Source organism: Trichomycterus rosablanca, chromosome 4 (genome assembly GCF_030014385.1).
Source record: "Trichomycterus rosablanca isolate fTriRos1 chromosome 4, fTriRos1.hap1, whole genome shotgun sequence".
Lineage (NCBI taxonomy): Eukaryota > Metazoa > Chordata > Actinopteri > Siluriformes > Trichomycteridae > Trichomycterus > Trichomycterus rosablanca.
In genome coordinates, this window is record NC_085991.1 from 44,327,404 (window position 1) to 44,448,200 (window position 120,797).

Genomic DNA, 120,797 nt, shown 5'->3' on the forward strand with positions numbered 1-120,797 from the left:
AAACACCTGATTATGAGGCTTTATGCTCACCACAGCTTTAGGACTCTCTGCAAAAATATTTACTATTTATTATTAACAATATTAATACAAAGTGTATTCAGAAAGTATTCAGACCCCTTGACTTTTTGCACTTTTTTATGGAAATCATTACGTTTTTACCCCATTAATATACACTTAAACCCCATAATGACCTCATAGTGAAATTATGTATTCAGATTAAAATTATTTAAAAAATGAAATATCTCGTGTTTACAAAAAAAAAGTATTAGGACCTTGTAGTAGTATTGTACAAGCTCTACAAGCTTTGCACACTAGGATTGTTCATGGTTCATGGGCTTTACCTTGGGGGCGGTGGGTAGCACTGTCGCCTCACAGCAAGAAGGTCCTGGATTTGATCCCCAGGTGGGGAGGTCCGAGTCCTTTCTGTGTGGAGTTTGCATGTTCTCCCTGTGTCCGTATGGGTTTCCTCCGGGTGCTCCGGTTTCCTCCCACAGCCCAAAGACATGCAAGTGAGGTGAACTGGAGATACAAAATTGTCCATGACTGTGTTTGATATAACCTTGTGAACTGATGAATCTTGTGTAATGAGTAACTACCGTTCCTGTCATGAATGTAACCAAAGTGTGAAACATGACGTTAAAATCCTAATAAACAAACAAACAAACTTTACCTTGGCTTCTCAAGGACATTAAAGACATGAGTTTTTGTGTGCTCAGGAATGGGATTTGTTTAGGGATGTTTTTGTATATGGCTGCATTCATCCATCGTTTAAATTTTACCAGTCTCCCTGTCCCTGTCACTGAGAAGCACCCTATAGCATTATGCTGCTACCACCATGTGTTACTGTAGGATTGATGTAATGTGCAGTGCTTGTTTTTTACCAGACATAGTGGTTGCTGGTCTGCCCAAAGAGTCATTCCTCATGTTGCAATATATCATGAGCATATAGCAAACTACAAGCGGGCTGTAGTTTGCTACAGCCGCCAGGCCACCCAAGAAGGATGGAGGTCCCTGCTGAGTCTGGTTCCTCTCAAGGTTTCTTCCTGTAATTTTAAGGGAGTTTTTCCTTGTCACTGTCACCCTCGGCTTGCTCAACAGGGGTTTTTGTATCTGTTGGTCCTGGATTCTGTAAAGATGCTTTGAGACAATGTCTATTGTAAAAAGCTCTATATAAATAAAGTTGACTTGACTTGACTGTTATATGGCTGTTACTTAACAGTGTCTTTGATCTTGTCATTCTAAAATAAAAGCTGCAAAAATGATTATCCATCCAACACGTTCTGTAATCAGGGCAGCTTTTTTAGAGTGACTGCTGTGTGCATTAATACCTTCCTGACCAAGGCCCTTCTTGCCCAGTTGCCCCATTTGGCCAGATGGCAAATTTTAGTAAGGTCCAAAATTGTAACAAGCTTCTTTCATTCAATTTTTTAGGTCACTGTGGCCCTGGGAACAACCAAAGTCTTGGTTATTGGTTTATATCCTTGTCCTGACAACGTAGTGTAAATTGTACACCCATACAGACTCAGGTGTGTCTTTCCAAACTATGTCCAACCATTACAACAGGCGAACTCCAGTTGAGTTCTAGACACACCTCAGGCATAAATACAGCAAGCAGAAAGCACCACACAGTTAATAAGAGTGAATGGAGACTTTCAGTCTTTGATTTCCAAAATGTTTTAAATTCATCCACGTTTTCATCATTATGGGTGATTAAGTGTAAACTGATAGGTAAAATCTCTAACTGTAGGAATCACTTTATTCATAGCTATGTAACGTTAATAACATGAAAATTGCAATTTCTTTTGGGATCAATAGTGTTATCTCAAAATATCAGTTATTTTTATGGTGGTATTTTTTAGTATGTCATCAGAGATGGAAAAGCCTCAGTACCAGATGTTTTTCCCAGTCAGTTTCAGTTGCTACTGGAAATTAACATGTTATTGTCGAGACTGCAGTGCCAACAATCCTGCTCCTACTAGATGGGATGGGACCTGGCATGTTTGCACCAAAACGTCCAGAACTTACAACGGACTTTATCACAGACTGGACTGAACAATAAAGAACTCCAATTATTTTTTGGTAGTTACAAATTTCAGTTTAATTTAATTTTGTGTTTGTATGATTTGTGTAAATCCTATTCATTTAAAATATCCGCATGCCACCCAAAAGAGGATGGGTCCCTGCTGAGTCTGGTTCCTCTCATGTAATTTTAATGGAGTTTTTTCTTGCCACTGTCACCCTTGGCTTGCTCAATAGGGTTTTTTTGTCTGTTGGTCCTGGATTCTGTAAAGATGCTTTGAGACAATGTCCATCAAAAAAGCGCTATATAAATAAATTTGACTTGACTTATTGCACTAGTCTCTCCACTCAACACACATACCAAGCAGGGTGGTCTACAGACCCCACCCACTCAACTCAAATACAAATGTACCAAATACAAATGCAGAAAACATAAACTGTGAATTTAAAATAAATCACCTTGGGCATGCCCAGTTCTGACAAGCAAGATCAACACTAAAAAGAGAAAGAAAGAGAACATACAGTGAACACTGAGATTAATTTCTTACAAATGTGAATAAGAAACAACACATTTTAAATGCACTACATCAAACAAAAACATTTTCAAAGGTGTCAATTTATGTTGTTACATTTTAGCAGATCAGAAAATCAAATATTTAACTGCTTTATGTTTTCAAAAGAATTGTTTCTCATAAATGCAAGCCTGCTTTACTCATCAGTGTAGTAAGATCTACCATTTCTGTAAATATTAACAAATTTAGATCTTGATAGCTCTGTGTTACATCACATGCATCTCCATACCATGACAGATGTTGGCTTTTACACCTTTCTCTGATAAAAGTCTGGATGTAACTTGACATCCATTTCCCCCATAAACAAGGCAAAAAAATTTACTCTTCTGGCCATAACACACATTTCCACTGTCTCTCTGTCCATCTAAGATTAGCTTGGGCCAAGGAAATAGAATTCATGTATGATTGATGTTTTCTCTTTGCTAATAGAGTTTCAGCTTGTGACTGTGTTATGTGACAGTGGTTTTCCAAAGTACTCCTAAGCCCATGTGGCTATTTTCATCAAAGTATCATGACCATGTTTTAAGCAATGCTGTGTGAGGCCTCAAAGGTCATTAACAGTGGTTTCCAACCTGACCCTACATAGACTGAGAGTTTATTTGTTTTCCTCAATCTACTCACAATATTCTTCGTGGGAGGTGGTGGAATACCCAAATTGCAATCTTGCATTGTGAAATGTTTGTTTTGTCAAAAAAGCATGAAGTACTATTCTGTTATCTATCCTAAGCCTTATAGCTAATAGCTAAGCCTTTGTCTTCATATCCAACTATAACGCCTGTCAAGATTTTTTAAGTGCCCTGTAAAAAAGTCCTAGATTCTTGTTTTCATTGCCCTTATTGCAAATAAGTTTTGTAAATGAAATATTTCACTTAAATCAGGCCCAGTAGAAGGTTTTTTACTACCAAAAGTGGCACCGGTGTAGGTTTCCTGGGTTTAAAGTTTCATGGTGTTTACTGAAGATTTTTAAAAGGTTTTTTTATTAGCATGGAACACTTCCATTTCAGAGTAAAAAGTCAAGATCTGAAATAAGCTAATACTGTCTAAATTGATTGTTGCCAGATAGATGCACTGGATAGATGTTTTTTTAATATCAATTTGCAATTATATGTGTTGTCTGGACCACTAAACAAGGGTGGGTCTTCATCCTGTCTAGATTTCTACCTCAAATATTTCAAATAGTTTATTTCTATCTTATTCTTGTGAAATTACAATGTCCCAATCACACAGAAACCTCATTAATCAGGTCAACTAGAAACATCTTAACACCCAATAACCTCTCTAATGTGGATTAAAAAAGAACATTTACTCACAGAACATTAGAGAAAGTGGACTGAACTCCATCCTGTCGCACTGATCACTGACCTAGCAACAGTGTGTGTTAGTCTCAACACTTCCTGTGTTGTTGTTGTCAGATTCCTTATGCAGACTCTTTTCTTTTTTTATACATACTTAATTATGGTTCGAATTACAGGGAGGAAAAAAAATCTTTTTTTTTGCCCCCCCCAAAAAAAGAGAAAAACAACAGTTCGGGGGGGGGGGGGGGGGGGGGGTAGCTAAACTCATTAGATAACTAAACTCTAACTTCAGGCAAAACTAGCTGATGTTAACACTATGCAGCAGACACAATCTAATTCAGAAACTGTTTGTTTGTTTGTTTGTTTATTAGGATTTTAACGTTATGTTTTACACTTTGGTTACATTCATGACAGGAACGGTAGTTACTCATTACACAAGATTCATCAGTTCACAAGATTATATCGAACACAGTCGTGGACAATTTGGTATCTCCAATTCACCTCACTTGCATGTCTTTGGACTGTGGGAGGAAACCGGAGCACCCGGAGGAAACCCAGGCGGACACGGGGATAACATGCAAACTCCACACAGAAAGGACCCGGACCGCCCCACCTGGGGATCTAATCAAAGACCTTCTTGCTGTGAGGCGACAGTGCTACTCACTTAGCCACCGTGCCGCCCAATTCAGAAACTCACAAAGCAATAATGTGTATTGAACAAGCTAGATGCTAGAGAGCTAGCTACTTTAACAGATATACAGTACAAAGTTGACCACCCACCCCCCCCAAACTGTCATTGTATAATTCCCACTCTGTAGCTGTTCCAAAAAATCTTTTTTGTGACTTTCAGTATGACCCTTGTAATGCTAACGTTTGTCTATGGAGATTGCATGGCTATACATTTACATTTACATTTTCAGCATTTAGCAGACGCCTTTATCCAAAGCGACTTACACAATGAGCGGAACACGATGAGCAATTGAGGGTTAAGGGCCTTGCTCAGGGACCCAACAGTGGCAACTTGGTGGTGGCGGGGCTTGAACCGGCAACCTTCTGTTTACTAGTCCAGGACCTTAACCACTGAGCTATCACTGGCCCGGATCATATACAATACAATATACAATAATCAGGAGGGGTGTTCACATACTAAAGGCCATGTAGTGTGTTAGCAATAGTTTGAATACACAGGATGTTTGAGAGGATCTTATAATCACCAACATTTGGAGCAGCACGTAATTGTGGTTTTATTTCAGTCATAGTGTGAAATTATGTCATTAGGTTCTCATGTTTTTATTTAAAACACTATCATGCATCAACATTACAGCTCTTTATTTCAAAATAGTTTTATAAAATCTTCCTTACCAATGGCATCTTTTATAAAATAAACAGTTGCAATTTGCACTTGTTTAAATAACTACCGTTTCCTGTCATGAACTACTGTTTCCTGTCATGATAACTACCGTTTCCTGCCATGAATGTAGCCAAAGTGTAAAACATGACGTTAAAATCCTAATACACAAACAAACAAACTCGAGCATCAGTGTCGGGCAGCTGCATTTTGAATGAGCTGCAAGGGTTTAATAGTGGACATGGGAGCTCCTGCCAGGAGGGAGTTGCAGTAGTCCACCTGTGAGATTACAAGTAACTGCACAAGAATCTGAGTAGCTTCCATGGAGAGAAATGGTCGAATCTTCCTGATGTTATAAAGGAAGAACCGGCACGATCTTGTCATGTTGGCTACACGTGGAGAGGTCAGCTGGTTATCCAGGACGTCACCAAGGCTTCTTACATTATCAGATGGTCTGATCTGAGAGTCATCAAGAGAGATGACTAGGTCCTGGGTTGGAGATTGATCTCCAGGAATAAGTAACAACTCTGATTAAGTTTTAGATGATGAGCTAACATCCATTGTGAGATATCTCGCAGACATGCTGAGATGCGAGCTGTGACTTGTGTGTCTGAAGGAGGAAATGACAGAATGAGCTGAGTATCATCTGCATAGGAGTGGTAGGAGAAGCCATGGGAGGCTATGACCTTACCCAGAGAGCGGGTGTCGATAGAGAAAAGAAGTGGGCCAAGTACAGAGCCCTGAGGAACACCGGTTGAGAGAGTGCATGGAGGAGATATGGATCCCCTCCATGACACCTGGTAGGAGCGCCCAGAAATTTCAAACTTATGGTGGAGCAGCAAACCTGTCTGACCCTTGGAGAAAGCCCAAAATGTTATCTTATCACTCAATACATGTTCGGTTTAGGGTTTTGTGCCTAAGATGTGGCTTTGTCCATCATGGGGATTCATGTCCAACCCAGAACATTCGTGCTCAATGTGTGGCTTTGCCCAGCATGGGCATTCATATCCAGTTCAGGGTTTGTGAGTCCAATATGGGGCATTGTGCCCAGTGTAAGACTTCACCATGCCGGGTGTAGTGTTTGCTCATGTGGCGCTGCAGCTAGATGTCACTGTCGGTTTTGTTTGCAGTGGGTATACTGGATTTCCCGTGGTGCTTTGCGCTGTAGCGTTGTGTCTGACTCTGTTGTGTAGCTAAGCGTGAAGATGTCGGCTGACGGAGCCTCGGGTACCGATTCTAACTCGGACCTGAACACATGGACCCACTCTGAGTTACAGAGCAAACTGGCTGAGATTGGCGCTCCTGTTCTGGGTAAGAAACTCTGGAATAAAAGCACGCGTTAGCATCTTGCTAACTGCTAGCATTAGCGCTGCAGCATCATTGCTATGTGGGCCGCTAACATGCTAGCTGTTGTTTTACGTTACACTTCTGTAACTCGGTGATAATTTAATGTGTGCGGTTTGTTACTAGAACACATTAGAGCTTCTGCTACCACGTGTAATAGTTGTATGAATGAAGAAGGTTCATCGCGGCTTCGCCATGTTTGTTGTGCGAGTTGCTAAGCTAACGCTAGCTAGTGCTTTCATTTAATACGTCACATATTAGTACTTTTGTTGTACTATTAAACCTCCTGTTGGAGCATTTTGTTTTTTTAACGTTTAGTAAAGCATTATTTAATCCCGAGTTTACTTTATACATGTATTTAAACATCACATCAACTTGAAACAACTTCACATCTTAAGTCTGGGCAATATAATCGAACACCCCATCACGGTATATGTAGCTTTATATCACGGTGTTACATTGTGCTTTTCTGTACGGGGTACTTTGTGCTTTTACATTATTTATGAATTTATTTCCCTCTATTATAAAGTCATTATATATTTCCACTCCCTGGCTGACCACCACATGGCCAGAATCAATAAGTGTGTTTACCTGAGCATCAATAATTTACATTTACATTTTCATTTTCGGCATTTAGCGGACGCTTTTATCCAAAGCGAATTACATTAGTTACAGTGTACAGTCTGAGCAATTGAGGGTTAAGGGCCTTGCTCAAGGGCCCACCAGCAGCAACCTGCCAGTAGTGGGGCTTAAACCAGTGACCTTCTGGTTACTAGTCCAGTACCTTAACCACTAGGCTACGACTGGCCCAATAATCTAACCATGATCAGATTTAGCCCTTATGTGATTATTAAAATCGATATTTCAACCTAGTACATGCAACTACAGGGGTTGGACAATGAAACTGAAACACCTGGTTTTAGACCACAATAATTTATTAGTATGGTGTAGGGCCTCCTTTTGCGGCCAATACAGCGTCAATTCGTCTTGGAAATGACATATACAAGTCCTGCACAGTGGTCAGAGGGATTTTAAGCCATTCTTCTTGCAGGATAGTGGCCAGGTCACTACGTGATGCTGGTGGAGGAAAACGTTTCCTGACTCGCTTCTCCAAAACCCCCCAAAGTGTCTCAATAATATTTAGATCTGGTGACTGTGCAGGCCATGGGAGATGTTCAACTTCACTTTCATGTTCATCAAACCAATCTTTCACCAGTCTTGCTGTGTGTATTGGTGCATTGTCATCCTGATACACGGCACCGCCTTCAGGATACAATGTTTGAACCATTGGATGCACATGGTCCTCCAGAATGGTTCGGTAGTCCTTGGCAGTGACGCGCCCATCTAGCACAAGTATTGGGCCAAGGGAATGCCATGATATGGCAGCCCAAACCATCACTGATCCACCCCCATGCTTCACTCTGGGCATGCAACAGTCTGGGTGGTACGCTTCTTTGGGGCTTCTCCACACCGTAACTCTCCCGGATGTGGGGAAAACAGTAAAGGTGGACTCATCAGAGAACAATACATGTTTCACATTGTCCACAGCCCAAGATTTGCGCTCCTTGCACCATTGAAACCGACGTTTGGCATTGGCACGAGTGACCAAAGGTTTGGCTATAGCAGCCCGGCCGTGTATATTGACCCTGTGGAGCTCCCGACGGACAGTTCTGGTGGAAACAGGAGAGTTGAGGTGCACATTTAATTCTGCCGTGATTTGGGCAGCCGTGGTTTTATGTTTTTTGGATACAATCCGGGTTAGCACCCGAACATCCCTTTCAGACAGCTTCCTCTTGCGTCCACAGTTAATCCTGTTGGATGTGGTTTGTCCTTCTTGGTGGTATGCTGACATTACCCTGGATACCGTGGCTCTTGATACATCACAAAGACTTGCTGTCTTGGTCACAGATGCGCCAGCAAGACGTGCACCAACAATTTGTCCTCTTTTGAACTCTGGTATGTCACCCATAATGTTGTGTGCATTGCAATATTTTGAGCAAAACTGTGCTCTTACCCTGCTAATTGAACCTTCACACTCTGATCTTACTGGTGCAATGTGCAATTAATGAAGATTGGCCACCAGACTGGTCCAATTTAGCCATGAAACCTCCCACACTAAAATGACAGGTGTTTCAGTTTCATTGTCCAACCCCTGTATATATCCGGCTCGGTGGGAAGCACTGTCTCCTCACAGCAAGAAGGTCCTTGGTTCGATCCCTGCGTGGGTTTCCTCCGGGTGTTCTGGTTTCCTCCCACAGTCCAAAGACGTGCAAGTGAGGTGAACTGGAGATACAAAATTGTCCATGACTGTGTTCGATATAAACTTGTGAACTGATGAATCTTGTGTAATGAGTAACTACCGTTTCCTGTCATGAATGTAACCAAAAGTGTAAAACATGACGTTAAAATCCTAATAAACAAACAAACACAGCTAGAAGGTCCTGGGTTCAGTCCCCAGGCGGGGCGGTCTGGGTCCTTTCTGTGCGGAGTTTGTCTGCGTGGGTTTCCTCCAGGAGCTCCGGTTTCCTTCCACAGTCCAAAAACATGCAGTCAGGTTAATTGGAGACACTTAATTGCTCTATAGGTGAATGGGTGTGTCTGCCCTGCGATGGACTGGTGCCCCATCCAGGGTGTTACTGTGTTTCTTGCACCCATTGAAAAGCTTAGATAGGCTCCAGCATCCCCCCGCGACCCTAATTGGATAAGCGGTTAAGAAAGTGAGTGAGTGAGCTATATATCCGAGAAAAGACACACACATGTATTTCTGATTGTGACATGCACAATTTTTGCTAAATAGCCACTGGCAAGCACATTTTGAAGGGGGTTTTATTGTTTTGGCTCATCAGTGTGTATTTATTTTTTACATAGGTCCAAGAGAAGAGTTAATCGACAGATTAAAAACCTACATGATGCAGGTAATGCAATTTAAATAATATTCAGATAAATGTCTTCGTGCTTAGCTTTTTAACTACATACTTAAGATTGTGATTTGATTCTTTAGACGGGGGTGATCTTAAATAAACCCAACATGCAGAGTGGAGATGACAAGCCCATGAACAAGGTAAGAGATTTCTGCACAATACTTTTAGATGTCTTATTAAATCCTGATGTAGGGTAATGGAAGGGTGCACTGCTCATTGGTTCATTGCTCATAAAGTGGAATTATCTGTAGAGCATGTTCATGAGAATGACAGTGTTCAAAGCAAATATGTAAGGCTAAGAAACCTACATGAATGAATTATTATTTTTGGCTGTTCCCATTAAGGGTAGCCACAGTGGATCATTCCTCCACTTAATTGTTTTGGCACAGTTTCTATGCTGGATGCTCTAACTCACAATCTTCCTATTTATTTTGACTTGGGACCAGCACTAAGGGTGTACTGATGTGTGTCCTCCCAATGGCTAGGTTCATGTAATTACAGATGCCTTCTGCATTTGAGAGCCCAGCTCCAGATTTAGACAACCAAGAACTCCCAGGCTCTGTTACTACCAGCAGCATGGCTCTGATAATAACGCCACAAAAGCTAGCTGGCTTGTTTAAATTTCTCCTACTAGTCACCTTAAGGACATGCCCTCAAGAGCATGTTTCTCAAACCCAATTTTGAAGGGGGTGGCAGATCACCCCTCAACAAATGTACTATCCATGGCCACTTCTTATCTCTTGCCAGTGTTGGGCTCCCACACAGCCGTATCGCAAACCGAGAGCCACATTAAGCTCCATGTGTCTCCCTTTCACTTGTGCAGGCGTTCAGACCAGATTGCATATCACAGCAGCAGCCTCTCTGTGTTTGTATCAATGCCCAGCCGGGTCAGTGGCTTGCAAGTTTGAATACACGGCAGTGGTGGGATACCACGCGAGTGCCTGTGTTGCAGCATTGTTGTTTTTCTGCTAGCCCTAGCATAGCATTGTACAGTGGGATATGAATCATGTGGTATTAAACAGAAAAGGTCTGCACAGTGCACATGCTACATGTTTCCTTTTTACTGTGTCATAGTTACAGATGTGTGCTCAACTAAGAGCCTTCTTGTTACATTAAATTCTTATTTATTATGTCTTATTATTATTATTATTATTAGTAGTAGTAGTACTATTTTTACATGCTGTCATGTTGATTCTAATTCCTTGTGACTGTATGGATAGTATTCCTCCAAAGTATCCTGATGTGTGTTTGGGTCTTAAATAAATTCTACATTTATGCAATAACACTGTGTGATCAAGACCTAAGATTCTCTTTCTCTGTCAGATGCCACCAGGTTTGCCTCCAATGCCCCCGATGCCCTCCATGCCTCTGCCTCCTGGCATGAGCATGCTACAGCCGATGGCCATGATGGGAGGACCCCCTCCTGGAATACATTTAGGCATGAATCCACCAAGCATGGCACAGGATCCAGCCAATATGGTAATGCAGCAAGATGACCGAGGTAGCCAGGTACTAAATGGCAACACGTGTCACCTATTTTATAATATATTCCAAAGTCTGAACAAATAGCTGTTTTGAGTATAATATAAATAATTCTGAAATGTAATTAATGTTGATGACACATCTAAGGCTTTCATATGAGCATTTTAGGCTTCGAACACTATGAGACTGGGCAGATGTTGCCCCTTAGTGCAGTGTTTAAGCCTTTCTTTTGTTATGCAGCAAAACCGCTTTCTGTTGGCTGCACCCAGTGAGCAGCAAGAAGGGGCTGGCTTCAGACATACCCTAATCTCCTTGTCTTCTCACAGCCTGACATGCACCACCAACACATACATTTGTGCTGAAAAAATAAAGATAACGTCAGTTTTATTAGTAAAAACAGCAAAAAGGCTACTGCTGAGCTACCTGAAAAATACATTAAGTGGCTGTATTAAATGCTGATGATTAGAGATGGAACGATCGATCGGCTATGAATCGGTATCGGCCGATTTTTAATCAAAATATGCTATCGGCGATTGGTTGATATTTCCTAAAAGTAGCCGATCCGATCGTGTGATATATAAAAGATCACGTTAAGTTAACAGCTCAGTGGATTGATCCAGACTTTGAGCTACAAAGCACCAACCATCGCATCAAAATTCGTCAACAATCGTACAAAAACCATCGTGAAAGCTCTTCATGACCTAAAATAACATCTTTAACGTTGTGCATCATACATACGATGTAATTTTGCTGATTGTAATATTTACTTTAAAAAGATAATTCAACCCGGTCACATCTGAGTCGATTCTATCAGCACGTTATATAAACTCCTGGTTCACTTTGGTAACAGATCTGTGGTAATAGCAGTTTAATTAAGCTTTTTGATTGAGCTTTTTAATGTAAGAGAGTCACACAAAATGTTCTGTAGTAGTTGGTGTTTATTTAAAACCACGACATTAATTAATAACAGTAAACACGGAGAGATAACTGAGAAGAGAAACTTACGCTTCGCGGAAAATGAATCGACTCGTGAATCACTTTAAGCGATACAGTGAACAGATCATTTCTCTTAAAGGCACAAACACACGCACACACACACACACACACACACACACACACACACACACACACACACACACACACACACACACACACACGCTGCTTCAGTTTATCTTCACTGTGAGGCTCTTTTTAAGGTTTTTCCAGACTGAACTGGATAACATTAAACCTGCGTGTGTGTGTGTGTGTGGTCAGTTAGACTAATGAAATATGTCTGATGTTGTTTGATGTACTTTATTTACTGCTAAATTTGCAAACCCCCATCCCCCCCTCATCGGTATCAGCTATCGGCCGATATCCCTGAAAGGAAATCGGAATCGGTGCCAAAAACCCAGATCGGTAGTTTCTTATGAAATGTAGCCGTGAGAACATAAAAAAGCAAAAGAATAAAATGGTTTCATGAAACTTCATTGCTTCAATTAAAAGACAAGACACAACAGGCAATTCCAGGATTGGAAAATGTGGGATTGCTCTCTAAAATGCCAACCTAGTCGTACCAATTACCTATGTATGTTGAGATTTCATCTGGTTTGTATGTGTTGGATTAATGCTGCTGGAACTGACATTGTGACTATATTTTGTATTTCAGGGCGAATCCAGAGTCCTGGGTGAGCAGGTGCTTCTTGACCAGCAGAAACGAGTAAGAAATAAAAAGAAAAAACACACAACAGTATTTAGCCTACATGTTTGTGTGCACATTTTACATTTTCCAGTTGCTGAAGAACAACTTCAGCTCTGCACAGGTTTATTCGGTGTTTAATTTTTTTGGCAGTGACGGCCCAAAAACCGAGCAAAACTGAGTGTTTGTTTTTGTTTTATATATATATAAAAAAAAAGCCTTCTTTGTTTTTTAGGCAGCACAGCTACTGGACCACGAGAGGCAGCAGGATCTGAGTAAGATGCCGACAGGACCACCAGGAATCAGAATGCCAGATCCCGGACCTTCAGCTAAGCTGTTGCCTCCTATTGTTCCTCTCAGAGGTCAGTACCTGGTGTATTATGAATCGTTAGTAGATAATAGAATTATTGGGCCACATGTTTAATGTGCTTTTCATGGCTGATTCATGTTCTCCAGCACACATGTTTGGTGGGAATCATTTGTTGTTGTTTTTTTTTTCTATTGGAACTGTTCTAGCTAACAAATCGAGTGTGTATTCATCGGATTAGCACTGTACAACCTGCATACATAAACCACCACACAGACTGCATTGATTGGCTTACATTACCTACATTGCTTATGTGACCATCACTCTCTTCATCTCAGTATTTGTAATTGTATTCTTTTTCTTGTAGCCTTGTCTAGTGGGCCACCCCCTCCAGGCGTTCCCATGGTATTACTGAGTAATCAGAGACAAAGAGTACCACCTCCACCTGGAGACGATGCTAGAGAGGTATGACTTGTTTCTTTTATGTTATTGTTTGTATAGCAGCATTCCGTGGGCACTTGGTGGTGCAGTGGTAAAATGCGCTATCCCACTACCGTTAAGATCAGGGTGCTCTTAGTCAGATGGGCATCTACACAGACATGACCGTGTTACCCTGAATTGCATTAGTATGAACATTAGTATGAAGGTAAAGTGTTCAAATTTCAGTGGTTGGTTGGTTTGTAAAGTAATTAGTAACTAGCTAGCAAGCACCGGATGTCAAGAGAATAAAAATACATTTAAAAAAAGTTTTGACTTTAAATAGCCTGGAGCTCTAAAATTGCCAACAGCTAAAATAAAGTGCAGACTTTTATTTCATTTTGTTTAATAGCTTCATTAATGCATCTATTACATTTCCTGTATGTTTCACTAGATGCAACATTAATTTAATGCTTTTATGGGGTCAATCTAATTGTTTTCTCGTCTAACGTCACTGTCCTGTTTAAATACCAGTCAATACCTGTTCTGTTTAAATACCAGGCAGTTGTAGCCTAGTGGTTAAAGTACTGGACTAGTAACCATAAGGCTGCTGGTTCAAGCCCCATCACTGCCAGGTTGCCGCTGTTGGGCTCTTGAGCAAGGCTCTTAACCCTCAATTGCTTGATTAAGGCCCTTAACCGTCAGTTGCTCTGACTGTATACTCTAAGTCGCTTTGGACAAAGGCATCTGCTAAATGCCAAAAATGTAAATGTCGTCAAAGTTAAGAAGTTCCTCAATTGTTGAAGCTGTCTCATGTTTGAATCCCAGCTGTGCTAATGACCAAACTGGCCCCTACATTGATACACGGTTGACCGTGGGCTGATCACTGATGGCAGTGAGGTGAAAAAAAAAGAGCTCTGTGGCTGCACGTGTGTCAGACAAGATGCAACACTCAGCACAAATTGATTTGATGAAAAGGGCAACATTTTTGTTAATAGAATATAAAAGCAAAGAAGATTGTAAAACCCATGGTTCAGCAGATCAGGTGGTGTTACTAAATAATAATACAGCCTAATGAATACTAAATGCTGGTGTTTGAACAGGTCTGGCAGGGCGAGGATGTCGGCCTTGGTCCAAAGATCCCTCAGGCTCTGGAGAAGATCCTGCAGCTGAAAGAGATCAGACAGGAGCAGCTCACTACAGCCCCTACTGGTCAGTATGTAAGAAATTCCGGGGAAGCCCGAAACTCACATTATCTTTTAGCTAACTTATCCTAACACCTTTGTTTGTGTTTGTGTTCTCAGAAGAGGAAGAGAACGATGTTCCAGATTTGGATTTGAACAGCTCTCGTACATACTCGGACGAGGATGAAGGCACACTTTCCAAAAAAGATGTAAGTAACAAAATTCCGTTAGCCATACATTTGCAGGAAGGAGTAATCTGGTCATTTACAATTCACATTTATAAATCTGCACAACCCCCATTCTGATCAAGGAGAGCCAGATCAACACGCCCTCTCCAACACATGTCCAATCTGCGGTTGTTTCACATAAACACTAGAGACAAGACAGAAGTACACCTCGGACAGGGTACCAATTCATCATGCATGAGCAGCCACTTCACCTTTTGCATGTTTAGGAGAGATCACAATCACCCAAGGCTATAATTGAGCCCAAGGTTTTTAGGACCCATGTTGCTGTCATTCTGCAGTTACAGATTTCTATGTTTACAGATATTTATGTATGACCAGGTCCGCATATCTGTGCTGCTAACAAAATGTTTCATATTCTTCCCTCAAAAAAATTATCCCAGCAAAAAAATACAGACGTTGCAGCCACATTTTCAAATGTGTATGAGTAAATTGAATTACCATGAATTGAGATTCATGTCTCATAAATCAGCACAACCACAGCTGCCGGCTGCTACAGACAAAAATAAACCTTGCTCTTCGTAGGGACAGATTTGCCCTCTTAACATGTAATGGATGGAGAGAGCTTTGTTTAAGCACTTAAACTTGAATACCGATTCCATTATTTGATTGAACTAGGTGATGATCTAGCTAGCTAACATTTATCATGCAACAAGTGTTTATCCTGATCAAACCCTTTGTGTGTTAAATGTGTTGTGTAGAAAAGCCGCAGACGCAGGAACCGAAAAAAGAAAAACAAGAAAAAGAGCAACCAGGAAAAGAACGAACAAGCTGAGAGCAAAAAGCCTGAGTCAGAGAAGGATAAAGACAAAGAGCCCGAAGTGGAGATCGAGTATGTCACAGAGGAGCCGGAGATCTATGACCCCAACTTTATTTTCTTCAAGAGAATCTTCGAAGCTTTTAAGGTGAGACTTTATGTATAACTGAATCAATTTAACTTCGTAGGTAAAGGGGATCTTATCCATATAGAATATTTTGATTTAATATATTTTTTTTATTTTGTAGTAAATACAGTCTTTTATAAAAATTAGATTAAATATAATGCTAGTATTAAACTTAAAACTGTGCAAAACTGTTACAGATATAACAGACAACTAAAATATTTTATTTAAAAGTTAATCCACCTCTAGCAGGGCAACATTTTATATCTAATGCTGTGGAACATGTATGTGTGCATGTCTGTTCATTTGCCATTTTAGCTAAATCTACCATATTAATTGTTTTACATTGTAGACAAACAATTTACTATCCTTAGTCTAGGCTATAAACTTTCATCATCCAATAACTCCATAGCACGTCTACTGTTAGTAATCAGAAGGTCCACGGTTCAAGCCCTACCACTGCCAGGTTGCCACCCTTCTGTTTTTTGAGGGGGTGGCACGTTGTCTCAGTGGGTAGCACTGTCTCCTCACAGCAAGAAGGTCCTAGGTTTGATTCCCAGGTGGAGCGGTCCAGGTCCTTTCTGTGTAGAATTTGCATGTTCGTCCCATGTCCGCATGGGTTTCCTCCGGAAGCTCAGGTTTCCTTCCACAGTCCAAAGACATGCAGTCAGGTTAATTGGAGGTACAAAACTGTCCATGACTGTTTAACGAGTAACTACCGTTCCTGTCATGAATGTAACCAAAGTTTGTAAAACATGACATTAAAAATCCTAATAAAATAGATAAATACAGTTTTAGTTTTTTCTCTCTTGAGTAATGTATTTTTGTTTGTCTTTATCCCAGCTGACAGATGAAGTGAAGAAAGAGAAGGAGAAGGAGCCAGAGAAACCAGAAAAGCCCGAACTGTCCATGTACAAGAAGAAATTTTTTGAGGAAAAGAAAGACAGTGATGACAGCGACGAGGTAACGTTCCAGGGACATCACTGTTTTCTAAATAGGGTTTTGCAGAGAGCCATGTGAAATAAACTTTGCTCTTGCTTTTTCTACAGGAAGCCAGGCCAGATGTTCCAAAACTTTCTAAAAAGAAGCTGAGAAGGATGAACAGACTGACAGTAGCTGAGCTCAAACAGGTCTCACATACACCTTAACAATATATCCAACCAAAAATCTCCCACTTCTTCTGGTTCTTTTAGCTTATTTGCTTGTCATAGTTTTTGCTAGTATTTTATGTATTTGTTATGCTGAATGACGTCTGATTGTCACAGAAAATGTAAAGCATGATGAACATGCATGCAGAAACAGTTTTAATAATCTTTTTATTTCATAAAAGATAAAGATGTTAATGGAAGTCTGGTAGCCAGATAGCAGGAACCATGTCTGTCAAAATGTTTGACCTTTTTACCTGACAGCCCATAGAACATTTGATCAAAAAGGCTTAGGGTTCATCAGACAAGCCTTTGTTTCTCTTGGTTTGCAGTCATTTTCACCATGCATCTCTATCAAGGATGCCACATTTTCCTTTATTTAAAGGAAGCAGGGTGGCTTGGTGGGTAGCACTGTCGCCTCACAGCAAGAAGGTCCTGGGTTTGATCCCTAGGTGGGGCGGTCTGGGTCCTTTTTGTGTGGAGTTTGCATGTTCTCTCTATGTCTGTGTGGGTTTCCTCCGGGTGCTCCGGTTTCCTCCCACAGTCCAAAGACATGCATATAAGGTGAATTGGAGACACTAAATTGTCCATGACTGTGTTCAATATACCCTTGTGAACTGATGAACCTTGTGTAAAGAGTAACTACCGTTCCTGTCATGAATGTAACCAAAAGTGTAACACATGACGTTAAAATCCTAATAAATGAACAAACTTAGATCTTTGTCTGGGTGGATCTGAAACCTTCTAATAAACATGCAAAACTATAAACCCAATTAAGAAAAGAGGCAAATATTTTTAAAGCAGTGGCCTCTTACGTACACTCTGCTGATAATTAAACTTGACTTTGTTTTACTTGCAGTTGGTGGTGCGTCCAGACGTAGTGGAGATGCATGACGTGACTGCACAGGAACCCAAGTTGCTGGTGCACCTGAAGGCCACCAGAAACACAGTGCCTGTACCACGACACTGGTGCTTTAAGAGAAAGTATTTACAGGGCAAGAGAGGTATTGAGAAGGCGCCCTTCGAGCTGCCAGAGTTCATCAGACGTACAGGCATCCAGGAGATGAGAGAAGCTCTACAGGAAAAGGTGACCCATGCTATGAAGTGTGTTTACTAAATGCTTGCACCCAGGCATTGTGCTTTGTCATTAATTTCTTTATTTACAGTAACTTTTTCATCCTGACCAGGTTCTTTTTTTCCCCCTTATATTTTATTTTCCTCAACCTCTTCTTCCTGGTCAGGTTCACGTTGGGTTCTTTTCCACCCCCAAACACTGAGCTCTCAAGGCATGAATTTCCTCGACAGGATGCCTATCCATCTCTGGGCTTTGAGCATCCACCCTCCCTCAGACGTAGCCAATCATGTCTGTACAGACGCATAGCCAGCTGATAGCATCGATGAAATTTGAACCTGGATCTCTGCGATGATGAGCTAGCAACATAGACCACTGTGCCACCAAGCGCCCTCCTGTCCAGGGTCGTAACTACGAATGTCCCTAACCCCCCCCATCCTCCCTCACTGATTGCAATAACAGAGCTCATTGGAGCTAATTCCATACTCACACTCAAAGTATCCTAGCTTACTCACTGCAGGCTCATTATGGTAGATGTGATGGTGGCAAGCTCAATGGCATATAAGGTAGTGTGTATCTAAGGGATGGGTGATCTCAACCTTTATGAACCATCATGAGCTTTCAGTGGCATGTAAGAGTAGTCACTTGCATACTGGTGTGTTTGGCATATGGAAGAAAGCCAAAGTGCCTCAGGAAAACTTGGGCCACTGAAGTTGTGCAGCATCTGCACTGTCTGCTGCACCAGTTTACCACCCTGTTCAACACCAAATTATTAAAAAATCCAACTCAAAAGACAAAAAGAAAAAGTTAGAGTTCGTTTTAGAGTGCAATAGAGTTGCTTGACACAGTTGAGTTCAATTAAATGACATGACTACAGACTACAGATCTGTAACATGGTTACAGATATTTGTAGTTGTAGTAAGTGGAATTGAAATGTGGATCATCTACAAAACCTGAAACTATGTCAGCAAAAGGGAAAATATACCACCATGCCAATAAAAATAGTTAAACCAAAAAGAAATCTCTTCATAAAATTACCCTGAATGACATTAAATCCTTCAGGTCAGAGACTAACTCAAAAATTGTTTGCCAATCATTTAAAGTATGTTTTTCTTGATGATATAGCAATTCTGTTTTGTACATAAGCTGACCAGCTATCATATTCCACAGGAGGATGCCAAGACAATGAAGACCAAAATGCGAGAGAAAGTCCGGCCAAAGATGGGCAAAATCGACATCGACTACCAGAAGCTCCATGATGCTTTCTTCAAGTGGCAAATCAAACCAAAGCTCACTATTCATGGAGACCTGTACTATGAGGTAACCTGATACTTTATCTGATATGCAACAGTGCCTGTATGGTCTCAGACTTCCCTATAAAGCTTCCATACAGAAAAGAAACCAATAGAGTCAACAGTGAAACGATCTTTCCTTGCTTTGATGATTTAGAATTTTTCTTTGAATCTATCAGGGTAAAGAGTTTGAGACACGACTGAAGGAGAAGAAGCCTGGAGACTTGTCTGATGAGCTGAGGCTTGCTCTGGGCATGCCGACCGGCCCGGTGAGTCTCCTCTTTTCTTCTTATTTCTTACAATAATGCATGTACTGTGTTAACCTACCTCGCAGCCATAAAAATAAAGATGAAAATGTAAAATGGACTGAAATGTAAAGACAGATACATAATACCTATTGTTGCCATTAAATGACCAAAAGTCTTAAACATATAAATACAAACACAAAATACAAACAATAATGCTTGTCGCTTTCTCCATTGACAGTACTTGATTTTATTGCTTCAATCAAGGGTGAATCAGATCTTAATAAAGACTTTTACTACAGATGGTCTGTGTTATTGCGATCACTGTGAACTGTTGTTATAATGTATTTTTTCTCTCTTTGCAGAACTCGCACAAGGTTCCTCCTCCATGGCTGATTGCTATGCAGAGATACGGTCCTCCCCCATCTTATCCCAACCTCAAGATCCCTGGCCTGAACGCCCCAATTCCTGACGTAAGTGTGGCCAAGCACCACCAGCACTCACTTTTGTTTCTGTACTGTAAAAGGTTCCGAGTTATAAGTTTATGTATTTATTTATTTAGTTGTTTTCCTTTACTTATCACCCAATCTAGTCATATTCAATTGCATCCGTTAAGTGTCTATCTATCTGTCTGTCTTTTTGTCTATCTGCTGTTAAAGATCCCTCCCCCATACATGCCCATGACCTACAAACAGTAAAAATCTGGCTTTCTGAAGCACTTTTTAACTTTCTAATTACATGACAATCTAACCGCCTAAAATTACATGTTTATCCTTATTTTATTAATACATACATGTAATTTTAGGAGAACTACCTTAAATTACTTGTATTATTTATTTTTTCTCTAATCCCCTCTAATTTCTCTCATTCACTTATACCATCCCTGTGCTGGCCACGAAGACCCCTTCAGCACATTGAGCTTTCACCTCCCAGCACAGTGAGCTTTCACTGTCATATGCAGGGAGTCATCCTGTGCTCCCTGTGAATCATCCACCGCTGGTACAGGTCACATTTATGCGACGGCTGGGAAACCCTTATGACCTTTTCTTTCTCAGCCAGGCCAGGCCAGGCCAGTGCTTAACACAGCTGAGATTCAAGAGCTCGAGCTGTCAGTGATGCTTGGGCTAGCATATCAGACAGCTGCACCACCAGAGCCCTCAGGGTTCTTCTGCTTGTCTGTATTTTTTAGTTTTGCGGGGCACATAGACTTGTTTAACCAAGAGGAAGGTACAGCTAACAATGCTTAATATTTAATTATAAGATCAAAACCATAACATTTAAAACCAGCGTTTTGTAGTTGTAAACCTCAAGCTTGTGTTGTGGTTGGAGTTGTATTGTATTGAAATCTGTTCTTTTTTTTTTTTTTCAACAGAACTGTTCGTTTGGTTATCATGCTGGAGGGTGGGGTAAGCCTCCCGTCGATGAGACTGGAAAACCTCTGTATGGTGATGTGTTTGGAACCAATGCAGTTGACTTCCAGGTGCGTTAAGATTCACATATAAACACACTGGTGCAGACACAGTAACCACAACCGCTCCTCAAGATAAGGCTGCTTTCACATGATAAGCATTTTGTGGGGGTTTTTTCACCGTGAGGCTGGACACATTTTGACATTTACCGAAGCTTTTATACCTTTCACCTGATGCACGGCAAAACTGCTTTCGCAGTAATGATTGAAGAGAATTAATAGTTTATTCACATGCAGTGTTGTATGAAATGTAATTTGAAGACGTGACATATTAAAACCCAGCAAAACAATACAGTGGCTTCATGAAACTTAATTGTTTTGTTAATCTAAGACCAAATTAAATTATATTATACTTCTTTGAAGCTACTACTAGTGAGTCCAGGATTAGTAAATCCAGGATGCTCAAGGGCCAAACAGTGGCTGCATGGCAAAGCTGGGATTTAGTCTCACAACTTTCCAACGTATAGTCCAATGCTCTACACACTAGGCTAGCTTACTCGCCTCCATGCTTCTGTGGAATCCAGCAGTTCCAACAGTTCAATTAGTTGTGAAACACTAAGAATCAGTAGGTGCTGAAGGTAGAGCAGTGGCAAGGTAAGCAGCATAGCATCACTCCATAGGAAAGAACAGCGCAGCCAAAGCAGAAACGGTTTTCCCTTTATCATGTTAATGCTGCTTAAAACTAAAATTAAGTAAAAATACATATTCCTGTTTGTCTAAACAGGCCAAAACTGAGGAGGAGGAGGTAGACCGAACACCATGGGGTGAATTGGAGGCATCTGATGAAGAGTCTTCAGAAGAAGAAGAGGAAGAGGAGAGTGATGAGGACAAACCAGATGAGTCTGGTTTCTTCACACCTGCCGACAGGTACCACTGCTTCGTTCCTGTGATTTGACTATGAAGAGACTTTTGAGAGAATTCAGGACTAGTTTTAACATTTGTTCTGCTTTCTTTCTGCCTCCGTCAGTGGTTTAATCACTCCTGGTGGCTTCTCATCTGTCCCTGCTGGCATGGAGACTCCAGAACTGATTGAACTCAGGAAGAAGAAGATTGAAGAGGCGATGGACGGGTGAGTGTGGCAAAGTTTGTTGGCTTGAGACGAAGGAACTAGTGTGTGTGCTGCTGAACCACTGTGTGAAGAAGCACTGTGTCCTTGATCTACAATATATGGACAAAAGTTTTGGGACATCCCTTCTAATTATTGAATTTATGTGTTTTAGCCAACGTTGCTCAGAGGTGTAATAAATCACTTATAAACAGAAATTATATTCTTTCAACCTTGAAGCAAAAGTTTAGGGAAGGCCATTTCCGAAAAGCTTGGTTTAAAGCAAATCCAGTAGCCTGTGCAGAGCCCTGACCTCAGCCCCACTGAACAGCTTTGGAATGAACTGGAACATGTACAGCCATACAAAGGCTGTTTTGACTGAATGTGCACAAATTCCCACAGATATACTTTAAAGTATTGTAAGATGCCAGCTGTTGTAGCTCAAAAGGTCACATAGAGGTCACTCTGTTTTTGAAACATCTATCAAGCTAATGGCATGTGTCCAAATACTTGGCCATATTGTGTGTGTGTGTGTATAAATCTAGTGGATTTAAATATTTTCAGTAGTTTGAAGTGGTCTGTAAATTTGTATGTGTGTGTTTAAAAACAGGAACGAAACTCCTCAGTTATACACAGTGCTTCCAGAGAGAAGAACAGGTCCAGTGGGAGCAGCCATGATGGCATCCACACACATCTACGACATGTCAGCGGTGAGTGGTTCATTTGCCTCTGTCCTACAAACTCTCTGTGCTCCTGCACCTCCTTCTGCTGTGGATCTGACATGTTTTCTCTTCAGGTTTTAAGCCTGAACGACTGAAAATGATGCTAATACTATATAGCTGCCAAGACAAATTCAAAATGACTTCATCAGCCTATGTAGTACATTATATAGTGTGTAAAAGCAATTACTGTTGTTCCCTATGTAGTGCACATAAGTGGAAACTAAGAGTGAATTTGGTTTGTACAAACCAAACATGATCAGAACAATCAGCAGTTTTGTATTTACCCATGTTAGTGATGAATAAACAACAGACCAGCTAATCGATAATGAAATGTATTACAAACTGTTTCTAATCCATTTGAATCAATGTTGTTGATTATTTGTTGCAACTTGTTTTTAAAAATCAGGTTACTGAACTACAAAATACCCAAACTGAGTAATTTTCTGCTTCCCTCTCCAGGCGGGAGCAGGCCGAAAGGTTGGCGGGGTTTCTGGATTGGGTGGAGACTCCCAAGGTGTAGAGGTGGCTCTGGCCCCAGAGGAGTTGGAGCTTGACCCCATGGCTATGACGCAGAAGTATGAGGAGCACGTGCGTGAGCAACAAGCTCAGGTTGAGAAAGAGGACTTCAGCGACATGGTGGCTGAGCATGCTGCCAAACAGAAGGTACAGCTGCTGCTTCTCATTCTTGCACACCGAATGCCTTATTTCTACTGTTTTTAAAATGTCATTTTAATCAGGCGTGTTATCTAAATAAATATTACAAGCCCTGTACTTATCCATAGATGGTGCACTATTTTGATATAGTAAATATCAGAGCAGTTGTACCCTGGCGGTTAAGAAACTGGACTAGTAATCAGAAGGTTGCTGGTTAAAACTCAACCACTTGGTTGCTGCTGTTGGGTGCTTGAGCAAGGCCCTTAATTGTCAGTTGCTCAATCTGTATACTGTAAGATGCTTTGGATAAATGTACAAATATAAAATATAATATAAATAATATATAGTGTTCAATTCAGTATAGTAAGTGTGCTGTTGGAGCACAGCTTGAGTCTTTTTACCCTGGTTATGAGGTTCAGTTACTTTTTGGACATCTCTTAATCAACCAGGCACACAAAAGGTTTGCACACAAGTCAAAGCTGTTTGTGCACACACTATCATTCACATAGTTATAATGCGAGTGTAATTCTGGCAAAAAAAAGCCTTGTCCATAGCCCTTTTGTAGGTAAGTCCAGAGCTTGTATTTAAAGCATAAATGATGAGTGCTCATGTGGTGCAGCAGCCTAACGAGCCAGCACACCACTGCAGAGTGTTAGAACCTGTAAGTTTGAATCTCAGCAGAGCCACCGACCTGGACAGGCTTTTACACAAGCATAATTGGCCTTTTGAGGCAGGAAACGTTGGACGGGTCTTTCTTCTGGCACTCCTTAATCAGATCTGGGGTTGTGCAAGCGGTCACAGATTCACAATCTGGAACAAGATTGTGAGATTAAGGGAGAAAAAATAAATGTAAAATGTTTTAAGCAGCTGAAAAAACAAAATAAAATGTTTTAATATGATTCTAATATGCTTCCTGCAGCAAAAGAAGAGGAAGGGCCAGCCACAGGACACACGTTCCGGAGCCAAGAAATACAAGGAGTTCAAGTTTTAAAGAGAGGCGTGAGACTACACATTCTGGTTTTGTTAGTATACTGAGCTCTGTAGAAAGGTGGGCATGTAAGCCGAAGCTGATGAGAAACTATTTTGCATTTTTTCCCCACAATGTTTTTTGTAAATAAAATATAAATCCATGCCGTTTTATACGTGTGATTGTTTGTGTCTAGTATTGACGTTACTGCATATCCACATTAAAGGTTTGGTGAAGAGACGAGTCAAATGTACATCGTTTTTTACAATAGACTAGAAGAAATCCAGGTCCAAAAAGCTGAAATGAGCAAGATCAAGAAAACAGCAGCAGGTTTACCCATCCTAGCCAATATTTGACTTAACTAAAGTAGAATTATTTTAATTTTAAAGATAAAACTGTAAACCTAGCCGTAAGTGTCTAGGCGTTATGTTTACGTGGGCGCAGTCTCTAGAGATTTACTACAGGAACAGGGGCGGCACAGTAAGTAGCACTGTCGGCTCACAACAAGAAGGTCCTGGGTTCGATTTCCAGGTGGAGCCGCCACGGTCCATTCTGTGTGGAGTTTGCATGTTCTCTCAGTGTCTGTGTGGGTTTCCTCTAGGTGCTCTGGTTTCCTCCCACAGTCCAAAAATGTTCAAGTGAGATGACACAAAATTGTCCATGACTGACATTAAAAACCTGAACTGATGAATCTTGTGTATTCAGCAACTACTTGCTCTGTCATGAATGTAACCAAAGTGTGTAAAACATGACGTTTAAATCCTAATGAATATAAATAAATACTACAGTAACAGTAAGTATGAAAAGTAATGAAATGGATACGGAGCATAACGTGCATGTAATATATCAGCATGAAACTCACTCACTTATCCAGCTGCACATAGAGCAGAGACAAGCTGCAGTGTCCCAAATTCCACCCAGTTCACTAAAAAGGGAGCTAAATTCTTTCACCCTACACAGGGATACTATTTTATGCACACTATTAAATTTTTCTATGGATTGAGACAGCCCTTCAGTATACCGGCTGATTAGTGTTCTCTTTGCTCCGTTTACAATCAATACAGCGAAGTTTGTATATTATGCAAAAATATGTTATATGCATTCTGCAAAAGTGTCCTTATACTTTTAGAATTTACATTTTCTGTAGACAGTTCATGTCCTTGGACCTCACATTGCAGCCCTGATTATGAGCTGAATTAATTAGCCTATATTTTCTGCATTACATTTACATTCTTTTAAGCAGCACTTATTTAATTTGCACTTTTTTATTTTAATTGAAGATTTTTTGATAGGCATTAAACAGTAGATTCAGCCAGTCAAATGCATTCCCGCCTAAAATCTGGTTGCCAGATTCCTGATACCATGTGGCATCCACAATCCAGAATTCTACCACTGTTTACTTGGCAGGCACCCTACATATAAAAAAGATGATTACAAATGTTCAATATTTGCTTTTTGGCTTCTAATAAACAGCAGATGCAAGTCTATCTTAGATTGTCTGGAAGGTCTTGCCTAATATACAGGTAAAGAAAGGGAACATGATTGACCGTGGACATTATTCTTCTTTAGTATTAATTTGTACCTTTTTATTGTAATTAATAAAAAGCTCTTCATCGATTGATAAAAAATTTAGCGTAAAATCTCATGACAAACACAATTCCTTCACCAACGTTCATGTACACAAACTTTATTGAACGGAATGATGCAGAGAAGAAACCAGATGGTCCAAGATCAGTGCTTGAACCCCCAGTGAGCAGCCGAAGCCTACAGTGGCAAGGAAAAACTCCCTCAGAGCTTAGAGGAAGAAACCTTGAGAGGAACCGAGGCTCAGTAGGGGGAGTCCATCCTCCTCTGGCTGGCACTGCGAGATGAAACACAGCTAGAACAACTGGGCACTTGGTCCTGGCTTGTAGATAAAATTATATTAACATCCTCAGCTAGATCGTCGTCTCCATTGCAATACCTTGGTGAGGAGCTGGCATGATGTCTTCATAATTCTTGAGCCGTGGAGTTCTGTTCTGCCCCCTAGTGAAAATAATTTACTCCTCCAGATGTACAGAAGTGCCACAGATTAGAACAATGCTGAGTAGGTACATGTCAAAGATACACTGGTGCTGAGGTAACTAATGATGCTCTGCTTGGAGTGTTAAAGTGAGAATCCTGGTATGGGAGGAGCCCAACATCTATAAAGATGAAGCTCAGCACACACAATCCCAGTATTCACTCTGTAATCCAACACTTAAGGTGTTGAAGTGAGAATCCTGGTATGGGAGGAGCCCAACATCTATAAAGAAGAGGCTAAGCTCACACAATCCCAGTATTCATTCTGTAATCCAACACTTAAGGTGTTGAAGTGAGAATCCTGGTATGAGAGGAGCCCAACATCTATAAAGATGAAGCTCAGCTCACACAATCCCAGTATTCATTCTGTAATCCAACACTTAAGGTGTTGAAGTGAGAATCCTGTTATGGGAGGAGCCCAGCATCTATAAAGATGTTCAGCTCACCACAATCCTACACCACCACTCTCATACAGTGTTACCCAGATTCTAGCAACCAACAGTTCTCAACAGAAACACCAAGAACCACAGACTCTGGTTGAAATTCTGCAATTTCCCTCTGGGATCAATAAAGTATTCTGATTCTGATTCTGATGATTGGTATAGTGAAGAAGTCTATACCAAGATGGAACCAAAAAAGTCTGTGGAACACCGATCATACCCTACTCAGAATAGATTAAAGACAGTGGCACAGTAAGTAGAACCATAGTAGGATTGAAGCAAAGACCATTGAGTACCCTACCCTAAGAGCACCAGAGAAGATTCCGGTACAGGAGAGCTCTCGAATGCATAGCTCCCAGCTAAGAACTGAGTAGGGAAAGAGAACTAGGTTGACCAGTGTTATAAGTCTGGAGGGTCCAATACGGGGCAGAACACAGTAGTGCCATGTGGATGGCAAAGACAAAGGCAGCTTCACAATGATAAAAGTCCAAATCCTGATGGTGGCAAAAGTGGTTCCGTAGAGTCTTCTGCTCTTCACAAAGATGGTCTTGCAAGGAAATTTCACTCATAATGAGTTTACTAGCTGAGGAGTTAATATAATTCTGCTCCTTTCTGGATTGAGAAGAACTGAAAAGTTAGGCAGGGTAAATCTTGTTGGATGGTTTGGTGAAGGTCCGTTTCACTGCCTGCCAGGCTCTCCTGAAGAAAGCAAGGACCTGATTTTTCTTCTTCATTTTAGCGCCTTTGGATCAGAGAAAAGAACAATGAAATATCAATGAAATAAACGATAATTAATTAGATGATCATTTGATGTAGAAATCTATTTGGGGCTGTTACTCACCAGTTGGTTTTTTATTTGGAGTTTTGCTGACAGAAGCTCCTGCAGCACCCAAGACATCTGAAGCATTTGCAGCTGTGCTGGGTTCATCTCTCGTTTGTATGGACTGAACATGTTGGATGGTTTGGTTCTCTGCATCATTTATTGTCTCTGTTGGATAAAATACATTTGCAAATTGAACAGAAATAAAAAATTCAGAGTTTTATGTGCTAGAACAATGAATTATTTTATAAATATTAAATATTGATGTTACCAGGTGGTGTAAGAGACAGATTCTCCATGGTCTTCCAAGCAATCAAAGTTTGTCGCCTTATAACTGGGTGGATTTCAGGAGTCAAAGGTCTAAGTGATTCCTGGTTGAAAGGGATTTCTTCTTCATAGACCGACCCAGGAATGGTGAACTCCTCCATGAACATTTCTGAAGCTGATTTGTTCATAACTGTCCCCGGAATTAGATTGTAGGCATCAGACAGCTTAATCAGATCAGCAGAACCTGGAGAATTTTTGCTGTCATCGTTGAACTTAGGGAGACATTTCTGCAGATCTCTTGTGTCAGTAGATTTGCTGCAGTAACTGAGCTCTGTGATGTTGTGAAGTACAGAACTTATAATATCTTCAATTGAACTGTCTGACTGGATGTTCTTTATGATCTTGTTGTCCTCAGAACCAGACTGAACGTCTTTTGACGGGGAGACGTTTGTTCTTACTGATGAGGTGGATGATCCAGAAAGAATGAAATCTGAGCTGGACAATTCCTTAATCTCCTTCAGGATGCCATTAATGAGGTCCATGATGGCATCTGTGTTGTCTGGTGGAATCATTTCATTGGATGGCAGAGGAAACTCCTGAGTTGATAATTTACCCTGGATTCCTATCAGAGTTTCACTGAGGACCTTCTTTGATTCTGGACTCAGTTTGTCCAGTGAGTGGACGCTTGTGCTGGGTGAACTCCGTTTTTTGTGCTCTACCTGTCCTTTAAGGGCTTCACACTGACTGTCTGAGTCACTCTGGCTTAAAAATGATTCAACAGATTCACAACCTCCCAAGTCTGGTGTAGTAGATTTGGATGGTGAAGTTTTATCAGAATCTGATGATAGAAGCCCTTGACTTGTCAGAATTGAAATCACCATGTCCATGGTGTGTCCAACAATATCTTCACTTAATTGTTCAATTTCATCCACTTTTGCAGACTCGTTAGTTGTCGTGGTCTGAGAATGGATACTTTCAGGAAAGCCAGAAGTCACCTGATTGGTTTGAGATTCTTCAAAGGTGGAGAATTGGAGAGCAAGTTCTGTTTCATCACAATGTGGAGTTTTCTTCTCATTTGAGGTGACATCAAGTAAAGAAATAAGAGACAGATTTGGTGAAGGACTTGGATTTTCTATAAAAATGTTCTGTTCGCTAATATCATCCAAGTCTGAGTCCTCAACATCTGAAGCTTTGTCACTGCTTTGTTCCTGCTGTTGTTTCACCAGAGTCACTGAACAGTTCAGCACCTCCAGCACCAAAAGCTCAGCGGACGTATACATGGAGGACATCTCCACAGAGTCACTGGAGGACACTGAAACTGAGCTGTCAGGAAGACTTGGACTATCTGAATTAATCCTACTCTCCACATTTGTACATGTCAAGCTTTTATCCTGACTTGAGGCATGAAGATCCACGTAGGTGTTTGGTGTGGGCTTCAAAAACTCCACCAGAGCAGGGACCAGATTCTCCTGAACTTCCTCCACTACTGTATTGGTTCTGATTCCATTAATAACCGATTGCAGATCATCCACCATCACCTAACAAGCAAAGAAAAACATACAAACAATAACTGTTAGAACTGAATCTAAAATCAGAGTCCAAAGAGATCAACACAAACTGTTTAGAGGAAGTTTAAAGTAAATCAGAATGATCTGGAGCAAAACCTGATCTAATCACAACACTGAAGATAAAATAGTGAGAAACTCACCAGCACAAATTCAGCCCCATCAGTCGACTTGCAGCTTTTCCTAACACATAAAAAGAGTTTTAGTCCTATTAGAGATTCCACAGCTCTTGTTCTCTGAAGCTTCTAAATGCTGACTAAATGTTAAAAGCACTTACTGATTTTGGTTTCCAGTGGGTAGAACCACTAGAGATGAACCAGGCAGAGGATCAAGAGAACCAGGAGGGGTTGAGTCCTGATCTAAATGGTTGACTGTGGCCTGGTTATCTGCACTTGATGACGTCTGGCCAGGCTGGAGTTTGTGTTCCACACAGAGCTCTTGTAAAACTACTTTCTTCAGTTTTTCCAGCCAGATTCTTTGATTTATCTCCCACACCTGAGCACATAATCAATAATATTAATGAATTTAATAAAAAAAAATGTTTCCCAACACCAGTTGTTCATTATAATATGTAATGAATGTGTTTTTGTACCAGTTCAGCGTAGTTTGGATTGATTCTGGTTTTCGGGTAGGTCTTGTTGCTTCACATGAAAAAACAATCATGATGGATTAATATCAATGTAAAGGAATGAATGAAGAATAAATGGATTTGAAATGAAGAAGCTGTTGAAGCGTACATGTTCCTGAAGGAGCTCTTGCTTCTGTGGATGAGCCAGTTTATAAAGTGGGCAGAGCTGATGTTCTCGGCGACTTTACCTTTCGCCTTCAGACGCAGGAAATTCTTTAGCAGGTGCTTCTACAACCAGATACACACTATAAGTTCACTTCAATGCTAATAAACTTCACTTCAACCAGAGTCCATTACACAAAGCTCTTGAATTCAGAGTGGAGTAATGTGATGCTTTCATACTGAAGTTGATGTTTTAGTTCTGCTCTGAGTTTTCTGATGATGGGGGTGTAAATTTAAAGAAGAACATTTATTAAACAAGATGTTTTTACGTTACCTCTTCATGTAGGAAGAGTTTGTGCCAGCTCAGCTGAACGTTTTCGATGTATTTTATATACCGGATCAGATCTTTAAGTGAGCACAGCACCTAAAAGAAACCAAGTGCTCGTTCAGAGATCCTAAAAACACTACTGAAATGTTGAAGTTCTAAATTGTTCAGTTCTTGTGGATATGATCTCCTAATGCCTGGAGATCTAAAGTGTGTACCTGATCATCCTCAGTGATGAGGCCCTGTTTAACCAGCTGCTTCTTCTTCTCTGGTCGGTAAAAGAATCTCTTCAAGTGTGGATCATGGAAGCTGTTATAGGATCCACACGTCACTCGCATGTTTGGGTCTGACAGGTCGAATCCTGCCGATTCCATGTTCAACTACAAGAAGAACAGAAATAAAAACACACTGTAAAATGATAACAATCCCAAATCCAGGAGAAAATCTAACATGTCTGATCCATCTACAAATCTGATAATCGAGTGTAATAATCAGAGTCGAGAGTAAAACCTGCTTAGATACTCACACTTTCTCCTAATTTACCCCTGTAATATTGGGGCCGCCCCGCAGGAACAGGAACCTTTGAGTCCTTCAGTTTCCTCATGGGGAAGACTTTCGCTTTACCTTTTTTTGCCATCTGGAAATGACAAGACAAAGCTCATCACAATTAAATACATATCAGCAGTGAACTGTTCATCACGTGTAATCCTGCTTTAAATAAAGTATTCACACACATCTGTAGTGGAGCATGTGAGACTAGACGTACCACCTTGATTCCCTCTACCAACAGTACCTACTACCTTCCTACTACAGGGTGAATGGTGGGTGGCACCACAGATAACAAACCACTAATCAGTTGTGAGGATTTAGTATTATTTACTATAGTTATTATTTATTTATATCATTTACAATGACATAATTGGTTAGTTTCTTAAATAAAAACATTATAAACACATTAAACTGTTAGACTGAATGAATAAATAAATGATGACATTAGATCAGAAGCTGTTTGTACTCACGTTTCTCTGCTTAGTGTTTCTCCACATGAGCAGAAATGAAATGATGAAGCTCTCACCATCATCCTCCTCAAGAGCTGCAGCACTGTGACGTCACAGTAGGTAGAAATAGTGGCTCAGCGCAGGTGTGGAGCGTCACTGCACCGCCTCTTTATCACGTGATCAATCTAAAACAAGCATAGAGTCGCCTTCTCTAACGCGCATGCGCTGTAATGTGGAGAACGTTTGTACTAGTGATACCTGCTCTTCTGAGTATATATATACTGTATGTTATTTCCTTTGTATAAAAATCTTTACATTATCATTCACCATCATTTATATATATAATATGAACCAATGTAATTTTTTACATTACATTCTATAGGTTAATAAACCTTAGTAAAATACAAAATAAACACAAACAGTGCATTTGCTGGTTTCTGTCAGCAGGTGGCGTGGTAGTGCAGCAGGAAACCTGGGTTCAATCCTGACCTTCTGTAATTGTGATTACTTTGACATGTTCTCCCAGTGTCCATGTAAGTACTTTAGTTTCTTCTGACCTCCCAAAAAATGCTCATTCATTATAGGGCTTCAGCCACCACCATCCCTCAGACATAACCAGTCATGTATCTGTAGATGCCCGGCCGGCCTGATACCACTGCTGAGATACAAACCTGGAACTCTGGAAGCAGTGTTGGGATAGCATTATAAACAATAGCATCTAACAGACCAATGAACTAAATCTGTACACATCAACAAGACAACAAATCCAAACACAAAACCAGAGAAACTGGTGACTGGTTTCTAAAGAAGGTGAAAATTCTGCAGGATTTCAGTCCTACTGAAAATGTATGAAAAATGTTAAAGCTGCAGGACGATCTGAGGAGTGTTGTGAGAAAGATCAGCAACATTACAAAGTGGTGAAAACTTTATCGTCTCAACTTTTTTTGGAATGTTTTCTGAGTTTAAAATGCAAGAATAGATGTGTATTAAAAAAAAAAAATTAACAAATGACAAATATTAACAAATATATTAACATTATGAAATGAAAAGCTGACCAGACAAAACAGCAAATATCTTAAGTTTATACTGTCTGTAAAAAAATAAGACAAAATACACAGTCATGTTTTCACTATGAGATCTGTGAGCTTGTGTGGTATAACAGTAAGAGCTGAGCTGTACCATCAGACTACAAGTAGAGACAAGGTAGTTTAACAATCAGCGTCTGCAAGTGGCTGTGTTCCGAATACATTTTAACACATTTTATTTGTTCGTTTATGTTCTGCCACCATGCCATCCAGAATAAAGAAAATACAATGGACACAATTGTATGGCCAAAAGTATGCGGACACCCCTTCTGGATTATGTGGTTACTGATAAATGAATAAAATTATTTTTTAAATGATTGTTTTCACTTAAACCTCATCTTGTGGTCTGTTCTTATATTTACTGCCTCTTATTTGATTTCCCTGTGCACTATAGAAACCTTTACGGTTTGCTCAATGTCTTCTCTATTGAGAAGGGCCATAAGGTGGCACTTGCCTTTTTCAACATGCTTAAAGCTAGTGTAAAAAATAAGGCTTTAATCACAGAGCATACCCAAGACCACTCTACTCTCTCTGTATTTCCCCATCACTCACATCAGTGCCTCAACCACACAGCAGAAGTCCCTGTTACAGTGGTAACCAACCAAATACCAAGGCATTTAGAGGTGGCATGTTATGCCTCCTGTGGTGGAACTGAACCTTAGTGGATGAATGGACTTTCCAGGAAGACAGTGATTCAAGCAGACGTCCAAATCAACCAAAGCTTTCACCAAAGTTTTACACACTTTGGTTACATTCATGACAGAAACGGTAGTTACTCATTACACAAGATTCATCAGTTCATGAGTTTAATGTTCATTCAATATAGGCAAGCCATAGCCTAGTGGTTAAGGTACTCGACTAGTAATCAGAAGTTTGCTGGTTCAAGCCCCACCACTGCCAGGTTGCTGCTGTTGGGCCCTTGAGCAAGGCCCTTAACCCTCAATTGCTCAGACTGTGTCTTGTAACTGTAAGTCGCTTTGGATAAAGGCGTCTGCTAAATGCTGAAAATGTAATGTCAAACACAGTCATGGACAGTTCACCTCACTTGCATGTCTTTGGACTGTGGAAGGAAACTGGAGCTCCCGGAGGAAACCCACACAGACACGGGGTGAACATGCCACACAGAAATGACCCAGACTGCCCCACTTGGGGATCAACCAAGGACCTTCTTGCTCTGAGGCGACAGAGCTACCCAATGAGCCACCGTGCCGCCCCAAGCTTGGTTAAGGAATCGGTCCTTGAATTTTCAGTGGCCTTCTCACTCTCCAGTTTTAAATTCCATTGAAGATTTGGTGGGCTTTAAAGAAAGCATTTGCAGTCATTACAGTCATTTAAACAATGAGCTGTAAACTTTTGCATGAGAAAAATAGGCAAAGATCCCACAGCTTTATTCAAAAGCTTGTTAGTAGATACTGAAATTACTTATTAGAGGTTATCATGGCAAAAAATCGAAACAAGCTTTAGTCCCAAAAGCAGGGGCGATCGGGCGACGCACCACCAAAGGACGAAAGGGAAGAAATTTTTCTATCACAGCTGTGACTGTTCTGGAGTCTGTCTTGCCTCCGAATATCGTAGTCCAATCAGTGTCGAGTTGTGTTCCGTACAGTACCGCCCCTTTTGGGTGATTTCAGTCTGACTGAAAACCGCCCCGGATTGCTCTCATAGACTCTCATGTTAAGGCTCTTTTTTTCGAACTGCAGGCGCTGCAATACAATCTGAATGGGTTCCGGGAGGGCTCGCACTTATGCGCTTGCGTCACACGTAACCTGGTGTAGCGATCTCGTCACCATGACTACCATCACCTCAGTTCAGAGCAACCCCATCGTGTATCAGGATAAATTAGCAACTTAAGAATTAGGGCCACCCAGACCAAATTTAAACATCAAGTATCTACAAAGGGGCGAAAATCATATAAGTTACAAGTAAATTACAAGTAAGTAATGTCATTTTTAAATTGAGAATTGTGATTGCACTTATTGTATCTGCATTATTGTATCTCCCCAATTGTTTAATTGTATTTCTTTATTCATTGCACATCAGCCCCGATGCCAATCTTTATTCTGGATCTGCTGCACCTAAAATAAAATGCTATCTGATGAAGACTGAATTAAATTGTTAGTGTGAAGGCTTTACTTCATTTTATGATTGATGGTAAAACTGGTCTCTCTCCATATTCAAAGTTATTTGTGAGGGCAAACTGACAGAATTATTTAAGCTTAATTTACCCATTAAACGGGTCACCTTGGCCATCATCGCAACAATTGCCCCCCCTGAGAGATTTGGCAGGAGCCGCCACTGCCCAAAAGTCATTAATGTTTGAACCAGTTGTAGTTACAGGGATGTTCACGGTGGTTGCTTTTGCTCTGGCTTTATTTTTAATTTAAGTAAATTTTATTTTTTTGCGGCATTACTTAATCTGCACACACCCAAAAAAGGCTCGGTCGCCTATCCACTGCCAGAGGGTGCAATAACAGGACCAGTCAGCAGAGAACTTTTGTTGCGGTACAACTTGCGCATGCGCGTGAAGCCTGGGCGGGTCTGATAGGAGAGACTCGCGTTAATGGTGGTGCAATCTCTGCCAGTCTGAATGCCACTTTAAAGCAGTGGTCAACACCTTTTATATAAAACGTTGTTATTTGGTCAAGTGCGAAGCGTGGATTAGGTAAGTTGTTGTTTAATGTTCTGCATCTTTTTGTGTAGTTATTGTTGTTAGTGGTTGTGAACTTGCACGCTGGAGTTGCGTCTGTTTTGCTGTGGGCTCTTTACTTTTGAATTATTTAATGCACTAGTAACTGGTTGAATAACTTTATGCATATAAAACATACTTTATTCAAGACCAAGAACCAATTGCTGTACTTATTTGTGCAACATCCGCATACAGCTGCAAACCTGGATGGAAATGTAAACATCTCAGTATGTTTCATGACCAGCTCCTGGCGAGAGAAATTGAGGTCACGGTGTTCCGTACATTATAACACAGAAGTTAGAATAATGGACTCAGTCTTACTGATTATGGCTTTTCTTAATCACAAGTTCTTATTTCTTTAGTGTTGGCCAGTTCAAATTAAAAATAAAACACAAAATCCTATCCCTTACTCGATAACTACAGACAGGAGGTGTTAACAGATATCCATACAGCAGTCTCTCCCCTACTGTTATATTGCTTCTTTAGTGTTTACTTGCATTTCATTGTTAAATGGACATACAGTGGGGGAAATAAGTATTTGATCCCCTGCTGATTTTGTAAGTTTACCCCCTTACAAAGACTTGAACAGTCTATAATTTTTATGGAAGGTTTATTTTAACAGAGAGAGACAGAATATCAACAAAAAATCCAGAAAAAAAACATTAAATAAAAGTTATAAATTAATTTGTATTTAATTAGGTGAAATAAGTATTTGATCCCCTAGCAAAACGTGACTTAGTACTTGGTGGAGAAACCTTTGTTGGCAAGCACAGAGGTCAGACGTTTCTTGTAGTTGGTCACCAGGTTTGTGCACATCTCAGGGGGGATTTTGGCCCACTCCTCTTTACAGAATCTCTCCACATCCTGAAGGTTTCGAGGCTGTTGCTTGGAAACTCGAAGTTTGAGCTCCCTCCACAGATTTTCTAGGGGATTAAGGTCTGGAGACTGGCTAGGCCACTCTAGGATCTTAATGTGCTTCTTCTTAAGCCACTCCTTTGTTGCCTTGGCCGTATGTTTTGGGTCATTGTCATGCTGGAAGACCCATCCACGACCCATCTTCAGTGTTCTGGCTGAGGCCAGGAGGTTCTCATTCAAGATTCTACGGTACATGGCCCCGTTCATCAGCCCCTCAATGTCATGAAGTCTTCCTGTACCCTTAGCAGAGAAACAGCCCCAAAGCAGAATGTTTCCACCTCCATGTTTGACAGTGGTGATGGTGTTCTTGGGGTCATATCCAGCATTTCTCTGCCTCCAAACACGGCGAGTGGAGTTGATGCCAAAGAGCTCAATTTTTGTCTCATCTGACCATATCACATTCTCCCAAGCTTTCTCTGAATCATTCAGGTGTTCATTGGCAAACTTCAGACGGGCCTGTACATGAGCAGAGGGACTTTGCGGGCACTGCAGGATCTCAATCAATTACGGCGAAGTGTGTTACTAATGGTTTTCTTGGTGACTGTGTGCTCCCAGCTCCCTTGAGATCATTGACAAGCTCCTCCCGTGTAATTCTGGACTGACCTCACCTTTCTCAGAATCATTCTTACCCCACCAGGTGAGATATTGCATGGAGCTCCAGGGTGAGGGTGATTGACTGTGATCTTGCATTTCTTCCATTTTCAAATGATCACACCAACAGTGGTCTCTTTCTCACCAAGCGTCTTGCTGATGGTCTTGTAGCCCATTCCAGCCTTGTGCAGGTCTACAATCTTGTCCCTGACGTTCTTTGATAGCTCTTTGGTCTTGCCCATGGTGGTGGAGAGATTTGAATGGAAGAAACTGATTCTGTGACAGGAGTCTTTTATACAGGGACAGGACTAATTTGTGTGCCTCATGGGCACATAACCGGTCTGTGGGGGTCAGAATTCTTGCTGGTTGGTAGTGGATCAAATACTTATTTCCCTTAATTAAATACAAATTAATGTATAACTTTTATTTAATGTTTTTTTTCTGGATTTTTTGTTGATATTCTGTCTCTCTCTGTTAAAATAAACCTTCCATAAAAATTATAGACTGTTCAAGTCTTTGTAAGGGGGTAAACTTACAAAATCAGCAGGGGATCAAATACTTATTTTCCCCACTGTAGATTCTACTGCCCCCTCCCAATCTGGACATTTTAACAACACAACAACCCCAAACTTACAGCCAAAGCCACCAGATTTAGGTACAGACAGTAAGGACATGTTACTACCAGCAATGAATTGTCTTTACCAATACTTTTGTTGTTTATGCCCAAATCCACACCCATGTTCTAATTCTGAAGTCACAGAGGGTTGTCTTATGAACTTTTGGTTCAAAACATTCATTTACATTTACATTTTTTCCATTTAGCAGATGTTTTTATCCAAAGCAACTTACAGTACTGTGACAGTATATGGTCTAAGCAATTGAGGGTTAAGGGCCATGCTTAAGGGCCCACCAGTGGCAACCTGGCAGCGGTGAGGCTTGAACCAGCGACCTTTTGAATACTGGTCCAGTACCTTAACCACTAGGCTACAACTTTAGATTATTAATTTGATGATGTAAAAAGGTACAGAGGTACAAGGGCTACTCCTGCTTATTAGAGACTTAACACCTTTAAGGTGCACTGGTAAATATTTTATTGTATATTGCTAATAAGGTGCAAATTTCTGGACAACACAGTGAGACAGGATTTGTCAAACAAAAGCTAATATATTTGTGGGTATGGTGTTTTAAAGAGCGTAAACAATACCATATCTTATTCAAATATGGCCAACCTAATTTTTACCACTGCAGACTATGGAACCAGTTGTACTGACTGGGATGTTAGGTGTGTTTGTTATGGTAAGTAATGTTAACTGCTTGAAAAGTAATAACTTCCAACAGTTTTTGTAGATTGCATGTAACGTAATATGTGATATATATTTTTTTTATTTTATTTTATTTTATTTTTTTTAACCCCTTTTTCTCCCCTTTTTTAGCGCATCCAATTGTTCAATTAGCATTGTGCTTCCTCTCTGTCTATGCCGAACCCTGCCCTGACGGAGGTGATTGAAGCTAACCCGTATCCCCTCCGAAACACGAGCAGCAGCCAGATACATCTTTTGCCACCCACACATTGACGAGTTTGGCGCCACCTAGCGTTGCATGCGGAGAGACACACCCTAAGGGCACCCTCTCCCATCTCTGTGTAAGCGCCTCCAATCAGCCGGCAGAGAACGCAATCGCATTCTGACAGAGAGAGACCCACATCCGGTTCTTTGTCCCACCCCCCACATGAGCAACCGGCCAATCGTTGCTCATATAGCCACTCGGCTTCGAACCGGTAAAGCAAGGCTGGATTCGATACGACGCTTCTCAGAATCCAGCCCTGGTTGCAGCGCGTTTCTTTTTACCGCTGCGCCACCTGAGCGGCTTAATATGTGAGACTTAATAGTGAGAGTATTTGCTCAGTTGCTTTTCCTCATTCCAAAGTTATTCAAGCTGATCTCACATCTCACCCAACCAACCAACCATAAATGAACAAACATCTATCTGTACTGTATAGCAACATCACATTATCTACATTCTGTCTATTTTAGTATCATACCAGAGAGCTTTACTGTATGCTTCTGTAAACACATCCCATTCATTTGGAGGAGCCCCGTTTTCAGTTTTGTTTTGTCTTAGTTAAAAAACCTTTACCTGACCTTAACACTTAACAAATTAAAGATAAAAGTAATAAACAAATAAACATAATTGTCTTATTGTAGTTGAATTTTAATAGAACAATCTGAAGGATGCAGTAGTATAAGGATTTTATGGAATTATTGAGCACGGAAGTAAATATGTAAATGGCTTTAAACTCCAGTTTGGTGTTTATATACTTTTATATACTTTAAATAATGTATAATATATTTTAGATCATGATGACTTGCCTAAGTCTTGCCACAAATCTTGAGCTTTAAGAAGTACTTTAAAATGTAATATGCCCATGATGACCAAATGCCAATACTCACACTGATAAAATTCAATAATTAAGGTCAGTTGTATCGAACACTAAGAAGGTAGAGAACCTTTGACCCTACAGTAATACTTGACTAGTGTCACACTGGTTGAAACAGTTGAAACATTGTGTCCAGCCCATTTGATTTGACACCAGCCCAACCAACTGGGCCATTTCTTATCTCTGACCCACATGCATGACTGGAATACTTTTACACACGCTCCACTATGAGTGTGTATGAGTGTGAGTGTTACAATGACATAGGCTAGTGTGTCTCATTACTTTTGGCACTGTCTTTATTTAGTCTGCTCTGATAATACAGATATGCAGCATGATCTGTCAGAGATGAGCTAGTGTGTATGTCGACCACACTTCACTTTCTGTTTGTCAGACTCAACAGGAAGTGAACAGCTTCTGTGGGTTATCCTCGGTAAGACAGATGTGGTGCATTCAGTACAACACATACACTGGCAGGCTCTAGTGACCTAGTTATCCACTTTGTTTAGTGAAATTGAAACATCTTTTCTACAATTGATAAATGCATGTAAGCTGTCCAACAAATACCTACTCCTTCTAATAATAACATACATAATAAATGTACATGTGCAAAATAATACAAACGTCAGGTGAAAATGCAGCTTGACTGTTATTTATTACCTTTAAAATTACAAACATGTCTGTACTGGTAAGTTCTTATTGGTCATAACTCCTCCCCTGCGTTTCCCCTCACCCCGTATCTTGCGTTCTCATTGGCTGTTTGACACTGCATTCATTGCCAGTCGGCCGACTTATATCCAGATATCTAGCAAGCTAGATATTTATCTTCAGTTGCCTATCGCTCGGCGAGCCACTCGGATCGAGTTGTTGAACAGTTCACACATAGAGATCGAGAGCCGAGTTTCGATCGCCAAGTGAACGCCGAGTTGCTCCCGAGCCGGCAAATCTAGTGCCGAGCAGTCGGCGAGCGAAAATCAGGGCAAAAATCGTGTAGTGTGAACTAGGCATAAATAACCAAATCCCCACGACATGCCAGGTGTAGTACTGTGCTTAGCACATGGTAAACAAATGCAGTGATATAAAATACGATTGTCTACATCAGGGTTTTTCAAATCCTGGGTCGCGACCTTATGTAATTTTAACAGGCACATAAACATGAAAAAAACGTGTATGTGAATGCTCCCTTTTGGAAGCTTTATGTTACATCTTGTAAATCCCAGTGGAACCAGATTACAGAGCAGAGCAGAGAGAGTAAGATGCATTGTTTGTGTTGCCTTGGTTGCATAAAAATCATGGACAAAATGTGGGTCACTTGGGAAAAAAAAGTTCTGGTCTTCATGACTTCAGTGTTTTTAAAAATAGCTGAAAGCGAAAACAAGGTTTTTAGGAATCTCCACTCTGGACAGTGTTTTCCAGAGGTTTAACATCTTTTTGTGGATGAAAGTGTAAAATGTGTTATACTATAGGCTACGTCATACACTAAAATGCCAAAGAATGTCCTTATGCTAGAAGCCTTCTATCTCTTCAGTTTTTCTGAGAGCAGTGAAGGTGGCTGACTTCAAATGATTTCCGGCTCATAGATTGAATAAGCATAAGGTAGAAATTAGGGCTGGGTGATATATCGAGATTTTATAATATATCGATATATTTTCATACGCGATATAAGATAAGACAATATCGCTTATATCGATATAGATGTTGCGTTCCAGTTAGATCCGACAGTTCGTCTTTCTCTTCTCCCAGTTTGTCTCTGCACATGTTCACCTGCCCCGCCTCTCTCCCTCACTGCCCCGCCTCTCTCCCTCACTGCCCCGCCCCTCTCCCTCACTGAACACAACTCCCCCCTCCCCTCTCCCTCACTGAACACAACTCCCCCCTCCCCACCGCTTCACCAGTAATTCCTGCAGGCAGCGATAGCATGGAGACGGATAAAGACGTGACAGAAGCTATCGAGGAGGAGCTGCTTACTGAAAAGAAAAATAAGGACTCTTTTTGGAATTATTTGGAGATGATTCGAATTCAAAGTGTCAGATGAGCAGCAGAATAATGTATTCTGTAGAGAATGCCGAAAACAAGTCCAGATAAAAGGTTCCAGCTCCGTGTACCTTTGGTCATTTGTTTTCACTTCAAATCCCAAAGTTAAAAAACAAGAAAACGAGTCGTTATTCGTTTCAAAAACCAACACAAGCGCATGCACACGCTGACATGCACGTATTTACTTCACATTAAGTGTTGAGAAAGTAATAATAACGTAACGGTGCGTCTCCTGTTGTTCTGACTCTTGTGTTTGTATATGTGATGTGCATGTACTTGCTCTATCTGTAAATACAAACATTATGGGGATTTCTGTACTGGATGTTGTACGTGGTTGTGTTAGTTTATACTGGACGATCGCCCGACGTCCGACACGCCATTTATTTATTTATCTTCTATTATAGTATTTCTTGTTGTCGGCCAATAAACAACCAAACATTATTAAATTGCATGAACTAACTCTGCAGTAAACAAGGAGCAAACAGCAATTAAACAACAAATAAAGCTGTTAAATAATAATGAAGTGCATGAAGCAGAACGCTGATTAAAATGCATTAAATGTTGTAATAGTTACACAGTAACATGAACGATTAGTTCTGCCTGTATTACAGAACTGAGTTCTATACGTTAAAAAAAATTTTATGTAAATGTTATGGCGACATATATAGGGGTGGGTTTATAAAATCGATTTTTCGATTTTAATCGATCTTTATTTGAACGATCCGATATCGATTCATATAAATGCGAGATCGATTTTTTTAATACGCCCCTTTTTACGGTGCACACGGAAATCTATTACTATTGTTACCCCCTTTAATTTCGCGTGACCAGCCACTGTTTTTTCATGCAACGAGATCTGACCTGCACATCAGTTTAGCATGGCAGAAGCTCAAGTTATGACCACTACACAACTTTTTGCACTGATTTTCTCTCGGCTCTGGATTCGGGAGGAACTCGGTGTTCGCTCTGCGATCAAAACTCGGCTCTCAATCAATGTGAGAAACAGCGAGGGGAAACACAGGGGAGAGGTTGGAAACAGGTGGTGGAGCGCAATATAGTTTCTATCAGAATACATCAGCACACGCGAGATCGTTCTCTACAAAACAAAATATTTATTAACCTCCAACTCACTACAGAACGATCCATGCTGCTCGTGTTGCCAAATCCACTCAGATTCATTTATTTCATCAGCGCACAAACTTTGATTGCTCGCTACTTGTTGATGTGCATGTTTGGACATGGTATCATTAAACCTTTCATCACTTCTCACGTGTGTTTTCGTGACAAAACGTAGTTTTGGAGACCAGAGAAGCTCGCCTGTGATTCCCCCTGGTGATGGATGGTGTAGTGTAAAACTCCCCATCGCCAATCAGTCGTGTAGTGTGAACATTACAGTGACCAGGTGTTAATCAGAGTGTCGTGTAGTGTAAACTTGGCATAAGCTGTACAACAGCCAGGTGTATGTTTACATTACATTTACAATGTTGTAGCATGTCAGACAAATGTAAGAAAACAGTAACATTCATTTTTTATTATTATTTCATTTGTCTGACATGCTACAACATTGTAAATGTAATGTAAACATACACCTGGCTGTTGAATGTTACTGTTTTCTGTTTTGGATTAATTATTTATGTAAACAAAATACACAAATATTTTTAATAATGAGTGTTCTTTGTACAATTATCACATTCGTTCTCTGAACATCTGTACATATGTAAACAAAACCTGTTAATGTAACTCAAATATGCCTAAATGTGTTGAATCGAAATTGGATCGAAAATCGAATCGAAAATCGAAAATCGAAGATCGAATCGAATCGGGACCTGGTGAATCGGAATCGAATCGATCCAGGAAATTGGTGGCGATACCCAGCCCTAGACATATACATAAAATAATGTATAAAGTCCAAACGTGGGGGTGGGGGGTTAACGAGGGGTTTACTTTAACGGGGTTTTACTTTTAATGTCACACAAGCTCAGCCGGAAACCGTCATTCCGACATCTTCCCTACACACTTGCTCCCCTATAGTACACTTAACATTCTTAAAGGGCCAGACAATATATTTGTAATTCACATTACACAACAGGAGATGCCTTAGAAAACAACTTTTTTTTTTTTCTTAGAATAGCTCTTTTTTTTTTTTTTTAAGGAAAAATAGTTCTTGTGTGAAGCTTCCCCAGCATGAATATTAATAAAAGTGCCTGTAAAAAAATTGGAACATGTAGCTTTGTCTCAGAAGTGTCTTTTTGTTATTACCTTATGGGATAAAAAAATATCGAGATATATATCGTATATCGCCGCTCAGCAGAAAATATCGAGATATTATTTTTGATCCATATCGCCCAGCCCTAGTAGAAATCATGGTGTCATTAATTTATATTTGGGATGTACTCATGGTTTTTGTTTCATAGCTACTCTAGCCTAGAATGCCCTTCCTAATGCAACCTCCTTATTTATCTGGGCTTGGGACCAGCACTAAGGGTGAACTGATACCGCCACCTCCCAAATAGCTAGGTTCAGGTAATGCCATGCACCCTCTGTATTTGTGAGCCCAGCTCGTGATTTAAACCCCTGGAACACAGGCACTGCTGTTCTATACTTACTATTAGTATGGCCACACAAGCTAATTAATAATATAATAGTCAGACTAACATAAATATAATATAACAGACTAAAATGGAAACAATGCCTTGAAGCAACTTAACATGAGAATGTAATGTTTAATCTATTTTGGTTTTTAACCAACCTAAACACTGCCACATCACCCCACTGCTGCGTTCTCTTCACTGGCTTCCTGTAGCTGCACGCATTCAGTTTAAAACACTGATGCTCACCTACAAAGCCAAAAATGGACCAGCTCAAAGCTACCTTCGTGGTCTAATCAAACCCCACTCTGTACCACACAACCTCCGAGCCACCAGTCTCGCTCGAATTGATCCTCCATCCAGGACTCGAGGAAGACACTTGCTGACATGTACTTACTTACTAATGCTCTTATTAAAAAAAAAAGACTGTTGTCTATTTAAACTAGAGTAAGGTAATGTTTACTATGGAAGCACTTCTGTAAGTCGCTCTGGATAAGAGCGTCTGCTAAATGCAGACAATGTAAATTTTCTGTTGCATATCATTAATGAGTAAAATGCTAGTGAGAGACAGTACATATTAGACTGGTAGCTTATTACTGCAGAACCAAGTTCTAACATAGTGCTTTCTGTAGGTTATGTCCCAGGGTTGGTTCAGTATTGTGGGCCAACTGTAAATATATTTTACAAAAGAAGCCATAGGCCAAATGAAACCTTTTTTGGGATTTATTTAGCCCCTAGGCCAGACTTTAGCCAACCCCTTTATGTATAAAAGATATGTTTGTATTATAAACCTCTATTATAGTTGTTATTACTGAGTTCACTGAATGCTAGAGATGATGGTAAGAAATTAGTGGTTCATCTTTTTTGTTTTCTGGATTGGAATTCTATACAAGTACTGCAGTAGTTTAGTCTGGAATCTTAAGTCACAATACGTCCACACCCCGAAATGAACTTTACCATATACCTGCCAACCAAGACGTATGAGCTCCTTGTATTAACACTGTGATTTCTGTGGGGATGACGTGTGTGTGTAAATACTTGTGTGCACAGACTTGTATGCTTTCGTCTTGTGTGACATTACAACAGTACACGATTGTTGCCATTTTGGAGAAACGAATCAAAGACAGGCGGTTGTAACTTTATAACTGTAAAGGCAGTGAAGGGTTGACTTTTTATAATAGTATCCACAAGTTAGTGCTGGGCAAAAACAAATTAAATCTCGATTATTTTCAAATTTATTAATGATTCTCAATTTCGATTGCGATTGTTTTTGTTTGTTCATTAAAAAAGACTCAAATTTCATTTTTTTTTTTTGCATTTTAATTAAAAAGAATTAAAATAGTAACAGCACCACCTATAATGATACTTTCAAGGGACTCAAACTTTATAACAATAATGATATAAGAATAATTAGCAATAATTAAAACAAAATAGAAATCTTAATTAGCTATATCCTTCTTAAGAATAGCTCACAAACAACTCTACCTTTAAATAATGTACACTCCTTACATTAAGAAAAGTGCAAAACCACAAAAAGTTCTTTACAGGTACAGGAGCCTGTATCAGTATCTACACTAGGGGACATCAAGTAAGCACTCGGCTCAGCTTTGATTTTGTCGTCTTGTGACTGGGGGGTGGATGGAGGTGGCACGGTCTGCTTCTAACAATATGGACTACAATTCCCATGCTCCCAAGGACTCTCACGTGACTATCACATGTCCACGGTCAGCCAATCCTGATCGCTCATGATCAGTGTTGTCAACTTAGTGACTGTCGCTATATTTAGCGAGTTTTCAGACCCCTCTAGTCACTCTAGTCAAGTGACAAACGACAAATCTAGCGACTTTTTTTGGTGTTATTGGAGACTTGGAGACTCAGACGTGAAAGCATATATCGTTCTGCAGTTACTGTTCTGTTGATTTATCCTACCCATCGATTTGTCCTACCAAGCATGTGCACATCTGTTTTTGACTCGTTCAGTGGAACGCCTATAATTCAGTGCTACCTTTGCCTAATTTATTCCTGCTAGCGTTTAGTATTGTGTGGTTTTAGTTTTAATTCCTTTAAAAGTGTAAAGTTGAAGTGTATGTAATGCCGTTATTATGTGACTTATTTTGTTTCCTATTTCAGAACTATACAAGGTGCTCAAATTAGCTATACTTGATTGCATACAGTTGAATAAGAGGTGTTTCTCTAATGCTATGTGTTAACGTTTTGTTTAACCACGTTTATACATGCGTTCAGTGATTTTAGAGCGTTTTTCATACATCTAGGGAAGCCAGTCATTTTTAAATAACCATCTGCGACCGTAACATTATGACAGCACTAAATGTATTGTGCTTTCTTAGCAGTTCAACTGGTACAGTCAAGATTGTGTCTAATAGGTTCATTACTGAGTGAATATGTTGAGCATTTATTACGTTATCTTGTACTTATCCATACCTTGTACATATTGTACCTATTGAGATGTGCTCCCACTACTTATAATAAGATATAGACCTATCGACATGTGCTATCGCTTATGCAAATTAGGCGATGATGTCATTTAGCGACTTTTAGGACAGCCAATAGCTACTTTCCTTACTGAGAAGTTGGCAACTGTGCTCACGATCACCAGCTTCGGAGTTTTGATTCAGTTCAGCTGTGTGTAATTCCATGACTCTAATTTAAACTCTTCTGTTTGTCTCGTTGCGAAATCTTGCCGACTGTGTTTGCGGTCCTTATTTCTGAATCTAGCCGTTACCGTGTATGACCCTTGTTGTCTTCCGTTTACTGTTTTTGCCTGCGCCTTTTGGTTTTCCTTTTTTTTTGCCTGCCCTTTTGATATTAAACTTTCCTTTATATATATTCAGTTTCTGCCTCATTACATGTTGGTATTTTAATTAAAATATAAGGTTTGTTAACTTGTACAATCGCGATTGTCATATTTCTGATATCGTGTGAAAACGATCATATGAATGAACCGAATTAATGGTGAAAATCGCCCAGCACTACCACAAGTTTAGTGTTTTTCTTTTTTTGTACACACCTTGTGCAGGTCAAAAAGAGATAAATGAGTCAATAATTTAAGGCATTTTAACTACAGGTTGCAGGTCTGGAGATGGAACTCTGCACTCATATACAAAACACATCTGTTGATTACGGCGGCCATAAGAGAAAATATCGTGTGACTTTGTGCTTTTGCAGCCCAAATATAAGTGTCCAGTATTTTATAACCAGTTCTTTTGATGTTTCACTATTTTTAACAAGGGAAACACCTGTTAATAAAGGAGCACTAAATTAGTTTTAGCCCTGCTTATTTACTGAAGTGTAATAAATGTACACACATTCCCTGTGCTTCATGCCTGTAAACTACAATATGGATTTGATGATTTAGGTTTGAAGCTAGTTACACTCTATATGCATTTACTGTGTCCTCATTTTCAACCTACGCTTGTTTGCTTGTTGCTCACAAAGCTCTCATGTAAGATCATGCTCACATAGTGTGCTTCGGCTTGTACAGTGTGGTTGAGCAGGCTTGTATTGATATTATGCCAAAGCTCATGTCTCAGAAATCAGCTGCAGGGGATGCACGTTATCTGTGTTCCCGCCACCATGTTTGCATATGAATAAGGCCCTACCTAATTCACGGCCGTGAAAATCATGTCACGGACGGTGAAAGGAGCGGTTTCCTGAGTAATATGCAATTTGCTGTAAAAATTCTAAATGTAAGGTTTGTGTTTAGTGATTAAATGTTTTTCATTAGGCAGTCCTAGCAATCATACAGCAATTAAGTTAGTGTAACAGACTTTTCTATGCTGTAGTGTGCTGACAACGTGCGAAGTATGTGTTTACATATTGAGTGCATTTTGTCCCTTTGGGGGCAATTCGTCACAAACAAGTTGACTCCGACCGTCTCTCTCTCTCTCTCTCTCTCTATATACAGTGCCTTGCAAAAGTATTCAGCCCCCTTGAACTTTTCAACCTTTTGCCACATTTCAGGCTTCAAACATAACGATATGAAATTGTAATTTTTTGTGAAGAATCAACAACAAGTGGGACACAATCGTGAAGTGGAACGAAATTTATTGGATATTTTAAACTTTTTTTAGAAATAAAAAACTGAAAAGTGGGGCGTGCAATATTATTCAGCCCCCTTGCGTTAATACTTTGTAGCGCCACCTTTTGCTGCGATTACAGCTGCAAGTCGCTTGGGGTATGTCTCTATCAGTTTTGCACATCGAGAGACAGAAATTTTTGCTCGAGCTCAGTGAGGTTGGATGGAGAGCGTTTGTGAACAGCAGTTTTCAGCTCTTTCCACAGATTCTCGATGGGATTCAGGTCTGGACTTTGACTTGGCCATTCTAACACCTGGATACGTTTATTTGTGAACCATTCCATTGTAGATTTTGCTTTATGTTTTGGATCATTGTCTTGTTGGAAGATAAATCTCCGTCCCAGTCTCAGGTCTTTTGCAGACTGCAACAGGTTTTCTTCCAGAATGGTCCTGTATTTGGCTCCATCCATCTTCCCATCAATTTTAACCATCTTCCCTGTCCCTGCTGAAGAAAAGCAGGCCCAAACCATGATGCTGCCACCACCATGTTTGACAGTGGGGATGGTGTGTTCAGGGTGATGAGCTGTGTTGCTTTTACGCCAAACATAACGTTTTGCACTGTGGCCAAAAAGTTCGATTTTGGTTTCATCTGACCAGAGCACCTTCTTCCACATGCTTGGTGTGTCTCCCAGGTAACTTTTTATGGATATCTTTGAGAAATGGCTTTCTTCTTGCCACTCTTCCATAAAGGCCAGATTTGTGCAGTGTACGACTGATTGTGTCCTATGGACAGAGTCTCCCACCTCAGCTGTAGATCTCTGCAGTTCATTCAGAGTGATCATGGGCCTCTTGGCTGCATCCCTGATCAGTCTTCTCCTTGTTTGAGCTGAAAGTTTAGAGGGACGGCCGGGTCTTGGTAGATTTGCAGTGGTCTGATACTCCTTCCATTTCAATATGATCGCTTGCACAGTGCTCCTTGAGATGTTTAAAGCTTGGGAAATCTTTTTGTATCCAAATCCGGCTTTAAACTTCTCCACAACAGTATCTCGGACCTGCCTGGTGTGTTCCTTGGTCTTCATGATGCTCTCTGCGCTTTAAACAGAACTCTGAGACTGTCACAGAGCAGGTGCATTTATACGGAGACTTGATTACACACAGGTGGATTCTATTTATCACCATCAGTCATTTAGGTCAACATTGGATCATTCAGAGATCCTCACTGAACTTCTGGAGTGAGTTTGCTGCACTGAAAGTAAAGGGGCTGAATAATATTGCACGCCCCACTTTTTAGTTTTTTATTTCTAAAAAAAGTTTAAAATATCCAATAAATTTCGTTCCACTTCACGATTGTGTCCCACTTGTTGTTGATTCTTCACAAAAAATTACAATTTCATATCGTTATGTTTGAAGCCTGAAATGTGGCAAAAGGTTGAAAAGTTCAAGGGGGCTGAATACTTTTGCAAGGCACTGTATATATATATATATATATATATAGGGGTTGGACAATGAAACTGAAACACCTGTCATTTTAGTGTGGGAGGTTTCATGGCTAAATTGGACCAGTCTGGTGGCCAAGTTTGGATCCCAGCTGTGCTATTAACTGTCCGAGAGCCTACATGGACACGTGATTGTCTGTGTGTCTGTAGGGGGGGAAGGACACTTCTCAAAGCAGGTTTCCTTGTCGCTGCTATGATTATGATTTCTGCTGGCAGTTCGAGACTAGTGGTGGTAAATTCGGTTCATTTTATGGACTCGAGTTAATCTGAGTCACTCAGTAATGTGATCCGGTTCACTTGAGTCACTTGTACTGACATCTTGATTGCGACTGATTTACTGCATGAAAATGCATCCAAATATCACTTGTCTTCTGTGCGCTCATCTTCTGTAAATAAATTCTTCTCTCCTAATTCTCTTGGCACCTCACACTTCTCTTGTCGGTGACAAGTTGACACTTTTTTCTAAGTGGAATCTTGATCATGGGGGACAGGGTGGTGGACTCACCTACCAATCAGATGGGTCAACAACAAAATGCCATGGTAACTTCACCCAGTCAGGCAGCCACAGTGGCACCAAAACAGTCAATAAATCTCTCTCACACACACACACACATTTTGTTGTTGTTTTGTTTACAAGAAAATATGCTGCATTACTAATCTATACCTCGACTACTGATAATAATAATAGCATGTGCATAAAGCCACATACTGAACACCAGTGTGTTTAACCACATGTTTATTAGAATATTTATCTTACTACTTAGATTCACGGACTGGAGTGAAGTAGGTTCAGCCAAATCACAGTCTGCGGTGTTTCCAGTGAATCTGCTCACTCGCCTTGTGTACTTGGCAGCAGCCAGTCAGAGGACTCATAGGATCCGGGTTTAATTGAAATTTCGGACTCGTGATTTCTGATTCAGTACAAAGATTTGAATCATTAACCCGGGTGATTCAGGAACCGCCCAGCTTTATTCGAGACACCTGCATAGGAGTTGGCTGATCACGAGTGGCAGATATTGTGCTTTGTGAGGCCACACCCAGCAGATGAAAAGAAGCAATTGGTAGCAACCACGCCCCTTATGGATGGCTGCATCGACAAGTAAGACATAGGCTTCAAGCGGATACGACTGGATTGGGTGAAAAAGGGAAAAATGAATAAAAGTAGAAGATTTAGACTATTCATTTTTTCCAGGCCACTGGAATTCCTCCACATCAAAATTCTCATGCCATTTCTATGTCTGTGAACTGTTGGTACCAACAAAATGATTGTTGATTTTATACTGTTAGCAATGGGTGTGGACAAAACTACTGAATTTAATAATTAGTTGCGTTTACACAGTTTTGACCATATTGTGTTTGTGAAATCATTCAAACATTCTTCCATACAATACATACACCGATCAGCCATAACATTAAAACCACCTCCTTGTTTCTACACTCACTGTCCATTTTATCAGCGCAACTTACGATACAGGAGCACTTTGTAGTTCTACAATTACTGACTGTAGTCCATCTGTTTCTCTGCATGCTTTGTTAGCCCCCTTTCATGCTGTTCTTCAATGGTCAGGACCCCAACAGGACCACCACAGAGCAGGTATTATTTAGGTGGTGGATCATTCTCAGCACTGCAGTGACACTGACATGGTGGTGGTGTGTTAGTGTGTGTTGTGCTGGTATGAGTGGATCAGACACAGCAGTGCTGCTGGAGTTTTAAACACCTCACTGTCACTGCTGGACTGAGAATAATCCACCAACCAAAAATACCCAGCCAACAGCACCCCGTGGGCGGCATCCTGTGACCATTGATGAAGGTCTAGATTAGGGGTCCTCAAACTTTTTAACCAAAGGGCCAGATTACTGTTCTTCAGTGTTTCGGGGGGCCGGACCGCGGGTGAAATAGTAAACACACCCAAAAAAGCTATTTACTATGTACAGTGTATCACAAAAGTGAGTACACCCCTCACATTTCTGCAGATATTTAAGTATATCTTTTCATGGGACAACACTGACAAAATGACACTTTGACACAATGAAAAGTAGTCTGTGTGCAGCTTATATAACAGTGTAAATTTATTCTTCCCTCAAAATAACTCAATATACAGCCATTAATGTCTAAACCACTGGCAACAAAAGTGAGTACACCCCTAAGAGACTACACCCCTAAATGTCCAAATTGAGCACTGCTTGTCATTTTCCCTCCAAAATGTCATGTGACTTGTTAGTGTTACTAGGTCTCAGGTGTGCAGGTGTGTTCAATTTAGTAGTACAGCTCTCACACTCTCTCATACTGGTCACTGAAAGTTCCAACATGGCACCTCATGGCAAAGAACTCTCTGAGGATCTTAAAAGACGAATTGTTGCGCTACATGAAGATGGCCAAGGCTACAAGAAGATTGCCAACACCCTGAAACTGAGCTGCAGCACAGTGGCCAAGATCATCCAGCGTTTTAAAAGAGCAGGGTCCACTCAGAACAGACCTCGCGTTGGTCGTCCAAAGAAGCTGAGTGCACGTGCTCAGCGTCACATCCAACTGCTGTCTTTGAAAGATAGGCGCAGGAGTGCTGTCAGCATTGCTGCAGAGATTGAAAAGGTGGGGGGTCAGCCTGTCAGTGCTAAGACCATACGCCGCACACTACATCAAATTGGTCTGCATGGCTGTCACCCCAGAAGGAAGCCTCTTCTGAAGTCGCTACACAAGAAAGCCCGCAAACAGTTTGCTGAAGACATGTCAACAAAGGACATGGATTACTGGAACCATGTCCTATGGTCTGATGAGACCAAGATTAATTTGTTTGGTTCAGATGGTCTCAAGCATGTGTGGCGGCAATCAGGTGAGGAGTACAAAGATAAGTGTGTCATGCCTACAGTCAAGCATGGTGGTGGGAATGCCATGGTCTGGGGCTGCATGAGTGCAGCAGGTGTTGGGGAGTTACATTTCATTGAGGGACACATGAACTCCAATATGTACTGTGAAATACTGAAGCAGAGCATGATCCCCTCCCTCCGGAAACTGGGTCGCAGGGCAGTGTTCCAGCATGATAATTACCCCAGTAGTATATATAATGCACTAACTGTCAAAATATGATTTATGACCCCTGATTTATGACCCCCTTGCCCCCACCTCTGTGAGCGACAGGCTAGTTTGATTGACAGATCATGTTGACTGACATAGTATGGAACGCCCACCGGACCCGCCTCCCCCAACCCACCCAGCCCCATCCGCCCACCCGCCTCTCCCACCCCACTCACCCTCCCACCCCTAGCACACTCCAAACTACTCAGACACAAAAGCGATTTGTGTTGGTGTCTTAAAGCAAACATCATTTGATTAATACCAACTAAATATAAAATTATATTTTAAATAAATGAGATACATAGTTTTTCTTCACAGGTCAACACAACAAGCATAAACACACACACACACACACACACACACACACACACACACACACATACACCTCCCCAACCCACACACACCCCACCTCCCAACCCAAACACACACACACACACACGCACATACAACCACATACACACACCTAGGTTTTTAACATTGAAGTTTTTACAAAACCCCATTTTGTAACAATGTCTGTATATAGTGTTTAAGTAGCCGTATACTGTTGGAATTCTAGGGCAAAAAGCTTTAAAATGGCTAACGTATATGTAAATCAGACACATTTTAAGTATTTTACAGCAGCACTAATGTAGGGCCTAGTGTTCGTGATGCCAAATCGGTTTTGCATCAACGAGAAAAAGATATGTCAATGCGATGGTAGTATGTATAGCAAGTATTTTAAGGAAAGTTAAAATAAAACCTATTTGAATCTGTGGCTTACGATGATTGTAGGTCTAATAAAGAGTAAAGAGACAAGCATTGTTTAGTCTGTTAAAAGAAACATCAAACACATACACATACACATACACCTACACAACACTCCACCACTACTCAGACACATAAGTGATATAAGCTATCGTTTTAAAGTATGTATCATTGATTAATGCTAACTAAATATAAATTTATATTTTAAAATAAAATGTATAATAAACAAATAAATGAGATACTCAGTTTTTCTTCACAGGCCAACAAAACCACCCAAACCACAGACCCCCTACCACTCCACACACAAGGTTTATCTGTTTAGGGGCGCTTCATAGGTTTCTAACATTAAAAGACACTTAGGTGCGATGTCTCTATATATGTTAATGTTTAAGGTTTAGTTTTAAGGCTAGGGGTTATCTTTACTACAAAGGATTTGCAGATGTACACCCTCACCCCACAAATGGTGGGGCACAAACACATTTCCAAAGGTTTACGAAACCCCATATCACACAGACTGCTAAATCTTTTTAGATATTTTACAGTTACACCGATTGTTAGTTCTTGTGTTCGTGAAACCAAACTGGTTTTTGCACCAAGGAGAAAAAGATGTCAAAGCATATGGCATCCGGTATTGCAACCACTTTAAGGATGTTAAAATAACCTATTTGATTCTCGGGGGTGGTTATGACGATTGTGGATAAACAAAAGACAATCACTGCCTACCCCTGTTTTGTTTGTTAAAAGAAACAACAACACAGTCACTTACACATCCCGCATCACTCCACCACTACTCAGACACAAAAGCGCTTTAAGTTAGTGTCTTAAAGCAAACATCATTTGATTAATGATAACTAAATATAAAATTATATTTTAAATTAAATGTATAATAAAACAAATATATGAGATACTTAGTTTTTCTTCACAGACCAACACAACAATCATAAACACACACACACACACACACACACACATACACACCCCACACACAAACGCACACACAGACCATCACGAATAAGGCAATGTTTAAGGTATAGTGCTGCTTTTTTTTTAACATTAAACTATAGCCCCCTTTCCTAAGACACTAAAACTACATTTTCCTAAGACTGAAGACATTTTTTAACCAAGAGATTTTATTTTTTGTGAACGGCAAAATACATTAAGATAAGATAAGACTTTATGAACCCCTTAGGGAAATTAACTTGTTACAGCAGTATGAAGACAAGAAAAAAATGGAAAGAAATACAACTAAGAAAAAATATTGCTCACATAGTGTGTAGTTGTTTACTCTAAAAAACATCTAACAATAATATATACATTAGAAAATATTGCATACATAGTGTGTAGTTATTTACTCAAAAAAATATCTAACAATAATATATTCATTAGAAATATGCAAATATATTAGGTTATTGCACTTTTTGTAAATAAATACATAAATTGTTATTACACCATGACAACTTGGCTATCATACTCCTTTCTCCCACCTCCTCTATAGGTTCTGGGATTTAGCAAGTGATTGTGCTGTCAAATATAGTTTTATACAATGTGGATAAAGGTTTCACATACATTTTCTTATTAGCTTATTAACCTACAAAACTACACACTAGATAAATACTTAATCACAAAATGAAAAAGTTACCAAATACATTTTTATACATGTATAACACATATATAACTTTATAATACACCTATAGCTGTATTGCTAAACCACTAATTACACTTAAAACAATTACAACTTAAAATACAAATGAAATCTTGCTTGTTGCCCCCAAAACTTTTCCAGTCTTTGTTCGAATGTGGATGGTGCATCCGTCCTTCATATCTATTGCATTCAAACTCTGGACCCCACTCTCTCCCACAATTTCTGTTCTGCTCTTCCATCTCTTTCTTCAAAGATCAACTAAAAACTTTCTTCTTCACAGCTCATTACTTTTCTTCATCCATCTTTTACTGTTTTTTATGTTTTCCTCTTATTCGTTATATACCTATCATAAGTATCGTTGTGAAAAAGTTATATAAATAGAGTTATTTAATATTATTATTATTATTGTTGTAGTATTTAAGATGCTTTAACTTGCTGTTTTTGCATTAAAGTAGTTAGCTTGCTACACATTTTGTACAGCGTTTTGTGTAAAAAATAATATTATGTTAATCATTAACCAGTTTCACACAAGGTTTTTCCCAACTACACTTTCTTAAAGCGATGCAGCCATAAATTTCGCCTGTGGTTATCAACATATTTGTTTGGGTCTAATCATGTTGTAAGAAGGTGTGATGCTAATGAGGTGGCTGGGTAGGTAATACATTTACATAAGTCATTGTTTTTTGTTGTTATTGTTCTTTTCTTGGTACAGGAAAGATTTAAGATTATTGTCCATTGTAATCACTAATGCTATAGAATGGTGCATAATATAAGGTTATAATTTATTCCTCTAACATAAGAGCACACATTTTCCTGTATACATCAAAATGAGAAACATTAATGCTGGCACAGTTATACTTTTAACTTTTAACATATTCTTCACAACACAGCAGTAGTACAAGCCAAAGTATGAAAAGTCACACAGGATCACTATTTAAAGTGACAAAACTCTTAACTCAGTACATGCACCACATATGTTGTTTAATTATTCTAGTTAATTATTGTTCACTACATATACTAGGTTATCAATAATGCTGTGAAGTTTTTTGTTAAGTCCATTGTATTTGGGGTGCTTATTATTATTGTTTATAAATATTAATGTCTTAAAGAATTATTTAAATGTTTTTACATCAACCGATAAAGCTATAAGTTCTCGCTACAACTAAATACAAAACATTTTACAAACTGCCGTAGGCAATAAAACCAAAGAAAAATACAGTCAAGACAGACAGGCCACATTCGTCAGATAAGGTCACTTTTGTGATCATGCAAACTGATTGCGACTGAAGACTAGATCGGATGTCGGTGAACAAATAAACTTTAAAATGTATTGTTCATACAATTATGTATAGTTAGTAATTAACAAGACTGTCTGACCTTGTAATTCTGACTTTGTAAAGCATCATCTATTGATTTTAACTAAATATGTTTATCATATCTAGAATCTTGCTTGAAATAAAAAAAAAGAAATACATGATTGTAACTGTAAGATTAACACAAAAAAAAAAAGAAAAAAAAAAAAGAAAAGAAAAGAAAAAAAAAGTGAAATAACATTTACACCTCAAACTTAAGAAGTCTAAACATTCACTTATACTGCTCTGCCTACAAAACAGCTGTCAAACTTTGTTAGCTCAATAATATGATGCACAGGAGTTTAGTATTCTGCAAAAGAATGTAAAGACTAATTTCTTCTTAATTTCATTTGTTGCTGATATCGTTTTTTAGAAGTTGGAAAGTTTTCAATTGGCCGCATCATTAAATATAAACGGTTTCTAAATAAAATTCTAGTTAATTAGGGCCAGTGATAGCTCAGTGGTTAAGGTACTGGACTAGTAAACAGAAGGTTGCCGGTTCAAGCCCCACCACCAAGTTGCCACTGTTGGGTCCCTGACCAAGCCCCTTAACCCTCAATTGCTCATCGTGTTCCGCTCATTGTGTAAGTCGCTTTGGATAAAAGCGTCTGCTATATGCTGAAAATGTGTTTGTATTGACACAATTAAAACTCATATTTAATCGCAATACATAATGTATTAGGCCATAGATCTGTTTTAGACTGTTGTCAGAAATGTTCAGACTATGTTACTAGAAATAATAAAAATACTGCTCAAGCTCATTCTTGAAAGGCCGGATTCTGAAGTTATGTTAATTTAGACATACATTTTTGCACACAGATAAAGTGAGCATTTCAACACATTCACCATGAATGATGTGTATATGAAACAAGAAAATTGCCCTGTTTGACAATGAGCTTAACAGGACACAGGAGATTTCCCCTGTGAACATTTACTGATCATTACTGTAAAACTTATTCATCAAGGGGGACATACAATGTGATTGTTAAATGTAATTCTCATGTGGTTTTGATACAAAACATTTTTGATTGAAATATATACAGCAAAAATTTTATTGTGCCATTCAGTTTACCATTATAAACATGGATTACATTAAATTACAGTAGTGTTTAAGAAATCTGCCATTAATAGTTACAGATCAATGATTTAGTTTACATGCTTTATTTTACTCTCAACATATATAAAAACAAAATAAATATTTTCATATCCACGGGTTAAACAGGTTTTACTTAACCGGTAAATTGTACGGCTTACATAATAGTTTATCGTACAGCCTGCTTTAGTCATATTTAAAGATCATACGACTAAAAGTATCCATGTAAGTATGTGCTCGCAGTAGGGTTGTAGATAAATTAAGTTGTTTAAAGCGGTCCGATTTCTTGTTTCTAGGGTCTTACTTTCTCACAAAGTTACCATCATAGCATATCACCAAACAAGCGGCTAACAAATAGTTGTGTTTGTTGGGTGAATACATTTGTACATTTTTAATAGTGACTGAATATATGTGTGCTTGTTCATTTAAAATAAAAAAATCAATGCTTTTCTGTTTACATTTATAAACACAACACAGTTAGACATTTCTGTAATTTCTACAGTTATTAACCACATACCACACAGTAAAATACTGCAAATAGTTTTTACAGTACATAACAGTATTTTATTTTACAGTAACTTAATGTTACTGTAATTGCATTTTACAATAACACCACAGTAAAAACTTAGGTTAACTGTACAATACTGTAATTATTTGTTAAATTTAATTTAAAATTTTAAAAAACTCTGTAAATTGTACTTATTTGACTTATAACTTACACAATACGGCTATTTAATCCACACAGACAATTATTGCAACATATCAAATTCTTTATTTAAATCACTGCAAATGCTTAAAGCACTTTCAACAAAAACGTGTACAAGTACAGAATTTCCTTAAAAACATTCTTACTTTAATCCATGCAACTTTCAAAATACATTTAAAACAACACATTTAAAATAACACAATTTGCATTAACTTAACATGTACAAAATTCATGTTAATTCATATTACAGAAAAACACTTTTACTGTTAAATAAATCAGTATTGAATGCATAGTACAACAATGAACAATGAATCTAGATAAAGTTACATTAGAAATAACACAAGAGCTTCAGAAATGCAGGGTTACAGAAACACAGTAGTTTTGGTATAAAACTCAACACTGTCGACTCACATACCCGACTTAACATGAAATGAACCGTGTTCCTAGGTAGATCCTGGGTAGCAAACGCAGCGAGGTAAACCACTTCTCAACCTGCAACCTGCTTTGTTCTTTTCCCTTAACAATCCATTCAGCATTGTTCACCTGTAATCACAGAAAGATCATCTTTAACAGTTCTATGCAATTCAATACAGTATCCTCAAAATAAATCGAATCTTTCTGAAAAATACAATGTTTTGTAAGGATCCTGTGGCGACTGTTAAACGATGTCACAGTTTACAGCGTCGCAGGAGACTATGCTAGCGCTGTCGTGTCGTAAATTTCACCTAACCTGACTAACTTAGCTTTTTAAACATGAAACTCACAGTCATTTGTACAATGGAACATTTACTTGTTTTACTTTGGAAAAAAGTTCCCGACAAGTAATGCTAACGCTCCTATAGTGCACAACAGACCCGATAACCGTGACTAGTGTTAATTTATTGTCCTAACTGTCGTAGACTCTTTACCTTTATTTTTTGCTGGTTCCCAGTTTTGGTGTAAAAAATCCTCTTCAAGGGTCAGCACCCCTGCTGCTCTACTGCGGCTCCATCCATCATAGCCGAACTGTTTCTGTGTGCGCGCCTCTCCTAAACTCCTTCCCGCAAAACTTGAGATAATGTGGTGGTTCCAAAGCTGAACCGTTAGGCAAACAATGTCAGTTCAAAACTCTCACAGCTGAAAATTAGGTTGAAACTTGTCAATAAAATCGTTTGGCGCCAAAGGTAATTACAGTAATTTACCTCAATGTAAAAAATACAGTAAATCTCTGTATTCAGTATTTGGCATCAGGCAAAATTGTCATAATGCAGTGGAAAATACTGTTATGTACTGTAAAAACTATTTGCAGTATTTTACTGTGTGGTATGTGGTTAATAACTGTAGAAATTACAGAAATGTCTAACTGTGTTGTGTTTATAAATGTAAACAGAAAAGCATTGATTTTTTTATTTTAAATGAACAAGCACACATATATTCAGTCACTATTAAAAATGTACAAATGTATTCACCCAACAAACACAACTATTTGTTAGCCGCTTGTTTGGTGATATGCTATGATGGTAACTTTGTGAGAAAGTAAGACCCTAGAAACAAGAAATCGGACCGCTTTAAACAACTTAATTTATCTACAACCCTACTGCGAGCACATACTTACATGGATACTTTTAGTCGTATGATCTTTAAATATGACTAAAGCAGGCTGTACGATAAACTATTATGTAAGCCGTACAATTTACCGGTTAAGTAAAACCTGTTTAACCCGTGGATATGAAAATATTTATTTTGTTTTTATATATGTTGAGAGTAAAATAAAGCATGTAAACTAAATCATTGATCTGTAACTATTAATGGCAGATTTCTTAAACACTACTGTAATTTAATGTAATCCATGTTTATAATGGTAAACTGAATGGCGCAATAAAATTTTTGCTGTATATATTTCAATCAAAAATGTTTTGTATCAAAACCACATGAGAATTACATTTAACAATCACATTGTATGTCCCCCTTGATGAATAAGTTTTACAGTAATGATCAGTAAATGTTCACAGGGGAAATCTCCTGTGTCCTGTTAAGCTCATTGTCAAACAGGGCAATTTTCTTGTTTCATATACACATCATTCATGGTGAATGTGTTGAAATGCTCACTTTATCTGTGTGCAAAAATGTATGTCTAAATTAACATAACTTCAGAATCCGGCCTTTCAAGAATGAGCTTGAGCAGTATTTTTATTATTTCTAGTAACATAGTCTGAACATTTCTGACAACAGTCTAAAACAGATCTATGGCCTAATACATTATGTATTGCGATTAAATATGAGTTTTAATTGTGTCAATACAAACACATTTTCAGCATATAGCAGACGCTTTTATCCAAAGCGACTTACACAATGAGCGGAACACGATGAGCAATTGAGGGTTAAGGGGCTTGGTCAGGGACCCAACAGTGGCAACTTGGTGGTGGGGCTTGAACCGGCAACCTTCTGTTTACTAGTCCAGTACCTTAACCACTGAGCTATCACTGGCCCTAATTAACTAGAATTTTATTTAGAAACCGTTTATATTTAATGATGCGGCCAATTGAAAACTTTCCAACTTCTAAAAAACGATATCAGCAACAAATGAAATTAAGAAGAAATTAGTCTTTACATTCTTTTGCAGAATACTAAACTCCTGTGCATCATATTATTGAGCTAACAAAGTTTGACAGCTGTTTTGTAGGCAGAGCAGTATAAGTGAATGTTTAGACTTCTTAAGTTTGAGGTGTAAATGTTATTTCACTTTTTTTTTCTTTTCTTTTCTTTTTTTTTTTTCTTTTTTTTTTTGTGTTAATCTTACAGTTACAATCATGTATTTCTTTTTTTTTATTTCAAGCAAGATTCTAGATATGATAAACATATTTAGTTAAAATCAATAGATGATGCTTTACAAAGTCAGAATTACAAGGTCAGACAGTCTTGTTAATTACTAACTATACATAATTGTATGAACAATACATTTTAAAGTTTATTTGTTCACCGACATCCGATCTAGTCTTCAGTCGCAATCAGTTTGCATGATCACAAAAGTGACCTTATCTGACGAATGTGGCCTGTCTGTCTTGACTGTATTTTTCTTTGGTTTTATTGCCTACGGCAGTTTGTAAAATGTTTTGTATTTAGTTGTAGCGAGAACTTATAGCTTTATCGGTTGATGTAAAAACATTTAAATAATTCTTTAAGACATTAATATTTATAAACAATAATAATAAGCACCCCAAATACAATGGACTTAACAAAAAACTTCACAGCATTATTGATAACCTAGTATATGTAGTGAACAATAATTAACTAGAATAATTAAACAACATATGTGGTGCATGTACTGAGTTAAGAGTTTTGTCACTTTAAATAGTGATCCTGTGTGACTTTTCATACTTTGGCTTGTACTACTGCTGTGTTGTGAAGAATATGTTAAAAGTTAAAAGTATAACTGTGCCAGCATTAATGTTTCTCATTTTGATGTATACAGGAAAATGTGTGCTCTTATGTTAGAGGAATAAATTATAACCTTATATTATGCACCATTCTATAGCATTAGTGATTACAATGGACAATAATCTTAAATCTTTCCTGTACCAAGAAAAGAACAATAACAACAAAAAACAATGACTTATGTAAATGTATTACCTACCCAGCCACCTCATTAGCATCACACCTTCTTACAACATGATTAGACCCAAACAAATATGTTGATAACCACAGGCGAAATTTATGGCTGCATCGCTTTAAGAAAGTGTAGTTGGGAAAAACCTTGTGTGAAACTGGTTAATGATTAACATAATATTATTTTTTACACAAAACGCTGTACAAAATGTGTAGCAAGCTAACTACTTTAATGCAAAAACAGCAAGTTAAAGCATCTTAAATACTACAACAATAATAATAATAATATTAAATAACTCTATTTATATAACTTTTTCACAACGATACTTATGATAGGTATATAACGAATAAGAGGAAAACATAAAAAACAGTAAAAGATGGATGAAGAAAAGTAATGAGCTGTGAAGAAGAAAGTTTTTAGTTGATCTTTGAAGAAAGAGATGGAAGAGCAGAACAGAAATTGTGGGAGAGAGTGGGGTCCAGAGTTTGAATGCAATAGATATGAAGGACGGATGCACCATCCACATTCGAACAAAGACTGGAAAAGTTTTGGGGGCAACAAGCAAGATTTCATTTGTATTTTAAGTTGTAATTGTTTTAAGTGTAATTAGTGGTTTAGCAATACAGCTATAGGTGTATTATAAAGTTATATATGTGTTATACATGTATAAAAATGTATTTGGTAACTTTTTCATTTTGTGATTAAGTATTTATCTAGTGTGTAGTTTTGTAGGTTAATAAGCTAATAAGAAAATGTATGTGAAACCTTTATCCACATTGTATAAAACTATATTTGACAGCACAATCACTTGCTAAATCCCAGAACCTATAGAGGAGGTGGGAGAAAGGAGTATGATAGCCAAGTTGTCATGGTGTAATAACAATTTATGTATTTATTTACAAAAAGTGCAATAACCTAATATATTTGCATATTTCTAATGAATATATTATTGTTAGATATTTTTTTGAGTAAATAACTACACACTATGTATGCAATATTTTCTAATGTATATATTATTGTTAGATGTTTTTTAGAGTAAACAACTACACACTATGTGAGCAATATTTTTTCTTAGTTGTATTTCTTTCCATTTTTTTCTTGTCTTCATACTGCTGTAACAAGTTAATTTCCCTAAGGGGTTCATAAAGTCTTATCTTATCTTAATGTATTTTGCCGTTCACAAAAAATAAAATCTCTTGGTTAAAAAATGTCTTCAGTCTTAGGAAAATGTAGTTTTAGTGTCTTAGGAAAGGGGGCTATAGTTTAATGTTAAAAAAAAAGCAGCACTATACCTTAAACATTGCCTTATTCGTGATGGTCTGTGTGTGCGTTTGTGTGTGGGGTGTGTATGTGTGTGTGTGTGTGTGTGTGTGTGTTTATGATTGTTGTGTTGGTCTGTGAAGAAAAACTAAGTATCTCATATATTTGTTTTATTATACATTTAATTTAAAATATAATTTTATATTTAGTTATCATTAATCAAATGATGTTTGCTTTAAGACACTAACTTAAAGCGCTTTTGTGTCTGAGTAGTGGTGGAGTGATGCGGGATGTGTAAGTGACTGTGTTGTTGTTTCTTTTAACAAACAAAACAGGGGTAGGCAGTGATTGTCTTTTGTTTATCCACAATCGTCATAACCACCCCCGAGAATCAAATAGGTTATTTTAACATCCTTAAAGTGGTTGCAATACCGGATGCCATATGCTTTGACATCTTTTTCTCCTTGGTGCAAAAACCAGTTTGGTTTCACGAACACAAGAACTAACAATCGGTGTAACTGTAAAATATCTAAAAAGATTTAGCAGTCTGTGTGATATGGGGTTTCGTAAACCTTTGGAAATGTGTTTGTGCCCCACCATTTGTGGGGTGAGGGTGTACATCTGCAAATCCTTTGTAGTAAAGATAACCCCTAGCCTTAAAACTAAACCTTAAACATTAACATATATAGAGACATCGCACCTAAGTGTCTTTTAATGTTAGAAACCTATGAAGCGCCCCTAAACAGATAAACCTTGTGTGTGGAGTGGTAGGGGGTCTGTGGTTTGGGTGGTTTTGTTGGCCTGTGAAGAAAAACTGAGTATCTCATTTATTTGTTTATTATACATTTTATTTTAAAATATAAATTTATATTTAGTTAGCATTAATCAATGATACATACTTTAAAACGATAGCTTATATCACTTATGTGTCTGAGTAGTGGTGGAGTGTTGTGTAGGTGTATGTGTATGTGTATGTGTTTGATGTTTCTTTTAACAGACTAAACAATGCTTGTCTCTTTACTCTTTATTAGACCTACAATCATCGTAAGCCACAGATTCAAATAGGTTTTATTTTAACTTTCCTTAAAATACTTGCTATACATACTACCATCGCATTGACATATCTTTTTCTCGTTGATGCAAAACCGATTTGGCATCACGAACACTAGGCCCTACATTAGTGCTGCTGTAAAATACTTAAAATGTGTCTGATTTACATATACGTTAGCCATTTTAAAGCTTTTTGCCCTAGAATTCCAACAGTATACGGCTACTTAAACACTATATACAGACATTGTTACAAAATGGGGTTTTGTAAAAACTTCAATGTTAAAAACCTAGGTGTGTGTATGTGGTTGTATGTGCGTGTGTGTGTGTGTGTGTTTGGGTTGGGAGGTGGGGTGTGTGTGGGTTGGGGAGGTGTATGTGTGTGTGTGTGTGTGTGTGTGTGTGTGTGTGTGTGTGTGTGTGTTTATGCTTGTTGTGTTGACCTGTGAAGAAAAACTATGTATCTCATTTATTTAAAATATAATTTTATATTTAGTTGGTATTAATCAAATGATGTTTGCTTTAAGACACCAACACAAATCGCTTTTGTGTCTGAGTAGTTTGGAGTGTGCTAGGGGTGGGAGGGTGAGTGGGGTGGGAGAGGCGGGTGGGCGGATGGGGCTGGGTGGGTTGGGGGAGGCGGGTCCGGTGGGCGTTCCATACTATGTCAGTCAACATGATCTGTCAATCAAACTAGCCTGTCGCTCACAGAGGTGGGGGCAAGGGGGTCATAAATCAGGGGTCATAAATCATATTTTGACAGTTAGTGCATTATATATACTACTTACCCCAAACACACCTCTAAGACGACCACTGCTTTATTGAAGAGGCTGAGAGTAAAGGTGATGGACTGGCCAAGCATGTCTCCAGACCTAAACCCAATAGAACATCTTTGGGGCATCCTCAAGCGGAAGGTGGAGGAGCGCAAAGTCTCGAATATCCGCCAGCTCCGTGATGTCGTCATGGAGGAGTGGAAAAGCATTCCAGTGGCAACCTGTGAAGCTCTGGTAAACTCCATGCCCAGGAGAGTTAAGGCAGTTCTGGGAAATAATGGTGGCCACACAAAATATTGACACTTCAGGAACTTTCACTAAGGGGTGTACTCACTTTTGTTGCCGGTGGTTTAGACATTAATGGCTGTATATTGAGTTATTTTGAGGGAAGAATAAATTTACACTGTTATATAAGCTGCACACAGACTACTTTTCATTGTGTCAAAGTGTCATTTTGTCAGTGTTGTCCCATGAAAAGATATACTTAAATATCTGCAGAAATGTGAGGGGTGTACTCACTTTTGTGATACACTGTATACTGGATGTATTGTCTGTGCTTTGTATAATTGTAGTTCATAATGATAATGCAGAAATTTTATTTATTTCAATAATTTCCATTATCCTACCTCACAGTGTTTCCTTAAAAAATCAGTGTGAACTGTGAGCCTGCTTTTGCCTGACGACAGTAAGCGTCAGGTTCCATATTTGTTACTGCCAGTCATAATAACTAATAAATGTTGATGAGTGAGTCTGGATCTGGTTGGAGATTTAAGGTGTTTAAACTTCGAAAAAGTTTGCACACAGAAGTAGATGCTCCCGAAAACAGTAGTTACTCTGAGTGCATGTTTTATTGAGATCGGGGAGCAATGGAAAGAGAAGCATAAAAATTAAACAATGTGCTTGAGTTTTGATTTTGGATGCATAAATGCGTTGATCTCCGGGAGCAGGTCGTTAAAACATTTCAAAACTCGCCCCAACTCAGCCAGCGGATCTCAGTAAAGCAAATCTTCAGCTCAGACAAGAACTTCTGAAACTGCCTGTAGTTAAGAGCATTAGCTTTAATGAAATTAACACAGGACACGAGGATTTTCATAACAAAATCCCACTTTGCAACACAGTTCAGTGGCTGCGGTCACTCATCTCTCTATTGCTGCGCCGATCACTCCCCTCATGCTCGGAGCGCCACCCGTTGGATCGCTGCCGTATAATCTACTGAGACTCCGGGTGGCCAATTTTTGTTTCCTCTGTTATTTTTTTCCCCGTTATAATACTGTGAGTTCGAAGATGAACAGTGGCCAGACAACATGTATTGCTGCTGTGGTTAAAGGGGCCGGTCAAATTAAAGCATCGGGCCGTAGTTTGATGACCCCTGGTCTAGAAGATGACCAACACAAACAGCAGCAATAGATAAATGATAATTTCTGACTTTACATCTACAAGGTGGACCAACTAGGTAGGAGTGTCTAATAGAGTGGACAGTGAGTGGACACGGTATTTAAAAACTCCAGCAGCGTTGCTGTGTCTTATCCACTCATACCAGGACAACACACACTAACACACCACCACCATGTCAGTGTAACTGCAGTGCTGAGAATGATCCACCAACCAAATAATACCTGCTCTGTGGTGGTCCTGACCATTGAAGAACATAGTGAAAGCAGGCTAAAAAAGTATGAAGAGAAATAGATTTACTACAGTCAGTAATTGTAGAACTACAAAGTGCTCCTGTATGGGTAAGTTGAGCTGATAAAATGGACAATGAGTGTAGAAACAAGGAGGTGGTTTAAATGTTATAGCTGATCGGTGTACATTCAATTGTTTTGCCTGTTTGGAGTGTTTCATGATTCTGTTGGTGTAATGAGGTTGGGGTTTGTGGTCTAAATCTGCTGTTCAGTTCCAGCCACTCAGTACTAGGTCTAATGCATGAACAAATTGCACCCATAACAGATTAGTATTCCAGGCGTACTGTGTTGGTGATTATCTGCTTCTGATGCAAATCCATTGTGCAAACACACTGCACTGTACAGTGAGTAATAAAGTGAATACACGCCTTCTTTTGGCAGCTGTCCACAGCGCTAAGTTTCCATACAAGAGTACCACACCCCGACAGCTGCTTCAATGCTTTCACACGGTGAGAGGCCTGCTCACTAATATTCTGGATCAGTAAACAGTAACAGATCAGTTCGGAGTGCAGGACTGTTAATCACGGCACTGAGAGAACAGGTTTGGCCTGAATTCCAAAGGCATTTCTTAGACTAAAGATCTGCTTTTTAAGTATGCCATGGAAAGCAGTAGTACAGTACACTAGTATTTTTTTAAAATACATTTTCTTTATGGATTTTCTCCCCTTTTTCTCCCTTTTAGTGCATCCAATTGCCCGATTGGGTCATGCTCCCTCTCCACCAATGCCGATCCCTGCTCTGATTGAGGAAAACAAAGCTAACCCATGCCCCCTCCGACACGTGGCCAGCAGCCGTATGCATCTTATCACGAGTGCAGTACAGTTCAGCACTGTGTACGGAGAGACACACCCTGACAGCACTCTTTCTCATCTCTGTGCAGGTGCCATCAATCAGCCAGCAGAGGTCGTAATTGCATTAGTTATGAGAGAGACCCTATCCGGCTTAATCCCACCCATATCTGACGACAAACCGCTTTTGCGCTGGCTGTGCTGTTGTTTCCTATGGAGTGTGCTGCTTAGTTTGCCACTGCTCTTTACTAAGCGGCGATCACCGCGCATTTTTAAAAAATGTATTTATGCATTTTTCTCCCCTTTTTTCTTTTGATTTAGCATCTTTCTTCTGCTGCTGTGGATCCCTGATTGCATTCGAGGAGGGTATATTGCTGCTCACGCCTCCTCCGACCCGCGCTCAGTCCTAGCGGACCCCTTCTTTTCGCCCATGCTTACTGCACAGCCGCCTCTATCTACTAACCAGGGTCATTACACAGTGTTTGAAACCCCCACCCACTTAGTCTGTACATCCCACCCAGCAAACACGGTGGCCAATTATTGTCTGCTGCAGGCACTGCCAATTGTGCACGCTAGACGGTGCCTAGCTGACCGGTGGCAGAGCCGAGATTCAAACTGGGGTGTTCAGAATCACGGCACTTGTGTGCTAGCAGAATATTCTAGGCACCCAATGCGACAAAAATGCATAGGAAACAACGGCACAGCCAGTGCAAAAGCGGTTTGCTGCTTGTCATGTAAATGAATTTGTAACTGTTTTTTAATTGTATTTCAGTGTTTTTTATATTATAGTCGTGTTATTTTTAGTGTATAAGTGTCAACCCCATTATTTTACATTAGCCTAAAATATATGCAGTTACACCAGTTAGACCATGGAACGGATTACCAGGTTTCCCATACATCCTTATGGGAAAAAGTATATTGAAACTCAATGTGTTGTACACTCGATGCCACTCCCAGAACCAGCTGACGTTGAGTTTGAAGGTACCACTGTAGGTGTAGGTAGATCTATTAGAGTAGTTTAGAAGAGGTAGATTAGTTTAGAAATCCTGGGTGATTTGTAATGACCATATATAAAATGCATTACCTAGGGGGCACTAGATGATGCTCACCTGGTCTCGGTTTCTTCACACACAAACCAACATGTGAATAAGGGAAGTACTGGCACTTTTTTACATCCCTCTTCAAGGACTGAATGGGACTGTGGGGCTTTTTTATGCTGGCCCAATGCAGTAATTTACTGAAGTGTTTGGCATAGTGTAGCTAAAGAAGAAAAATCTCTCTGTTTAATTTGCATGCCAGACAGCACACTGGCACAGCTCCAGCGGCTCTACTTTAATCTTCTAACAGTGCAGAGTTTAGGATAATATAATTACTGATGATAGATAGATAAATGAATACAATAAGTACACATGTGGACCTGAATATTTGTACTCAGCATTTTGACATTGACACGTTTTTTTTTTTTTTTTTTTTTTTTTAAGTTAACTTTGTTATGGACCAATTAATTTGATTAGGATTGAATCTTAGACTGCAGTCTCAAAGCTGTTTCATTATCATTTCACCACACCACAAGATAAAGTGCTACACTTAAGTGCTGGACCACAATGGGCTAAGAGAACAAATTTGTTGTGCATGGTCAAAAAATATGCAAGCCTTAGTCTGAAACTGGAATAAAGAAATAAAACGACTTTTAATTAAAACCCAGTTTAACAAGTCAGTTTAAAATCTTTCAGATGTGTTTTACTGGGTTGAGACCTGGTGATGGATTGCTGTACAGTTCACACTACACAACTTGATCCCTTGTATTTTAAGTCAGTGTGGTTTCACAATACACGCTACACGATTGATTGGTGATAGGGGGTCACATACTACACCATCTATCACCAGGAGGAATCTCAGATGAGTCTTTTTGGTCTCCCAAACTACATTTTGTCAGGAAACACACACTAGAAGTGACCGGGTGTAATAATACCATGTTCAAAAATGCACGCCTGCAAGAAGTGAATGGTCAAAGTCGTTTATGCACGTCTGAGCTGGCACATTTGGTAGGGACCTGTCGGCAAGCTAAAATCAGGGCAAAAATCATGTAGTATGAACTAGGCATAAGGGGCATGGTGTATGATGTAAAATTAGTCAGAGCATTTACTCCGTGGATGGGGAGGAGGAGTTGTCATCCAGAAAAAGACCTCCTCCATTAGAACATTTATACCACACTGGTTATGCAAACAGTCTGAATAAATGATGATTCATTTTGGCACAGCTATTACAGAGGATGCCCTTCCCGACGCAACCGCCCTGTGTATCCGGGCTGTGTGACAGCAGGAAGTTGTTCCAGCATGACTGTGCTTGCGTGCACAATGTTCCTAAAATAAAACAGCAAACATTGTGCTCTATCTTTTCTGGAATTCTGGTCTGTTAACTCAACGGTTCTTGCTGACACTTGCTTACTCACCTCATGACAAAGTTAGTATTATTGTTGGCACTGATATTCACCACATCAGGGACATTATACAGGGAGTCTAAATAGCTCTCCATTGTGGCCCTCATTGCAATTAAATTGGAGTTTATTGAACCATTAGCTGGTTAATGAGCCTTTGTGACTGAAGCTCCTGCCATTTATGCTCCTCCACTAATGAACTCTCTTTTTTTCCTTTTGTAATTTGATTTGTAGTTTGATACATAATTTGCATTAAATGTTTTATGCGTGCGGCACGGTGGCTAAGTGGGTAGCACTGTTGCCTCACAAGAAGAAGGTCCTAGGTTCGATCCCCAGGTGGGGCGGTCCGGGTCCTTCCTGTGTGGAGTTTGCATGTTCTCCCCGTGTCTGCGCGGGTTTACTCCGGGTGCTCCGGTTTCCTCCCACAGTCCAAAGACATGCAAGTGAGGTAAATTGGAGACACTAAATTGTCCATGACTGTGTTCGATATAACCTTGTGAACTGATGAACCTTGTGTAATGAGTAACTACCGTTCCTGTCATGAATGTAACCAAAGTGTAAAACATGACGTTAAAATCCTAATAAACAAACAAACATATATGTATTATGCAGTACACCTGTCTGGAAGCATCTGCACAATGTGTTTTTCCACTCCTATAATAAAGTTTTTTTTTTTTTATTCGTCACTTGTTTACAGCTTTTGTGTCCTGTTTTCTCTCAGCACTTTTGTAATCAACTTTTTTTGTTGTCTTTTATAGGTGCCTCTGGTCCAGCTTTCACTTTTTACCACATGAGCCAGCCTCTTCTTCACTCCCCACAGCCGTCCTAGCGGGACTCCTGAATCCTCTCTGATTGAACAACACAAGGGGTGAAGTTCAGTTATTGGCTAAATTTTCTTTGCTGAAAGGCTTGCAGCAGCGGGAAACATGGAGCCGGTTTTTGCTACGGGAATGGCGGCTAAGCTTCGCAGCGTGTGGGACCGAAATGAAGGTCTGGGTCAGAATAACAATGCTGTCAAGTTTCTGGGTCAGGACTATGAGATGCTGAGGTCACAGTGCATCCAGAGGAATACCTTGTTTGAGGACACGTACTTCCCAGCTGTCGCCTCCTCGCTGGGTTTTAACGAACTTGGACCAAGCTCGTCCAAAACCTACGGCGTTCGCTGGATGAGGCCAACGGTGAGTCAATATACACTGTATATACACAACTAGAGGGATGTTGGACAGTAAAAGATGCATTTCCACCATGTTTTTACACACTGCTGACACCTAAACATCAACATTAAACCAAGGACGACATATAGACCAAGCTATACACAAGGTGCAGAATAGGCCACACCAGAACAACCCACCAACACCTGATGAATGGAGAAAACCCACCAACCTGTGAAATGTAACAATAAAAACCTGTAACGATAAAAACATTCTAATAGAATTCCCCAAATACACTAAGTAAAGACAACAAGTACACATGCCTGGAACCATAAAAATGACATAGTGGGGGTGTGATAGTGTGTGTTGTGCTGGTATGAATGGATCAGACACAGCAGCGCTGCTGGAGTTTTAAATACCGTGTCCACTCACTGTCCACTCTATTAGACTTACCTAGTTGGTCCACCTTGTAGATGTAAAGTCAGAGACGATCGCTCATCTATTGCTGCTGTTTGAGTTGGTCATCTTCTAGATCTTCATCAGTGGTCACAGGACGCTGTTGGCTGGATGTTTTTGGTTGGTGGACTATTCTCAGTCCAGCAGTGACAGTGAGGTGTTTAAAAACTCTGTCAGCATTGCTGTGTCTTATCCATTGTAGTGCACCACCACCGTGTCACTGCAGTGCTGAGAATGATCTACCACCCAAATAATACCTGCTCTGTAGTAGTCCAGGGTCATTCCTGACCATTGAAGAACAGCATGAAAGGGGGCTAACAAAGCATGCAGAGAAACAGATGGACTACAGTCAGTAATTGTAGAACTACAAAGTGCTCCTGTATCGTAAGTGGAGCTGATAAAATGGACAGTGTGTGTAGAAACAAGGAGGTGGTTATGGCTGATCAGTGTATACTGTCACAGTACTGTAAGATGCTTTGAATAAAGTGTCTGCTTAATAGCAAATGATCGGTGTACATGCCAAACATGGCATTAAAATTCTAATGAATAAATAAATTAGACACTGCTGGTTAAGTAAAGTTCCCGAGCTCTTGTAAAACGGTTACTGAAAGAGTTTTGCATTTCCACTGCACAGCACAAATCCTGACTGTTATGCTAAATAATGGCAGTTGTACAAAATATATGATTAACCTTTTAGTATGTAAGCTGACGCTTGATCTGAACAGAGAGCAGAGCTACAGATCTCTACACACATGAGAGCTTGGACTGCTGAGTTGAGACACGGCCTCAGTCCACATGCACCAGTTTCTTATAGAGAAAGTGCACTGTTATTCTAAACCAGGTAAAATTCTTTACCTGTATTATTTAAATCATGTACGGCTGAACTACTATGCATTGAAATCCCAAACAGAAGCATTTGGGTCAGTATGGAGTATGACTTCACATGTTGATCTTTATGTGATGTACATTTAAACTAAAGTGCAGGGCAGCACATTGGCTCGGTGGGTAGCACTGTTGACCCACAGCAACAAAGTCCTGGGTTTGATTCTGAGGTGGAGCGGTCCGGGTCCTTTCTGTGTGTAGTTTGCATGTCCTTTTTCGTGTCAGCGTGGGTTTCCTCGTGGAGCTCTGGTTTCCTCCCACAGTACAAAGACACGCTGGTGAGGTGAACTAGAGATACAAAATTGTCCATGACTGTTTGACATTAAAAACTTGTTTAACCAGTAATTAGCTGTCCTGTCATAAATGTAACCAGTGTGTAAAACATGAGGTTAAAATCCTAATAAAATAAATAAAATAATCCAAAGTGCTGTACATTTACGTATAGTAAAGCATATTAAAAGTAAATGTGACACCTAAAATTTAAAACAGCAAAACCATCACAATCATTTTGAGCGTCTAATGCCGTCTGCTAAAACAGTTTTTTTAATCTAGATTTAACATCGGTAGTGGATAGTGCAGACTTAATGTTTAAGATAGGCCTGTTAACACACTCTGGAGTTTTAATAAACCAAATGCATCTTTATTAATTTTGGTTAGCATATTTTTTTAGTGAATATAATGAACTATTTGCTACAGATTCTGCAATTTAAAATCTGAACTGGTTCTGCTCACTGTTGTTATGTTCATTTTACTGTTCTACATCAATAAAGCATGTGTGACATGTTAATATGAAACTCTGATGTGTTTATACTTTGGGACGCTATAAGCTTGTTTGTAATCTGTTAACCTGTCTGTTTTTGGTTAAAAGAAGATGGGTTTACATCGCTATGGGTTTAGAGGCTGTCAGGAGGAAACCCCTTGCCAAATTCTGTAGTTTCAAGCTTGTCTGGAGTGTTTTGCTTATGACCTGAAGAATGAAAATTTTGTAGTCAGTTTGATTTATTTGGCTACAATGGCTATGTTTGGAGGTAAGACATTAAAACCCAGCAACACTGTACCTACTATCAATCAGGGGTAATGGTAAGATTAATAGACTAATATAAAAATATTTTACCAATATAGGCTGTGGTAGACTGACATTACAAAAAGTGCATTAAATTATTAATGAAGATTCTTTAAATGTTTCTTTATTGTGAATATGATTTAGTGTTACAGCAGGATGTTGACAAATATGGCTATATCAGGCTAAATTAAGCTTTTGGAATACCCTTCTCAAAGTCCTGCACATGAATATATAGGCTGTACCAAAAAGTCAAGTCTGTGCTTGACAACCAACATATTTTATGCTTTGGTCACCGGGAGGCTGTGCAAATGTCACAACAGCGATTCCAGGATGAAGAAACTTAAAGTCTAAAATGCAGACACAGTTTCTCAGTTCCGCAGCTCTCTAGTCTCATGCTGTTTTTTTCCCCCACAATGTTGTGGTTCTAAGCTAAAGTGAAAACCAACATTTCAGGGTTTTGTGAAAAAGCAAGAATCAGTTTTTCTTTGCCATGTTTGTCAACGTCATGTAAACAGTTAGTCTCATTGGCAGCACTTTGAAAAGGTCACAGGCAAACAGGGTCAAAGATCAGTAAAATTTTTGCCGTTCAGGTGGCGCGGCGGTAAAAACACACGCTGGAACCAGAGCTGGGATCTCAAATACGTTGTATGCCGGCTGGGCTGAGCAACCACATGAACAACAATTGGCCTGTTGTTCAGATGGGGTGGGATTAAAGCCCGATACGGTCTCTCTCATAATTAATGCAATGACGACCTCTGCTGGCAGATTGATGGCGCCTACACAGAGACGGGAAAAGAGTGCTGTCAGGGTGTGTCTCTCCGTACACAGTGCTGATCCGCATTGCACTCGTTTATGTGTAGGTGACAAGTAGGGATGTCCCGAACACGTTTTTTTGTTCCCGATCTTTAATTTTGATCCCGATCCGATACCGATTAAACCGATACTTGTATTTTCTAGTTATTGTCTAGATAAGAACTAGATAATACTGTTCACACAGTGCACACTTCAAGTACATTACAGTTATTCAAATTAATCCAATGTACATGTTTAACAACTGAATAGCTCTGCAGTGCTCTAGGAAAAAAATTGCCTGCATCCAAGCTATTGCTTAATGTTCTTTTACAAAATAAAAGTAAACAAACCTAGTGCAGCATTGTAGTAAAAATGAAGTGAGATAATTACAGTTTCACTTTGAACTTTATATTCAAAGAACATAATTCTGTTTAATGCAGTGATACACTAAAAATGAACAAAAATCTCCACTCACAAGTGGTGTAGCAGCTTAACTTGGAATATAAAAAAACAAATAAGTTACTTAACAGCATTACAGTAAAACCTGAATACCAAAATAAAATGGAAAGTCACTCTTTTGTTATGAAGGAAAGCCAGTTCTTAAAGTGCTTGTATTGTGACAATGGTTTGATGGACGGGTCTACGCAAAGTGAGTGTGTTTTGACCCTTTGGGGCTTCCATAGTGCATGGGATAGCGTGCTCGGCTCTAGCTGTCCGCTATTCGGAACAGAAGAAGTTAATAAAGTGTTTTGCTCCCGACAATTTGTGAATATACGGTGTATTTTATTTCTTTATTAAGCGAGTGCATCACTACCACGCTCGGTTACATAACTAAGCCAATCAGAGAGCTTGATACTGAGATGTCGTTCAGTCTTGTAACACGTAAACTCGTAAAAGCTGTATGTTATGGTCCTGAAGTTTTCATACTCGGATTAAAAGTTATTGTTTTGTAAACCGGAGTGATCCTCGACTCACACACCATATAAACCAGGGGTCTCAAACCCGCGGCCCGCGGGCCAGTTGCGGCCCGCAGGTCGATATTTTGTGGCCCCCGACATAACGTCAAAGTTCATTGTTAGTGCGGCCCGCGCGGTTTTCTCACATGCACCTATTTTGCCGAGTCGTTGCGCAACCCTTTACCCTTCGCATTTTATTATTTTTTTCACTTAGCAACGTATTAGCAACGTCACTTGGCTGAAACGTGATTCAGAGCGACACCAAGTGGAAGGAAAATATATCCTGTCAGCCAGTGCAAGGTACAGAGGACAGAAAGGTGCGATCGCAAAAGAAAACGAATTTACCAAGAACAATTTAATCAAAAAGAGCAAGAATTTAAAATATATAAAACAGACAATGCACTTGATATTAAGAATTAAGAGAGGTGAAGTAACATGGACACCAGAGTTAGCTCAGTGGCGGAGAGATTTGGTAGAGCAGAAGGATGTAAACAAAAAGAATAAAATCTAGATCACTTTATTTATGAATGTGAAATGCATAAACACCTGAGAGATACATTTAATAATGATAAGAAAAACGAAGTGCTCAAAAAAGCTATGAACAATGATAAAATTTTCAAATTCCTCTCAGAATATATAGAGAAAGGGCTCTCTGAATAATATCCCAAACACTCAGGTATTGGGCAGAGGTGGAAAGAGTACTAAAATATTGTACTCAGGTAAAAGTACAACTACTTTAAATAATTTTTACTGAAATACGAGTAAAATTACTAGTCTAAAAACCTACTCAAGTAAAAAAGTAACTCATTTACACCGTACTCAGAGTAAACGTTACTTCGTTACTTGTGTTAGTAAAATTTTTTTATTAACAATAGGGGGGGTCTCTCCTGTGTAATGCAAACAGGACAAGTGGATATAAATCTCACAATAGTTGTTTTTAATTAAAATATAATAGAAAAAACATGTTGATAGAACATTTAAAACATTTAGGGATGTGTAATGTGTCATTTTAGTACAGAACATCCCATAAAACATTTTCAAACTGTATAACCACTGAAGTTGGCATTAATTGTGGATTCTATAGACCAGCCTTCTTTTCATCATCAACAAATACCTAACAACAGTCATACTGCAAATCTCATAACTCAAAACAAGTCACGGTTACAAGTGTTGTGACTTTCACTAAATGACCCAAAGAAAACCTTCAAGATGTAAGACAATTCTGGGAATAATGGATCTTTGAAGGTTTCTGGCAGCAAAGAGTAGGTAAAAGAAGCCTATGTTCTGAAGAATTGTTCATGTTCTGAACTGTTATTAATAAAGATTGAGAAGTTTGGATCAGTTGTACTTTTGTTTGGAATACCTGAAACCCTTTTTTTGTGGAATACTTGATGCGGCCCAGCCGCTCCTAGACTCTACCTCCAGCGGCCCCCAGATAAATTGAGTTTGAGACCCCTGATATAAACAGTAAAATTCTACAGTAATGAACGCAGCTCTGCTCCCACCGCCTCGTGAAACGCTCGCATTGCAGACATTACACCGCTGCTGGACTCGTTTCACTTTCCAATTTAAAGTATTTCCACACAGCGGACATGCTGACGTAAAACAAAAGATCGGGTTATGATCGGCATTAGTAAAGCCGATTTCCGATCGGTTAAAAATACCTTGATCGGCCCCGATCCCGATCTGTGAGATCGGATCGGGACATCCCTAGTGACAAGATGCATACAGCTGCTTCCCTCGTGTCGGAGGGAGCGTGGATTAGCTTCGTTCTCCTCAACCAGATTGGGGATCGGCATTGGTGGAGAGGAAGCATAACGCAATCGGGCAATTGGACACGCTAAAAGGGAGAAAAAGGGGAGAAAATGCATAAACAAAAATATATTAAGAGGCAAGAGGTAAAAAACAAGCGTCAAAGTGCTAAATCTGGGTGGTGCCAGATGCTCAAGGTAGTGCAGCGACTAACTACTACTACTAACTAGAAGTTTTATCTTAAGAGCAACTTAGGACCAATCTCCAAGCAAAAACTTGGCTGATTTTGTTGCTAGGTGTGTCACATTCTTTTGAACACTATATTGGTTCTATATTTTTGGGCCATCTGTAAATGTAATAAAAAAAGAAGCCATATGCCGGATTAAATCTGTCTGCACGCTGCATTCGGTCTCCTGTTGGGACTTGTGCTGGTCTAAAATGGCGAGTGAAGTTACATGTTGGTCCACAGGGACATTCACCACATGCTTTTCTAAAGAGGTTTAAGTGCTGCACTGCTCTACACTAGAGTAACCTTCATGCTTGATCTGCTCTCTCCAACCTGTTGTTTCTAACCGGTTTCTGAATGACTAACCCTCCTCCACCACCCCACAGACCATCTCCAGAATCTGCCCACTTCTCTCTACCTATACGCCCTCTCTAAACCTCACATTAATGCTGTTGTTGACAGGAATGATCCCTAAGTAGTTCCTGTCAGGCTGGCCCGCTATTAGCATGTAGAGCCGAGTTGTTATTGGTAGGTTTGGTAGGTGTGGGAAAGAAGGAAGGCAGTGTGGGTAGGTGTTGGAGGCTAAGCCAGGCTTCAAGTGTTTTGAAGGAAATGTTGGGTTGGGTTCTGCTCTTAAAGAGATGACTCAAGCACAGAAGCCACAACAACACTTGCTAAGGGCTAACATGCAGACACATTGTTGTCAGGAGCTAATGGCTAATATAGCTACAAATAAGAGACGTCAATCTCACCCCAAAGTCTAATTAATAATCATTCATAAAAGATAAAAGAATGTTTTAAATACATTGTAGAGCATTTGGAGCCTAGCAGGTAAGATACTAGACTAGTAATCAAAATGTCGCTGGTTCAAGCCCCGCCACTGCCAGGTTGCCACTGTTGGCCCCCTGAGCAAGGCGCTTAACCCTCAATTGCTTAGACAATACACCAATCAGCCATAACATTTAAACCACCTCCTTGTTTCTACACTCACTGTCCATTTTATCAGCTCCACTTACCATATAGAAGCACTTTGTAGTTCTACAATTACTGACTGTAGTCCATCTGATTCTCTGCATGCTTTGTTAGCCCCCTTTCATGCTGTTTTTCAATGGTCAGGACCCCCACAGGACCACCACAGAGTAGGTATTATTTGGGTGTTGGATCATTCTCAGCACTGCAGTGACACTGACATGGTGGTGGTGTGTTAGTGTGTGTTGTGCTGGTATGAGTGGATCAGAGTTTTTAAACACCTCACTGTCACTGCTGGACTGAGAATAGTCCACCAACCAAAAACATCCAGCCAACAGCGCCCCGTGGGCAGCGTCCTGTGACCACTGATGAAGGTCTAGAAGATGACCAACTCAAACAGCAGCAATAGATGAGCGATTGTCTCTGCTTTACATCTACAAGGTGGACCAACTAGGTAGGAGTGTCTAATAGAGTGGACAGTGAGTGGACACGGTATTTAAAAACTCCAGCAGCGCTGCTGTGTGATCCACTCATACCAGCACAGCACACACTAACACACCACCACCATGTCAGTGTCACTGCAGTGCTGAGAATGATCCACCATCTAAATCATACCTGCTCTGTGGTGGTCCTGTGGGGGTCCTGACCATTATAGAACAGGGTAAGCAGGCTAAAAAGGTATGTAGAGAAACAGATGGACTACAGGCAGTAATTGTGGAACTACAAAGTGCTTCTATATGGTAAGTGGAGCTGATAAAATGAACAGTGAGTGTAGAAACAAGGAGGTGGTTTTAATGTTACGGCTGATCTGTGTATACGGTCACAGTACTGTAAGTTGCTTTGAATAAAGTGTCTGCTTCATGGCAAATGTAAATGTAATGTTTTTGTAATTAGATGGTTCATAAATTCATTTTAGTTTTTTTAACTATTGTATTCATTTAAGACAGTATGTACAGTATATGAACACAAATGTCTGATTATTTTTGTAATAACGTTAAAACTGTGTACGTGTTTACAGGAGATCTGCTCAAACCCCCAGTTCATTATTGATGGAGCTACTCGCACAGACGTCTGTCAGGGAGCACTGGGTGAGTCTGCTTTTCAGGAATCTCCCTGTCATACTCGAACAGCCACTAAAAATAGATTGTAGACGACACACAGCTGCATTTTTCTCCAAGTGTCCATTACACTAGTAAACATAATGCTTTGTTGGAGTCTTAGAAATTCTGCACTGTCCTGTTGCTACAAAGTATTACTACGACATTTCCCAGACTGTCTCATGGTGATGGTACCCATTAGGGTTTGGTTAAATGTGGTATTTTCACTTTTCCTGACAGTTTTACTGGTAATTTGACTGAAAATGTCACTGTAGTACAAACAACAGTTAATTTAACTTGTTTTGTTGACATTTAGGCAAGAAGCAGTCCCATCGATGAGGTGTCAGTTCAACAGATTTAGTGGTCAGATTTAGTGCTCAGATTTAGTGGTATGTTTAATTTGACTTAAAGTCTGGTTTGATAATTACCAGTGGTTTAATATTGGGGTTGGGGTGACTTCAGGTTACAAAACTAACATAGTATGTGGCAGATTGTGCTATTGTTTCCTGTGAAGTGAGACCGTGCTGCTTATTTTCCTGCTGCCCTACCCTGATCAGATTTAGTGATTAGGCTCTCAGTTTTTACAGCTTGTTTGCCACTGATCCTTTCAAAGCTCCTCCAATGAGACAAATTGTTTATATGACGTAGACAGCAGTTGGCGAGTATACTCAAACAGTCTATCCATTGTGAGGTGCACTTCTCAGTGTGCTCTCTGTGTCGGTCACAAACCCAGATAAAATAAGGAGGGTTTCATCAGGAATAGCATCTAATGTAAAAAAAAGTCAGGTCTGCACACCAGAATGATCCACTGTGGTGAGCCCTAAATACGGGAGCAGCTTGCCGCGTAATATTTACAGCAATATGCACCTTGTCTCACAGTAAACGATGTTCTTATCATATGAAAGCAGCCTTATACTCGTGGTAATAAGATACACCGATCAGCCATAAAATTAAAACCACCTCCTGGTTTCTTCACACACTGTCCATTTTATCAGCTTCACTTGCCATATAGAAGCACTTTGTAGTTGTACAATTACTGACTGTAGTCCATCTGTTTCTCTACATATCTTTCTAACCTGCTTTCACCTTGTTTTTCAATGGTCAGGACCCCCACAGGACCACCACAGAGCAGGTATTATTTGGGTGGTGGGTCATTCTCAGCACTGCAGTGACACTGACATGGTGGTGGTGTGTTAGTGTGTGTTGTGCTGGTATGAGTGGATAAGACACAGCAGTGCTTCTGGAGTTTTTAAATACTGTCCACTCTATTAGACACTCCTACCTAGTTGGTCCACCTTGTAGATGTAAAGTCAGAGACGATCACTCATCTATTGCTGCTGTTTGAGTTGGTCATCTTCTAGACCTTCATCAGTGGTCACAGGACGCTGCCCACGGGGCGCTGTTGGCTGGATATACAGGGGTTGGACAATGAAACTGAAACACCTGTCATTTTAGTGTGGGAGGTTTCATGGCTAAATTGGACCAGTCTGGTGGCCAATCTTCATTAATTGCACATTGCACCAGTAAGAGCAGAGTGTGAAGGTTCAATTAGCAGGGTAAGAGCACAGTTTTGCTCAAAATATTGCAATGCACACAACATTATGGGTGACATACCAGAGTTCAAAAGAGGACAAATTGTTGGTGCACGTCTTGCTGGCGCATCTGTGACCAAGACAGCAAGTCTTTGTGATGTATCAAGAGCCACGGTATCCAGGGTAATGTCAGCATACCACCAAGAAGGACAAACCACATCCAACAGGATTAACTGTGGACGCAAGAGGAAGCTGTCTGAAAGGGATGTTCGGGTGCGAACCCGGATTGTATCCAAAAAACATAAAACCACGGCTGCCCAAATCACGGCAGAATTAAATGTGCACCTCAACTCTCCTGTTTCCACCAGAACTGTCCGTCGGGAGCTCCACAGGGTCAATATACACGGCCGGGCTGCTATAGCCAAACCTCTGGTCACTCGTGCCAATGCCAAACGTCGGTTTCAATGGTGCAAGGAGCGCAAATCTTGGGCTGTGGACAATGTGAAACATGTATTGTTCTCTGATGAGTCCACCTTTACTGTTTTCCCCACATCCGGGAGAGTTACGGTGTGGAGAAGCCCCAAAGAAGCGTACCACCCAGACTGTTGCATGCCCAGAGTGAAGCATGGGGGTGGATCAGTGATGGTTTGGGCTGCCATATCATGGCATTCCCTTGGCCCAATACTTGTGCTAGATGGGCGCGTCACTGACAAGGACTACCGAACCATTCTGGAGGACCATGTGCATCCAATGGTTCAAACATTGTATCCTGAAGGCGGTGCCGTGTATCAGGATGACAATGCACCAATACACACAGCAAGACTGGTGAAAGATTGGTTTGATGAACATGAAAGTGAAGTTGAACATCTCCCATGGCCTGCACAGTCACCAGATCTAAATATTATTGAGCCACTTTGGGGTGTTTTGGAGAAGCGAGTCAGGAAACGTTTTCCTCCACCAGCATCACGTAGTGACCTGGCCACTATCCTGCAAGAAGAATGGCTTAAAATCCCTCTGACCACTGTGCAGGACTTGTATATGTCATTTCCAAGACGAATTGACGCTGTATTGGCCGCAAAAGGAGGCCCTACACCATACTAATAAATTATTGTGGTCTAAAACCAGGTGTTTCAGTTTCATTGTCCAACCCCTGTATGTGACAGTGAGGTGTTTAAAACTCCATCAGTGCTGCTGTGTCTGATCCACTCATACCAGCACAACACACACTAACACACCACCACCATGTCAGTGTCACTGCAGTGCTGAGAATGATCCACCACCTAAATAATACCTGCTCTGTAGTGGTCCTGTGGGTGTCCTGACCATTGAGGAACAGGGTGAAAGTAGGCGAAAAAGGTATGTATAGAAACAGATGGACTACAGTCAGTAATTGTAGAACTACAAAGTGCTTCTATGTGGTAAGTTGAGCTGATAAAATGGGCAGTGAATGTAGAAACAAGGAGGTGGTCACAATGTTATGCCTTATCGGTGTAGTTAGCAAGCATGTTAGTGAGTTGACAGAGGCTCATTTTTGTAGTTATTTAGAGATTGGTTCACCTTTTACTTTGACTGCTGTTTTTCACATCTATCTCTTTACTAAAACAACTCACTCGTTATTTGTGTTTAGCTGACCGGTTGGTTCTCGTTATTAGCAAGTTTTTAATGAAAGCAAAGCAAAGTTTCGGGAACTTCAGTCATTTGATTCCTGTTGGTTTGAAGCAGCGTGAGAGACTGGGGAAAGCTAAACTGATCCTTAATGAGTTTCAGTTGGGTTTATTATACACCCATGACTCACTGTTTGTACTAATTCTTTACAAGAAGTATTTCTTGATCTTAGACTAGCCCTTCCTTCCAGCAATGTGTGTTTCTACTTTGAAAGGGGAAACATCACTCTTGGCTTTTTAGTAGATTTTGTATACATTATAATAATAATATATAATAATCTATGAGTTTAGGTGGAGTGGATGGCATAGTGACAGGAGTGATTTGTGATAGAAGGGTATCTAACAGAGTGAGTTTAGAAGACAGTAGTGAGGCCCAATATGTTATATGGTTTGGAGGCAGTCGCACTGACAAAATGACCAGAGAAGGAGCTGGAGGTGGCACAGATGAAGGTGCAATTCTCATTGGGAGTGACGAAGATAGACAAGATTAGGAACGAGTTTATTAGAGGGATGCCACAGGTAGGATGTTCTGGAAACAAAGTTAGGGAGGCCACATTAGATGGTTTGAGCATGTGCAGAGCAGGGATGAGAGTTCTAACAGGAGAATAGAGCTGATGATGGAGCCACCAGGGAGGAGAAGGAGAGGAAGGCCAAAAAGGAGTTTTATGGATGCAGCTGATTGTGATGACAGAGGAGGATGTTCAGGACCAGGCAAGGTGGAGAAGAATTATTCGCTGTGGCAACCTCTAATGGGGGCAGCCTGAAAGAAGAAGAAGAAAATGATTATTAATAATAGTAATACTGTACATTATCATGTATCATAGGGAATCAGACCCCCTGCAATGCTGAACAGAATAAATAGGTGGTCATTATTTGTCAGCAAAGTCAATTCCTGAGTGAATAAACAAAAACAAAGAAGTGTAAGTCCATGATGTTATAGTATCTGTTGTGTGTCTGCTCCAGCCTATGCTATGCAGTAGAGTAAATGTCATACTAGCCTGTTCCCAGCCCACCCATTAATGCCTGAAGTACCGGAAATTTCTAACATAAGCTTAACACAGCTGTTGTTCAGCACAGCTGTTTTCTCTAAAGAAAATCAAAACAGAACCTCGAAACAGCTTGAAACTAAATGAGTGAACCACTGCATTTAGTTTGCTTTATAGAGGAACATAAGTTGTTTTCATGTTAGTAATTAATCAAGTCTGAGCAAGAAACATGTATATACATGCAGCATATCCATTTGTCTTTCATTACCTCTTTTAGTTATTGTTTTCTATTTCAATTTGTTCTAAATCCGTTCTGATGTATTTAACATACTGTAACTTATCTGTATAGTTTTTACTGTACAGTAAGTTTGCTTATAAATAAAATTCTATTGTATATTATAACAGTGATTTCTAATCTAAAAATAAAAGTGCATTTCAATAAACATTCCTGGACAATTTGCTTTGGGCTGTTAAAATTAGTCTGAGTGTTGGGTTTAGATGTAGAAATGTTACTCCTCTACAGTAATACATGGTCAGTGATGGACCCCTTTAATATAATAATACCGACCTCTGTGTGTGTTGCAGGTGATTGTTGGCTGCTGGCTGCTATTGCATCTCTTACTCTTAATGATAACCTGCTGCATCGCGTGGTTCCACATGGACAGAACTTCAGCAGCGGCTACGCCGGCATTTTCCACTTTCAGGTATACTAAACTGTAATTGAAAGAAACCATGACATGGGGGGCTTTTTTCTTCTTTTGGTAATAAAATTTCAGTGCCTTTGTTTACACAAAACTTGCACAGTTCATGTAAAAAATAAAGTATACTACTTGGCCAAATTAAGTGCTTTTCGACCAACGAGGAATGGGTTTCGTTCGAGTTGTCAAACCTAATTTTGAACCGTTCAGCACTTTTTCACCAAAAATAAACCGAACCAGGACCACAAATGCTTACAGGTAATCTGTGTGCTCTGTGAGCTTGTTACTACTGTTTACTTCTGTTGTGCAGCACCCTTGGTTAATGGTGCATCCTTGACTTTAATAAAAACTGGTGCAAAAGCGGGCCGGTTTTTAAATACCACCAAGGTTCTAAGAAGCCTAAACAGAACCAGTTTAAAATTTATTTATTTTTAAAATTTAAATTTAATTTAAAAGCCACGTCCTTTACTAACTGGTGAATAAAACGAGCACCAAGCCACAGAGTCTCTGTAGACAAACCTTGGCATTAGAACGTATGTGCTGACAACCTCAGTGACTTAAATGTGGCATCATCGTGGAATGCAGTGTGAGTTCGTAAAATTTCTGCCCTACTAGAGCTGCCGGTGGTATTTAAGTGCTGTTATTAGAAAATAGAAGCATCTGAGACCTACAACAGCTCAAACATTAATAAAGCTGGACACCATGCAAGTTTTTAAATTTCAGCACCTTGTTGGACACCTCTTTTCACCAAACTGTATTACAGTTTCGATAGAGTGACCTGTATATTCAGGTCTTTTCAGCTATAAGAACAACCACTCTTCTCAGAAGGCTTCTCACAAGACTTTAAAGTAGATCTGTGTGAATGTTGCCCATTAAAATCATTTACATTTTCAGCATTTAGCAGACGCTTACAGTACTGTGACAGTATACAGTCTAAGCAATTGAGGGTTAGGGGTCTTGCTCAAGGGCCCAACATCAGCAACCTGGCAGTGGTGGGGCTTGAACCAGTGACCTTCTGATTACAAGTCCAGTACCTTAACCACTAGGCTACAACGTCCCTCATCAAAACATCCCTAATCAAAAGAGCATTTGCATGGCTGGGCACTGTTATTGATCAAGAAAGCTTTAATTAATGGGCCCTGGAGTTTTTTTAAACCAAGCTTTTCTTCTTGTCTTTATAGACCTTGTTTTGTGCACAGGGGCACAGTCATACTGGTTCAGATTAGAAGGGATGTCCCAATACTTTTGTCCATATAATGTTTGTAGTGCATAATTTAAAGGAAAAAGCACAATCCAATCTTGGAACGTTGCGAAACATTGGTTGAAAGCCAAGCCTTCTACACAAACATCAGAGACTGATTTCACAGATGCTCTTTGGACTGTGTGGGCACAGATATGTACAAATCATTTGAAAAGCCGAGACTGTCATGGTTTTGGAATGTGATGTTCAAGAATACATATATACAGTGTATCACAAAAGTGAGTACACCCCTCACATTTCTGCAGATATTTAAGTATATCTTTTCATGGGACAACACTGACAAAATGACACTTTGACACCATGAAAAGTAGTCTGTGTGCAGCTTATATAACAGTGTAAATTTATTCTTCCCTCAAAATAACTCAATATACAGCCATTAATGTCTAAACCACCGGCAACAAAAGTGAGTACACCCCTAAATGTCCAAATTGAGCACTGCTTGTCATTTTCCCTCCAAAATGTCATGTGACTCGTTAGTGTTACTAGGTCTCAGGTGTGCATAGGGAGCAGGTGTGTTCAATTTAGTAGTACAGCTCTCACACTCTCTCATACTGGTCACTGAAAGTTCCAACATGGCACCTCATGGCAAAGAACTCTCTGAGGATCTTAAAAGGCTACAAGAAGATTGCCAACACCCTGAAACTGAGCTGCAGCACAGTGGCCAAGATCATCCAGCGTTTTAAAAGAGCAGGGTCCACTCAGAACAGACCTCGTGTTGGTCGTCCAAAGAAGCTGAGTGCACGTGCTCAGCGTCACATCCAACTGCTGTCTTTGAAAGATAGGCGCAGGAGTGCTGTCAGCATTGCTGCAGAGATTGAAAAGGTGGGGGGTCAGCCTGTCAGTGCTCAGACCATACGCCGCACACTACATCAAATTGGTCTGCATGGCTGTCGCCCCAGAAGGAAGCCTCTTCTGAAGTCTCTACACAAGAAAGCCCGCAAACAGTTTGCTGAAGACATGTCAACAAAAGACATGGATTACTGGAACCATGTCCTATGGTCTGATGAGACCAAGATTAATTTGTTTGGTTCAGATGGTCTCAAGCATGTGTGGTGGCAATCAGGTGAGGAGTACAAAGATAAGTGTGTCATGCCTACAGTCAAGCATGGTGGTGGGAATGCCATGGTCTGGGGCTGCATGAGTGCAGCAGGTGTTGGGGAGTTACATTTCATTGAGGGACACATGAACTCCAATATGTACTGTGAAATACTGAAGCAGAGCATGATCCCCTCCCTCCGGAAACTGGGTCGCAGGGCAGTGTTCCAGCATGATAATGACCCCAAACACACCTCTAAGACGACCACTGCTTTATTGAAGAGGCTGAGGGTAAAGGTGATGGACTGGCCAAGCATTTCTCCAGACCTAAACCCAATAGAACATCTTTGGGGCATCCTCAAGCGGAAGGTGGAGGAGCGCAAAGTCTCGAATATCCGCCAGCTCCGTGATGTCGTCATGGAGGAGTGGAAAAGCATTCCAGTGGCAACCTGTGAAGCTCTAGTAAACTCCATGCCCAGGAGAGTTAAGGCAGTTCTGGGAAATAATGGTGGCCACACAAAATATTGACACTTCAGGAACTTTCACTAAGGGGTGTACTCACTTTTGTTGCCGGTGTTTTAGACATTAATGGCTGTATATTGAGTTACTTTGAGGGAAGAATAAATTTACACTGTTATATAAGCTGCACACAGACTACTTTTCATTGTGTCAAAGTGTCATTTTGTCAGTGTTGTCCCATGAAAAGATATACTTAAATATCTGCAGAAATGTGAGGGGTGTACTCACTTTTGTGATACACTGTATAACAACCATAGAAACTGTAAGGCAAAAGAACTGGATAACTCTAAAGAACTGTCCACTATAGTGCATATGTACCAGCTCGTTTGTATTTTTAAGGGGTTTTTAATCCCAGCTGTGCTATCAAACAGCCAAATAAGAGGCGCACTTGTCAGTGCGCTGTAGATACTGGTCCCAAGCCCTGATAAAAATATGGAGAGTTTCTTCAGGAGAGGCAGCCAGTGTAAAAACTGTGCCAAATCAGGTATTTGGACCAAAAGAGAAAAATTACAGTGAAACCTCAGTTCTCAAACATCTCCCCTCTCAAACAATTTGATTCTTGACCATATTGTTTGATTAAAAAAATATTTGTTGTTCCTCGGTTCTCGACTGACCAACTGTACTTTGTTGGAACATGTACGACATCAGATGTGTCCCAAGGCCACGGCCCCGCAGCACGAATGCTGAAACAAAGGACCACTGGAGGCGCCCAGGTGGCGCAGCGGGATATTCCACTAACACACCAGCGCCAAGATTCTGAACTCCTTGGTTCGAAACTAGATGTTGTCACCGGTCTGCTGGGTGCCATCTAGTGGGCATAATTGGCAGTGCCTGCAGGGAGGGATGACCGGAATATGTGGGCGGGGTCTTCAAACACTGATTGACGGATAGAGGCGCCTGTGCAGAGTGGGTCCACTGGATCGGTTTGCCTGTGTGTCGGTCAGTGCAAACTTCAGCTAAAATTCGATGTAAATGTTTTTATTTATTTTTTTAGAACTCTCTACTCGTAAAACTTGGCATTCGTCTACCTTTTCTGAATAAAATTCTGCTAGGTGTTTATGTATTTGGACCAAACCACAACCGTATAAAACTCATTTTGAGGTTGGCTTTTTTTTGAGAAGCATCATTTGTACAAGCTCTTTGAAACCCTGTGTTATGTTGTTGCTTTTCCTTAAACACAATTGTAATAATGTGGTCTAAAGTGATTGTCTTATTGCCGAGCTCTAGCTGCACGTCTCAAGTTTGAAGACCAGCTGGATGTTTTATAGCTTCTCTCAAACTGTGTTGCGTTAACACATGAGACAAGAAGTGTTAGAATTGCACCCCAACACAAAAACCTCACTCTAACTGTGAAGGGTGCATCATGATCGGGTTGCTTTGCTGTCATTGAGAATAAAAGAAAGATAATTTAGCTGCAGTCTCAATTCAAGTGAACTCTGAGATGATATGGAAATGACATTTTCATCTGACTGCATTAATCAGACAAGGATTTATTTGTTGATTATTGGTTAGTCATTTACAGCTGTACTATATACCCGGCACCACACCTGTGTTCTTATCTCTTATCTCTGTGTTCATTTCGGAGGCTTTACTGTGTGCAAACACTAATAAAATTCAGTGACACTCAGCCATATCCAGAATAACAAAGCAAACCAATGACTTCATCGATGTGAAAGAGGGTGGTGATGTGTATGGATCACTTGTGTAAGTGTGCTGTGTGTATTAAACAGAACTGGTTATATGTGTTTAATACAGCTAAAACCCACATTCACTGTAGCAGGGAGAGAAAACCTGCAGGTGAAACACACCCAAATACAATAAACCATAGTGTAGCTCAGTGGTTTTATTGTGTGGACTTTAATTCACGTTGTTATTAGCAGTAAGAGGTGTATTCCTTCTATAAACAGTCCTTTTGTGATTTCATATATGTAGCTTTCCTTTCATACCAGTTACTCCTGTCATAAGGGATAGAATGCCAGAAAGCGTGCCATGCCCACGCTTGAGGGTTAATGCAACACTTCTGTCAACTCACTCGGTTGCTTTATACAAAAACACTTGCTTCAAAAGGACACCACTCATAAAATAATCTCCCTACCTTACGGCACAGTGAGTGTGCTGTACTGTTTCCACCCATGTAAATATCCTAATCTGCACTTCTAGTCACTTTATACACACATCCATAATTGATTTTATTTGTTTTTGCAATCAATACTTCATTTGTACTGGTTTATCCTTTTCCAAATGTTATGTAAATAGTCTTCCTTCTTTTATCTTTTTTGGAGAGTGTCACACTAAATTTTGTTGTACGCAAGTACAATGATGGCGTCCAGGTGGCGCAGCGTAATATTCCGCTAGCACACCAGCGCCGAGATTCTAAACTCCTCGGTTCGAAACTCGGCATTGCCACCGGTGGGCTGGGTGACATCTAGTGGGCATAATTGGCAGTGCCTGCAGGGAAGGGTGACCGGAATATGTGGGCGGGGTCTTCAAACGCTGTGTAAGGACCCTGATTGGCGGATAGAGGTGCCTGTGCAAAGTGCAGGGATGCAAAAGGGTTCCGTTAAGGGCTGTGCATGGGTCTGAGGAGTCAGGAGCTGCAGATACCCACCTCGACTGCAAAAATCAGGGATCCCCACAGCAGTGGAAGACAAATTGACTACAAGTACAATGACAATAAAGCTTCTTCTCCTAAAACTGTGATCCCATATTTAGTAGTAGTTTCCATTCCCAAGTGACTTGCACTATACCTAAGTACTCATTCTGAACTTAGTTATTATTCTTGGCTAGGGACCAAGCATACCAAGTTTAACAAAGCAGTGCTATAAAAAAATCTAACACACAAAAATAGCTGCTGCTATTGTTTAAAGTTACCAGAGCATATTCGCCCACTTTATCTTGTTAAGAATACAGGCGCAACCTCACCTTCAGCGAACTTGGTCTATTTTTATGACTCCCCTTTTGTAATTTATAGTTTATAGTAATAGTTTTTTTTTTATGTGGATGCATACCGGGGCAGCACAGTGGCTCAGTGGGTAGCACTGTCTCTTCCCAACAAGAAGGGCCTGGGTTCGATCCCCAGGTTGGGCGGTCCAGGTCCTTCCGGTGTGGAGTTTGCATGTTCTCCCTATGTCTGTGTGGGTTTTCTCCGGGAGCTTTGGTTTCCTCCCACAGTCCAAAAACATGCAAGTGAGGTGAATTGAAGATACAAAATTGTCCATGACTGTGTTTGACATTAAACGTGTGAACTGATGAATCTTGTGTAACCAGTAACTACTGTGTCATGAATGTAACCAAAGTGTGTAAAACATGACGTTAAAATCCCGATAAATAAATAAATCAATGGATGGATGCGTACCATGTAATACTGTACGTATTGTCTTCTTGTTTTCTACTCAAGAAAACGTGAATGCTGGTCCACTAAAGCCCTACTAAATTCACGGGAAAATGTGCTTAATTTTACGGACCTCGTTTTCCAAAAATCACAGATTTTTAAAGAAAAGTGCCACAGCAGTCACAGCAGTGCCACGGCAGTCATACTTTTAATACTTTTAACACTTATAAATTTAATGATGGAATAAATGAAAGCTGAAATACACAGCACAGCCTACCTTAACGCTTGAATGCAAACTTAGAACATTAGTCTCAAAGACATACGTTCTCGTCTTGTGTTTTGACACACAGACCCCTCTGCGTCTGCAGAATCTGTCGGGAGTTTTCCAAACTCAGTTACCTAAATAGTGTTTTTATCTGCTTTATACTTTGACATCTTGGACGTTTTGACTTACCGATTGCTAACTAAATTGCCATAGGATTGATAGGACGCCTCATAGTGCAAATTCACCAGTAAACATGAGGCACTTGAACGCTACACGAATGAAAAATGTAAAATCACTAAACACAAAGCCTTGAATTCTGAAGTTTACAACAAATCGCACACTACACATGAAAAGGGTTCATTTCACGTCCATAAATTAGGTAGGACCTTAACTATGATGCATTCTAGCCAGATTGTTTAGGATGTCCTAGCACAAAGTGAGTCACTTATGCTGTGGTGCTGTGTCAATTACATTCATACTTTTCATCACATTCGCATTAACACGTTTCCATGTTGTCCAAGTACATTGTTTTCCAGGATGACAAATGTAGGATTTATGAGGCCAAATGGGTGTGTAACAGGTTCAGAGAGCATGATGGAACAATGTGAGACACTGGCAGACTCTGAAGGCCAGTAAAGTTCCTCCACATCACAGCTTCATCAAACTGTGTCATTATGAACCTTGTTTTGTGCAGAGCAGTGCAGTTGTCCTGAAACATGACCCCTCCCAAACTGTTACTAATATTTAACAGCATATCATTCATGTAAGTTAATTGTTTTTCTACACCTTTTAGCAAGGAGTGTGGTAGAAACATCTTAAACCAATAAGTAGTTGGGGATTTCCACATACTTTTGGCTATATGGTTTAGAATTCCATCAATAAATGAGCAAATGACCTGGTTTGAATAGATCAGTAGGGAGTAAGGTCAAACAGAATTCATTCAGAAACTGAGTTTGCTTTGAAACAGCTGTCTTGCTGAGTGAGCTACACAGCTGCTCAGAGTCGAGCGTGGTTATATTAGCGCAGCCGTCATCAGTGTGCATGTTACAGTTCTTTTTCCATGCAGTGACACCGTGCCAGTGACCTAAAGAATACAAATATAATTAGCACAAAATTTATGGCAGATGTTCTTACAGTCGGTGCCTTTTTAAACTCTCGTGACATTGAAATTCTTTTTGAATAAAAGTCACCCCTCTGGTTTAATTTGAATAGATTATTAAAATTGAAAAGCAGGCTGGTTGGGTAAGAATGCAAATCCAGGTGTTCACTTACATTTGCATTTCAGGCATTTAGCAGATGCTTTTATCCAAAGTGTCTTAGAATTGGGATAAATACAATGCACGCATTTGAGAGTTAAGGGCATTGCTTGTTGTCACTTATCAGTTTTCCTCTGTTTTGTTTCTATATGTGGTTATAAACAGTCTGAGGTCATTAGTCGCTTTTATTTGACATCAATGCAGATTTGAACTTATAATTTTTCATTAGAAATCCTACAATCAACAAAAGAAGGTTGAACCTTGATTTAACTGACCTCTCTTAAACATATTTCAGATTTAAAATCTGAAAAACCAAATGTCCGGTCCAGTTGTTTAAAATTCCAGTGAGAAGCGTACCAAGACCAGTAGTTCAGTAATTTTCCACTAGCTGGCGCACATCTCTCTGTTTACATAAGTGATAGGCTTTATTTTGACGGGAGTCTCGCTTTGTTCACGCCTTTGTCTCTGTGTTTTATGCTTAATTGTTGCACGTTCTAGTGCTTAGTTATTTATGCACCAGCACTGCTCCAGTAGCCACCAGCAGAGCTTCAGACTCAGAATACAGTAATAGATACTATAAGTCCCCACTATACCATCACGGCCAAAAAAACATCTCTACCACCACACAAGGTAAATGAAATTTCTCCACAGTAGTACAGTACACCAATTTTTATATGTATTTACAGGTTTAGCACTTTTGTTTACCTTAGTGCTGTGTTCATATATTTTCGCACCCCCTGGAAAAAAAACCTCGCTGTTTTGGACAATCGCATTTTAACGGACCTGTGCTCCCCCCTTTTAGTCTGTTAAATTGAGGTTCCACTGTACTTACATTTCAGTTTTTGGGACCACTTTAGTACTGTAGTACTTTTGTAAAACTGAGCAAGTGAATTCCTTTGTATTATCTTAAATTTTATATTAAAACACATGTTCAGATGGCTTCAAGCTTGTGGATTTGATTTACTCATCACCAGCTTGTTCAAGTTTATATATGTGCAGCTGTTTTGTATCTATTAAAAATGTGACATTTAAAATTCATATACAGTGTATCACAAAAGTGAGTACACCCCTCACATTTCTGCAGATATTTAAGTATATCTTTTCATGGGACAACACTGACAAAATGACACTTTGACACAATGAAAAGTAGTCTGTGTGCAGCTTATATAACAATGTAAATTTATTCTTCCCTCAAAATAACTCAATATACAGCCATTAATGTCTAAACCACCGGCAACAAAAGTGAGTACACCCCTTAGTGAAAGTTCCTGAAGTGTCAATATTTTGTGTGGCCACCATTATTTCCCAGAACTGCCTTAACTCTCCTGGGCATGGAGTTTACCAGAGCTTCACAGGTTGCCACTGGAATGCTTTTCCACCCCTCCATGACGACATCACGGAGCTGGCGGATATTCGAGACTTTGCGCTCCTCCACCTTCCGCTTGAGGATGCCCCAAAGATGTTCTATTGGGTTTAGGTCTGGAGACATGCTTGGCCAGTCCATCACCTTTACCCTCAGCCTCTTCAATAAAGCAGTGGTCGTCTTAGAGGTGTGTTTGGGGTCATTATCATGCTGGAACACTGCCCTGCGACCCAGTTTCCGGAGGGAGGGGATCATGCTCTGCTTCAGTATTTCACAGTACATATTGGAGTTCATGTGTCCCTCAATGAAATGTAACTCCCCAACACCTGCTGCACTCATGCAGCCCCAGACCATGGCATTCCCACCACCATGCTTGACTGTAGGCATGACACACTTATCTTTGTACTCCTCACCTGATTGCCGCCACACATGCTTGAGACCATCTGAACCAAACAAATTAATCTTGGTCTCATCAGACCATAGGACATGGTTCCAGTAATCCATGTCCTTTGTTGACATGTCTTCAGCAAACTGTTTGCGGGCTTTCTTGTGTAGAGACTTCAGAAGAGGCTTCCTTCTGGGGTGACAGCCATGCAGACCAATTTGATGTAGTGTGCGGCGTATGGTCTGAGCACTGACAGGCTGACCCCACACCTTTTCAATCTCTGCAGCAATGCTGACAGCACTCCTGCGCCTATCTTTCAAAGACAGCAGTTGGATGTGACGCTGAGCACGTGCACTCAGCTTCTTTGGACGACCAACGCGAGGTCTGTTCTGAGTGGACCCTGCTCTTTTAAAACGCTGGATGATCTTGGCCACTGTGTTGCAGCTCAGTTTCAGGGTGTTGGCAATCTTCTTGTAGCCTTGGCCATCTTCATGTAGCGCAACAATTCGTCTTTTAAGATCCTCAGAGAGTTCTTTGCCATGAGGTGCCATGTTGGAACTTTCAGTGACCAGTATTAGAGAGTGTGAGAGCTGTACTACTAAATTGAACACACCTGCTCCCTATGCACACCTGAGACCTAGTAACACTAACAAGTCACATGACATTTTGGAGGGAAAATGACAAGCAGTGCTCAATTTGGACATTTAGGGGTGTAGTCTCTTAGGGGTGTACTCACTTTTGTTGCCAGTGGTTTAGACATTAATGGCTGTATATTGAGTTATTTTGAGGGAAGAATAAATTTACACTGTTATATACAGTGTATCACAAAAGTGAGTACACCCCTCACATTTCTGCAAATATTTCATTATATCTTTTCATGGGACAACACTATAGACATGAAACTTGGATATAACTTAGAGTAGTCAGTGTACAACTTGTATAGCAGTGTAGATTTACTGTCTCCTGAAAATAACTCAACACACAGCCATTAATGTCTAAATAGCTGGCAACATAAGTGAGTACACCCCACAGTGAACATGTCCAAATTGTGCCCAAATGTATCGTTGTCCCTCCCTGGTGTCATGTGTCAAGGTCCCAGGTGTAAATGGGGAGCAGGGCTGTTAAATTTGGTGTTTTGGGTACAATTCTCTCATACTGGCCACTGGATATTCAACATGGCACCTCATGGCAAAGAACTCTCTGAGGATGTGAGAAATAGAATTGTTGCTCTCCACAAAGATGGCCTGGGCTATAAGAAGATTGCTAACACCCTGAAACTGAGCTACAGCATGGTGGCCAAGGTCATACAGCGGTTTTCCAGGACAGGTTCCACTCGGAACAGGCTTCGCCAGGGTCGACCAAAGAAGTTGAGTCCACGTGTTCGGCGTCATATCCAGAGGTTGGCTTTAAAAAATAGACACATGAGTGCTGCCAACATTGCTGCAGAGGTTGAAGACGTGGGAGGTCAGCCTGTCAGTGCTCAGACCATACGCCACACACTGCATCAACTCGGTCTGCATGGTCATCATCCCAGAAGGAAGCTGACGCACAAGAAAGCCAGCAAACAGTTTGCTGAAGACAAGCAGTCCAAGAACATGGATTACTGGAATGCCCTGTGGTCTGACGAGACCAAGATAAACTTGTTTGGCTCAGATGGTGTCCAGCATGTGTGGCGGCGCCCTGGTGAGAAGTACCAAGACAACTGTATCTTGCCTACAGTCAAGCATGGTGGTGGTAGCATCATGGTCTTGGGCTGCATGAGTGTTGCTGGCACTGAGGAGCTGCAGTTCATTGAGGGAAACATGAATTCCAACATGTACTGTGACATTCTGAAACAGAGCATGATCCCCTCCCTTAGAAAACTGGGCCTCATGGCAGTTTTCCAACAGGATAACGACCCCAAACACAACCTCCAAGATGACAACTGCCTTGCTGAGGAAGCTGAAGGTAAAGGTGATGGACTAAACCCAATTGAGCACCTGTGGCGCATCCTCAAGTGGAAGGTGGAGGAGTTCAAGGTGTCTAACATCCACCAGCTCCGTGATGTCATCATGGAGGAGTGGAAGAGGATTCCAGTAGCAACCTGTGCAGCTCTGGTGAATTTCATGCCCAGGAGGGTTAAGGCAGTGCTGGATAATAATGGTGGTCACACAAAATATTGACACTTTGGGCACAATTTGGACATGTTCACTGTGGGGTGTACTCACTTATGTTGCCAGCTATTTAGACATTAATGGCTGTGTGTTGAGTTATTTTCAGAAGACAGTAAATCTACACTGCTATACAAGTTGTACACTGACTACTCTAACTTATATCCAAGTTTCATGTCTATAGTGTTGTCCCATGAAAAGATATAATAAAATATTTGCAGAAATGTGAGGGGTGTACTCACTTTTGTGATACACTGTAAGCTGCACACAGACTACTTTTCATTGTGTCAAAGTGTCATTTTGTCAGTGTTGTCCCATGAAAAGATATACTTAAATATCTGCAGAAATGTGAGGGGTGTACTCACTTTTGTGATACACTGTATGTTTCACAAATATTACATATTTTACTCATTATGCTGTTTATATGATTTGTAATTAGAGATAGTGGATTCAGTTCTAGAAAAATGTCAAACAAGAAGTGGTTAGAGGATCAGGACACTGATCAGCCATAACATTAAAACCACCTCCTTGTTTCTACACTCACTGTCCATTTTATCTGCTCCACTTACCACATAGAAGCACTTTGTAGTTCTACAATTACTGACTGTAGTCCATCTTAGGGCTGGGCGATATGGATCAAAAATAATATCTCGATATTTTTTGCTGAACGGCGATATACGATATATATCTCGATATTTTTTTTATCCCATAAGGTAATAACAAAAAGACACTTTATTATTATTTAACAGCTTTATTTGTTGTTTAATTGCAGTTTGCTCCTTGTTTACTGCAGAGTTAGTTCATGCAATTTTATTAATTTTTGGTTGTTTATTGGCCGACAACAAGAAATACTATAATAGAAGATAAATAAATAAATGACGTGTCGGACGTCGGGCGATCGTCCAGTATAAACTAACACGACCACGTACAACATCCAGTACAGAAATCACTTCCCCATAATGTTTGTTTTTTACAGATAGAGCAAATATATGTACGTCAAATATACAAACACAAGAGTCAGAACAACAGGAGACGCGTCCTTACATTATTATTACTTTCTCAACACTTGCATGATTTATACTATTTATATATGAAGTAAATACGTGCATGTCAGCGCGTGCATGCGCTTGTATTGGTTTTTGAAATGAAAAACGACTAGTTTTCTTGTTTTTTAGCTTGTTTTTTAGCTTCTGTCATGTCTTTATCCGTCTCCATGCTATCGCTGCCTGCAGGACTTACTGGGGAGGGGGCGGGGCGAGTTGTGTTCAGTGAGGGAGAGAGGCGGGGCAGGTGAACATGTGCAGAGACAAACTGGGAAAAGAGAAAGACGAACTGTCGGATCTAACTGGAACGCAACATCTATATCGATATAGACGATATTGTCTTATCTTATATCGCGTATGAAAATATATCGATATTTTATAAAATCTCGATATATCGCCCAGCCCTAGTCCATCTGTTTCTCTACATGCTTTGTTAGCCCCCTTTCATGCTGTTCTTCAATGGTCAGGACCCCCACAGGTCCACTCTATTAGACACTCCTACCTAGTTGATCCACCTTGTAGATGTAAAGTCCGAGACGATCGCTCATCTATTGCTGCTGTTTTAGTTGGTCATCTTCTAGACCTTCATCAGTGGTCACAGGACGCTGCCCACGGGGTGCTGTTGGCTGGATATTTGCTTTCCAGCAGTGACAGTGAGGTGTTTGGATCAGACACTGCAGCGCTGCTGAAGTTTTTACTCATACCAGCACAACACACACTAACACACCACCACTATGTCAGTGTCACTGCAGTGCTGAGAATGATCCACCACCTAAATAATACCTGCTCTGTAGTGGTCCTGGGAGAGTCCTGACCATTGAAGAACAGGGTAAAAGGAGGTTAAAAAGTATGCAGAGAAACAGATGGACTACAGTCAGTAATTGTAGAACTACAAAGTGCTTCTATATGGTAAGTGAAGCTGATAATGGACAGTGAGTGTAGAAACAAGGAGGTGGTTTTAATGTTATGGCTGATTGGTGTAAATGAGAATGAGTAGTACACATGCAGGCTCACTCTGTCCTCCACTGCTTGTGTTAGCAAGCTTGCTAATGAGATTATTGCTATCTGATTAAGTAAGGGATGGCAGCTGGGAGTGTGTGTGTGTGTGCGCGTGTGTGTTCGCGCGTGTGTGTGCATAGTTTTTTTTACACAAAACTTTTGTAAATGCTGGTGGATTTTTTTTGTTATTAAAAAGTGCTTGACCTGGTTAACTTTGGTAAACGACTATGTTTGAAAGTAGCTAAATTTTGGAGTTAAATTTATAGTTCTTTCTTGTTTCTCTCTCTCTCTCTCTCTCTCTCTCTCTCTCTCTCTCTCTCTGCAGTTCTGGCAGTTTGGAGAGTGGGAGGATGTGGTGATTGATGACAGACTGCCGGTTAAGGACGGGAAGCTGCTGTTTGTGCACTCTAAGGATGGCAAAGAGTTTTGGAGCGCACTGGTAGAGAAAGCCTACGCCAAGTGAGATATTTTAATCCTGATTATGAGATTTTGCCTCTTTGATTAATCAACCATAACTTTATAATCACCAGACAGCTAAGCTCGACCCCCTCTGATTACATAATGAACCCAAATAAGTAAATATGCCCCAATGGCCCTAATTATGTAAACACTTTGCTGACCAAAAGTAATTGGACACCTGACCATGACCTTGTTGGACATTCTATAAAAAAAACCCAAATTCTATTAAAATAGAGTGACCACTATGTTGTCATCATAGCTATAACAACTGCCACTATTCTGAGAAGGCTTCTCACAAGACTTAGTATGCTTGTGGGGATTTGTGTCCATGCAATCAGAAAAGCATTTGTACCTCAAGGCACTGATGTTGGTCAAGAAAGCCTCAACTGATGTTCCAGTTTATTCCAGAGCTGTTCAGTGGGGCTGAGGTCAGGGTTCTGTACTGGAGTTTCATTAGACTGAGCTTTTCTTGGTGTCCTTATAGGCTTCCCTAAACTGTTGCTGCAAAATTGGAAGCATATAATTTTCTTTATATAATTGATTTGTTACACTAAATACAGTGCAGGCAATTGAGAATTGTCAAGTGCCTTGTTAAAGGGGCCAACAGTGACAATCTGATAGATGTGGGTCTTCTTATTATACCTGTTCTACACAGAAACCACACCACAACCATATTTTACACCTATCATTTCTCAGTCTTAGTACTTTCACAATCTGTTTTCACAGTCTACCACTTTTGAAAAACATTGTTAGGGATGACAGAAACACATTAAACGCAGTAAGAATAATGCCACCTCTGATGGCTCAGACATTTACATTTTTTATATTTTAGATAATTGTAACTTCCTTCCAAAGTGACTTCATTGTAATCAGGTTTGAACCAGCAACATTTTGATTACTAGTCCAAAAGCTTAACTGCTGAGCTATTGCTGGCCTGTCTGACTACTCAAACACTGATTGAATAAACAATTGTTAGCTAACTATTGACAAAAAATTTCATTCCAGGAGATTAGTTTAGTTTGAATCTACTAATATTGAGGGATGTTAAAAGCTAAAAAGGAAGCCACTCAGGTGGCGCAGTGGTAAAAACTCACGCTAGAACTAGAGCTACGATCTCGAATACATCGTATCGAATCTCAGCTCTTCCTGCCGTCTGGGCTGAGCAACCACATGAACAACGATTGGCCTGTTGTTCAGATATGGGCGGGACTAAGCCGGATGGGGTCTCTCTCCCATGACTAATGCAATTACGACCTCTGCTGGCTGATTGATGGCGCCTGCACAGAGTTGAGAAAAGAGTGCTCTCCGGGTGTGTCCTCTCCGTACACAACGCTGAGCTGCACTGCACTCGTCAAAGTGTAGGTGATAAGACGCATACGACATGCTGCCCACGTGTCGGAGGGGGGGCGTGGGTTAGCTTCGTTCTCCTCAATCAGAGCAGGGATTGGCATTGGTGGAGAGGAAGCATGACGCAATCGGGCAATTGGACGAGCTTAAAGGGAGAAAAAGGGGAGAAAATGCATAAACAAAATAAAAAAAAAAGCTATAAAGGACCTACTTAAACCCATGTACAAGCTGTCAGAGAAGTCTAACCCAGATGAAACAAGAGCTTGACAGAAATGCTTTCATTTTTGCAATTGGCCCAAGTCGGTAGAAGCTTCTCCAGACAGTGAAGTGCATTTGGTTATTAACGTGAGGTCAGGATCAAATATTACTTTTTCTTTACCTCCAACACTATAGAAAATTCTACACAGAAATTTTCACGTAGAAATTCAACAAAATGTGGAATTTGACCAAGGAAATTTTGGATATTACATTGTGCTTATCATGTACAGAAAAAGCTACAGCTCATTGATTCTAAAGGCTAAAAAATATTCCTAACTGGCTGAATAATTATAATATTAGAAAAAAATATTCTTGTGGCATTTTAGGAAATGTTTACCACAACTACATTTAGTTTTAGAGCATTCGAAATAATTGATACATCTATAATAAGTATAAATACATTTACACAGTAGCTACACTGACCTGAACTGTCTGTGTGTGTGTGTGTTTTTTTGTCAGGCTGAATGGCTCCTATGAGTCTCTCTCGGGTGGCAGTACAGTGGAGGGTTTTGAGGATTTCACGGGTGGTGTGACTGAGATGTATGAACTGAAGAAAGCTCCTTCTGACCTCTTCAGCATCATAAAGAGAGCTGTGGAAAGAGGATCATTGCTCGGCTGCTCTATAGACGTCAGTATCTCACGGGCGCTTCACGCGCCTCCGTCAGTTTGAATAAATAACAAGTGCAAGGGTTCTTCAAAAAGTTTCCACACTTTAAACTCTATTTATGAAGAATTTCTAAAACAAATGACATCACTTTTCTACATAGTCACCTTCTGATCACTTTCCCCAGCATTGTACCATTTTAATGCCATCAGCAAAAAAATGTTTTTGGTTGATTGAGTAGCCACTGATGCAGGCAGCGATGCTTTCACATCATCACCACATGAAAATCTTCTTCCCCTTAAAGCTTTTTTGGTGCTAAATCCTGACTATAAGCTCTCTCCCACCCTCACCGTTTCCAGCAATAATATAAAGTGCAGATTGTTTTGAAAATCGCTTGTATTAGTATCTCTTGAAGACATGAATGAAACTGGCCATAAAAACACAACTTCTATTTAAAATATTAACAAAAAAACTAAATTTTTAAAACTGCAATAATTAAAAGAAAAATACTATTTACTTTCGTGGTTTACCACCACTGTTCCCTGGTCAGGGTTGTAGTGTGTCTAGTTTTTGTGGAATCACTGGGCGCAATGCTGTAACACATCCTGGACGGTCAATCCACCTGACCCCCTTTTGACCTGACCCTTACAAGACATAGTCCGACATGTCTGTATGAAGATGCCTTTTTTTTTTGTCACTGACCAAATAGGAAATGCATACATCTAATATCTATTAACACATCCTAACTTAAATCATTTACATTTTTTCTTCTAGATTACCAGCAGCACTGACATGGAGGCGGTCACCTTTAAGAAACTGGTTAAAGGCCATGCCTACTCAGTGACTGGAGTGGAGGAGGTAAGCCAGTGGACTTCTACACTGATCAGCCATAACATTAAAACCACCTCCTTGTTTTTACACCCACTGTCTATTTTATCAGCTCCACTTACCATATAGAAGCACTTTGTAGTTCTACAATTACTGACTGTAGTCCATCTGTTTCTCTACATGCTTTGTTAGCCCCCTTTCACCCTGTTTTTCAATAGTCAGGACCCCCACAGGACCACTACAAAGTAGGTATTATTTGGGTGGTGGATCATTCTCAGCACTGCAGTGACACTGACATGGTGGTGGTGTGTTAGTGTGTGTTGTGCTGGTATGAGTGGATCAGACACAGCAGTGCTGATGGAGTTTTTAAGCACCTCACTGTCACTGCTGGACTGAGAATAGTCCACCAACCAAAAATATCCAGCCAACAGCGCCCCATGGGCAGTGTCCTGTGACCACTGATGAAGGTCTAGAAGATGACCAACTCAAACAGCAGCAATAGATGAGCGATCGTCTCTGACTTTACATCTACAAGGTGGACCAACTAGGTAGGAGTGTCTAATAGAGTGGACAGTGAGTGGACACGGTATTTAAAAACTCCAGCAGCGCTGCTGTGTCTGATCCACTCATACCAGCACAACACACACTAACACACCACCACCATGTCAGTGTCACTGCAGTGCTAAGAATGATCCACCACCTAAATAATACCTGCTCTGTGGTGGTCCTGACCATTGAAGAACAGGGTGAAAGCAGGCTAAAACGATATATAGAGAAACAGATGGACTACAGTCAGTAATTGTAGAACTACAAAGTGCTTCTATATGGTAAGTGGAGCTGATAAAATGGACAGTGAGTGTAGAAACAAGGAGGTGGTTTTAATGTTATGGCTGATCGGTGTACATTTACATTAAAATTTTTGACATTTAGCAGACACTCTTATCCAGAGCGACTTTCAATATAAAAGTGTGTTTGTATGTGTTAGGTGAATTATAGAGGAACCCCTACTAAGCTGGTCCGGATAAGAAACCCGTGGGGGGAGGTGGAATGGACAGGAGCCTGGAGCGACAAGTAAGAGCATGAAAAGTCTATAAACAGAACCAAAAAGAAAAATACATAAACCTGACGATAAGTGCTAATTACTGCTGTTCTCTTATCAGTTCCCGAGAGTGGGATGGCATCGACTCGACTGCCAGAGGCAAACTGCAGAATCGCAGTGAAGATGGAGAGTTTTGGTAAGTGTGTTCCAACCAGTCTTTGTTTACCGCTAAAGAAGTTTTAATTCATAACACAAAATTAACAACAGCTTAAACCCAAGAGGGAATGGAAATTTTGCTAAGTGTTAATTAATTAGGGCAGTACAGTCCTTTACCACTACTCCGTAGTGCATTCCAATACCGCTTTGTCAATCATTGTGAACTTTAAAATCTTAAAGTCTTATTGTTCTGCACTTTTTCTGTCTTGTATTTGCATTTTAATGTAATAAAATATAAATCACTAGCTTTTTTGGGCCTCTCAGGATGTCGTACCGGGATTTCATTCAAGAGTTCAGCAGGCTGGAGATCTGTAACCTGACTGCAGATGCTTTAGATGCGAGTCAAGTGAAAAAATGGAGCTCATCTCTGTATGGAGGCGAGTGGAGGAGAGGAAGCACAGCTGGAGGCTGCAGAAACTTCCCAGGTGTGTGTGTATGTGTGTGTCTTCCTTCATCTGAGAGAGGCTAGGCAGAAATCGCCTCTTTGCAGCTGCAAAAGCGGAGGAGGAATACAGAGACTATAGTGTCTTCATTCTTGTGTAATCCTCCATATTTGTATGAATTCACCAGCTGCATCTTTAAACAGACACAAAAAGCCAAATAAATCAGAGGATGTGTGCGCTAGTTTGCGGCAAGGGTGTTTAAGTGGCAGGGATCACCAGCATGCATTGGGAATAGGATATATAAAAATTAAGGGAAAAAAACAGAATTGCTGTACAGTACATAACTAACATCAAACGAAAGTGGCAACAATAGTAATAATTGGTGGACATAGATTTCATCCATGGGCCAGTGCTAATGCTTGGTGTCAGCATGCTTGGTGTCTATCCTTATCAGGGTTGTTGTGGGTCCAGTTTTCCCAGAATTACTGGGTTCAATGCAGGGCCATACCCTGGACAGCATGCTTTAAGTACCTCGACCATCCCTTCCCCCCCTTTTTCCAGGCATAGCCAATGATGCCTGTATGTACAGTGTATCACAAAAGTGAGTACACCCCTCACATTTCTGCAGATATTTAAGTATATCTTTTCATGGGACAACACTGACAAAATGACACTTTGACACAATGAAAAGTAGTCTGTGTGCAGCTTATATAACAGTGTAAATTTATTTCTCCCTCAAAATAACTCAATATACAGCCATTAATGTCTAAACCATGGGCAACAAAAGTGAGTACACCCCTTAGTGAAAGTTCCTGAAGTGTCAATATTTTGTGTGGCCACCATTATTTCCCAGAACTGCCTTAACTCTCCTGGGCATGGAGTTTACTAGAGCTTCACAGGTTGCCACTGGAATGCTTTTCCACTCCTCCATGACGACATCACGGAGCTGGAGGAATATTCGAGAATTTGCGCTCCTCCACCTTCCGCTTGAGGATGCCCCAAAGATGTTCTATTGGGTTTAGGTCTGGAGACATGCTTGGCCAGTCCATCACCTTTACCCTCAGCCTCTTTAATAAAGCAGTGGTCGTCTTAGAGGTGTGTTTGGGGTCATTATCATGCTGGAACACTGCCCTGCGACCCAGTTTCCGGAGGGAGGGGATCATGCTCTGCTTCAGTATTTCACAGTACATATTGGAGTTCATGTGTCCCTCAATGAAATGTAACTCCCCAACATCTGCTGCACTCATGCAGCCCCAGACCATGGCATTCCCACCACCATGCTTGACTGTAGGCATGACACACTTATCTTTGTACTCCTCACCTGATTGCCGCCACACATGCTTGAGACCATCTGAACCAAACAAATTAATCTTGGTCTCATCAGACCATAGGACATGGTTCCAGTAATCCATGTCCTTTGTTGACATGTCATCAGCAAACTGTTTGCGGGCTTTCTTGTGTAGAGACTTCAGAAGAGGCTTCCTTCTGGGGTGACAGCCATGCAGACCAATTTGATGTAGTGTGCGTCGTATGGTCTGAGCACTGACAGGCTGACCCCCCACCTTTTCAATCTCTGCAGCAATGCTGACAGCACTCCTGCGCCTATCTTTCAAAGACAGCAGTTGGATGTGACGCTGAGCACGTGCACTCAGCTTCTTTGGACGACCAACACGAGGTCTGTTCTGAGTGGACCCTGCTCTTTTAAAATGCTGGATGATCTTGGCCACTGTGCTGCAGCTCAGTTTCAGGGTGTTGGCAATCTTCTTGTAGCCTTGGCCATCTTCATGTAGCGCAACAATTCGTCTTTTAAGATCCTCAGAGAGTTCTTTGCCATGAAGTGCCATGTTGGAACTTTCAGTGACCAGTATGAGAGAGTGTGAGAGCTGTACTACTAAATTGAACACACCTGCTCCCTATGCACACCTGAGACCTAGTAACACTAACGAGTCACATGACATTTTGGAGGGAAAATGACAAGCAGTGCTCAATTTGGACATTTAGGGGTGTAGTCTCTTAGGGGTGTACTCACTTTTGTTGCCGGTGGTTTAGACATTAATGGCTGTATATTGAGTTATTTTGAGGGAAGAATAAATTTACACTGTTATATAAGCTGCACACAGACTACTTTTCATTGTGTCAAAGTGTCATTTTGTCAGTGTTGTCCCATGAAAAGATATACTTAAATATCTGCAGAAATGTGAGGGGTGTACTCACTTTTGTGATACACTGTATATGCCTAACTGGTGGATAACACCACTGGGGATTCGAACCCTTTTTTCCAGCAGTAATAGGCTAGTATGAGATACTACAGGTAGCTGTTCTACCTTGGAGTAAAATATACTGTGTTCATTATAGAGTGAGTACACTGGACATTTATTTACAATAAAGTAGTCTTTTTGTACTTTAAGTAGCCTAGTGGTTAAGGTACTGGACTAGTAATCAGAAGATCGCTGGTTGAAGCCCCACCACTGCCAGGTTGCTGCTATTGGGCCCTTGAGCAAGGCCCTACTCTCAGTTGCTCAGACTGTATACTGTAATGTAAGTTGCTTTGGAAAAAGGCGTCTGCTAAATGCTGAAAATGTAAATGTACTGTCAGCCTTCAATATTTTAGAACTTATACTGTATGGCCAAAAGTATGTGGACTCCTAATTATCAGGTTTATGTGTTTTAACCACATACATTACCAACAGGTGTAAAAAACCAATTATATAAAACAAATTATGCTTATAGTTTTATGGCGACAGTTTAGGGGAGACTCCAGAACTCCAGTGTCATCATGGAGCCCTGACCCCTACCCCTCGTTTCAGAGGAGTAATGTCTGTTATGGCTGCGAAGTGGGAGATGTGGGTTATTTCTAACTCTGTATTAATGTACATAGATTTGGAATGCCATTTCCAACAAGCTTGGTCAGGTTTCCACATACACAGGTTTAGGCACATAGTGTATTTTAAATCTTAAAGCTTTAATTCTGCTCCCTCTTTCTTTGGGGCGGCACAGTGGCTCAGTGGGTAGCACTGTCGCCTCACAGCAAGAAGGTCCTGTTTTCGATCCCCAGGTGGGGCGGCCCAGGTCCTTTCAGTGTGAAGTTTGCATGTTCTCTGTGTGGGTTTCTTCCTACATTCCAAAGACATGCAAGTGAGCCATGACTGACATTAAACTTGTGAACTGATGAATCTTGTGTAACCAGTAACTACCGTTTCTGTCATAAATGTAAAAAAAGTGTGTAAAACATGCTGTTAAATTCCTAATAAATAAATAAATAAACGCTCTCTCCTTAGCTACGTTCTGGATCAACCCTCAGTTCAAGATTAATCTGAAGCACCCCGACACAAGTGGACAAGACAAGTGTAGCTTTCTGGTGGCTCTGATGCAAAAAGATCGCAGAAAAAAGCATAAGGAGGGCAAAGACATGGAGACCATTGGCTTTGCTATCTATGAGGTGCGTGCCAAGAAGCTCAGTCTGATAAAGCTCTAGAACTCAAACTTACATAATACATATTTTTGCTTAAATAAATCTGCTTCTGTTCTGAGCTTTTTGTTTGTTTTTTTCTTTTCCAGGTTCCCCGTGAGGTAGGACGGCATCTTTACTAAGTTTACTACATTTTCTGTAATATATGCACAGATTAAAAATAATTAAATATATGTAATAATGGAATAGCTACATGTTTTTGAGCTTGGATTATGTAAAACAAATCACATGGTAGCCTGCTGTGAGCTCATAGTCTCGTCCTCTGACCGGCAGTATGTAGGTCAGACTAGTGTCCACTTGAAGCGAGACTTTTTCCTGACGCACGGCTCCAGTGCTCGCTCTGAGCTCTTCATCAACCTGCGTGAGGTGAGCTCACGTTTCAGCATGCCCTCCGGAGAATACATCATCGTCCCGTCCACCTTCGAGCCACAGAAAGAGGCTGACTTTGTCCTGCGTGTCTTTTCTGAGAAACCTGCCGAATCACAGTGAGTAATGCTGAGAGGTGGAAATTCTGCCCTGGTCAAAATCTCAGCTTTTGTCTTTTGTCTTTATTTATATATTTGAATATACACTGATCAACCATAACATTAAAACCACCTCCTTGTTTCTACACTCACTGTCCATTTTATCAGCTCCACTTACCATATAGAAGCACTTTGTAGTTCTACAATTACTGACTGTAGTGCATCTGTTTCTCTACATGCTTTGTTAGCCCCCTTTCATGCTGTTCTTCAATGGTAAGGACCCCCACAGGACCACCACAGAGTAGGTATTATTTAGGTGCTGGATCATTCTCAGCACTGCAATGACACTGACATGGTGGTGGTGTGTTAGTGTGTGTTGTGCTGGTATGAGTGGATCAGACACAGCAGCGCTGCTGGAGTTTTTAGACCTTTCAGACAAAAGTATCTCCAGCAGACTACTGTAACATAAAACTTTACTTAATAATGCATTTTTCCCCTGATGTTGACCTCCACTCTGACTGAGGAGAGCCGTGACTAACACACGCCCCCTCCGACACGTGTGCAGTAGCCGACCGCATCGTTTCACCTGCACATGGTGGATCAGACTCACTGATGTGGATCAGTTTTGTGTACGGAGAGACACACAGTAATCACACATTGCTCCTGCAGGCGCCATCAGTCATTAGGTTGTAATTGCGCCAGTTATGAGGAACTCCCTCTGGCACCCTCCCTGAACAACAAGCCAATTATTGTTCGTGTAGGTGCAGCCTGCTGGTGGCAGAGCTGAGATTTGAACCGACCAGTTCTAGCGCCACCTGATCACCCCGGCTTGTAAGATATAAAAAATACTAAGTCATTCTAGCTCTGTTTTTCAAAGGGAATAGAGTGTTTATAAGCATATATAACAACGTTAGTAAAAACACTGATGTTAAAGATATTTAAACCCATTTACATCTGTATGTTTACACACTGCACAGTTGCATGAAATTCTGCAGGATCAGTTACTAAACAGTTCATTGATTCCTTAATAAACATTCTGTCTTTCTCTTCTAGGGAAATGGATGATGAGGTCTCAGCTAATCTTCCTAATGAGGTGAGCCGAACAACATGCAGATAAATGCATACATTTTTTCATTTTATTTTAGTTTTACCACTTCTTTATCTTGGTCAGGGTCTGGGTGAGTCTGGTTCCCCTAGAAACAGTGGGAGCAATGCAGTAACACACCCCGGACAGGACACCAGTTTGTTGTGGGGCTTTGAGCATCCCCACCCCTAGATATAGCCAGTCATGCCTGTTTGTTGAAGACCGACTGGCCAAAAGCACAACTGGGGATTTGAACCCTGGATCCCAGCAGTAGTTTACTGCTCAACCACTCAAGCTCCCCTAGCAGCATTCATGTAAAGGTATCAAATGGAAAACTACAGATGCCTGAGAATGATGCCAGTGTAGAAAGCTAAACTTATTTTATATATTATATGTATATATTATACACACAAGCACAAATCAAATGTTTAAATCATTTTGATTTTGACATCACCAGAGCTTGAAATTTTAATCTTGAATTTCTTATTTTGGTGCTTCTGTCGCCTCACAGCAAGAAGGTCCAGGGTTCTATCCCCAGGTGGAGCAGTCCGGGTCCTTTCTGTGTGAAGTTCTCCCCGTGTCTGTGTGGGTTTCCTCTGGGAGCTCCGGTTTCCTCCCACAGTCCAAAGACATCCAAGTGAAGTTAACTGGAGATACAAAATTGTCCATGACTGTGTTTGACATTAAAGACTTGAAATGATGAATCTTGTGTAACCAGTAACTACCCGTTCTGGTATGAATGTAACCAAGGTGTAAAACATGACGTTTTGTGTGTTTAAGGGTTTGTTGGTTGCCCTGCCCACACATTTAACATTTAACAGTTCCTATTCCAAACTAACTTGCATAATTCATACCTGTGTGTTTTTTCCCTCCAGAATGTATTGGATGAGAGTCAAATTGATGCAGGATTCAAGAATCTCTTCAGACAGCTGGCTGGAGCGGTAAGAATTAACAGGCCAGGCCATCAGTACACATTTTGGGCAACTTTCCCATGCCCCTTTTAACCCCACCATCCTCCCCCCTTCCCCATTTATTTTATATGTGTGTTGAAGGATATGGAGATCAGTGCAACAGAGCTGCAGACCATTATGAACCGAATCATCGCCAAACGTGAGTCTTCTAACCACTAAATCTGACGTGTCAGTGTATATAGTGTGTGGGTCCAACTGAAGCTTTTGTAGTCTGTATTTTTCTTTTTGCTGGTGGGTGTTTTTATTACTATTTTATAGACGTGGTTCCGCAAAAACAACAGAAGAGGCCGAGGCAAACAAAAACAGAGTCATGTTTCATTTACTTTTTTTATTTTTTTGCTTCCTCAGAGCTGCAAGATCTAAACACTGAACTTAATGTTATATTATTAAGCCTCTTAACACAATCAGCTTTTAAATGGTGGTTGTTATGGTTATGTATACACTGATCAGCCGTAACATTAAAACCACCTCCTTGTTTCTACACTGTCCATTTTATCAGCTCCACTTACCATATAAGAGCACTTTGTAGTTCTACAATTACTGACTGTAGTCTATCTGTTTCTGTACATACCTTTTTAACCTGCTTTCACCCTGTTCTTCAATGGTCAGGACCCCCACAGGACCACCACAGAGCAGGTATTATTTAGGTGGTGGATCATTCTCAGCACTGCAGTGACAATGACATGGTGGTGGTGTGTTAGTGTGTGTTGTGCTGGTATGAGTGGATCAGACACAGCAGCGCTGCTGGAGTTTTTAAATACCGTGTTCACTCACTGTCCACTCTATTAGACACTCCTACCTAGTTGGTCCTCCTTGTAGATGTAAAGTCAGAGACGATCGCTCATCTATTGCTGCTGTTTGAGTTGGTCATTTTCTAGACCTTCATCAGTGGTCACAGGACGCTGCCCACAGGGAGCTGTTGGCTGGATGTTTTTGGTGGGTGGACTATTCTCAGTCCAGCAGTGACAGTGAGGTGTTTAAAAACTCCATCAGCGCTGCTGTGTCTAATCCACTCATACCAGCACAACACACACTAACACACCACCACCATGTCAGTGTCACTGCAGTGCTGAGAATGAGCCACCACCTAAATAATACCTGTTCTGTAGTGGTCCTGTGGGGGTCCTAACCATTAAAGAACAGCATGAAAGGGGGCTAACAAAGCATGCAGAGAAACAGATATTTTACAGTCAGTAATTGTAGAACTACAAAGTGCTTCTATATGGTAAGTGGAGCTGATAAAATGGACAGAGTGTAAAAACAAGGAGGTGGTTGTTATGGCTGAAAGACTGACTCAAAAATATTAAAAATCAGCTTAAATAAGTTAGATTAAATGTTCTTATGCATAATTTATTGTACATAATTGAATTAAGTAGGTGCTTGGGTGGCACAGTGGTAAAATTCACTAGTCAGCAATGACTGTGATCCGGGGTTTAAATCTTCTAGCAATGTCTCCTCACAGCAAGAAGGTCCTGGGTTTGATCCCCATGTGGAGTGGTTCGGTCCATTCTGTATGGAGTTTGCATGTTCTCCCTGTGTCTGCGTGGGTTTCCTCCGGGAGCTCCGGTTTCCTCCCACAGTCCAAACACATGCAAGTGAGGTGAATTGGAGATACAAAATTGCCCATGACTGTGTTTGACATTGAAGACTTGAACTGTTGAATCATGTGTACCTGATTCGTCTGGAATTCAGGGTTTGAGTCCCCAGTGGTGCTTTCAGCTAGTTGGGCTTGTACATGCAGACATGGTTGGCTATGTCTGAGGGTGGGATGGCCGAAGCCTGATTGGCGTCCTGTCGGCGGTGTTACTGCATTGTGTCCAGTGATTCCGTGACTCTGACCAGAATAAAGCGGTGGTGAAATATAAAATAAAAATTGAGTTAACTCTCCTGTTTTCTTTGCAGATAAGGATCTAAAGACTGATGGATTTGGTCCTGAGGCCTGTCGCAGCATGATAAACCTGATGGACGTATCCTTTATTAAGCTTTGTATAATGAACTAGTTTTGTGTATTGGCTTGTTACACTTGCTACCAGTTCTATGGTTTTGCTTATTAGTCTTTCTATGATCAGTTTGTTACTTTGAGAACAGATCATCTAAATCCTGACTGTTTATTATAGTGTTTCTTAGTTGATCTATATAAAATAGCAGTCATTTTTCTACGTTATTCTCTGTGACGGCCATGTTCAGACAGATGGTAGCGGTAAACTGGGTCTTACTGAGTTCCATGTGCTGTGGGAGAAAATCAAACGCTATCTGGTGAGATTTGTTTGTTTGTGGATAGTTTCACTGACAAAAGTCAAGAAATGTAATCATGACTGATAATAAGGGATGTAACGATACACTACCCACAACGTGATCACGATATGATTTTTTGAAATTACTCTTAAACAAAATAAAATAAAATACTGTATTTGTGATTATCTGTTATTTATCTAAATAATGAATGACCTTTTATTTCTGAGGTAGGTACAAACTATGCAAAACAATTTTGAATTAAGCCCAATTTGGCTGCAAAACTACAAATCTGGCAACCAGGCGTATAGCACCAGTGACGTCAACCAGGCGAGGTGTATAGTGCCTGTGCCCTCTGCTGTTTAAAGTGAATATCGATTCATTATACATGTCAAATCGATTTGAATTGTGGAATTTTTGAATCGGTTATTAACTGGCTTGTGGTGCATCGTTACATCCCTACTAATAATTCTGTCACAACTCAGACCAGGTGACAGTTTACCACATTGTAGAGGTGCGACGGCTCATACTTTTGGTAAATCAGCGTCTTTTAGGATGCATGATTTTCAAAACACTATATTTAGTGGTATTGGGCTAGTGTAATAAACGGGTTCCTCTACATTACAGTTGATTTTGGAATATACAGTTAACCCTTGAGTTACGAACGGTTTATCATACGAACATTTCGGGTTACGAACGATCTTTTTCAATTTAACGTACAAACAAATTTTGGATTACGAACAGAAATTTGCGAAATACGTGACGTCACGAACAAGTTGACTCGAACCGTCTCTCTCTCTCTCTCTCTATATATATATATATATACAGTGAGCGAACATTCGGACAGCAAATGGTGTTTTTTTCTGTGTTTTCTTTATATTTTGTAAAATTCTATATTAAAATGGCCTCAAAGAATGTGCAGAGGAAGCGTAGTGTTGAGAAAATGAAAAAAATCACTATTTATTGTTGTATAATTACTCCTGCCAGTAGCTGTCACTGTGTATCAGACAGAGGGGACAGTGAGTGAGAGAGAAAAAGGAATTCGGCTCAGTAAAGTATTCTTTCTTTCGTGCAATTACACCTACAAAATACACTACAATACAATTGTAATAAAGAAGGAAATAATAGAGAAATATGAGAGTTATTGTTGTTTCTGGTAAAAAATACCATTTAAGACATTAGAAAGGTTAAGTAAGGTGGTTTGGGAGGTCTGGCACGGATTAATTGTATTTACATTATTTCTGGATTTTGCTTGCACAACTCCCAAACTAATCAAGAAAAGTCGGATCACCACACGCCCCCTCCAACATGTGTCCATTTTGTGGCCGCTTCTTATCACCTGCACAGGGACCAATCCCAGAGATTGCATATAGCAGCTGAAGCCAGAAGAGACCTTGTTTGAACTTCGCTTCCTCGAACTCGAGCCAATAGTGTTTGCCTGGTGTCTCTGCTTAGAGTCAAACTTGCGAGTTTGAACAAGTTAGTGTGTTAGTGTTGCACTGCCTGAGTGACCTGGTTTCAACTTATTCCTATAGTATACACCGATCAGGCATAACATTACAACCACCGTCCTAACTGACTGGTCTGTGGCTATGCAGCCCTATATGCAACAAACTGTGATGCACGGTGTATTCTGACACCTTTCTATCAGAACCAGCATTAACTTCTTCAGCAATTTGAGCTACAGTAGCTGGTCTGTTGGATCGGACCACACGGGCCAGCCTTCGCTCCTCACGTGCATCAACGAGCCTTGGCTGCCCATGACCCTGTCGCAGGTTTACCACTGTTCCTTCCTTGGATCTTGTCAAACTCGCTCAAATCCCTATGCTTGCTTATTTTTCCTGCTTTTAACACATCAACTTTGAGGATAAAATGTTCACTTGCTGCCTAATATATCCTGTGGTGAAGAGATAATCAGTGTGATTTTTTTACCTCACCTGTCAGTGGTCATAATGTTTCTCTCTCTCTCTTTCAGGAAGTGTTTAGGAAATTTGATTTGGATAAATCTGGTACAATGAGCTCCTATGAGATGCGCATGGCCCTTGAAGCTTCAGGTAAGTTCCGCCGTTCATTTACTTTAACAGTATAACACTATTCACTTTTCATTTATTTTATTTATGCACTGGTGCTACAGAAAGTAATACACAGTATGCAAGTCTAGTTTTTAATATTAGTATTTATGTGGGTCTTTGGTCGCAGAACGCTCAGCTTTTTGGGGGATAAGGGAAGTTCATTTTATCACCAGGATGCTTGTACACTGAAGTGTTAACAAGTAACAAATGCTTTAGTCTAGTTTACTACTCACTGAGCTCTAATGTCCAAAGCTTTACATGCTTTCAATTTAAGAAGAAGATGAATGTCTTTATTTGTCATATATACATATACATGTGTACAGTACAACAAAATTCTTTCTTCGCATATCCCAGCTTTTTTGGAAGCTGCGGTCAGAGCGCAGGGTCAGCCATTGTACGGTGCCCCTGGAGCAGAGAGGGATAAGGACCTTGCTTAAGGGCCCAACAGTGGTTGCATGGCAGAGCCTGGATTTAAACTCTCAACCTTTCAGTTGATAGCCCAAAGCTCTACCCACTAGGCTACTGCTGTTCCTTATTTTATATAAATTTGCTTGTGTGGGCAATTCCACTTGTACATTGTTATTTAAATAAATGAACAAACATGCATAGATAAAACAGTAGTAGCTGTAATCTTAAAACCAGAATGACATTCAGGCTGTATGCTGTTTGATATTACCCCACACTGCATTAGTCTTCTGAGGTTTGGCAAACGTCTTAGATTAAATCAATTTCTTGATCGATCTACAACACTGGTCGACTACAGCATTTGTGGGTAAATGGAAGTCTGCTCATTAATTGAGTTAAGCTACTGCAACACAGACACAGTTTTGCAGTTTTCCTGTGGGCAGCTTTGATCTTTTAGACCTCTTATAGCTTCTTTTAAGAGCTCTCCCAATCTAGTTATTTCCAATTCCCAGTTATAACTCTGCTGCCACTTGCACTACCTCCTTTCTGGCCAAAAGGTGCTGTAGACCAACACACGTACCCTCTGATATGTGCTTACTTGCCAGCCACATTCTAGAGAGAGCACCACTGAACAGACACTCTTTATCATTTACTCACTTGCACTTAGGAGAGTCAATCTACCATTATTTTGGGGTGGAAGAAAACTGGAGTACCCAGAGAAAACTCACGCTCACAATAGGAGAATATACCAAACTGCTTACAGACAGTGACTAAAGGTCTCTAGGACCCTAATGCTGAGTTAAATAAGAGTTTACTCTCCTAGTATCCACATTGCTGACTGATGTGTTGATATGTTGCTGTATGTCTAGTTTCTGTAGTTTATTGTAATCTTTTTGTCTTCCACCAGGCTTCAAGCTGACCAATCATTTATTCCAGTTGATCATCCTGCGCTACACAGAGGATGACATGTCTGTCGACTTTGACAATTTTGTCACTTGCCTTGTGCGTCTGGAGACCATGTTCAGTAAGTGGCCATTTTTATTCTATATTTCAGATGTTATTAAGAAGCCATTTGGCTTTTTGAGATTTAATTTTAAATAAAAGGTTTACACCAAAACTTATGCCAATGTAGGCAATATATAATGGTGGCAGATCGGTACTGCTGGTCCAAGTTCCTTTTAGGAAAGTAACTTCTTTATTTGGTGGGAAACTAAAACATGGTAAAGTTTCTTGCAGTTTCACATCATTTACTTGAATTCTGCACTGGAATCTTTAAAAGGTTTACTATGGAGACTGAGCATAAGAATTACATAAAGTTGTAATTCTCCTTGCCACGGCTCTGACAAGGATAAAGTGGTTACTTAAAATTCATAAAGGAAGAGATTATTATTTGGTTGCCTGTATATTTTGTCTGTTCTGTTTTTTGACCTTACCAGTAAGTGATATAACAGTATAAAAAGTAAAAGAAACCAAAGAAAGCTAACAAATTATGCCATCTTCTAAAACAGTATAGCCGATCTCAATCACTTTTACTCAAATTCTAACACATTCATTAAGATAACATATAAACTGCTGCAGGTAATTTAATAATAATCTTTAAAATAAATTAAAATGACAGTTTAAGTTCTCGCTATTGACCAGTGTCTCTAAAATTGAGAATTACTCGACACTGTTTTTTATTGTTAACTTTCTTGTTCTGCCATGTTTTTGCAGAGACATTCAAGACCTTAGACACAGATGCTGATGGATTCATATCTGTAAACTTTGTGCAGGTTTGGTTCTTGGCTTTTTATCATTCACATCCAAAAATAATACAAGGAAAATGTTACTTTAACCGTGTCCACAGACTCTGATAATTTTAACACATTAAAAGAAGCTTAAGAGTGACATGACAATGACGTACAGATGAATTCTGTTAGGTTGATTGAACCGCATGTGTTAGCTTTAAAAGATCTTTAACTGTTAGCACTGTGATATCGATGGAACAGAGTTTGTTAAAACAAAAATTATTTTCCATTATCTGCATCCTTCATTTAAGTGAGACAATCTCAAAAAGTAATGGCAATGTATAATAAACAAACAGACCAGGCTTAAGGACCTTTTTAGAATAGAAGCCAATTTCACCAAAAGTACAGCACAGAAAATAAAACAAACATAAAATAAATAACCACAGAATTTTAAAAGACAACTCTCTGACCAAGTCTCAACAAAAATACTTTAAATTATCAGGTTCAATGGTTCTTTGCATGGTTGTACAGCAGGCAGCAGATCTACGGTAGTTGTACACGGCTCGGTGCACCTTATGGTAACATCCAGAATTACAATATTTAAACATCACTGAACCTTTAGGAAAACTTCAGAGGAGCAGACTGTAAAGTAAATTACTGCCTCATTCATACTATAAAGAACTAGAATTTTAAGTAAGCTTCATCATCCCATCTCAACAATTTTAGGACTTGTCTATGCAATAATTGATGATACAATGATAGTGTTGTTGTAGAGTTTTGTATTAAGCTAATGCTTTCCTTGTTTCTTGCTTTTGCAGTGGTTGTCTTTGACTATGTTTGCATGAACAGATGGACATCTGGGTGCTTGTCTTCTTTTACTAAGACCATCACATCCTTTCACATGGTCCAAAAGTGCCTTTTTCATAGCCTTTATTTCTTAAGGTGATGGTATTCAATCAGTGTTTAAGTGCAGTTTTTTATGGTGTATAGGTTTAGGGGGGGGTGGAAGTTTTTAAGTTGTATACAAATGCCAATCTGTATTTTGTTTATCATGTTAGCATGAGCCAAAATAGTAACTCACGGTCTGAATCATCAGTGTCATATATTTCCCACTATAGTGTTTACTATACTAGTCTTAGACCAGCATGTGCCAAGCCAAGCAATCATATTTGGATTTTTACTCACTAGGTCTGGCACTAAACATTAGGTAATTAAAATAGCATATTTATATGCTGCACCTTTATATACTGTATATGCACTGCATTCTGTTTACTACTCCTGTAGTGGTGTGCAATCAACTATGCAGTATGTGTGACTTACCTGGCAAAATCACAAACCAAATAATAAGTACATGGAATTACAAACCTCAATTCTAGAAACGTGAACCTATAAAAGTGCACATATATTTACAAGAAATTGTGTTTAAAAAGAGTGTCTATCTCTAGATTTTCTAGACTATTTTTCAGGGACTTGTATGCTTATTTCATTATGGCAGTGCCAAGCCCATTTTGCACATTACAGCAGCATGGCAACATGATCAGAATGTGGATGTTAGGCATAGTGAAGTACAGTTGCTAAAGATTTGCTTACCAGAACAAAGGCTAAATAAATCAGCTTTCAAAACTAGATAAGCAGGTATTTACACTCCCCAAACTATTATGAATTGCCATTAACGGGAAATCTGATTTACACTCTATGGACGAAAGTATTGGGACACTTCTTCTAATTATTGAATTAATGTGTTTCAGCCACAGCAATTGCTTACAGGTGTAGTAAATCAGTTATATAAAGAAAATTATATGTTCCAATTTTTCTTTTTCTCCCGACTTTTAGCTTGTCCAATTGCCCAATTGTGTCATGCTTCCTCTCCACCAATGCCGATCCCCATTCTGATTGAGGAGAACAAAGCTAACCCACGCCCCCTCCGACTCGTGGGCAGCAGCCATATGCATTTTGTCACCCACACTAGGCGAGTGCATATATGTGAATCAGCTTTATGTACAGAGAGACGCACCCTGATCAGCATTCTTTTCCCCATCTTTGTGCAGGCACCATCAATCAGCCAGCAGAGGTCGTAATTGCATTAGTTATGAGAGAGAGAGACCCTATCCGGCTTTAATACCCCACCCCTATCTGAACAACAGGTCAATTGTTGTTCATGTGGCTGCTCAGCCCAGCCGGCAGGCAGAGCTGAGACTCAATACGATGTATTCGAGATCCCAGCTCTGGTGTTCGTGTGTGTTTTTACCGCTGCGCCACCTGAGCGGCCATATGTTCCAATTTTTAGCCACAGTTTAGGTAAGGCCCTTTCCTGTTCCAGCATGGCTGTGTCCCTGTGCATAAAGCAAGGTCGATAAAAACATAAAGAAAAGCTCAGTTTGAGGAAACTCCAGTCAAGTTTGACTTTCATCAGTTCCCTGAATAGACACAAATTCTCTCAGACAAACTTCAAAGTCTTGTGAGAAGCCTTCTAAAAATAATACATAATACATTAAACAAAAAGTTTAACCTTCACAGAGCCCTTTATGTGGTAAATATACAATAAAATTAGCTGTTCTTATCTGGAATTGAGGTTTGTACTCATGTATTTGTTTACATGCTGCCTGTTGCATTTTAATCAGGGATTAGTATGAGTAGTATATTTAGTGTGCCATTTTGAACACACCCTTCAGCTTTACTTACTGTACATGGGCCTGTTTACAATTCCTGTTAGAAATGGGTCATGGCACCCTAATGCTTACATTTATCAGAACCATTAGGGGTGTGTATTAGGCTGATAAAAACCCAGTCTGTGTTTTAAACATTATTTTTTTATGAGCAGTGACCCTTACTATCTTTAACTCTGGGACTTTAGGTGCAATTAGTTGCTTACATTTTTAACCAGGTTTGTGGAAAAATTATTTTTTAATGATAAGATAATTCTAGAATGAGGCTCATATACAAAATGCTAAAAAATAAATGCACTTGTTAGTGCTGTGATTTGAGTATTAAAAGGGATTATATATGCACAATGTATGTACTGCTTGCATGTTTCCATGTTAGGCTGCATGTGGAACTTATATACATTCCCTCAAGTTCAATCAGATAAAACGTTCATGCTGTACAATGTAATGTTTGAATGTGCATGCAGAAATAAATAAGAGGTGAATGGAAATGAATCCACCATTCGTGCCTACGTCATGGCCATATAAATGCTCGTGCCATCCTTTTTGTACGTGTTCTGATTTCTCTGTGGTACTGTGTTTTCTGTGCTCTGGTCAGGACACTTTCTGTATTTGTAAGTGTTATGTATCCAATATTTCCATTTTCAATAAATATGTTTTTGAAATACAGTTTGTACACATTATAACTGGTCACTGTGGGTTTTTGATTGAATTACAGATTCACCAAATTTAATCAATGGGCACTAGGTGGGTGGATAGAAATGACTAGATGAATGGATGAGTCAACTGGTGGAAAGTTGTGGGATAGGGATAAACGGGTGGATCAGTGGATTGACAGGTCAGACAGATCTTTAACACTTTATTTATGTAACTGTTTCTCCCTTAAAACCAGGTACCACATCCCAGGGGTTTATTGTTTGATTTACCACTAATTAAAATGGAAGATGTACAGATGTTAAACATTGCATTTTCCATACTGTCCAAGCTTTTTCTGATTTGAGGTGGTATTAAATGTATTGATTTACTAGACCTGTGAGCAGACATTGTGTCACAAACATTACACTGATGTGTAAGAATATTACAGAACTTAATTAAACATTATATTGGTTTGGATAATCACGTACCGGTACAATAAATGCTTTTGTTGATCTAAATAAAAAGCAATACTATAGAATTGGTAAATGTAAAAATAATAACGAACATTGGTTAATGCTCCAGTTTCCTCATCTTCATCGGACTGTAGATCTCATGTACATGTGCTGTCTTGCTTCTAAATACTGATCTAAGGGGGGAAAATATACTTGTACTTTAAATCAGTATAAACTTTAAATCAGATAGCTTAAGATAAAATATGTAAACAAAATAGGGGTACAGGATATGATTTGATAATAGAATAAAATAATGGTTACAAAGTTGGAGTGTGTGGCATGCATTTGTTTATGGACTTCTTTAAAAGTGGACTTGTGTAAAAATTGTTTCAATGTCAAGTTGGACAGAAATTATGCTTAATGCAGCTCGCCAACCTGCATCTAGTTGTGTTTTGAATCTAGCCTTAGTTTAAATGACAAATATTTTCTTGGAATAACTTACTGCATGATTTAAGAACTCTGACATCATGTCGTTGCATCTTCACTCCTGTTTATGTCTGATTATAATATTTGTAATTTGGACAGTAAGTAACACCATCTGCATACCAGCTTTCAGGCACCATTGCCATGGCTTTGGTGCCCAGGAACTCAATTACAATTACAAAGACAGGAGTAAAAAAAAACATCAGTCATCTTTTACTTACAAAAATAATCATTGTCAATAAAACTGGTTTGGCAACTCAAATTTAAGTGTTTTTTCTTATTTTGATTCTTTTTTATCTCATGACATGTTTCAAGCAGAATATCACACAATTTGAACAGCCCTTATAACCATTTAAAAATTGGCCAAATTACATGTCCAAAAGTATCTAGACACCCTTTTTAATTACTGTAATCAGCTACCTTAAGGTGCACCCATTGCTGTCACAGGCACTAATTAATATAATGTGGCAAATCGACGTGTTCAACAATTGAACATGTTAGAGCATTAGGTAATATGTTTTTGTTTTTATAAGCCCTGTGAATACATTATTGCTTTTTACAGTTTGAATTTACTTGCCCTAAAGTTGACTGTGACATCTAACTACTGCAAAAATTCATGCAGTCAGTTTAAATAATAATTGCACTCTTTTCAATCATTTGAGATCTTCTAAAATAATTGAGATTAGGAAACTATGTAATTTTTCTGACAGGCCTATAGGAGCACCACTGAATATATTTGGGATGAGTTGAAGTGATCCACTGAATCAGATACAGCACAACTCTGCCTACACGATGAGTTTGATCCCTTTTCACATACTGTTTTACAGTAGTATACAGTTAATGCAGTCATTTTCCACAACCTACCAAAATCTTAACGTATATAGTAAATGATTTAGTCTGAACTATTACAATTTTAGGGTACAAGATAGATCTAAACTAACACACAGAGAGGGTGCAGTGCCAGGGATTGTACTGCACAGTATTATATTTTTCCTGCTCTAGCACACCTGATCCACTGCTGAAAAGCCTGATAATCAGGTGATAATTAGATGATAATCAGGAATCCAGTAGTTTAAATGACATGAACAGGATAGAGGACTTTTATTTTGACTTTTACCAAAATAATGCTCGGTTTGTATCTTTTCTTCAGCAGCTCTTGAAGTCATAAAGACTCCATTACTGTTTTATCGGTGAATGATGTTGTAATAAACCAGATTGTAGTGATGGCATAAGTGGGGCTTTTGAGAGATCGAAGCAAATGAAACAAATAATTCGGAAAAAGATTCGAGCTTGTTCGAATGTTCGAATGATCGCACCACAGTGACATCTAGTGTCCAATCAGTGGTCTTAACTGTAACATCGGTTCATTTTATGGACTCAGTCACTCAGTAATGTGATCCGGTTCACTTGAGTCACTTGTACTGACATCTTGATTGCGATTGATTTACTGCATGAAAATGCATCCAAATATCACTTGTCTTATGTGCGCTCATCTTCTGTAAATAAATCCTTCTCTCTTAATTCTCTTGGCACCTCACACTTCTCTTATCAGTGACAAGTTGACACTTTTTTCTAAGTGGAATCTTGATCATGCGGGAGAGGGAGGTGGACTCACCT

General features: G+C 40.0%; 4 protein-coding genes across 5 annotated transcripts in view; 2 read left to right on the forward strand and 2 right to left on the reverse strand.

Moving 5' to 3' along the window:
• The window catches only part of LOC134311950 (Fc receptor-like protein 5), a 15,237-nt gene extending 13,872 nt beyond the window's left edge, over positions 1 to 1,365 (reverse strand). The window contains 2 exon segments of the mRNA XM_062993603.1: positions 1 to 47; positions 1,329 to 1,365. The exon segment at positions 1 to 47 is cut by the window's left edge and continues 226 nt beyond it. Of these exon segments, the coding sequence (XP_062849673.1) occupies positions 1 to 47; positions 1,329 to 1,365 (84 nt within the window).
• A 5,042-nt stretch (positions 1,366 to 6,407) lies between these two features.
• On the forward strand, positions 6,408 to 24,476 carry sf3b2 (splicing factor 3b, subunit 2). 2 transcript variants are annotated; one of them, XM_062994373.1, is made up of 22 exons: positions 6,408 to 6,545; positions 9,447 to 9,493; positions 9,580 to 9,639; positions 10,823 to 11,008; positions 12,630 to 12,680; positions 12,895 to 13,021; positions 13,334 to 13,431; positions 14,487 to 14,595; positions 14,688 to 14,776; positions 15,514 to 15,717; positions 16,537 to 16,656; positions 16,743 to 16,823; positions 17,698 to 17,925; positions 19,081 to 19,230; positions 19,382 to 19,471; positions 19,813 to 19,920; positions 20,820 to 20,927; positions 21,640 to 21,782; positions 21,883 to 21,984; positions 22,571 to 22,670; positions 23,142 to 23,345; positions 24,256 to 24,476. In XM_062994373.1, the coding sequence occupies exons 1-22, from the start codon at positions 6,440 to 6,442 to the stop codon at positions 24,325 to 24,327; spliced, it is 2,583 nt and encodes an 860-aa protein (XP_062850443.1). In that variant the 5' UTR covers positions 6,408 to 6,439; the 3' UTR covers positions 24,328 to 24,476. The 2 variants fall into 2 exon arrangements, with proteins under 2 accessions (XP_062850443.1, XP_062850444.1); XM_062994374.1 differs by having other exon boundaries at positions 10,823 to 10,978.
• Positions 24,477 to 25,974: 1,498 nt separating this feature from the next.
• Positions 25,975 to 31,584, reverse strand: LOC134311951 (uncharacterized). Its single transcript, XM_062993604.1, has 11 exons — positions 31,531 to 31,584; positions 31,038 to 31,148; positions 30,730 to 30,891; positions 30,521 to 30,610; positions 30,194 to 30,312; positions 30,049 to 30,097; positions 29,734 to 29,951; positions 29,600 to 29,639; positions 27,896 to 29,429; positions 27,646 to 27,792; positions 25,975 to 27,546 (listed from the first exon to the last, which is right to left on the reverse strand). Exons 1-11 carry the CDS (start codon positions 31,555 to 31,557, stop codon positions 27,440 to 27,442), a joined length of 2,604 nt encoding a protein of 867 aa, XP_062849674.1. The 5' UTR covers positions 31,558 to 31,584; the 3' UTR covers positions 25,975 to 27,439.
• A 3,598-nt stretch (positions 31,585 to 35,182) lies between these two features.
• Positions 35,183 to 118,295, forward strand: capn1 (calpain 1). Its single transcript, XM_062994375.1, has 22 exons — positions 35,183 to 35,256; positions 70,316 to 70,735; positions 78,823 to 78,892; positions 83,669 to 83,787; positions 97,714 to 97,847; positions 99,912 to 100,080; positions 100,831 to 100,914; positions 101,870 to 101,955; positions 102,045 to 102,119; positions 102,404 to 102,564; positions 105,801 to 105,961; positions 106,081 to 106,092; positions 106,265 to 106,476; positions 107,509 to 107,548; positions 108,415 to 108,480; positions 108,592 to 108,649; positions 110,413 to 110,477; positions 110,698 to 110,766; positions 112,718 to 112,796; positions 114,127 to 114,243; positions 114,933 to 114,991; positions 115,765 to 118,295. Exons 2-22 carry the CDS (start codon positions 70,484 to 70,486, stop codon positions 115,789 to 115,791), a joined length of 2,115 nt encoding a protein of 704 aa, XP_062850445.1. The 5' UTR covers positions 35,183 to 35,256; positions 70,316 to 70,483; the 3' UTR covers positions 115,792 to 118,295.
• The last annotated feature ends 2,502 nt before the right edge of the window (positions 118,296 to 120,797 follow it).

What these genes read in the sequence shown, in the direction of transcription:
- sf3b2 (XM_062994373.1), top strand. Translation starts at nt 6,440, where the DNA reads ATGTCGGCTGACGGAGCCTCGGGTACCGATTCTAACTCGGACCTGAAC. An exon ending in TTCTTGACCAGCAGAAACGA is followed by an intron (nt 12,681 to 12,894) that starts GTAAGAAATAAA and finishes TTTGTTTTTTAG; the next exon opens with GCAGCACAGCTACTGGACCA. An exon ending in ATGGAGACCTGTACTATGAG is followed by an intron (nt 19,231 to 19,381) that starts GTAACCTGATAC and finishes TGAATCTATCAG; the next exon opens with GGTAAAGAGTTTGAGACACG.
- LOC134311951 (XM_062993604.1), bottom strand. Translation starts at nt 31,557, where the DNA reads ATGTGGAGAAACACTAAGCAGAGAAAC. An exon ending in AAGAGCTCCTTCAGGAACAT is followed by an intron (nt 30,098 to 30,193) that starts GTACGCTTCAAC and finishes TTTCATGTGAAG; the next exon opens with CAACAAGACCTACCCGAAAA. An exon ending in TCTGTCTCTTACACCACCTG is followed by an intron (nt 27,793 to 27,895) that starts GTAACATCAATA and finishes TTTATCCAACAG; the next exon opens with AGACAATAAATGATGCAGAG.
- capn1 (XM_062994375.1), top strand. Translation starts at nt 70,484, where the DNA reads ATGGAGCCGGTTTTTGCTACGGGAATGGCGGCTAAGCTTCGCAGCGTG. An exon ending in CGTCTGTCAGGGAGCACTGG is followed by an intron (nt 78,893 to 83,668) that starts GTGAGTCTGCTT and finishes TGTGTGTTGCAG; the next exon opens with GTGATTGTTGGCTGCTGGCT. An exon ending in ACAGGAGCCTGGAGCGACAA is followed by an intron (nt 101,956 to 102,044) that starts GTAAGAGCATGA and finishes TTCTCTTATCAG; the next exon opens with TTCCCGAGAGTGGGATGGCA.